General features: G+C 50.6%; 4 protein-coding genes across 7 annotated transcripts; 1 reads left to right on the forward strand and 3 right to left on the reverse strand.

Moving 5' to 3' along the window:
- Window positions 1–5527: 5527 nt before the first annotated feature.
- Window positions 5528–29304, reverse strand: HYOU1 (hypoxia up-regulated 1). The gene is made up of 26 exons (XM_038753802.1): window positions 29268–29304; window positions 27238–27333; window positions 19873–19966; window positions 19673–19751; window positions 19151–19305; window positions 18713–18789; window positions 17014–17195; window positions 16805–16920; window positions 16529–16721; window positions 16248–16382; window positions 16030–16112; window positions 15808–15940; window positions 13358–13545; window positions 13106–13244; window positions 12955–13015; window positions 12776–12855; window positions 11542–11745; window positions 11280–11449; window positions 11095–11182; window positions 10854–10976; window positions 10615–10748; window positions 10395–10479; window positions 10068–10302; window positions 9365–9439; window positions 6792–6824; window positions 5528–6700 (listed from the first exon to the last, which is right to left on the reverse strand). Exons 1-26 carry the CDS (start codon window positions 29293–29295, stop codon window positions 6630–6632), a joined length of 3057 nt encoding a protein of 1018 aa, XP_038609730.1. The 5' UTR covers window positions 29296–29304; the 3' UTR covers window positions 5528–6629.
- A 3355-nt stretch (window positions 29305–32659) lies between these two features.
- VPS11 (VPS11 core subunit of CORVET and HOPS complexes) lies at window positions 32660–118591 on the forward strand. 4 transcript variants are annotated; one of them, XM_038753391.1, is made up of 28 exons: window positions 32660–32810; window positions 37238–37386; window positions 39249–39384; window positions 41476–41639; window positions 46603–46850; window positions 52780–52981; window positions 54813–54964; window positions 59856–60042; window positions 63261–63407; window positions 63520–63738; window positions 64946–65107; window positions 68023–68162; window positions 68280–68482; window positions 75429–75600; window positions 77332–77554; window positions 104529–104582; window positions 104830–104902; window positions 109380–109429; window positions 109521–109576; window positions 112172–112249; window positions 116032–116109; window positions 116935–117010; window positions 117126–117239; window positions 117321–117359; window positions 117467–117586; window positions 117666–117719; window positions 117812–117898; window positions 118213–118591. In XM_038753391.1, exons 1-28 carry the CDS (start codon window positions 32660–32662, stop codon window positions 118384–118386), a joined length of 3708 nt encoding a protein of 1235 aa, XP_038609319.1. In that variant the 3' UTR covers window positions 118387–118591. The 4 variants fall into 4 exon arrangements, with proteins under 4 accessions (XP_038609319.1, XP_038609321.1, XP_038609320.1 ...); XM_038753392.1 differs by lacking the exons at window positions 32660–32810; window positions 37238–37386 and adding an exon at window positions 37757–37782; XM_038753393.1 differs by lacking the exons at window positions 104529–104582; window positions 104830–104902; window positions 109380–109429; ... (8 more) ...; window positions 117812–117898; window positions 118213–118591 and adding an exon at window positions 84105–84331.
- Window positions 118544–119357, reverse strand: LOC119934034 (histone H2AX). Its single transcript, XM_038753395.1, has one exon. The coding sequence runs from the start codon at window positions 119348–119350 to the stop codon at window positions 118910–118912; it is 441 nt and encodes a 146-aa protein (XP_038609323.1). The 5' UTR covers window positions 119351–119357; the 3' UTR covers window positions 118544–118909.
- A 14238-nt stretch (window positions 119358–133595) lies between these two features.
- DPAGT1 (dolichyl-phosphate N-acetylglucosaminephosphotransferase 1) lies at window positions 133596–141439 on the reverse strand. The gene is made up of 9 exons (XM_038753699.1): window positions 141174–141439; window positions 138379–138499; window positions 138054–138267; window positions 137757–137903; window positions 135139–135223; window positions 134782–134970; window positions 134607–134694; window positions 134358–134513; window positions 133596–134122 (listed from the first exon to the last, which is right to left on the reverse strand). Exons 1-9 carry the CDS (start codon window positions 141326–141328, stop codon window positions 134057–134059), a joined length of 1221 nt encoding a protein of 406 aa, XP_038609627.1. The 5' UTR covers window positions 141329–141439; the 3' UTR covers window positions 133596–134056.
- Between the last annotated feature and the right edge of the window lie 1864 nt (window positions 141440–143303).

Consider the following 143303-nt stretch of genomic DNA (forward strand, 5'->3'; position numbering starts at 1 on the left):
GTAACTGAGGCACAGAGAAGTGAAGTGACTTGCCCAAAGTCACCCAGCTGACAAGTGGCGGAGCCGGGATTAGAACCCATGACCTCTGACTCCAAAGCCCTGGCGCTATCCACTGAGCCACGCTGCACCCTGGTTGGGTGGGGGGCAGGGGTGAAGAGGGCTGCGAGCAGGAGGATTCATGCTGGGGGCAGGATCAGGGGGCGTCCACGACGTCTCCCTGCACAGGCCCCAAAGAGCAATAATGATAGTATTTGTTAATAATAATAATGGCATTTATTAAGCGCTTACTATGTGGGAAGCACTGTTCTAAGCGCTGGGGGGGATTCAAGGTGATCAGGCTGTCCCACGGGGGGCTCACAGTCTCCAACCCCATTTTTCAGATGAGGAAACTGAGGCCCAAAGAAGTACAGTGCCCTCCCCCAGGCCCCTGGGCCTCGCGCCTGCGCCTGCGCCTGCGCCTACCTGAGCTCGCTCCCCGAGCCGGAGGGGACTGCGCATGCGCCAGAGGCCGGAACGCGAGGCCCCGCCCTTCGACGTAAGCCACGCCTTCTTTGAAAAACAGCTCGCGCCCCGTGCGGACTGCGCGTGCGCAGGAGGCCCGGCCCGCGAGGCCCCGCCCTGCGACGTAAGCCCGCCTTCTTTGAAAAACTGAGCTCGCGCCCCGAGCGGACTGCGCGTGCGCAAGAGGCCCGGCCCGCGATGCCCCGCCCTGCGACGTAAGCCACGCCTTCTTTGAATAGCTGAGCTCGCGCCCCGAGCGGTCTGCGCATGCGCAAGAGGTCCGGCTCGTGAGGCCCCGTCCTGCGACGAAAGCCACGCCCTCTTCACTAGCTGAGTTCTTGCTCCGAGGAGCTGTATACATTACGTGTATATATTTGTACGTATTTATTACCCTATTTATTTATTTTATTTGTACGTAGTTCTTCTACTTATTTTGTGTTGTTAATACGTTTTGTTTTGTTGTCTGTCTACCCCTTCTAGACTGTGAGCCCACTGTTGGGTAGGGACCGTCTCTATATGTTGCCAACTTGTACTTCCCAAGCGCCTAGTACAGTGTTCTGCACACAGTAAGCGCTCAATAAATACGATTGAATGAATGAATAAATATGAATGAATGAATGAGCGGGCTGCGCGTGCGCAAGCGGTCCGGCCCGCGAGGCCCCGCCCTGCGACGTAAGCCACGCCTTCTTTGAAAGGCTGAGCTCGCGCCCCGGGCGGACTGCGCGTGCGCAAGAGGCCCGGCCCCCCCCCGAGGCCCCGCCCTGCGACGTAAGGCCACGTTTTCTTGGAATAGCTGAGCTCGCGCCCCCAGCGGACTGCGCGTGCGCAAGAGGCCCTACCCTCGAGGTCCCGCTGAGCTACGAAAGCCACGCCTCCCTTCCCTAGCTGAGTTCATTCATTCGTTCATTCAATCGTATTTATAGAGTGCTTACTGTGTGCAGAGCACTGGACTAAGCGCTTGGGAAGTACAAGTTGGCAACATATAGAGGCGGTCCCTACCCAACAACGGGCTCACAGTCTAGAAGGGGGAGGCCGACAACAAAACAAAATATTTTAACAAAATAAAATAAATAGAATTGTAAATACAACTGTAAATTCGCGCCCGAGCGGACTACGCGTGCGCAAGAGGCCCGGCCCGCGAGGCCCCGTCCTGCGACGTAAGCCACGCCTTCTTCGAAAGCTGAGCTCGCGCCCCGAGCGGACTGCGCGTGCGCAAGAGGCCCGGCCCGCGAGGCCACGCCGTACGACGTAAAGCCACGCCCTCTTTGAATAGCTGAGCTCGCGCCCCGAGCGGACTGCGCGTGCGCAAGAGGCCCGGCCCGCGAGGCCCCGCCCTGCGACGTAAAACCACGCCCTCTTCACTTGCTGAGCTCTCGGTCCGAGCACGTGAATACATTACTCATTCAATCGTGTTTATTGAGCGCTTACTGTGTGCAGAGCACTGTACTAAGCGCTTGAGCACTGCGCTACATTATATGTATATATGTTTGTACATATTTATTGCTCTATTTATTTATTTATTTATTTTGTTAATTTGTTTTGTTCCCTGTCTCCCCCTTCTAGACTGTGAGCCCGCTGTTGGGTAGGGGCTGTCTCTAGATGTTTCCAACTTGGACTTCCCAAGCGCTTAGTACAGTGCTCTGCACAGTACTGCACCAGCCTTCTCTCTGATCTCCCATCCTCGTGTCTCTCTGCACTTCAATCCATACTTCATGCTGCTGCCCGGATTATCTTTGTCCAGAAATGCTCTGGGCATATTACTCCGCTCCTCAATAATCTCCAGTGGCTACCAATCAATCTGCGCATCAGGCAGAAACTCCTCCCCCTGGGCTTCCAGGCTGTCCATCCATCACCTCGCCCCCTCCTACCTCACCTCCCTTCTCTCCTTCTCCTGCCCAGCCCACACCCTCCGCTCCTCCGCTGCTGATCTCCTCACCGGGCCTCGTTCTCGCCTGTCCCGCCATCGACCCCCGGCCCACGTCCTCCCCCGGGCCTGGAATGCCCCCAATCCCTCTGCCCATCCGCCAAGCTAGCTCTCTTCCTCCCTTCAAGGCCCTGCTGAGAGCTCACCTCCTCCAGGAGGCCTTCCCAGACTGAGCCCCTTCCTTCCTCTCCCCCTCTCCATCCCCCATCTTACCTCCTTCCCTTCCCCACAGCACCTGTATATATGTATATGTTTGTACATATTTATTACTCTATTTTATTTGTACATATCTATTCTATTTATTTTATTTTGTTAGTATGTTTGGTTTTGTTCTGTGTCTCCCCCTTTTAGACTGTGAGCCCACTGTTGGGTAGGGACTGTCTCTAGATGTTGCCAATTTGTATCCCAAGCGCTTAGTACAGTGCTCTGCACATAGTAAGCGCTCAATAAATACGATTGATGATGATGATGATGATGATGCACACAGGAAGCGCTCAATAAATACGATTGAATGAATGATTGAATGAGCGGACTGCGCGTGCGCAATTGGTCCGGCTGGCGAGGCCCCGCCCTGCGACGGAAGCCACGCCCCTTTGACTGATTCCCGCCCTCTGATTGGTGGGTCCCTCTCCTGGCCCCGCCCCCTCCGACCGCGAACTCCGAGGCCCTCGTTCATTCATTCATTCCATCGTATTTATTGGGCGCTTACTGTGTGCAAAGCCCTGGACTAAGCGCTTGGGAAGTACAAGTTGGCAACATATTCTTCGTTCTTCACCCCGACCTCGTTCCCGGTGGTGAAGTCCAGCGCCGATCAACCACTCAATCAATAATAATAATAATAATAATAATAATAATAATAATAATAATAATTGGCATCTGTTAAGCGCTTACTATGTGCAAAGCACTGTTCTAAGCGCTGGGGAGGATACAGGGTGACCAGGTTGTCCCACGTGGGGCTCACAGTCTTCATCCCCATTTTCCAGATGAGGTCACTGAGGCCCAGAGAAGTGAAGTATGTTTGGTTCTGTTCTCTGTCTCCCCCTTTTAGACTGTGAGCCCACTGTTGGGTAGGGACTGTCTCTATGTGATGCCAATTTGTACTTCCCAAGCGCTTAGTACAGTGCTCTGCACATAGTAAGCGCTCAATAAATACGATTGATTGATTGAAGTGACTTGCCCAAAGTCACACAGCTGACAATTGGCGGAGCCGGGATTCGAACCCATGACTCCAAAGCCCGGGCTCTTTCCACTGAGCCACGGGACTACTAATAATAATGACGGCATTTGTTAAGCGCTTACTATGTGCCAAGCACTGTTCTAAGCGCCGGGAGGGGAATACAAGGTGATCAGGTTGTCCCAGGGGGGGCTCGCAGTCTTCATCCCCATTTTTCAGATGAGGGAACTGAGGCCTAGGGAAGTGAAGTGACTTGCCCAAGATAATAATGATATTTATTTTATTTGTACATATTTATTCTATTTTATTTTGTTAATATGTGTTGTTTTGTTGTCTGTCTCCCCCTTCTAGACTGTGAGCCCGCTGTTGGGTCGGGACCATCTCTAGATGTGGCCCACTTGGACTTCCCAAGCGCTTAGTCCAGTGCTCTGCACACAGTAAGTGCTCAATAAATATGATTGAATGAGTGAATGAACGATAGCATTTATTAAGCGCTTACTATGTGCAAAGCACTGTTCTAAGCACTGGGAAGGTTACAAGGTGATCAGGTTGTCCCATGGGGGGCTCAGTCTTCATCCCCATTTTACAGATGAGGGAAATGAGGCCCAGAGAAGTGAAGTGACTTGCCCAAGGTAGTAATAATAATGATAGCATTTATTAAGTGCTTACTATGTGCAAAGCACTGTTCTAAGCACTGGGGAGGTTACAAGGTGATCAGGTTGTCCCACGGGGGGCTCACAGTCTTCATCCCCATTTTACAGATGGGGGAACTGAGGCCCAGAGAAGTGAAGTGAGTTGCCCAAAGTCACACAGCTGACAATTGCAGAGCCAGGATTTGAACCCATGAACTCTGACTCGAAGCCCCGGCTCTTTCCACTGAGCCACGCTGCTTCCATGCCGTCATTATTATTATGTCCAAGGTCACACATGCAGGCAAAGGATAATAATAATAATGGCATTTATTAAGCGCTTACTATGTGCAAAGCACTGTTGTAAGCGCTGGGGAGGTTACAAGGTGATCAAGTTGTCCCACGTGGGGCTCAGTCTTCATCCCCATTTTACAGATGAGGGAACTGAGGCCCAGAGAAGTGAAGTGACTTGCCCAAAGTCACACAGCTGACAATTGGTGGAGCTGGGATGAAGGCAAGATTAGAACCCAAGCCTGGGCTCTAGCCATGAGGCCCCACTGCTTCTTAGGCTCCTTACACTCCTCTTCCCACTTCTTCCCCACTCCATGAGAGAGTGAGGTCAGCTGGGGAGGAGGGGGTTGGAACCCTGTCCTCCCCCAGACTTTCCCGTCACTGTAGACGGCACCACCACCTTTCCCGTCTCACAAGCCCGCAACCTTGGCGTCAACTTGTACTTCCCAAGCGCTCAGTCCAGTGCTCTGCACACAGTAAGCGCTCAATAAATATGATTGAATGAATGAATCCTTAGGAGAAGCAGGAGAATGTGAGGAGAAGCAGCGTGGCTCAGTGGAAAGAGCCCGGGCTTTGGAGTCAGAGGTCATGGGTTCAAATCCCAGCTCCGCCAAGTGCCAGCTGTGTGACTTTGGGCCAGTCACTTCACTTCTCTGGGCCTCAGTTCCCTATCTGTAAAATGGGGATTAAGACTGTGAGCCCCATGTGGGACAACCTGATCACCTTGTAACCTCCCCAGCGCTCAGAACAGTGCTTTGCACATAGTAAGCGCTTAATAAATGTCATCATCATTATTATTATTACTATTATTATGGGTTCAAATCCCGGCCCCGCCAATCGCCAGCTGTGTGACTTTGGGCACGTCGCTTCACTTCTCTGGGCCTCAGTTAGTACAGCGCCTGGCACACAGTAAGCGTTTAAAGACCAGTGCTCCGCACATAGTAAGCGCTCAATAAATACGACTGATGATGATTAAAAAAAAAAAAAAAAGGACAGGATCGCCGGGGGTTGTAGAAAAGTGACCATTTTATTGAAACCATTTCTCAATCAATTAACAACGGAGCAAAGCACCATTCCACTCCAAACTATCCAACCAGCCTCAATGCCTAGACGAAGGCCCCGGGGATGGGGCTGGGAGAAGGGTGGTGGTAGGGGAGGAGAGGGAGCAAAGACACCCGGATCCCAGTTTCTGCCAATGTGGCAAAAAAGAAAAAAAAAAAGAAATTAAGGTAGTGGTGTTGGGGTGCGTTGGGGGGGGAACCCAGATCTAGCCAGCCAGGTTGCTCATAAATCCTGGGAGGAAGAGCCACCCACTCCTCCGTACCACCTTCCAACGTGCCCAGGGAGAGAACCGGGACCCCCCCGTCCCCCCCATGTCAGCCTTTACATTTCCCCGGTGGCTTCCTCTCCTTCCCCTCGGGGGAATCACAGTAGAAAGCACAGTCTGGTCCCCCTGGGAGTGGGAGACGGCGGCAGGAAAGAAGAGGATGGGGGCGGAGGGGGGGAAAAAGCGAGAGATGGGGAAACTCAAAAGGGTAGGATGCCCAGTGGGTGCTGCCCCTTCCTTCCTTCCTTCCCGCCTGCCCAAATCCATCCTCCGGGGCCTCACCCATGAAACTGGGTGTGTTGGGGGGGCGGGGGGCGGCGGCAGTTGAGATGAGATGTCGGCTGAGCTGGGGGTTCGGGGAGATGCAGAGAGCTGGGGGGGGTCCTGGGGGGTTGACGAGGGGATGGAGACGGGGGAAGGCGGGAGGGAGGGAAAAGGAGGGGGACCAGACCGAGAAAATCTGAGAGAGAGAGAGAGAGAAGAGGGTTGGATAAGAGCCCAACCCCACTGGAAACTCTCCCCCAATTCCCTAATGCCCTCCGGCCAGCCCCCTCCCCTCTCCTTGCCCCGTCCACCGGGAGGTCGGGCCTCCCAGCGTGGGCCAGGTGGTGTACTGGACGGTCGCCGGCTTCGGGGCGGCGGCCCCCGCCCTCTCTCGGGGACCAGGGGCCGGGGGCTCCCGCTGTCTCGGCCCCTCCGCCCACCCCCGGGGGGGGAAGAGGGCAAGCCCCGGGGGGTGAGGGGAGGGGGCAATAAATAGAGGGAGGGGGCACCACGGGGCGGTTATAGCTCGTCGTTCTTCCGTGTGTCCCGGGCGTCCTCGGGCGGGGCGGGCTGCTCCCTCTGCTCTTCATCTGGGACGGGGAAGGATGAGGAGGGATGGAGGAGGCGAAAGCTGGGATGGGCCCCATCCCGTCCCGCCGGCCCCCCGGTCCCCCTTCTTACCTGCCCCTGGCAGCTCCAGAGGCTCAGCTTCCCCTGGGAAGAGACAAGAAGAGAGTGACCAGGTGGTAGTGATAATAATAATAATTATAAGCGCTCAATAAATACGACTGATGATGATAACAATGATGGCATTTGTGAAGCGCTTACTATGTGCAAAGCACTGCTCTAAGCGCTGGGGGGGATACAGTGTGATCACGTTGTCCCACGTGGGGCTCACAGTCTTAATCCCCATTTTTACAGATGAGGTAACTGAGGCTCAGAGAAGTGACTTGCCCAAGGTCACACAGCAGACTTGTGGTGGAGTCGGGATTCGAACCCATGACCTCTGACCCCAAAGCCCGGGCTCTTTCCACTGAGCCACGCTGCTTCTAGTAGTCCAACTTGTACTTCCCAAGCGCTTAGTCCAGTGCTCTGCACACAGTAAGCGCTCAATAAATACGATTGATTGACTGATAGTAGTAATGATGGCATTTAAGCGCTTAATAACTGCCATCACTATTATTATTATTATTATTAAGCGCTTACTATGTGCAAAGCACTGTTCTAAGTGCTGGGGAGGTTACAAGGTAATCAGGTTGTCCCACAGTCTTAATCCCCATTTTACAGATGAGGGAACCGAGGCCCAGAGAAGTGAAGTGACTTGCCCAAAGTCACACAGCTGACAAGTGGCGGAGCCGGGATTGGAACCCATGACCTCTGACTCCAAAGCCCTTGCTCCTTCATTCATTCATTCGTATTTATTGAGCGCTTACTGTGTGCAGAGCACTGGACTAAGCACTTGGGAAGTCCAAGTTGGCAACACATAGAGACAGTCCCTACCCAACGGCGGGCTCACAGTCTAGAAGGGGGAGACAGAGAACAAAACCAAACATATTAACAAAATAAAATAAATAGAATATGTACAGTAATCGTATTTATTGAGCGCTTACTGGGTGCAGAGCACTGGACTAAGCGCTTGGGAAGTCCAAGTTGGCAACATCTAGAGACGGTCCCTACCCAACAGCGGGCTCACAGTCTAGAAGGGGGAGACAGGCAACAAGACAAAACATATTAACAAACTAAAATAAATAGAATAAATATGTACAAATAAAATAAATAAATAGAATAATAAATACGTACAAACATACATTCATTCATTCAATCATATTGATTGAGCGCTTCCTGTGTGCAGAGCACTGCACTAAGCGCTTGGGACGTACAAGTTGGCAACATATAGAGATAGCCCCTACCCAACAGCGGGCTCACAGTCTAGAAGGGGGAGACGGACGACAAAACAAAACATATTAACAAAATAAAATAAATAGAATAAATATGTACAAATAAAATAAATAGAATAATAAATCCGTACAAACATACATACATACATACAGGTGCTGTGGGGGGGGGGGAAGGAGGTAAGGCGGGAGGGATGGGGAGGGGGAGGAGGGGGAAAATATGTACAAATAAAATAAATAGAATAATAAATCTGTACAAACATACATACATGGACACAGGTGCTGTGGGGAGGGGAAGGAGGTAAGGCGGGGGGGATGGGGAGGGGGGAGGAGGGGAAAAATATGTACAAATAAAATAAATAGAATAATAAATCCATACAAACATATATACATATATACAGGTGCTGTGGGGAGGGGAAGGAGGTAAGGTGGGGGGGATGGGGAGGGGGAGGAGGGGGAAAATATGTACAAATAAAATAAATAGAATAATAAATCTGTACAAACATATACATACATACAGGTGTTGTGGGGAGGGGAAGGAAGTAAGGCAGGGGGGATGGGGAGGGGGAGGAGGGGGAAAATATGCACAAATAAAATAAATAGAATAATAAATCCGTACAAACACATATACATACATACAGGTGCTGTGGGGAGGGGAAGGAGGTAAGGCGGGGGAGATGGGGAGGGGGAGGAGGAGGAAAATATGTACAAATAAAATAAATAGAATAATAAATCCATACAAACATATAAACTTCTATACAGGTGTTGTGGGGAGGGGAAGAAGGTAAGGCAGGGGGGATGGGGAGGGGGAGGAGGAGGAAAATATGTACGAATAAAATAAATAGAATAATAAATCCGTACAAACATCCTTACATATATACAGGTGCTGTGGGGAGGGGAAGGAGGTAAGGCGGGGAGGATGGGGAGCGGGAGCAGGGGGAGAGGAAGGAGGGGGCTCTTTCCACTGAGCCATGCTGCTTCTCATAGTAGTGAAGCCACTACTACTTCCCTAGTAGTAGTAGGGCCAGGGGTGTCTAGACTGTGAGCCCGCTGTTGAGTAGGGACCGTCTCTCGATGTTGCCAACTTGGACGTCCCAAGCGCTTAGTCCAGTGCTCTGCACACAGTAAGCGCTCAATAAATACGATTGAATGAATGACTGAATGAATACCATCATCCCAAGCGCTCAGTCCAGTGCTCTGCACACAGTAAGCGCTCAATAAATGATTGAATGAATGAATGAATGAATACCATCATCCCAAGCGCTCAGTCCAGTGCTCTGCACACAGTAAGTGCTCAATAAATACGATAGGATGAATGAATGAATGAGAGAGTCAGGGTCCGGGACAAGTCCAACTCACCTAAGTCGGGGGTCTCCGCTTCGGTCCCTGCTACAGGCGGCTCTGGGACGGGCTTCCCGGCTTCCGGCTTCCCTGCTGGGGGCAGGCGGGGAGGAAGGGCCGTCAGGTGGGCCGTATAATAATAATAATAATAATAATGATGGTATTTGTGCTTACTATGTGCAAAGCACTGTTCTAAGCGCTGGGGAGGCTACAAGGTGATCAGGCTGTCCCACCGGGGGCTCACAGTTTTAATCCCCATTTTCCAGATAAGGGAACTGAGGCCCAGAGAAGTGAAGTGACTTGCCCAAAGTCACACAGCTGACAGTTGGCGGAGCTGGGATTTGAACCCCTGACCTCGGACTCCAAAGCCCGGGCTGTTTCCACCGAGCCACGCTGCTTCTCTGTAGCGCTGGCTGTATGTGCCAGCACCCCTGGGCACGGGACTTCTGGCCCCCCAACCCTGCGGGTGGGGTGACCTTGGGGCTGGGGGCACTTGATTTTGGGTTTTTTCTGTTTAAACACGGTATCTGTTAGGCACTTACTCCGTGCCGGGCACTAACGCGCTGACGTAGGAAGGAGCTACTCGGGTCGGACCCAATCCACGTCCCGCACGGGGCTCACGGGCTTCACCCCCGTTTTCCAGTTGAGGGAAACTGAGGCCCGGAGAAGTGAAGGGGCTGGCCCGAGGCCACACAGCAGCCAAGCCGCGATCAGGGCTCACCTGTGGGCGGGGCGGCCTCGGGGCCGGGGGCGCTGGCGTTGAGGGGCGGCTCGGCCTTGGTGGCGTTCCTGTCCTTGGCCCGGGGCCGCGGCTTGGCGAACTTGGCCTTGTTGAGCAGGTACTGCACCTCGCGGTCCAGGGCCGCCATCCGGGCCTCGATGTCCTTCGACAGCAGCACCGGTTTCTCCGTGGGCGCCAGCCGGGCCTGCTCCGCCAGCGTCGCGTTCTTCCAGGCCTGGCCCGGGAGATGGCAAGGGGGGGGGGGGGTCACGGGAGGGTGGAGACGGGCGACCCTTTTCCCTCCCCGGACCCAGCGGGGCTCCTCACCCCCGTCTCGTTGATGAGCCGCTCCAGGGTGTTCATCTCCACCTCCGTGAAGATCTGGTCCAACTCGGGGATCATCCGGGCACCCCTGGGTGGGGAGTGAGACTGTGACACCCCCCGCCGCGGGATCCCTGCCGGGCCCGTGAGGGCAGGGACCCCGTCTCCCACCCTCCCCTCGGTGGGACTCGGGAGGGTCACGGGGGGTGGGCCGGGTGCCCCTCACTTGAGGAAGATGCTGGAGTGGTTGAGGAGGCTGTCGAGGGCGGCCAGCCGCTCTGGCCACTTCCGACGCTCGTCCACTCGCAAGAACAGCCCCCGGCACAGCTTGCGCAGCTCCGCCAACTTCTCCTTCAGGTCCTGCCGGGGCACGGCGGGATGGGGGTCAGCCTGGTCTCGGGGGAGTCCCCGCTCCCTTTTGGGCTCAAGAATCCACCCCCCCCCCCCCCCCCCCGTTCCCCGCACCTTGGTGCTGGCCCCGAAGCCCTCGTCCTCCAGCCAGGCGGCCGCGGCCCGCAGCCGGGCCGAGATCTCCTCGCGCTGCTCCTCCGTGGACACCTCCTGGTACTCGGGCTGGTACAGCTTGTCCTGAGGGGAGGAGGAGGGAGCGGGGCACGGGACCCGCCGCCACCCGTGGGTTCGGGGCACGGGCCGCCCCGCCCGCGGGGGCCTCCGCCCGTGTGCGTCTCGGGGGGCCCCGGCTCACCTGGGTCTCGAAGATAAAGGCCTCCAGGCTGTTGGCGGCCTTCTCCCTCTCCTGCTTCTCCAGATCGCGGATGGTCAGGTCCTGGAGCCTGAGCCCCACGGGGCGAGGGGGAGACGGGGTCAGGGCCGGGACCAGCCCGCGTCTCCCCTCCCCGGGCTCCGTCCGTCCCGTCCCGGTCCCCTCACCGCCGCAGGGAGAGCGCCAGCTGGTCGTCAGACGGGTCCGGCAGGTCCAGCACCACCACGTCGGCCGTGATCTCCTCCACCAGCTTCTGTCTCTTCAGCGCCTTGGCTGTGGGCGGCTCCTCCTCGGGGGCCTGGGCCCCGCCCTGGCCCTCGCCCTTCTCCCGCGACTCCTGGGGAGGGGGCAGGCCGGGACGCCCTCGTCACCCACCGAGGGGACCCTGCCGGCCCCCGGCTCCTCCCCGCTCCCCCGGCCCCAACTCACCTGACCCTCCGGCTTCTTCTCTCCCGCCGCCGCCGCCGCCTCCTCCTCCTCGGCCGCCTTCTCCCCGTCAGGGGCCTTGTCGGCGGCCGGCTCCGGGGTCACGGGCTGCTTCTCCTCCTCCTTGGGGGTCTCAGCTCCCTCCTGGGGCTCCACCTGCTTTGGGGGCTCTTCCTTGCTCCCCTCTGCTGGGCCTTCCTCCTCCTCCTGGGGTGGGGGTGGGAGGGGAGCACCAATCAATCGATCGTATTTATCGAGCGCTTACTGTGTGCAGAGCACTGGACTAAGCGCTTGGGAAGTACAAATTGGCAACATATGGAGACGGTCCCTACCCAACAGTGGGCTCACAGTCTAAAAGGGGGAGACAGAGAACAAAACCAAACATACTAACAAAATAAAATAAATAGAATAGATATCATCACCATCAAATATTCATTGAGCGCTTACTGTGGGCAAAGCACTGGACTAAGCGCTTGGGAAGTCCAAGTTGGCAACATACGGAGACGGTCCCTACCCAACAGTGGGCTCACAGTCTGAAAGGGGGAGACAGAGAACAAAACCAAACATACTAACAATAAAATAAATAGAATAGATATCATCATCATCAATCATATTCATTGAGCGCTTACTGTGTGCAGAGCACTGGACTAAGTGCTTGGGAAGTCCAAGTTGGCAACATATAGACGGTCCCTACCCAACAGTGGGCTCACAGTCTAAAAAGGGGAGACAGAGAACAAAACCAAGCATACTAACACAATAAAATAAATAGAATAGATATGTACAAGTAAAATAAATAGAGTTAGCCTTCCTCTCCCACTCTTCACAGCCGTATCGAAGGCCCATCTCCTCCAAGAGGCCTTCCCTAAGCCCTCCTTTCACCTTCTCCCACCCGCTTCAGCGTCACCCTGACTCGCTCCCTTTATTCACCCCCACAGAATTTGCGCCCACATCCATCATTTACTTGTTTCCGTTACCGTCTATGTCCCCTCTAGACAGTAGGCTCGCTGTGGGCAGGGACTAGGTTACCACCTCTGTCACTGTGTGCTCTCCCAAGCGCTCGGTACCGCGCTCTGGCACGCGGTAAGCGCTCCGTACGTGCGACCGACTCTCCGGCCGGGGCCGGGGTGAGGCGGGGCGAGGGGTCCGCACAGAACCCGGGGGGAGCCGGGGCAGGACGGGACTGGGCCCAGAGGTCACTCGGCGGGCACCAGACGCCCCCGGCTCCGCTGGCGCTCACCGGGGCGGACTCAGTGGCGTTCTCCTGGGTGTCCGCGGCAGAGCCTCCGCCGAACAGACTGGAGATGGTGTTGCCCAGCTCTGTGGGAGAGGGGCGGTACGGTGTCGGGATCCAAGGCTCGCCCCCCGGCAGCAGCCCCGCCGCCCCCGACGGTCCTCCTGCTGAGCCCTCCCCATTACTGGTCAGAGTGGACTCCTCCTCGGGCTTCTCCTCCACCGTCGTCTCGAACACCGACTCCACCTGCGGGGCCCGACAGGCCGGGGGTCAGGCCGGGGCCGATGGACCCGTTGCCCCGGCCCGGCGGCGGCGCCCACCCCCGTGGCCCCTCACCCGGTCGAGGCTCAGCACGCCGCTCTCGTCCAGGTTGAAGTGAGCCTTGATGCCCTTGGACTCGTAGCCCGGATGTTTCTGGAAGGCCTCTCCCACGCCCCTGAGCTTCACCGTGGTCAGGTTCAGAGAGCCGAACACCCTGCGGGGGGGGACGGCGGAGGTTAAGGGGTGAGGAAGAGGGGCGGGCCGGCGGTCCCCCTCTCCCCCCCCGTCCCCGAGGAGCCCCAGGGGTCGTCCCCCCGCCCCACTGACCGCAGATCCTCCGGCCCCAGGAAGCCCAAGTCGCCGTAGTTGACGCTGAAGTGGAAGTCGTGGCTGTAGCGGTTGAAGGTGATAACCTTGCGCTGGGGGTAGGGGCCCATGCGGGAGAACAGGAGGCGCCTGTTGTGCTTCAGGCTCCGGCCGCCGCTCTCCTCCTCCACTTCCCGGCTGAACTCCACCTGGAGGGGGGGGGAAGAGGGAGCCGGCTCGGAATCCCATCCGTCTGAATCGTATTTATCGAGCGCTTACTGTGGGCAGAGCACTGGACCGAGCGCTTGGGAAGCACAAGTCGGCAACACACAGAGACGGTCCCTACCCAACAGTGGGCTCACAGTCCGACCACCTCTCGCCCACATCCTGCCTCTGGCCCGAAACACCCTCCTTCACGGTTACTCTGGCCTGAAACACCCTCCTTAGTGATGATAATAATAATAATAATGGCATTTATTAAGCGCTTACTATGTGCAAAGCACTGTCCTAAGCGCTGGGGAGGTTAAAAGTCATCAGGTTGTCCCATGGGGGGGCTCACAGTCTTAATCCCCATTTTCCAGATGAGGGAACTGAGGCCCAGAGGAGTGAAGTGACTCGCCCAAAGTCACACAGCTGACAAGTGGAGAGCCGGCATTTGAACCCATGACCTCTGACTCCAAAGCCCGGGCTCTTTCCACTGAGCCACGCTGCTTCTCTTCACACCTTCACACCCGAGGGTTACTCTCCCTCCCTTCAAAGCCTTACGGGAGGCCCATCTCCTCCATCCATCCATCATCCATCAATCGTATTTATTGAGCGCTTACTGTGTGCAGAGCACTGGACTAAGCGCTTGGGAAGTCCAAGTTGGCAACATATAGAGACGGTCCCTACCCAACAGTGGGCTCACAGTCTAAAAGGGGGAGACGGAGAACAAAACCAAACATACTAACAAAATAAAATAAATGGAATAGATATATACAAGTAAAATAAATAAGTAAATAGATTAATAAATATGTACAAACATATATACATATATACAGGCCTTCCCTGACTGAGCCCATGTTTCCTCTTCTCTCACCCCCCTCTTCGTCACCCTCATTTGCCCCCTTTGTTCACGAGGCCCCGTGGCCCTAGAGCACTCACGTCCCTATCTGTTATTTATAATAACCGTGGCACCGGTTAGGCGCTTATTACGCGCTGGGCACTGTGCTAAGCGCTGGGGTGAGCCCCGGCTTTGGAGTCAGAGGTGATGGGTTCAAATCCCGGCTCCACCAACTGTCAGCTGTGTGACTTTGGCCAAGTCACTTCACTTCTCCATGCCTCAGTTCCCTCCTCTGTAAAATGGGGGCTAAAACCGTGAGCCCCCCGTGGGACAACCTGATCACCGTGTCACCTTGCCGGCGCTTAAAACAGTGCTTTGCACATAGTAAGCGCTTAACAAATACCATCGATATTATTATTATTATTACACGCAAATCAGGTTGGACGCAGTCCAACGTGGGGCTCACAGTCTCGATCCCCATTTTCCAGACGAGGGAACTGAGGTCCAGGGAAGTGAAGCGACTTATAATAATAATAATGATGGCATTTACTAAGCGCTTACTATGTGCAAAGCACTGTTCTAAGCACTGGGGAGGTTACAAGGTGAACAGGTTGTCCCACGGGGGGCTCAGAGTCTTCATCCCCATTTTACAGATGAGGCAACTGAGGCCCAGAGAAGTGAAGTGACTTGCCCAAAGTCACACAGCTGACAGTTGGTGGAGCCGGGATTTGAACCCCTGACCTCTGACTCCAAAGCGGACTAGCCCGGGGTCAGACGGCAGACAAGGGGCAGAGCCGCGATTAGAACCCAGATCTGCTTATTTATACGGTCGGTCTTCCTCTCTAGACTGTAAGCTCACTGTGGGCAAGGATGCCTCTGCTGTATCATTCTATTTATTTTATTTTGTTAGTATGTTTGGTTTTGTTCTCTGTCTCCCCCTTTTAATCAATCAATCAATCGTATTTATTGAGCGCTTACTATGTGCAGAGCACTGTACTAAGCGCTTGGGAAGTACAAATTGGCATCACATAGAGACAGTCCCTACCCAACAGTGGGCTCACAGTCTAGAAGGGGGAGACAGAGAACAGAACCAAACATACCAACAAAATAAAATAAGTAGGATAGAAATGTACAAGTAAAATAAATAAATAGAGTAATAAATATGTACAACCATAGACTGTGCAACTTTTAGACTGTGAGCCCGCTGTTGGGTAGGGACTGTCTCTAGATGTTGCCAATTTGTACTTCCCAAGTGCTTAGTACAGTGCTCTGCACACAGTAAGCGCTCAATAAATACGACTGATGATGATGATGATGATGATTATATTCTACTCTCCCAATAGGTGCTCAGTGAATAGGAGCGATTCCTCAGGGGGCCGGCGGAGCCCGAGGTGGGTGGCCCCGGTCCCCGGGGAGGCGGGGGGCTCACCTGGATGGGGAAGAGGGTGGCGTCCCGCACGCCGAAGGGCTTCACCTTGAAGGCCTTACTGAGCGCCGCCGCTTGGTACACGGCCCCCATGGCCGCGGCCTCGTCTGCATTGATGTTCTTCCCCAGCTCCTCTCTGGGGACGGGGTGGGAGCGAGGGGGTCAGCGGCAGCCCCCCGGAGACCTCCCCCAGCCCTCCACTCCCCCCGTCTCCGCCGGACTCACTTGCCCACGGCTTTGAGCAGCGCCTCCTGCACCTTGGGCACCCGGGTGGCTCCCCCGACCAGAATCACCTGCTCGATCTCGTCCTGGGCGGGAGCGGGGAGGGGACGGAGGGTCAGCGAGGAGCCCCGCCAGGCCCGAATCCGGGCCGCCGGGAATTCGAGTGCGGGATCACCTACCAGCCCCGACTGCCCGGGGCCCCCACACCGCGCCGGGCTCACCAGGCTCATCTCGGCGCTGCTGAGCGCCTGCCGCACGGGCCCCGGCACGCGCTCGAACAGGTCCGCGCACAGATCCTCCAGCTCCGCCCGCGTCACCTTGGCCTTGAAGTCCACGTCGTCCATCAGCCCCTCGATCTGCCGGGGCAGGCGGGTCAGCCCCGTCGGGTCCCGACCCCGCCACCCGGAACACGTGGGTTGGGCTCCCTCGGGGCTGGGACCGGCGCCCCGACGCCAGGGTGGGGATGACCCGGCGTCCCCGCACCGGGGGTTCGCCCGGGCACCTGCGCCATGTGGTCGGCGTTGGCGCTCAGGATGGTCTTGAGCCGGTTGGCCTCGCGCAGCAGCTTGGCCATGGCCCGAGGGTTCCCGCGCACGTCCGGGGCCCCCCGTGCCCGCCGCTGCTCGTTGAACAGGCCGGCCAGGTGCTCCCGCAGGCGCAGCTCCATCTCCAGCCCCCCGAGGGTGCGGTCGAAGCTGCGGGGAGCGGGGAAGGATGGCGTGAGGGGCCAGGAAGGAGGGCCCGCCCCCCCACCCCGGCCGCTCCCCCGGGTACTCACCCCACCCCGCGGATCTGCAGCTGGGGCTGCGTCCCCGCCTCTTTGGTCTTCACCGTCTGGTAGGTGACGATGGTGCAGACGGTGCTGCCGGCCCCCATGTCGTAGAACATCACGTTCTGCCGGGGGGCGGAGGATCAGCGGGGCCGGGGACCCCCCGGGACGTCCTCCCGCCGGCCCCCCGCGGCCCCCGTCCCCGTCGGGCAGGGCACCTGGGCGGTGGCGTTGATGTCTTTGCGGCGGAAGACGCCGTAGCTGAGGGCCGTGGCGGTGTTGGCGTTGATGAGCTGCAGGACCTTGAGGTCGGCCATGCGGGCGGCCTGCAGTACGGCCCGCCGCTCCGCCTGGTTGAAGAAGGCTGGCACCGTGATCACCGCGTCCTTGATGGGCTGCTCTGCGGGTCGGGCGGACGGGGGGAAACTTGGCTCCTGCCCTCCCGGGCCCGCTCCGTCCCTGTCCCCCCAGGTCCGGAAGCCCGCGCCGGGGACGTCGCCCTCCGCCCCGCCTCCCGCCCTCTCCGAACCAGCCCGTCTTCCCTCCACCTCATTTCCTATTTATTTATTTATTTATTTTACTTGTGCATTTCTATCCTATTTATTTTATTTTGTTGGTATGTTTGGTTCTGTTCTCTGTCTCCCCCTTTTAGACTGTGAGCCCACTGTTGGGTAGGGACTGTCTCTATGTGTTGCCAATTTGTACTTCCCAAGCGCTTAGTACAGTGCTCTGCACATAGTAAGCGCTCAATAAACACGATTGATTGATTGATTGATTGATTGATTGATTTCCCAGGCCCAGCCCGTCCCGGTCCCAAAGTGCAGCTGCCCGGCGTTCGATTCTTTTTGTCCAAAATGGAATCCGTTAAGCGCTTACTATGTGCCAGGCACCGCGCTAAGCGCTGGGGTAGATACGGGGTTGTCAGGCTGGACCCAATCCCCGTCCCACATGGGGCTCACGGTCTCAATCCCCATTTTACAGGTGAGCTGACCGAGGCACAGAGAAGCGAAGCGACTCGCCCGAGGTCGTGCGGTGGACAAGGGGCGGAGCCAGGATTGGAACCCGTGTCCTCTGACTCTCGGGCCCGGGGTCTACGCAGCACTGCTCGAGGCAGGGAGGAATGAGCCGCCGTCGGAGGATTCGGAGGAACGGGGCAGGTGTGGGCACGAGGTTTTAGAAATGGGATCCGGGCAGCAGAGGCAAGGATGGACTGCAGAGGAGGGAGACTGAGGCAGCGGCTGAGCCGGGATATGACCGGGGCCTGGCCCACTGTGGTGGTCTTTTGGACGAAGACGAAGGGGGATGTGGGAGAAGCGGTGACCGGACTGGATGGCAGGAGGTTGAAAGATGCTGGAATCAAGGATTATGATTCGTGCTGGAATCAAGGATAATGCCAAGGATAATGCCACGATTAGACTGTGAGCCCGCTGCTGGGTACGGACTGTCTCTATATGTTGCCAACTTGTACTTCCCAAGCGCTTAGTACAGTGCTCTGCACATAGTAAGCACTCAATAAATATGATTGATTGATTGATTACAGCTTCAGGCATGGGGAGAGTATTGGTGGCGGTGGTGTCAACTGGGCAGGGAAAGTTAGGTGGGAGGGGAGGATTTGGGAAGGAAGTCAACTACACCTGTCTGCTTGTTTTGGGGTCCGCCTCCCCCTTCTAGACTGTGAGCCCGTCGTTGGGAAGGGACCGCCTCTGGATGTTGTCGATTTGTACTTCCCAAGCGCTTAGTCCAGGCGCTCCGCACGCGGTAAGCGCTCAGTAAATACGACTGATTGAATGAAGGAATGAACGCACTACACCACGGCCCCCTCGGTCTTCAAAACCCTCCCGAAACCACCGCTTCCTTCAGGACGCCAACGAATGCCCCCGACCCCGACTCGGCCCAACGAGCAGCCAAGGCCCTCACCGGCGAACTCCTCAGCTAGGGAGCGGGAATAGTTGAGGACCATCCCCAGGACCTCCTCGGGAGAAAACTGCATCTGCCTGGAAAGGAGCCAAGGGGTAAAAGGGTCAGAGCGCGGAGCCGTCTGGGGACCCGGCGGGGACGAGGATGGGGAAAGAGGACACGGGCCCCGCTCTCCGGGGGCCGGACGGGGCTGCTCCGCTCCACCGGACCAACAGGCGAGACACCCCAGTTCGACTACGCATCCCAAACGGTGACTTCTAGACCGTAAGCCCGCTGTTGGGAAGGGACCATCTCCCTATGATGCCAACTTGGACTTCCCAAGCGCTTAGTTCAGCGCTCTGCACACGGTAAGCGCTCAATAATGAATGAACGAATGGAGGGACACGAAGACGGAGCCGGGCCCGCTGGCCCGGCCCGGAGAGGGAGGCCGGCACTCACGGGGTGAGGCGGAAGAGCACCGTCTGCCTCTGCGGGTCGGTGGCCAGCTCGTGCTCGGGGAAACGCTTGCGGTAGAGAGCCACGTGCGGGTTGTCCGCCCTTTTTCCCAGCAGATCCTGGAAGTAGCGCAGGGCCACCTTCGGGTTCTTGATTGCCTGGGGCGGGGAGGGAGAGGAGGGGTCATCGTTCCCCAGCGCCCCGTCTCAGAGCGGGGAGGGGGACCAGCACCTGTATATATGTATATATGTTTGTACATATTTTTTTACTCTATTTATTTATTTGTACATATCTATTTATTTTATTTTGTTAGTATGTTTGGTCTCTGTCTCCCCCTTTTAGACTGTGAGCCCACTGTTGGGTCGGGACTGTCTCTATATGTTGCCAATTTGTACTTCCCAAGCGCTTAGTACGGCACTCTGCACATAGTAAGCGCTCAATAAATACGATTGATGATGACGATGATGATGATGATGACGACCATGGCCGACCCCCCCCCCCTCGAACTGGCGAGGACGGCCTTACCACGCTGGCTGCGCTGTCTCCGAAGAACCGTTCGTTTTCCTTCAGGGCTACGGTGACGGGGGTTTTCCTCCGGGATTCCCTGGAGAAGCGGGAGGAGAGGGGCGTTCAAATCCTGGCCCGAGAGGCCGGGCGCCGAAGCCCCCCGTGGGGCTCGGAAGCCGCCCCGGCCCCGGCCCCCCGCCCCGGCCGCCCGCCCTCACTTGTTCAGGACGATCTCCATGGGCACTCCGGGTTTGACGATCGCCACCTTCATGGATTCGCTGCCGAGGTCCACCGACATCACCGCCAGCGCGTCTGGAAGGGGGCAGAGGGGTCGGTCCTGAAGACCCACATAGGCTGGGGACCGACGGGGGAAAGGCCGGGAGAGGAGGAGGAAGGGGTGGCGGGAGGGCGGAGGGCAGCCTGGCTCAATGGAAAGGGAGCTTAGTACAGTGCTCTGCACCCAGGAAGCGCTCAATAAATACGACTGATTGACTGAAAGGGCCCGGGCTTTGGAGTCAGAGGTCACGGGTTCACATAATAATAATAATAATGGTATTTGTTAAGCGCTTACTATGTGCAAAGCACTGTTCTAAGCGCTGGGGAGGTTACAAGGTGATGAGGTTGTCCCACGGGGGGCTCACAGTCTTACTCCCCGTTTTTACAGATGAGGTCACTGAGGCCGAGAGAAGTGAAGTGACTCACCGTCATCATCATCAATCGTATTTACTGAGCGCTTGCTGTGTGCAGAGCACTGTACTAAGCGCTTGGGAAGTACAAATTGGCAACATATAGAGACAGTCCCTACCCAACAGTGGGCTCACAGACTCACCCAAAGTCACCCAGCAGACAGTTGGCGGAGCCGGGATTTGAACCCACGACCTCTGACTCCAAAGCCCGGGCTCTTTCCACTGAGCCACGCTTCACAGCCCGGCTCCGCCAGTTGCCAGCTGTGTGACTTTGGGCAAGTCGCTTCTCTGGCCCTCAGTTCCCTCACCTGGAAAACGGGGGTGAAGACTGTGAGCCCCCGTGGGACAACCTCATCACCTTGTCACCTCCACGGCGCTTAGAACAGTGCTTTGCACAGAGTAAGCGCTTAATAAGTGCCATTATTATTATGATGATGATGATGATGATGCACACCCAGTCTGGGGGAGGGAGCGGGGGGGGGAGGAGACATGGTTGAAGACAGCAATCAATCGATCAATCAATTGTATTTATTGAGCGCTTCCTGTGTGCAGAGCACTGTACTAAGCGCTTGGGAAGTACAAGTTGGCAACAGCCTCGGGAAGCTGATGGGATCCAGGCGGGAGGGGAGGAAAAAGGATCCTCTTCTTCCGAGAGGTTGCCAGTCTGCAGACACACACTCTCACACCTGCCCCTGAGAACTACCACTGAAAGCACCATAACTCCTCGTGGGCAGGGAACGTGTCTACCAACTCTGATATATTGTCAGAGGTCTATATCATCATCATCATCATCAATCGTATTTATTGAGCACATACTGTGTGCAGAGCACTGTCCTAAGCGCTTGGGAAGTACAAGTTGGCAACATATGTTTGGTTTTGTTCTCTGTCTCCCCCTTTGAGACTGTGAGTCCACTGTTGGGTAGGGACTGTCTCTCTATGTTGCCAATTTGTACTTCCCAAGCGCTTAGTACAGTGCTCTGCACACAGTAAGCGCTCAATAAATACGATTGATGATGATGATGATATAGAGACAGTCCCTACCCAACAGTGGACTCACAGTCTAAAAGGGGGAGACAGAGAACAAAACAAAACGTACTAACAAAATAAAATAAATAGGATATGTACAAGTAATATAAATAGAGTAATAAATCTGTACAAACCTATATACATATATCCAGGTGCTGTGGGGAAGGGAAGGAGGCAAGATGGGGGGGATGGAGAGGGGGACTACGGGGAGAGGAAGGAAGGGGCTGAGTGTGGGAAGGCCTCCTGGAGGAGGTGAGCTCTCAGCAGGGCCTTGAAGGGAGGAAGAGAGCTAGCTGGGCGGATGGGCAGAGGGAATGGGGGCATTCCAGGCCCGGGGGATGACGTGGGCCGGGGGTCGATGGCGGGACGGGCGAGAACGAGGTACGGTGAGGAGATTAGCGGCGGAGGAGCGGAGGGTGCGGGGTGGGCTGTTCTATATATAGAACAGTGCTTTGCACATAGTAAGCGCTTAATAAATGCCATTATTATTATTATTATCATTATTGCACACATAAGCGCTCAGTAAGTGCTAGCGGTTGACTGAGCCGCATTGGGGATGGAGATTCACAGAGAAGCAGCGTGGCTTAGTGGACAGAACACAGGGTTGGGAGTCGGAGGCCGTGGGGTCTAATCCCGGCTCCGCCACTTGTCTGCTCTGTGACCTGGGGCAAGCCACTTCACGTCTCCGGGCCTCAGTGACCTCATCTGGAAAATGGGGATTAAGAATGTGAGCCCCACGAGGCCTTCCCAGACTGAGCCCCCTCCTTCCTCTCCCCCTCGTCCCCCTCTCCATCCCCATCTTACCTCCTTCCCTTCCCCACAGCACCTGTATATATGTATATATGTTTGTACATATTTATTACTCTATTTATTTATTTATTTTACTTGTACCTATCTATTCTATTTATTTTATTTTGTTAGTATGTTTGGTTTTGTTCTCTGTCTCCCCCTTTTGGACTGTGAGCCCACTGTTGTGTAGGGACCGTCTCTATATATTGCCAACTTGTACTTCCCAAGTGCTCAGTACAGTGCTCTGCACACAGTAAGTGCTCAATAAATACGATTGATTGATTGATTGATTGATTGACAACCCGATCACCTTGGATCGACCCCACATACTTCTCTCCTTCTCCATCCCAGGCCGCACCCTCCGCTCCTCTGGAGTTAACCCTCTCACCGGGCCTCGTTCTCGCCTGTCCCGCCGTCGACCCCCGGCCCCCATCCTACCCCTGGAACGCCCTTCCCTCCTCAAATCCGCCAAAAAATCACCCTTCCCCTCTTCAAAGCCCTTCTGAAACCTCACCTCCTCCAGGTGGCCTTCCCAAACTACGCCCCCTTATCCTCAGTTTCCCCTTCCCATCACCCCGACTTGCTCCCTTTGCTCTACCCCCGCCCCACAGCCCTTGTGTATATTTAATAATAATGACAGTATTAAGCGCTTACTATGCGCAAAGCACTGTTCTAAGCGCGGGGGAGGTTACAAGGCAATCAGGTTGTCCCACGGGGGGGCTCACGGTTTTAACCCCCATTTTACAGATGAGGTAACTGAGGCACGGAGAAGTTAGACTTGCCCAAAGTCACACAGCTGACAGGTGGCGGAGCCGGGATTTGAACCCATGACCTCTGACTCCAAAGCCCGGGCTCTTGCCACTGAGCCACGCTGCTTCTGTATATTTCATCAATCGTATTTATTGAGCCCTTACTATGTGCAGAGCACTGGACTAAGCGCTTGGGAAGTACAAATTGGCAACATATAGAGACAGTCCCTTCCCAACAGTGGGCTCACAGTCTAAATATATATGTAATATATATGTATGTGTACGTATCTATAATTCTATTTACTTATATTAATGTCCGTTTAGTTGTTTTGCTGTGTATATGTACCTATAATTCTACTTATTTATACCGACGCTACTGATGCCCGTTTGCTTTTATTGATGTCTGCCTCCCCCTTTCTACACTGTGGGCGGGGATTGTCTCTCTCTCTTGCTGAATTGTAGTTTCCAAGCGCTTAGTACAGCGCTCTGCACACAGTAAGCGCTCAAATATGAATGAATGAATACCCCAGCATTTACATCAGTGCTTGGCACATAGTAAGCGCTTAACAGGTACTGTTATGATTATTATTCATCCAGTTGTGTCTACTGAGTACTGGGTGAAGAGAAGCAGCGTGGCTCAGTGGAAAGAGCCCGGGCTTTGGAGTCGGAGGTCATGGGTTCGAATCCCGGCTCCACCACCTGTCTGCTGTGTGACCTTGGGCAAGTCACTTAACTTCTCTGAGCCTCAGTTACCTCATCTGGAAAATGGGGATGAAGACTGTGAGCCCCACGTGGGACAACCTGATCACCCTGTATCCCCCCCCAGCACTTAGAACAGTGCTCTGCACATAGTAAGCGCTTAACAAATGCCATCATTATTATTATTATTAAGAGCACTGAACTAAACGCTTGGGAGAATACAAGCAGCATGGCCTAGTGGAAAGAGCACAGGCTTGGAGTCGGAGGTTGTGGGTTCTAATCCCGGCTCCGCCCCTTGTCAACTGTGTGACCTTGGGCAAGTCACTTCACTCCTCTGGGCCTCAGTTACCTCATCTGTAAAATGGGGGTGAAGACTGGGACAACCTGATGAAGAAGCGTGGCTCAGTGGAAAGAGCCCGGGCTTGGGAGTCAGAGGTCATGGGTTCTAATCCCTGCCCCCTCACATGTCAGCAGGGCGACTTTGGGAAAGTCACTTCACTTCTCTGGGCCTCCGTTCTCTCATCTGGAAAATGGGGATGAAGACTGTGAGCCCCCCCGTGGGACAACCTGCTCACCCTGTAACCTCCCCAGCGCTTAGAACAGTGCTTGGCACATAGTAAGCGCTTAATAAATGCCATCATGACCATTATTGTTCTAATCCCGCCTCCGCCACTCGTCAGCTGTGTGACTTTGGGCCAGTCACTTCCCTGGGCCTCAGTGATCTGTTTGCAACTTGTACTTCCCAAGCGCTTAGTCCAGTGCTCTGCACACAGTAAGCGCTCAATAAATACGATTGAATGAACGAATGAGCTCATTTGGAAAATGGGGATGAAGACTGTGAGCCCCACGTGGGGCTCCTGATGACCTGATGACCTCACATCCCCCCCAAGCGCTTAGAACAGTGCTTGGCACATACTAAGTGCTTAATAAACGCCATCATGACTATTCTTATTCTAATCCTGTCTCCGCCAATGTCAGCTGTGTGACTCTGGGCCAGTCACTTCCCTGGGCCTCAGTGATCTCATCTGGAAAATGGGGATGAAGACTGTGAGCCCCACGTGGGACAACCTGATGACCTTGCAACCCCCCCCAAGCGCTTAGAACAGTGTTTGGCACGTACTAAGTGCTTAATAAATGCCATCATGACTACTATTATTCTAATCCCGCCTCTGCCACTCGTCAGCTGTGTGACTTTGGGCAAGTCAATTCACTTCCCTGGGCCTCAGTGATCTCATCTGGAAAATGGGGATGAAGACTGTGAGTCCCACGTGGGACAACCTGATGACCTCACATCCCCCCCCAAGCGCTTAGAACAGTGCTTGGCACATACTAAGCGCTTAATAAATGCCATCATGACTATCATTATTCTAATCCCGCCTCCGCCACTCGTCAGCTGTGTGACTTTGGACAAGTCAATTCACTTCTCTGGGCCTCAGTGATCTCATCTGGAAAATGGGGGTGAAGGCTGGGAGTCCCACGTGAGACAACCTAATAGTAATAATAATGTTGGCATTTATTAAGTGCTTACTATGTGCAAAGCACTGTTCTAAGGGCTGGGGAGGTTACAAGGTGATCAGGCTGTCCCACGGTGGGGGGGCTCACAGCCTTCATCCCCATTTTCAAGATGAGGGAACTGAGGCCCAGAGAAGTGAAGTGACTTTCCCAAAGTCACACAGCTGACAATTGGCGGAGCCGGGATTTGAACTTCCTCCCTTCAAAGCCCTACTGAGAGCTCACCTCCTCCAGGAGGCCTTCCCAGACTGAGCCCCATCCTTCTCTACTCCCCCCATCCCCCCGCCTTACCTCCTTCCCCTCCCCACAGCACCTGTATATATGTATATGTATTTGTATGTATTTATTACTTTATTTTACTTGTACATATTTATTCTATTTATTTTATTTTGTTAATATGCTTTGTTTTGTTGTCTGTCTAGACTGTGAGCCCGCTGTTAGGTAGGAACCGTCTCTAGATGTTGCCAACTTGTACTTCCCAAGCGCTTAGTCCAGTGCCCTACACACAGTAAGCGCTCAATAAATGATTGAATGAATGAATGAATCCATGATGACCTCGCAGCCCCGCCCCCCAGCACTTAGAACAGTGCTTGGCATACAGTGAGCGCTCAACAAATACCGTTTTCCTTATTATTATTATTATTCACAGAGAAGTTAATTTTTATTAGAGAAGCAGCGTGGCTCAGTGGAAAGAGCATGGGCTTTAGAGTCAGAGGTCATGGGTTCGAATCCCGGCTCCACCACATGTCAGCTGTGTGACCTTGGGCAAGTCACTTAACTTCTCGGAGCCTCAGTTCCCTCATCTGCAAAATGGGGATGAAGACTGTGAGCCCCCTGTGGGACAACCCGATCTCCTTGTATCCTCCCCGGCGCTTAGAACAGGGCTTTGCACACAGTAAGCGCTTAACAAATGCCATTATTATGGGTTCAAATCCCAGCTCCGCCAATTGTCAGCTGGGTGACTTTGGGCAAGTCGCTTCACTTCTCTGGGCCTCAGTTCCCTCATCTGGAAAATGGGGATGAAGACTGGGAGCCCCCTGTGGGACAACCTGATCTCCTTGTATCCTCCCCGGTGCTTAGAACAGTGCTTTGCGCATAGTAAGCGCTTAACAAATGCCATTATTATGGGTTCAAATCCCGGCTCCGCCACTTGTCAGCTGGGTGACTTTGGGCAAGTCGCTTCACTTCTCTGGGCCTCAGTTCCCTCATCTGGAAAATGGGGATTAAAGCCCGTGAGCCCCCCGTGGGACAACCTCATCACGTTGTATCCCCGCCCCAGCGCTTAGAACAGTGCTTTGCACATAGTAAATGCTTAATAAATCATCATCATCAATCGTATTTATTGAGCGCTTACTATGTGCAGAGCACTGTACTAAGCGCTTGGGAAGTACAAATTGGCAACACATAGAGACAGTCCCTACCCAACAGTGGGCTCACACTCTAAAAGGGGGGGAGACAGAGAACAAAACCAAACATACTGACAAAATAAAATAAATAGAATAGGTATGTACAAGTAAAATAAATAGAGTAATAAATATTTACAAACACATATGCATATATACAGGTGCTGTGGGGAAGGGAAGGAGGTAAGACGGTGAGGGGATGGAGAGGGGGACGAGGGGGAGAGGAAGGAAGGGGCTCAGTCTGGGAAGGCCTCCTGGAGGAGGTGAGCTCTCAGCAGGGCCATTATTATTATTATTAAAGCCTGTGAGCGCCCCGTGGGACAACCTGATCACCTTGTAATCTCCCCAGCGCTTAGAACAGTGCTTTGCGCACAGTAAGCCATTGTTAATATTATTGCTATAATATGCAATTATTGCTACAATATGCCTGTATATATGTTTGGACATATTTACTACTCTATTTATTTACTTTACTTGTACCTATCTATTCTATTTATTTGATTTTGTCAGTATGTTTGGTTTTGTTCTCCGTCTCCCCCTTCTAGACTGTGAGCCCGCTGTTGGGGAGGGACCGTCTCTAGATGTTGCCAACTTGGACTTCCCAAGCGCTTAGTCCAGTGCTCTGCACATAGTAAGCGCTCCATAAATATGATTGATTGATTGCTATTGGTATTATTATTGTTATTATTATTATTGCTATTATTAATGATGATGATTACCCGTCGGCGCCCAGAGGTTGGCCAGCAGCAGCAGCAGCAGCCCAGCGAGGGCCCAGCAGGGTCGCTTCGACGTCCAGTGGTCCCCGGCCATGATTCCTGAGGGAAAAGGAGAAGAGAGGAGACCCCCCCCCCCACAAAACGACGCTCCGTTACCATGGCAACGCCTGGCCTCGCCCCCCCCCAGCGCTTAGCACAGCGCTGGTGCCCCTCCCGCCCCCAGACCCGCTCCGCGCGCGCCCCGCTCACCGGCCGTTAGCGGGGCGCCCAGGGTCCGCGCGCCGGCTCGTGCCCGCGCGGCTCGTGCTCGCGGCGGGGGCCCGGACGCGGCGCGCGCTCATTGGCGCCCTGCGCGGCCGGGCATGCGCCCTGGGAGCGGGACCGGACACGCCCCCTCGCCGCCCCGCCGCCGCCGCTCATTGGGCCGCGTCCCTGCGCTGCCCCGCCCCGCCAGGAACAGGCCACGCCCCCTGGATTCTCGGCGCGCATGCTCATTGGGCCCCGTCCCTGCGCTGCCCCGCCCCGCCAGGAAAAGGCCACGCCCCCTGGACTCGCGGCGCGCGTGCTCATTGGGCTACGTCCATGAGCTGCCCCGCCCCGCCAGGAACAGGCCACGCCCCCTGGACTCGCGGCGCGCATGCTCATTGGGCCCCGTCCCTGCGCTGCCCCGCCCCGCCAGGAACAGGCCACGCCCCCTGGACCCGCGGCGCGCATGCTCATTGGGCCACGTCCCTGCGCTGCCCCGCCCCGCCAGGAACAGGCCACGCCCCCTGGATTCTCGGCGCGCATGCTCATTGGGCCACGTCCCTGCGCTGCCCCGCCCCGCCAGGAACAGGCCACGCCCCCTGGATTCTCGGCGCGCATGCTCATTGGGCCTCGTCCCTGCGCTGCCCCGCCCCGCCAGGACCAGGTCACGCCCCCTGGGCTCGCGGCGCGCATGCTCATTGGGCCGCGTCCCTGCGCTGCCCTGCCCCGCCCGGAACAGGCCACGCCCCCCCAGACTCGCGGCGCGCATGCTCATTGGGCCACGTCCCTGGGCTGCCCCGCCCCGCCAGGAGCCCGCCACGCCCCCTGGACTCGCGAAGCGCATGGTCATTGGGCCGCATCCCTGCGCTGCTCAGCCGCGCCAGGAACAGGCCACGGCCCCTGGACTCGCGGCGCGCATGCTCATTGGGCCCCGTCCCGCTGCTGCCCCGTCCCTCAGGGCCCGGACCGGGACACGCCCCCTTATCGCAGCGGCGCGCATGCTCATTGGGCCACGTCCCAGTGCTGCCCCGCCCCTCAGGAACAGGGCAGAGGAAGAGGCGGGGCCCTGATCAGGCCACGCCCCTCGCCGCAACGGCGCGCCCTCTCATTGGGCCACGTCCCAGCGCTGCCCCGCCCCTCAGGGTCAGGGCGGAGGAAGGGGAGGGGCCCGGGCCAGGCCACGCCCCTCGCCGCCGCGGTGCGCATGCTCATTGGTCCACGTCCCAGCGTTGCCCCGCCCCTCCGGGACACAGGGCGCTCAGGAGGGTCCCTGTCCAGGCCACGCCCCCTCGTCGCCACGGTGCGCACGCTCATTGGGCCACGTCACTGCGCTGCCCCGCCCCGCACCGCGAGGGACAGGGTGGAGGAAGGGGCGGGACCCTGATCAGGCCACGCCCCTTCACAGCCGCGGCGCGCATGCTCATTGGCCACATCCCAGCGCTGCCCCGCCCCTCAGGGACAGGGCAGAGGAGGCGGGGCCCTGATCAGGCCACTAACCTCGCCGCAGCGGCGCGCCCTCCCATTGGGCCACGTCCTGCGCTGCCCCGCCCCTCCGGGACAGGGGGCGCTCGGGGAGGGGCCCGGACCAGGCCACGCCCCCTCTGCGCCGTGGCGTACCCTCTCATTGGGCCACGTCCCAGCGCTGCCCTGCCCCTTAGGGTCAGGGCGGAGGAAGGGGAGAGGTCCGGACGAGGCCACGCCCCTCGCCGCAGCGGCGCGCACGCTCATTGGGCCACGTCCCAGCGCTGCCCCGCCCCTCCGGGACAGGGGGAGCTCGGGGAGAGTACCTGTCCAGGCCGCGACGCGCATGCTCATTGGCCACGTCCCAGCGCTGCCCCGCCCCTCAGGGACAGGGCGGAGGAAGGGGAGAGGCCCGGACGAGGCCACGCCCTCTCACCGCCACTGTGCGCACGCTCATTGGGCCACGTCCCAAAGCTGCCCCGCCCCTAGGGGGGGACAGGGCCGAAGAAGGCCACGCCCCTCGACGCCGCGGCGCGCAGGCTCATTGGGCCCCGTCCCAGCGGGTCAGGGCGGAGGTAGGGGAGGGTCCCGGACCAGGCCACGCCCCTTACCGCCGCGGCGCGCATGCTCATTGGGCCACGTCCCTGCGCTGCCCCGCCCCTCCAGGACGGGGGGCGCTCGCGGGGAAGGGGAGGGGCCCGGGCCAGGTTACGCCCCACGCCGCCGGGGCGCGCATGCTCATTGGGCAACGTCCCTGCGCTACCCCGCCCCTCCAGACAGAGGGCTCTCGGGGAGAAGAAGGGGCGTGGTCAGAACCAGGCCACGCCCCCTCGGGGGTGCGTTGCGCACGCTCATTGGGCCACGTTCCTGCGCTGTGCCGCCCCACGCCGCTAGGGGGCGCGCTGGGGGAGGACGGGGAGGGGGCAGGGACTCTTTTTAACCATGGCATTCATTCACTTATTCATTCATCAATCAATCGTATTTATTGAGCGCTTACTGTGTGCAGAGCACTGGACTAAGCGCTTGGGAAGTACAAGTTGGCAACATCTACAGACAGTCCCTACCCAACAGCGGGGTCACATTCGAGAAGGGGGAGACAAAGAACAAAACCAAACATATTAACAAAATTAAATAGAATAGATATGTACAAGTAAAATAAATAAATTTATTTTAATAAATAAATAAATACATTTATTCATTCGGTCGTATTTATTGAGCGCTTACCGTGTGCAGAGCACTGTACTAAGCGCTGGGAAAGGACAATTCAGCAACAGAGCGATAATCCCTGCCCACAACGGGCTCACAATCTAAAAGCCAAACTATTCAACAGGCATCAGTAGCATTGATCATCATCATCATCATCAATCGTATTTATTGAGCGCTTACTGTGTGCAGAGCACTGTACTAAGCGCTTGGGAAGTACAAATTGGCAACATATAGAGACAGTCCCTACCCAACAGTGGGCTCACAGTCTAAAAGGGGGAGACAGAGAACAGAACCAAACATACTAACAAAATAAAATAACTAGAATAGATATGTACAAATAAAATAAATAAATAAATAAATAAATAGAGTAAAAAATATGTCCAAACATATATACATATATACAGGTGCTGTGGGGAAGGGAAGGAGGTAAGATGGGGGGGGATGGAGAGGGGGACGAGGGGGAGAGGAAGGAAGGGGCTCAGTGTGGGAAGGCCTCCTGGAGGAGGTGAGCTCTCAGTAGGGCCTTGAAGGGAGGAAGAGAGCGAGCTTGGCGGATGGGCAGAGGGATTGGGGGCATTCCGGGCCCGGGGGATGGCGTGGGCCGGGGGTCGACGGCGGGACAGGCGAGAACGAGGTACAGTGAGGAGATTAGCGGTGGAGGAGCGGAGGGTGCGGGCTGGGCTGGAGAAGGAGAGAAGGGAGGTGAGGTAGGAGGGGGCGAGGGGATGGACAGCCTTGAAGCCCAGGGTGAGGAGTTTCTGCCTGATGCACAGATTGATTGGTAGCCACGGCACTTAATAATAATAACCAGTAATAACAACAATAATATAATTCTTAATATTAGTATTAAATGTTATTATTATAACCGCATCCCGTTTAGGCCACGGAACCTCTCTCCACCCACACTACATCCGCGGAGTCGCTATGAATTGGAAATGACTCGATGGCACTTAATAATGATAAGTACTAACAATATTAGTATTAAATGTTATTATTTAATATTTAGTATTTCGTATTTAATAAATACGATTGATTGATTGGTTGATTATTATAACCGCATCCCGTTTAGGCCGCGGAACCTCTCTCCATCCACACTACATCCACAGGGTCGCTATGAATCGGAAACGACTCGACGGCACTTAATAATTATAAGTACTAACAATATTAGCATTAAATGTTATTGTTTAATATTTAGTATTTAGTATTTAATAAATTCGATTGATTGATTGGTTGATTATTATAACCGCATCCCGTTTAGGCCGCGGAACCTCTCTCCATCCACAGTACATCCACAGAGTCGCTATGAATCGGAAATGACTCGACGGCACTTAATAATAATAAGTAATAATATTAGCATTAAATATTATTATTTAAAATTTAGTACTTAATAAATATGATTGATGGATGGATCGATTATTATTACCGCATCCCGCTTAGGCCGCGGAAACTCTCTCCATCCACACTACATCCACGGAGTCGCTATGAATTGGAAAAGACTTGACGGCACTTAATAATAATGACAAGTAATAACAACAATAATATAATTCTTAATATTAGTATTAAATGTTATTATTATAACCGCATCCCGTTTAGGCCGCGGAACCTCTCTCCCTCCACACTGCATCCACGGAGTCGCTATGAATCAGAAACGACTCGACGGCTCTTAATAATAATTAATAACAACAATAATATAATTTTTAATATTATTATTATTATATTATTATTATTATAACCACACCCCGTTTAGGCCGCGGAACCTCTCTCCATCCACACTACATCCACGAAGTCGCTATGAATCGGGAAACGACTCGACGGCACTTAATAATAATAAGCAATAACAATATCATGCTTAATATTAGCATTAAATATTATTATTTAATATTTAGTATTTAGCATTTAATAAATACGATTGATTGACTGACTGATTGATTGATTATTATCACCGCATCCCGTTTAGGCCGCGGAACCTCTCCCCATCCACAGTGCGTCCACGGAGTCGCCATGAATCGGGGAACGACTCGACGGCACTTAATAATAATAAGCAATAACAATATCATGCTTAATATTAGCATTAAATATTATTATTTAGCATTTAGCATTTAATAAGTACGATTGATTGACTGACTGATTGATTGATTATTATCACCGCATCCTGTTTAGGCCGCGGAACCTCTCTCCATCCATACTACATCCACGGAGTCGCTATGAATCGGAAACGACTCGACTGATCTTAATGATAAATAACAACAACAATAATATAATTTTTACTATTAGCATTCGAATATTATTATTATTATAACCGCATCCCGTTTAGGCCGCGGAACCTCCGGCCGCCGGAACGGAAGGTGCGAGGTCTAGGGCTCCGGGGGAAGGGGAAAAGGGGGAACGCCGTCCGGTCACGTGGGGAGGAAGTGGGCGGGGAAATCGGGCCACGTGACGGGGCGCCATCGCGCACGTGACCGCCTTCCCCCGTCACGTGACTGGTCGTTGAGGAAGACGGCGCTCGGCCAAGATGGCGGCCTACCTGCAATGGCGGCGGTTCGCCTTCTTCGACAAGGAGCTGCTGAAGGAGCCGCCCGGGCCCGATGGCGCCTCCAAGCCCTTCGCCCTCCCCCCGGGCATCACAGTCTGCGACTCGGGCCGGGGGAGCCTGGTCTTCGGGGATATCCTTCTGTATAGATGTTTGTACAGAGTTATTCCCCTATTTATTTATTTTTCTTGTCCATATCTATTCTATTTATTTTATTTTGTTAGTATGTTTGGTTTTGTTCTCCGTCTCCCCCTTCTAGACTGTGAGCCCACTGTTGGGGAGGGACCGTCTCTAGATGTTGCCAATTTGTACTTCCCAAGCTTTTAGTACAGTGCTCTGCACATAGTAAGCGCTCAATAAATACGATTGATGATTTATTTATTTTCCTTGTACCTATCTACTCTATTTATTTTATTTTGTTAGTATGTTTGGTTTTGTTCTCTGTCTCCCCCTTCTAGACTGTGAGCCCACTGTCGGGTAGGGACCGTCTCTATATGTTGCCAACTTGTACTTCCCAAGCGCTTAGCACAGTGCTCTGCACACAGTAAGCGCTCAATAAATACGATTGATGATTTATTTATTTTACTTGTACCTATCTATTCTGTTTATTTTATTTTGTTAGTATGTTTGGTTTTGTTCTCTGTCTCCCTCTTCTAGACTGTGAGCCCGCTGTTGGGTAGGGACTGTCTCTATGTGTTGCCAATTTGTACTTCCTAAGCGCTTAGTACAGTGCTCTGCACATAGTAAGCCCCCAATAAATATGATTGATGATTTATTTATTTTACTTGTACATATCTATTCTATTTATTTTATTTTGTTAATATGTTTGGTTTTGTTCTCTGTCTCCCCCTTCTAGACTGTGAGCCCGCTGTTGGGTAGGGACTGTCTCTCTATGTTGCCAACTTGGACTTCCCAAGCGCTTAGTACAGTGCTCTGCACACAGTAAGCGCTCAATAAATACGGTTGATGATGATTTATTTATTTTACTTGTACATATCTATTCCTTTTATTTTATTTTGTTAATGTGTTTGGTTTTGTTCTCTGTCTCCCCCTTCTAGACTGTGAGCCCGCTGTTGTGGAGGGACCGTCTCTAGATGTTGCCAACTTGGACTTCCCAAGCGCTTAGTAATAATAATAATAATAATAATAATGGCATTTATTAAGCGCTTACTATGTGCAAAGCACTGTTCTAAGCGCTGGAGAGGTTACAAGATGATCAGGTTGTCCCACGGGGGGCTCACAGTCTTCATCCCCATTTTACAGATGAGGGAACTGAGGCCCAGAGAAGTGAAGTGACTTGCCCAAAGTCACACAGCTAATTGGCAGAGCCGGGATTTGAACCCATGACCTCTGACTCCAAAGCCCGGGCTCTTTCCCACTGAGCCACGGTGCTGCTCACGCTGCTTAGTCCAGTGCTCTGCACACAGTAAGCGCTCAATAAATGCGATTGATTGATTGATAATAATCATCATCATAGCACTTCCTAATAATGGGCAATCAATAAATACGATTGATTGATTGATTGATAATCATCATTATAGCACTTCCTAATAATGGTCAATCAATCAATCGTATTTATTGAGTGCTTACTGTGTGCGGAGCACTGTACTAGGTGCTTGGGAAGTCCAAGTTGGCAACATATAGAGACAGTCCCTACCCAACAGTGGGCTCACGGTCTAGAAGACTTGGATAATAATAATGGTCTTGGATGGTCTTGGATAATAATAATAAGGATAATGGTGGCATTTGGTTTTTTATGGCGTTTATTAAGCGCTTACAGCGTGGCTCAGTGGCTTTGGAGTCAGGGGGTTATATGTTTGTTGTATGTATATATGTTTGTATGTATTTATTACTCTCTCCCCCTCGTCCCCCTCGCCATCCCCCCATCTTACCTCCTTCCCTTCCCCACAACACCTGTATATATCTTTATATGTTTGTACATATTTATTACTCTATTTATTTATTTATTTTACTTGTACATATCTATTCTGTTTATTTTATTTTGTTAATATGTTTGGTCTTATTCTCTGTCTCCCCCTTCTAGACTGTGAGCCCTCTGTTGGGTAGGGACCGTCTCTAGATGTTGCCAACTTGCACTTCCCAAGCGCTTAGTACAGTGCTCTGCACACAGTAAGCGCTCAATAAATACGATTGACTGATTGATAATAATCGTCATCATAGCATTTCCTAATAATGGTCAATCAATCAATCAATACGATTGATTGAATGATTGATAATAATCATCATCATAGCACTTCCTAATAATGGTCAAACAATCAATCAATAAATACGATTGATTGATTGATAATCATCATCATCATAGCACTTCCTAATAATGGTCAATCAATCAATAAATACGATTGATAATAATCATCATCATAGCACTTCCTAATGGTTAATCAGTCAATCAATCAATACGATTGGTAATAATCATCATAGCACTTCCTAATAATGGTCAATCAATCGATCGTATTTATTGAGCGCTTACTGTGTGCAGAGCACTGTACTAAGCGCTTGGGAAGTCGACAACATAGAGAGACAGTCCCTACCCAACGGTGGGCTCGCAGTCTAGAAGACTTGAATAATAATAATGGTCTTGGATAATAATAATGATAATGGTGGCATTTGGTTTTTTATGGCGTTTATTAAGCGCTTACAGCGTGGCTCAGTGGCTTTGGAGTCGGGGTTATATGTTGTATGTATATATGTTTGTACGTATTTATTACTCTCTCCCCCTCGTCCCCCTCTCCATCCCCCCCATCTTACCTCCATCCCTTCCCCACAGCACCTGTATATATGTATATATCTTTGTACAGATTTATTACTCTATTCATCTATTTATTTTACTTGTACATATCTATTCCATTTATTTTATTTTGTTAATGTGTTTGGTTTTGTTCTCCGTCTCCCCCTTCTAGACTGCGAGCTCACTGTTGGGTAGGGACTGTCTCTAGATGTTGCCAACTTGTATTTCCTAAGCGCTTAGTACAGTGCTCTGCAATCAATCAATCAATCAATCGATCGTATTTATTGAGCTCTTACTGTGTGCAGAGCACTGGACTAAGCGCTTGGGAAGTCGACAACATATAGAGACGGTCCCTACCCAACAGTGGGCTCACAGTCTAAAAGACTTGGATAATAATAATGGTCTTGGATGGTCTTGGTCTTGGATAATAATAATAATGATAATGATGGCATTTGGTTTTTTATGGCATTTATTAAGTGCTTACAGTGTGGCTCAGTGGCTTTGGAGTCGGGGTTATATGTTTGTTATATGTATATATGTTTGTACGTATTTATTACTCTATTTGACTTGTACATATCTATTCTATTTATTTTATTTTGTTAATATGTTTGGTCTTGTTGTCTGTCTCCCCCTTCTAGACTGTGAGCCCGCTGTTGGGTGGGTACCATCTCTATATGTTGGCAACTTGTACTTCCCAAACACTTAGTCCAGTGCTCTGCACACAGTAAGCGCTCAATAAATACAATTGAATGAATGAAGAAAGCGTGGAGCACAGAGGGATGGGGTCTTCTCCTTCCTCTGGGTCCCTGGATTCTCACTCTCCTGGCGCTTAGTATATCCATTCAATCATATTTATTGAGCGCTTACTGTGTGCAGAGCACTGGACTAAGCGCTTGGGAAGTCCAAGTTGGCAACATATAGAGACGGTCCCTACCCAACAGTGAGCTCACAGTCTAGAAGACTTGGATAATAATAATGGTCTTGGATGGTCTTGGTCTTGGATAATAATAATGATAATGGTGGCATTTGGTTTTTTATGGCATTTATTAAGCACTTACAGCGTGGCTTAGTGTCTTTGGAGTCAGGGGGTTATATGTCTGTTATATGTATATATGTTTGTACGTATTTATTACTCTATTTATTTGACTTGCACATATCTATTCTGTTTATTTTATTTGGTTTATATGTTTTGTTTCGTTGTCTGTCTCCCCCTTCTAGACTGTGAGCCCGCTGTATATGTTTGTACATCTTTATTACCCTATTTATTTTACTTGCACATATCTATTCAAGCAGCATGGCTCAGTGGAAAGAGCCCGGGCTTTGGAGTCAGAGGTCATGGGTTCGAATTCCGACTCCGCCACATGTCAGCTGTGTGATCTTGGGCAAGCCACTTCACTTCTCTGGGCCTCAGTTCCCTCACCTGTAAAATGGGGATTAAGACTGTGAGCCCCACGTGGGACAACCCGATCACCCTATATCCTCCCCAGCGCTTAGAACAGTGCTTTGCACATAGTAAGCGCTTAACAAATGCCAATCATTATTACTATTATTATTACTTATTTTATTTTGTTACTATGTTTGGTTTTGTTGTCTGTCTCCCCCAGGTTGGCAACATACTTGGTCCGGGGAAAATGATATTAGTGTTGAAAGTCGGGCTTCCTGCGTGAGCCTCAGTTTCCCTGCCTGTAAAATGGGAAAATTGCCTCTTCCCATCGCCTCTTCCCCGCAAGGAGGATACGGCAGATGGGGGGCGGTGACGGGGACGGGAGCGAGTTCTCCAGCACAGTCTCCGTCTTCTCCTTAACCCCTGGCACATATGGAAGGGCAGATCTGGTTTCTGCCCCGCTCCCTGCAGCTCAGCTGCTTCCAGGCCTACAAGCTGCGGGTGACCCACCTCTACCAGCTGAAGCAGCATAACATCCTGGCCTCCGTTGGGGAGGACGAGGAGGGCATCAACCCCCTGGTGCGCCCCGGGAGAGGGGAGGCCGGAGGAGTGGGGAGGGCGAGGAGGGCATCGACCCCCTGGTGCGCCCCGGGAGAGGGAAGGCTGGAGGATTGGGGAGGACAAGGAGGGCATCAATCCCCTGGTGCGCCCCGAGAGAGGGAAGGCCGGAGGATTGGGGAGGATGAGGAGGGCATCGACCCTCTGGTGTGCCCCGGGAGAGGGGAGGATGAGGAGGGCATCAACCCCTGGTGCGCCCCGAGAGAGGGAAGGCCGGAGGATTGGGGAGGACGAGGAGGGCATCAATCCCCTGGTGCGCCCCGGGAGAGGGGAGGACGAGGAGGGCATCAACCCCTGGTGCACCCCGATAGGGAAGGCCGGAGGATTGGGGTGGACGAGGAGGGCATCAACCCCCTGGTGTGCCCCGGGAGTGGGGAGGATGAGGAGGGCATCAATCCCCTGGTGCGCCCCGGGAGAGGGAAGGCCGGAGGATTGGGGAGGACGAGGAGGGCATCAATCCCCTGGTGCGCCCCGGGAGTGGGAAGGCTGGAGGATTGGGGAGGATGAGGAGGGCATCAATTCCCTGGTGCGCCCCGGGAGTGGGGAGGACGAGGATTGGGGAGGATGAGGAGGGCATCAATCCCCTGGTGTGCCCCGGGAGAGGGAAGGCCGGAGGATTGGGGAGGATGAGGAGGGCATCAGTCCCCTGGTGCACCCTGGGAGAGGGGAGGACGAGGAGGGCATCAATCCCCTGGTGCGCCCCGGGAGAGGGGAGGACGAGGAGGGCATCAACCCCTGGTGCGCCCCGAGAGAGGGAAGGCCGGAGGATTGGGGAGGACGAGGAGGGCATCAACCCCCTGGTGCGCCCCCGGAGAGGGAAGGCCGGAGGATTGGGGAGGGTGAGGAGGGCATCAATCCCCTGGTGCGCCCCGGGAGAGGGAAGGCCGGAGGATTGGGGAGGACGAGGAGGGCATCAATCCCCTGGTGCGCCCCAGGAGTGGGGAGGACGAGGAGGGCATCAATCCCCTGATGCGCCCCGGGAGAGGGAAGGCCGGAGGACTGGGGAGGATGAGGAGGGCATCAACCCCCTGGTGCGCCCCAGGAGAGGGAAGGCTGGAGGATTGGGGAGGAGGAGGAGGGCATCAATCCCCTGGTGTGCCCCGGGAGAGGGAAGGCTGGAGGACTGGGGAGGATGAGAGGGGATCAACCTCCTGGTGCGCCCCGGGAGAGGGAAGGCCGGAGGATTGGGGAGGACGAGGAGGGCATCAACCCCCTGGTGCGCCCCAGGAGAGGGAAGGCCGGAGGAGCCGAGGCCTGTCGACTGCAAGCTCCTTGTGGGCGGGGATTGCGTCCACCAACTCTGTTGTATCGTGCTTTCCCAAGCGCTCGGTTCAGTGCTCTGTATTCATTCCTTCAGTCGTATTTATTGAGTGCTTACAGTGGGCAGAGCGCTCCACCGAGCCCTTGGGCACGTACGATATAACCATAAATAGACACGTTTCTGGCCCACAGCGAGCGGGCGCGGTAAGCCATCAGTAAGTGGCTTCAGTCGAGAAGCCAGCCTGTGGCGGAGAAGCGGCGTGGCTCAGGAGTCAGGGGTCGTGGGTTCTAATCCCACTCCGCCACTTATCAGCTGGGCAACTTTGGGCAAGCCACTTAGCTTCTCTGGGCCCCCGTCGCCTCATTTGGAAAACAGGGATTGAAGACAGTGAGCCCCACGGGGGACAACCTGGTTACCTTATGTCTATCCCAGCGCGTACGGCGGTGCTCGGCGCGTAGTAAGCGCCTGACATGCCAGCGTCGTCGTTAGGCGGTGGGGAAGGTGGGCCTGGGGGGGACGCCTGTTGGGGCGTAACCAGCTCGAGGGACCCCCCCCCTTGCAGGTGAAAGTCTGGAACCTGGAGAAACGTGATGGCGGGAACCCCCTGTGCACCCGGATCCTTCCCGCCATCCCGGGGAACAAGCCCACTGTGGTGTCCTGCCTCACCGTCCACGAGAACCTCAACTTCATGGCCATCGGTGAGCTGGAGGCCCCGGGGTGGGTGGGTGATGGGGGAGAGACCCCTCTCATCGGCACCTCCTTCCTCCCCATCTTTCTTCCCTCCCACCGCCCTGCGGCCTAAGGACGTTCTTTTTCCGAATGACGCCTATCGACCCCCCGTAGGAGAAGCAGGTTGGCTTTGTGGAAAGTCAGGGGACCTGAGTTCTAATCTCAGCTCTGCCACTCACCCCTCCTGGGGCCACTTAACTTCACCGGGCCTCCGTTTCCTCACCCGTGAGATGGGGAATAAATCCGTCTTCCCCCTCCCTCGACCGTCTGCCTCGTGGGACGGGGTTTGTCTCCAATCTGTGATCGATCAGTGTTATTAATCGACCACTTAGTGGGGGGGAGAGCGCCGTAATAATAATAATGATGGCATCTGTTAAGCGCTTACTATGTGCAAAGCACTGTTCTAAGCGCCGGGGAGGCCACCAGGTGATCAGGTTGTCCCACGGGGGGCTCACAGTCAATCCCCATTTTCCAGATGAGGTCACTGAGGCCCAGAGGAGTGAAGTGACTTGCCCAAAGTCACCCAGCTGGCAATTGGCGGAGCCAGGATTTGAACCCATGACCACTGGGTTCAGAGAAGCAGCGTGGCTCAATGGAAAGAGCCCGGGCTTTGGAGTCAGAGGTCATGGGTTCAATCCCAGCTCCGCCAATTGTCAGCTGGGTGACTTTGGGCAAGTCACTTCACTTCTCTGGGCCTCAGTTTCCCCAGAATGTCACCCCGGCCCCTCCTGGCGGCCGATCCCCATCCGGCCGGCCCGCGGGGCCCCCAACCCTTCCTCCAGATTCGGGGAGCGGGAAGGCGACCGAGTCTTCCCCCCGCAAAGAGGAATCCACCCTGTTGCTGGGGAAGTGGAGCGCCGTTACTGTGTGTAGTAATAACCGTTAATGTCTGGCATCACCACAGCACATGTGTAGATATCTCTAATTTCTTTATTTATAGTCCCGTCTGTCTCCCTCTCCAGACTGGGAGCTGGTTGTGGGCAGGAATGTGTCTGTGAGCCAGAGAAGCAGCGTGGCTCAGTAGAAAGAGCCCGGGCTTGGGAGTCATTCATTCATTCATTCAATCATATTTATTGAGCGCTTACTGTGTGCAGAGCACTGTACTAATCGCTTGGGAAGTACAAGTTGGCAACACATAGAGACGGTCCCTACCCAACAGCGGGCTCACAGTCTAGAAGGGGGAGACAGAGAACAAAACAAAACCTATTAACAAGATAAAATAAATAGGATAAATATGTACAAGTAAAATAAATAAATAGAGTAATAAATACGTGCAAACATATATACATAGGCCTCCTCCAGGAGGCCTTCCCAGACTGAGCCCCCTCCTTCCTCTCCCCCTCCCCCCGCCTTACCTCCTTCCCTTCTCCACAGCACCTGTATATACGTATATATGCTTGTACAGATTTATTACTCTATTTATTTTGCTTGTACATATCTATTCTAATTATTTCACTTTGTTAATATGTTTGGTTTTGTTCTCTGTCTCCCCCTTCTAGACTGTGAGCCCGCTGTTGGGTAGGCACCGTCTCTAGATGTTGCCAACTTGGACTTCGCAAGCGCTTAGTGCAGTGCTCTGCACACAGTAAGCGCTTAATAATTGATTGATTGATTGCTACATATATACAGGTGCTGTGGGGAAGGGAAGGAGGTCAGGCGAGGGGGATGGAGACGGGGAGGAGGGGGAGAGGAAGGCCTCCTGGAGGAGGTGAGCTCTCAGTAGGGCCTTGAAGGGAGGAAGAGAGCTAGCTTGGCAGATGGGCAGAGGGATTGGGGGCATTCCAGGCCCGGGGGATGATGTGGGCCGGGGGTCGACGGCGGGACAGGCGAGAGCGAGGTACGGGGAGGAGATTAGCGGCGGAGGAGCGGAGGGTGCGGGCTGGGCTGGAGAAGGAGAGAAGGGAGGTGAGGTAGGAGGGGGCGAGGGGATGGACAGCCTTGAAGCCCAGGGTGAGGAGTTTCTGCCTGATGCGTAGGTTGATTGGTAGCCACTGGAGATATTTGAGGAGGGGAGTGACATGCCCAGAACACGCCCATGCCAATCCTCCCCCCCCCCGCAGGCTTCACGGACGGCAGCGTGACGCTCACCAAAGGGGACATCACCCGGGACCGGCACAGCAAGACCCAGGCCCTGCATGCGGGCAGCTACCCGGTCACCGGGCTGGCCTTCCGCCAGGCGGGCAAGGCCACGCACCTGTTCGTCGTCACCACGGAGAACGTCCAGGTAACGCCCGCTGGGGCACCGACGGGATCCCTTCGTCCCGTCGTATTTGGCGGGCGCCTGCCGTGTGCGGTGCCCCGGACCGAGCTCTCGGGAGAGGACGTTGAAACGGCAAACAGACCCGTTCCCTGCCCTCAGCCGGCTTCTCGTCGGCGTCGTCGCTGCGGTGTTGGACCGCCTTCTAGCAATCAGTCAGTGGCGTTTAGTGAGCGCTCACTACGTGCAGAGCGCTCTAATCAATCAATCAATCGTATTTATTGAGCGCTTACTGTGTGCAGAGCACTGGGAGCGCTTGGGAAGTACAAGTTGGCAACATATAATAATAATAATGTTGGTATTAAGCGCTTACTGTGTGCAAAGCACTGTTCTAAGCGCTGGGGGGAACACAAGGAGATGAGGTTGTCCCACTGGGGGCTCACAGTCTTAATCCCCGTTTTACAGATGAGGGAACTGAGGCCCAGAGAAGTGAAGTGACTTGCCCAAGGTCACACAGCAGACATGTGGGGGAGGCGGGATTCGAACCCATGACCTCTGGCTCCCAAGCCCGCGCTCTTTCCGCTGAGCCACGCTGCTTCTCTATCTAGTCAGTCGTAGTTATTAAGCACTTACTGTGTCTAGAGCATTCATTCATTCAGCGTGGCTCAGTGGAAAGAGTCTTCTAATAATAATAATAATAATAATGGCATTTGTTAAGCGCTTACTATGTGCGAAGCACTGTTCTAAGCACTGGGGGGATACAAGGTGATCAGGCTGTCCCGCATGGGGCTCACAGTCATCATCCCCATTTTACAGATGAGGTAACTGAGGCTCCGAGAAGTTAAGTGACTTGCCCAAAGTCACACAGCAGATGTGTGACAGAGCCGGAATTCGAACCCATGACCTCTGACTCCAAAGCCCGGGCTCTTTCCACTGAGCCACGCTGCTTCTTGGGCTTCTAGACTGTGAGCCCGCTGTTGGGTAGGGACCGTCTCTAGATGTTGCCAACTTGGACTTCCCAAGCGCTTAGTACAGTGCTGTGCACGCAGTAAGTGCTCAATAAATACGACTGAGTGATTGATTTGGCCTCAGAGGTCGTGGGTTCAAATCCCAGCTCCGCCACTTGTCAGCTGTGTGACTTTGGGCAAGTCACTCAACTTCTCTGGGCCTCAGTTCCCTCATTTGGAAAATGGGGATGAAGACTGGGAACCCCCCGTGGGACAACCTGATCACCTTGTAACCTCCCCAATGCTTAGAACAGTGCGTTGCACATAGCAAGCGCTTAATAAATGCCATCATTATTATTATTATTGATCGAGCGCTTACTCTATGCAGAGCACTGTTCTGAGCATTTGGAAAGTACAGTTCAGCCTCAATCAATCAATCAATCGTATTTATTGAGCGCTTACTGTGTGCAGAGCCTGAGGCAGTCCCTGCCCACAGCGGGCTCACAGTCTAGAAGGGGGGGAGACAGGCGACAAAAGAAGCAAACAGGCACTAATATAAATATAAATAGAGTTATGGATATGTCCATATATTCACAAGCGCTGTGGGGAGGGAGGGTAGACCAAAGGGAGCGAGTCGGAGTCCCCCCGTCTTACCTCCTTCCCTTCCCCACAGCACCTGTATATATGTTTGTACAGATTTATTACTCTATTTATTTATTTATTTTACTTGTACATATCTATTCTATTTATTTTATTTTGTTAATATGTTTGGTTTTGTTCTCCGTCTCCCCCTTCTAGACTGTGAGCCCACTGTTGGGTAGGGACCATCTCTATATGTCGCCAACTTGGACTTCCCAAGCGCTTAGTCCAGTGCTCTGCACACAGTAAGCGCTCAATAAATACGATTGATTGATTGAGAGAAGGAAAGTTGAGGTCGGAGGGGGCGAGGGGATGGGGAACTTTGAAGCCAGTAGTGAGGAGTTTTTGCTTGTGTGCAGAGCACAGCACTCAATAAATACGATTGAATGAATGAATGAATTTGTACACACTGTTACTACAGATAGAATTATAATTATAAACCTGTACATTAAATACACTGTGTGCAGAGCACAGCACTCAATAAATACAATTGAGTGAATGAATGAATGAATTTATACACATCGTTACTACAAATATATAGAATTACACTTATAAACTGTGTGCAGAGCACTGTACTGAGCGCTTGGGTACATTATATACACTGTGTGCCGAGCACCGCACTCAATAAATATGATTGAATGAATGAATGAATTTGTACACACCGTTACTACGGATAGAATTATAATTATAAACCTGTACATTAAATACACTGTGTGCAGAGCACAGCACTCAATAAATACGATTGAATGAATGAATGAATGAATTTGTACACATCGTTACTACAAATATATAGAATTACACTTATAAACTGTGTGCAGAGCACTGTACTGAGCGCTTGGGTACATTATATACACTGTGTGCCGAACACAGCACTCAATAAATACGATTGAATGAATGAATGAATTTGTACACACCGTTACTACAAATGAATAGAATTATAATTATAAACCTGTACATTATATACACTGTGCAGAGCACAGCACTCAGTAAATACGATTGAATGAATTAATGAATGAATTTGTACACACCGTTAATACAAATAAATAGAATTATAATTATAAACCTGTACATTATATATACTGTGTGCAGAGCACTGTACGATAGACACAGTCCGCGCCCCACTTGAGCCTCCCGGGATTCGTCCCCATTTTACAGGTGAGATAACCAAGGCCCCCAGAAGTGAAGTGACTCAGCCAAGGTCTCCCAGCAGCCAAGCGTGTTGGGTAGGGACCGTCTCTGCCTGTTGCCAACTTGGACTTGCAGTGCTCTGCACCCAGTTAGCGCTCAATAAATACGATTGAATGAATGAATTTATACACATCATTACTACAAATAAATAGAATTGCAATTATAAACTGTGTGCAGAGCACCGTACTCTGCGATGCGGTTAGATACAGTCCCCGCCCCACTTGAGCCTCCCGGGATTCGTCCCCATTTTACAGGTGAGGTAACCAAGGCCCCCAGAAGTGAAGTGACTCAGCCAAGGTCTCCCAGCGGACAAGCGTGTTGGGTAGGGACCGTCTCTGCCTGTTGCCAACTTGGACTTGCAGTGCTCTGCACCCAGTAAGTGCTCAATAAATACGATTGGATGAATGAATGAATTTGTACACACCATTAACTACAAATAAATAGAATTATAATTATAAACTGTGCAGAGCACTGTGCTGAGTGCTTGGGTACATTATATACACTGTGTGCAGAGCACAGCACTCAATAAATATGATCGAATGAATGAATTTATACACATCGTTACTACAAATAGACTTATAATTATAAACTGTGTGCAGAGCACCGTACTCTACGATAGTTAGACACAGTCCCTGCCCCACTTGAGCCTCCCAGGTTACATCCCCGTTTTACAGGTGAGATAACTAAGGCCCCCAGAAGTGAAGTGACTCAGCCAAGGTCTCCCAGCAGCCAAGCGTGTTGGGTAGGGACCGTCTCTGCCTGTTGCCAACTTGGACTTGCAGTGCTCTGCACCCAGTAGGCGCTCAGTAAATACGATTGAATGAATGAATGAATGAATGAATGAATGAATTTGTACACACCGTTACTACAAATAAATAGAGTTATAATTATAAACCTGTCCATTATATACACTGTGTGCAGAGCACGGCACTCAATAAATACGATTGAATGAATGAATTTATACACATCGTTACTACAAATAGACTTATAATTATAAACTGTGTGCAGAGCACCGTACTCTGCGATAGTTAGACACAGTCCCCGCCCCACTTGAGCCTCCCGGGATTAGTCCCCATTTTACAGGTGAGATAACCAAGGCCCCCAGAAGTGAAGTGACTCAGCCAAGGTCTCCCAGCGGACAAGCGTGTTGGGTAGGGACCGTCTCTGCATGTTGCCAACTTGGACTTGCAGTGCTCTGCACCCAGTAGGTGCTCAGTAAATACGATTGAATGAATGAATGAATTTGGACACACCTTTACTAGAAATAAATAGAATTATAATTATAAACTGAGTGCAGAGCACCGTACTCTACGATTGAATGAATGAATGAATTTGTACACACCGTTACTACAAATAAATAGAATTATAATTATAAACTGAGTGCAGAGCACCGTACTCTACGACAGACACGGTCCACTTGAGCCTCCCGGGATTCGTCCCCAGTTTACAGGCGAGGTAACCAAGGCCCCCAGAAGTGAAGTGACTCAGCCAAGGTCTCCCAGCAGCCAAGCGTGTTGGGTAGGGACCGTCTCTGCCCGTTGCCAACTTGGACTTGAAGTGCTCTGCACCCAGTAGGCGCTCAATAAATACGATTGAATGAATGAATTTATACACACTGTTACTACAAATAAATAGAATTATAATTATAAACTGAGTGCAGAGCACCATACTCTACGACAGGCACAGTCCACTTGAGCCTCCCGGGATTCGTCCCCAGTTTACAGGCGAGATAACCAAGGCCCCCAGAAGTGAAGTGACTCAGCCAAGGTCTCCCAGCAGCCAAGTGTGTTGGGTATGGACCGTCCCTGCCCGTTGCCAACTTGGACTTGCAGTGCTCTGCTCCCAGTAGGCGCTCAATAAATACGATTGAATGAATGAATTTATACACACCGTTACTACAAATAAATAGAATTATAATTATAAACCGAGTGCAGAGCACCGTACTCTGCGATAGTTAGACACGGTCCCCGCCCCACTTGAGCCTCCCGGGATTAGTCCCCATTTTACAGGTGAGATAACCAAGGCCCCCAGAAGTGAAGTGACTCAGCCAAGGTCTCCCAGCAGCCAAGCGTGTTGGGTAGGGACCGTCTCTGCATGTTGCCAACTTGGACTTGCAGTGCTCCGCACCCGGCAGGCGCTCAGTAAATACGACCGGATGAGCGAAGGCGCGGGTCCTCCCCGGCGCGCGGGGCTGACGGGGTCCCCGGTCCCCGCAGTCGTACCCGCTGTCCGGCAAGGAGTACCCGCGGCTGGAGCTGGACCCCCACGGCTGCGGCCTGCGCTGCTCGGCCCTCAGCGACCCGGCCCAGGACCTGCAGTTCATCGTGGCCGGCGACGAGTGCGTCTACCTCTACCAGCCCGACGAGCGCGGCCCCTGCTTCGCCTTCGACGGACACAAGCTCATCGCCCGCTGGTTCCGCGGCTGCCTGGTCGTCGTCTCCCGCGACCGCAAGGCCTCGCCCAAGTGAGGGGCCCCGGGGGGCGGGCGGGGGGGACCCCCCTCGCGCCAACCCGGCTCCTGGGTGACGGCTTAGTACGGTGCTCTGCACATAGTAAGCGCTCAGTAAATACGACTGATGATGGTGACGGCGGCCGGGCACCGCCCTGAGAGCTGGGGGAGATCCGACTTCACCAGGTTTGGACGCCGTCCCCGTCCCGCGCTCTTAATCCCCGCTGGGCAGGTGAGGAAACCGAGGCCCCGAAGCGGGCGCGTGGCCGAGCCGGGACCGCTTAATAATCAATCAGTCAATCGTATTTATTGAGCGCTTACTGGGTGCCCACGCTCTTAATCCCCGCTGGGCAGGTGAGGAAACCGAGGCCCGGAAAAGCGAGGCCCCGAAGCGGGCGCGTGGCCGAGCCGGAACCGCTTAATAATCAATCAGTCAATCATATTTATTGAGCGCTTACTGGGTGCCCGCGCTCTTAATCCCCGCTGGGCAGGTGAGGAAACCGAGGCCCCGAAGCAGGCGCGTGGCCGAGCCGGGACCGCTTAATAATCAGTCAATCGTATTTATTGAGCGCTTACTGGGTGCCCACGCTCTTAATCCCCGCTGGGCAGGTGAGGAAACCGAGGCCCGGAAAAGCGAGGCCCCGAAGCGGGCGCGTGGCCGAGCCGGGACCGCTTAATAATCAGTCAGTCAGTCGTATTTATTGAGCGCTTACTGGGTGCCCACGCTCTTAATCCCCGCTGGGCGGGTGAGGAAACCGAGGCCCGGGAAAGCGAGGCCCCGAAGCGGGCTCGTGGCCGAGTCGGGACCGCTTAATAATCAATCAGTCAATCGTATTTATTGAGCGCTTACTGGGTGCCCACGCTCTTAATCCCCGCTGGGCAGGTGAGGAAACCGAGGCCCGGAAAAGCGAGGCCCCAAAGCGGGCGCGTGGCCGAGCCGGGACCGCTTAATAGTCAATCAGTCAATCATATTTATTGAGCGCTTACTGGGTGCCCACGCTCTTAATCCCCGCTGGGCAGGTGAGGAAACCGAGGCCCCAAAGCCGGCGTGTGGCCAAGCCGGGACCGCTTAATAATCAATCAGTCAATCGTATTTGTTGAGCGCTTACTGGGTGCCCACGCTCTTAATCCCCACTGGGCAGGTGAGGAAACCGAGGCCCGGAAAAGCGAGGCCCCGAAGCGGGCGCGTGGCCGAGCCGGGACCGCTTAATAATCAATCAGTCAGTCGTATTTATTGAGCGCTTACTGGGTGCCCACGCTCTTAATCCCCGCTGGGCAGGTGAGGAAGCCAAGGCCCGGAAAAGCGAGGCCCCGAAGCGGGCGCATGGCCGAGCTGGGACCGCTTAATAATCAATCAGTCAATCGTATTTATTGAGCGCTTACTGGGTGCAGAGCACTGGACTAAGCGCCTGGGAACATATAGAGACAGTCCCTACCCAACGGTGGGCTCACAGTCTAAAAGGGGGAGACGGAGAACAAAACCAAACATACTAACAAAATAAAATAAATAGAATAGATATGTACAAGTAAAATAAATAAATAAATAGAGTAATACATGCCATTCTTATTACTGTGAGCCCACCTTCTAGACTGTGAGCCCACCTTAATAATAATAATGGCATCTATTAAGCGCTTAACCGAGGCCCGGAAAAGCGAAGCGGCTCGGCCGAGGCCCCGAAGCCGGCGCATGGCCAAGCCGGGACTGCTTAATACATGCCATTCTTATTCTTATTACTGTGAGCCCACCTTCATAATAATAACGGCATTTACTAAGCGCTTACTATGTGCAAAGCACTGTTCTAAGCACCTTCTGGACTGTGAGTCCACTGTTGGGTAGCGACCGTCTCTATATCAATCAATCAATTGTATTTGTTGAGCACTTACTGTGTGCAGAGCACTGGACTAAGCGCTTGGGAAGTCCAAGTTGGCAACATATAGAGACGGTCCCTATCAATCAATCAATCAATCATATTTATTGAGCACTTACTGTGTGCAGAGCACTGGACTAAGCGCTAGGGAAGTACAAGTTGGCAACATATAGAGACGGTCCCTATCAATCAATCGTATTTATTGAGCGCTTACCGTGTGCAGAGCACTGGACTAAGTGCTTGGGAAGTACAAGTTGGCAACATATAGAGACGGTCCCTATCAATCAATCAATCAATCATATTTATTGAGCGCTTACTGTGTGCAGAGCACTGGACTAAGTGCTTGGGAAGTACAAGTTGGCAACATATAGAGATGGTCCCTATCAATCAATCAATCAATCATATTGAGCGCTTACTGTGTGCAGAGCACTGGACTAAGCGCTTGGAAAGTACAAGTTGGCAACATATAGAGACGGTCCCTACCCAATGGTGGGCTCACAGTCTACAAGGGGGAGACACCGTACCTCCTTCCCCTCCCCACAGCACCTGTATATATATATATGTGTTTGTATGTATTTATTACTCTATTTTATTTGTACATATTTATTCTATTTATTTTGTTAATATGTTTTGTTTTGTCGTCTGTCTCCCCTTTCTAGACTGTGAGCCCGCTGTTGGGTAGAGGCCGTCTCTAGATGTTGCCAACATGTACTCCCCAAGCGCTTAGTACAGTGCTCTGCACGCAGTAAGCGCTCCATAAATGATTGATTGAATGAAAGAGCCCGGGCTTTGGAGTCAGAGGTCATGGGTTCAAATCCCGGCTCCGCCAGCTGTCAGCTGTGTGACTTTGGGCAAGTCCCTTCACTCCTCTGGGCCTCAGTTTCCCCATCTGTAAAATGGGGATTAAAACTGTGACCCCCCCCCCCCGTGGGACAACCTGATTACCTTGTAACCTCCCCAGCGCTTAGAACAGTGCTTTGCACACAGTAAGCGCTCAATAAATACGATTGAATGAATGAATAAAATAAATAGAATAAATATGTACAAATAAAATAGAGTAATAAATCCGAACAAACATATATACATACATACAGGTGCTGTGGGGAGGGGAAGGAGGTAAGGCCAGGGGAATGGAGGGGGGAGGTTGGGAGGGTGGGCACCAGCATGTTTATGATGATGATGATGATGATGACATTTGTTAAGCGCTTACTATGTGCAAAGCACTGTTCTAAGTACTGGGGGAGATACAAAGTGATCAGGTTGTCCCGTGTGGGGCTCACAGTCATCATCCCATTTTCCAGATGAGGCCACTGAGGCTCCGAGAAGTTAAGTGACTTGCCCAAGGCCACACAGCAGACAATGGGTTCAAATCCCTGCCCCGCCATCTGTCAGCTGTGTGCCTTTGGGCAAGTCACTTCACTCCTCTGGGCCTCAGTTCCCCCATCTGTAAAATGGGGATTAAAACTGTGAGCCCCCCCGTGGGACAACCTGATCACCTTGTAACCTCCCCAGCGCTTAGAACAGTGCCTTTTACAGAAGAGGTCACTGAGGCTCTGAGAAGTTAAGTGACTTGCCCAAGGTCACACAGCAGGCAGTGGGTTCAAATCCCTGCTCCGCCATCTGTCAGCTGTGTGCCTTTGGGCAAGCCACTCCTCTGGGCCTCAGTTACCTCATCTGTAAGATGGGGATGGAGACTGTGAGCCCCCCCCCCGTGGGACAACCTGATCACCTTGTAACCTCCGCAGCGCTTAGAACAGTGCATTTTCCAGATGAGGTGACTGAGGCTCCGAGAAGGTAGGTGACTTGCCCAAGGTCACACAGCAGGCAATGGGTTCAAATCCCTGCTCCGCCATCTGTCAGCTGTGTGCCTTTGGGCAAGTCACTCCTCCTCTAGACCTCAGTTACCTCATCTGTAAGATGGGGATGGAGACTGTGAGCCCCCCGTGGGGCAACCTGATCACCTTGTAACCTCCGCAGCGCTTAGAACAGTGCATTTTCCAGATGAGGTGACTGAGGCTCCGAGAAGGTAGGTGACTTGCCCAAGGCCACACAGCAGACAATGGGTTCAAATCCCTACTCCGCCATCTGTCAGCTGTGTGCCTTTGGGCAAGTCACTTCACTCCTCTGGGCCTCAGTTCCCCCATCTGTAAAATGGGGATTGAAACTGTGAGCCCCCCCTCCCCGTGGGACAACCTGATTACCTTGTAACCTCCCCAGCGCTTAGAACAGTGCCTTTTACAGAAGAGGTCACTGAGGCTCTGAGAAGTTAAGTGACTTGCCCAAGGTCACACAGCAGGCAGTGGGTTCAAATCCCTGCTCCGCCATCTGTCAGCTGTGTGCCTTTGGGCAAGTCACTCCTCTAGACCTCAGTTCCCTCATCTGTAAGATGGGGATGGAGACTGTGAGCCCCCCGTGGGGCAACCTGATCACCTTGTAACCTCCCCAGCGCTTAGAACAGCGCATTTTCCAGATGAGGTCACTGAGGCTCCGAGAAGTTAAGTGACTTGCCCAAGGTCACACAGCAGGCAGTGGGTTCAAATCCCTGCTCCGCCATCTGTCAGCTGTGTGCCTTTGGGCAAGCCACTCCTCTGGGCCTCAGTTCCCTCATCTGTAAGATGGGGATGGAGACTGTGAGCCCCCCGTGGGACAACCTGATCACCTTGTAACCTCCGCAGCGCTTAGAACAGCGCATTTTCCAGATGAGGTCACTGAGGCTCCGAGAAGTTAAGTGACTTGCCCAAGGCCACACAGCAGACAATGGGTTCAAATCCCTACTCCGCCATCTGTCAGCTGTGTGCCTTTGGGCAAGTCACTTCACTCCTCTGGGCCTCAGTTCCCCCATCTGTAAAATGGGGATTGAAACTGAGCCCCCCCTCCCCGTGGGACAACCTGATTACCTTGTAACCTCCCCAGCGCTTAGAACAAGTGCTTTTTACAGAAGAGGTCACTGAGGCTCTGAGAAGTTAAGTGACTTGCCCAAGGTCACCCAGCAGGCAATGGGTTCAAATCCCTGCTCCGCCATCTGTCAGCTGTGTGCCTTTGGGCAAGTCACTCCTCTGGGCCTCAGTTCCCTCATCTGTAAGATGGGGATGGAGACTGTGAGCCCCCCGTGGGACAACCTGATCACCTTGTAACCTCCGCAGCGCTTAGAATAGCGCATTTTCCAGATGAGGTGACTGAGGCTCCGAGAAGTTAGGTGACTTGCCCAAGGTCACCCAGCAGGCAATGGGTTCAAATCCCTGCTCCGCCATCTGTCAGCTGTGTGCCTTTGGGCAAGTCACTCCTCTGGGCCTCGGTTACCTCATCTGTAAGATGGGGATGGAGACTGTGAGCCCCCCGTGGGGCAACCTGATCACCTTGTAACCTCCGCAGCGCTTAGAACAGTGCATTTTCCAGATGAGGTGACTGAGGCTCCGAGAAGGTAGGTGACTTGCCCAAGGCCACACAGCAGACAATGGGTTCAAATCCCTACTCCGCCATCTGTCAGCTGTGTGCCTTTGGGCAAGTCACTTCACTCCTCTGGGCCTCAGTTCCCCCATCTGTAAAATGGGGATTGAAACTGAGCCCCCCCTCCCCGTGGGACAACCTGATTACCTTGTAACCTCCCCAGCGCTTAGAACAAGTGCTTTTTACAGAAGAGGTCACTGAGGCTCTGAGAAGTTAAGTGACTTGCCCAAGGTCACCCAGCAGGCAATGGGTTCAAATCCCTGCTCCGCCATCTGTCAGCTGTGTGCCTTTGGGCAAGCCACTCCTCTGGGCCTCAGTTCCCTCATCTGTAAGATGGGGATGGAGACTGTGAGCCCCCCGTGGGACAACCTGATCACCTTGTAACCTCCCCAGCGCTTCGAACAGTGCTTGGCACATAGTAAGCGCTTAACAAATAGCATTATTAGTATTATTATGTGGCAGAGCCGGGACGTTTATGTCGGTCTGAAGCCCCCAGGGCTGGTGGAGAGCGACGGCCAGAGAGGGGACTCGGCCCCCCAGCGCGCGGGGGAACGGGGCGGGTGGGCTGGGGGAGACGGAGGGGCGTCCCGGACACCCTCTCCGCCCCCCCATCCCCTCCTCCGGCCCAGGTCGGAGTTCGGCGGCAGCGAGGCGCAGAGCTCGGAGAAGCAGCTCCTCACCGTCTACGACCTGTGCAACAAGTTCATCGCCTACAGCGCCGTCTTCGACGACGTGGTGGACGTCCTGGCCGAGTGGGGCTCGCTCCACGTGCTGACGCGGGACGGGCGGGTCCACGTGCTGCAGGAGAAGGACACGCAGACCAAGCTGGAGGCAAGGCCGGGGACCCCCCCCCGGGGGGGACCGGACCGGACCCGACCGGACGGGACCGGAACGGACGGGACGGGCCGGTGGGTGATGGGGAGGGCCGGGGGGCTGGGGCTGACCCACACGTGGTAACAGCAGTATCGGTGCTGTTTGTCACGCGCCTTTCTCCTCGTGCCACACGACGCGAGATATCCAGGTTGCTATTTAGTGATTTATTATTCCATTTACTTATTTATTATTACTCTATTTATTATTCCATTTATTCATTTATTATTACTCTATTTATTAATCTATTTATTTACTTATTATTACTCTATTTATTATTCTATTTATTTATTTATCATTACTCTATTATTCTATTCATTTATTTATTATTATTCTATTACTCTATTTATTATTCCATTTATTCATTTATTATTACTCTATTTATTAATCTATTTATTTATTTATTATTGCTCTATTTATTATTCTATTTATTTATTTATCATTACTCTATTATTCTATTCATTTATTTATTATTATTCTATTACTCTTTATTACCCTATTCTATTCATTTGTTTATTATTACTCTATTTATTGTTCTATTCATTTATTTATTATCACTCTATTCTATTATTACTCTATTACTCTATTATTCCATTTATTTATTATTACTCTATTCATTACTCTATTACTCTATTTATTCTATGTATTTATTATTATTCTATCACTCTATTATTCTATCTATTATTACTCTATTATTCTATTTTTTATCTATTATTACTCTATTTATTACTCTGTGTATTTGTCATGCACCTTTCTCCTCATGCCAAATGACAGAAGATATTCAGGTCGCTATTTATTTATTTATTACTCTATTAATAACTCTATTTATTATTCCATTTATGTATTTATTATTACTCTATTTATTACTTTATTTATTTATTACCCTATTCATTATTCTATTCATTTATTTACTATTACTCTAATTATTGCTCTATTACTCTATCATTCTATTTATTCATTATTACTCTATTACTCTACTTATTTATTTTACTCTATTACTCTATTTATTATTCTATTTATTCGTTATTACTCTATTACTTTATTTATTACTCTAGTATTCTGTTTATTTGTTATTCTCCATCACTCTATTCATTTTACTCTATTACCCTATTGTTCAGTTTATTTATTATTACTCTATTCATTATTCTATTTATTTATTTGTTATTACTCCATTCATTACTCTATTTTATTTGTACATCTTTCTTCTATTTTATTTTGTTAATATGTTTGGTTTTGTTCTCTGTCTCCCCCTTCTAGACTGTGAGCCCGCTGTTGGGTAGGGACCGTCTCCGTATGCTGCCAACTCGGACTTCCCAAGCGCTTAGTCATCATCATCATCAATCGTATTTATTGAGCGCTTACTATGTGCAGAGCGCTGGACTAAGCGCTTGGGAAGTACAAATTGGCAACATAGAGAGACAGTCCCTACCCAACAGTGGGCTCACAGTCTAAGGTTTATTGTTCTGTTGTCTCTCCAAAGTGCTTAGTCCAGTGCTCCACACACAGCAAGCACTCAATAAATACGACCGATTGATTGATTGATTGACTTCCCAAGCGCTTAGTCCGGCGCTCCGCACACAGCAAGCGCTCAGTAAACACGACTGAATGAATATCAGCAAAATAAAATAAATAGAATATGTACGCGTAAGCTCAGTTGGTAGCCGCTGGAGGTTTCGAGACCGTGAGCCCGCCGTTGGGTAGGGACCGTCTCCATACGGGGCCAACCTGGGCTTCCCAAGCGCTTAGTCGGAGGCCGGAGGGAGGCCCAGAGCTGCGGGCGTTTCCCTCGCAGATGCTGTTCAAGAAGAATCTGTTCGAGATGGCCATCCACCTGGCCAAGAGCCAGCACCTGGATAGCGACGGGCTGGCCCAGATCTTCATGCAGTACGGGGACCACCTCTACGCCAAGGGCAACCACGACGGGGCCATCCAGCAGTACATCCGGTCAGTGGCGGGACCCCGGGGACGTGGGGGGACGTTGGGGAGACGGGGGCTCCTCCCCCGCTGGGCGCCCCGTGGGCCCGGAGGGACCGGCGGACCACCTGGGAGGCGGCGGGGCTCAATCAGTCAATCAATCAATCAATCAATCAATCAATCAATAGTATCTATTGAGCGCTTACGGTGTGCAGAGCATCATTATTATTATGTGTTTGTACTTATGTATTACTCCATTCATTCATTCATTCATTCGTATTGAGCGCTTACTGTGTGCAGAGCATCATTATTATTATAATATATGCTTGTAAGTAGGTATTACTCATTCATTCATTCATTTATTCCATCGTATTTATTGAGCGCTTACTGTGTGCAGAGCATCATTATCATTATAATATATGTTTGTACGTAGGTGTTATTCATTCATTCATTTATTCCATCGTATTTATTGAGCGCTTACTGTGTGCAGAGCATCATTATTATCATAGTAGATGTTTGTACGTACGTTTTACTCCATTCATTCATTCGTATTGAGCGCTTACTGTGTGCAGAGCATCATTAGTATTATAATATATATGTAGGTATTACTCCATTCATTCATTCATTTATTCAATCGTATTTATTGAGTGCTTACTGTGATACGTATGTATTACTCCATTCATTCAATCGTATTTATTGAGCGCTTACTGTGTGCAGAGCATCCTTATTATTATAATATATATTTGTATGTAGGTATTGCTCCATTCATTCATTCATTTATTCAGTCGTATTCATTGAGCGCTTACTGTGTGCAGAGCACCATTATTATTATAATATATGTTTGTACGTAGGTATTACTCCATTCATTCATTCATTTATTCAGTCGTATTTATTGAGTGCTTACTGTGGTACGTGTGTATTACTCCATTCATTCATTCGTATTGAGCGCTTACTGTGTGCAGAGCATCATCATTATTATAATATATGTTCATACGTAGGTATTACTCCATTCATTCATTCATTTATTCAGTCGTATTTATTGAGTGCTTCCTGTGGTATGTATGTTTTACTCCATTCATTCATTCGTATTGAGCGCTTACTGTGTGCAGAGCATCATCATTATTATAATATATGTTCATACGTAGGTATTACTCCATTCATTCATTCATTTATTCAGTCGTATTTATTGAGTGCTTCCTGTGGTATGTATGTTTTACTCCATTCATTCATTCGTATTGAGCACTTACTGTGTGCAGAGCATCATTATTATTATATGTTTGTATGTAGCTATTACTCCATTCATTCATTCATTTATTCAGTCGTATTTATTGAGCACTTACTGTGTGCAGAGCATCATTGTTATAATAGATGTCTGTACGTATGTATTACTCTATTTATTCATTCATTCATTCGTATTTATTGAGCGCTTACTGTGTGCAGAGCATCATTATTATTATAATATATGTTTGTATGTAGGTATTACTCTATTCATTCATTCATTTATTCAATCATATTCATTGAGCACTTACTGTGTGCAGAGCATCATTATTATCATAATATATGTTTGTACATAGGTATTACTCCATTCATTCATTCATTTATTCAATTGTATTTATTGAGCACTTACTGTGGTACCTATGTATTACTCCATTCATTCATTCGTATTTATTGAGCGCTTACTGTGTGCAGAGCATCATTATTATTATAATAGATGTTTGTACGTAGGTATTACTCCATTCATTCATTCATTCATTCCATCATATTTATTGAGCGCTTACCGTGTGCAGGGCATCATTATTATTATAATATATGTTTTATGTATGTATTACTCTAGTCATTCATTCATTCATATTTATTGAGCACTTACTGTGTGCAGAGCACCATTATTATTATAATAGATGTTTCTACGTATGTATTGCTGCATTCATTCTATTATAATAGATGTTTGTACATATGTATTGCTCTATTCATTCATTCATTCGTATTTATTGAGCGCTTACTGTGTGCAGAGCATCATTATTATTATAATATATGTTTGTACGGATGTATTACTCCATTCATTCATTCATTCGTATTTATTGAGCGCTTACTGTGTGCAGAGCATCATTATTATTGTATGTTTGTACGTATGTATTACTCCATTCGTTCATTCATTCAGTCAGTCATATTTATTGAACGCTTACTGTGTGCAGAGCGTCATTATTATAATATATGTTTGCACGTATGTATTACTCCATTCATTCAATGGTATTTATTGAGCGCTTACTGTGTGCAGATCACCGGACTAAGCGCTTGGGAAGTCCAAGTTGGCAACATCTGGAGACGGTCCCTACCCAACAGCGGGCTCACAGTCTATTTATTTATTTTATTTGTACATATTTATTCTATTTATTTTATTTTGTTAATATGTTTTGTTGTCTGTCTCCCCCTTCTAGACTGTGAGCCCGCTGTTGGGTAGGGACCGTCTCTAAATGTTGCCAACTTGGACTTCCCAAGCGCTTAGTACAGTGCTCTACACACAGTAAGCGCTCAATAAATACGGTTGAATGAATGAATGAATGACCCTGCGGTGACCGGCCGTGCCCTCCCACCCACCCTGAGGGGGCCGGGCTGGTCAGTCAGTCGTATTTATTGAGCGCTTATGGGCTGCAGAACCCTGGACTAAGCGTTCAAATGTCGACTCCGCCAATTGTCAGCTGTGTGACCTTGGGCAAGTCACTTCTCTGAGCCTCAGTTACCTCATCTGGAAAACGGGAATTAAGACGGTGAGCCCCGCGTGGGACAACCGGATCACCTTGTATCCCCCCCAGCGCTTAGAGCGGTGCTTTGCACATAGTAAGCGCTTAACAAATGCCACCATTATTGTCATTATTTGGAGTCGGAGGTCATGGGTTCAAATGTCAACTCCGCCAATTGTCAGCTGTGTGACCTTGGGCAAGTCACTTCTCTGAGCCTCAGTGACCTCATCTGGAAAATGGGGATTAAGACGATCACCTTGTCTCCCCCCCCCAGCGCTGTAGAGCGGTGCTTTGCACATAGTAAGCGCTTAACAAATGCCACCATTATTATTATTTGGAGTCGGAGGTCATGAGTTTAAATGTCGACTCCACCAATTGTCAGCTGTGTGACCTTGGGTAAGTCACTTCTCTGAGCCTCAGTGAGCTCATCTGGAAAATGGGGATTAAGACAGTGAGCCCCGCGTGGGACAACCGGATCACTTTGTATTCCCCCCCAGCGCTTTAGAGCGGTGCTTTGCACATAATAAGCGCTTAACAAATGCCACCATTATTATCATTATTTGGAGTCGGAGGTCATGGGTTCAAATCTCGACCCTGCCAATTGTCAGCTGTGTGACCTTGGGCAAGTCACTTCTCTGAGCCTCAGTGACCTCATCTGGAAAATGGGGATTAAGACGGTGAGCCCCACGTGGGCAACCGCATCACCTTGTATCCCCCCCAGCGCTTTGCACATAGCGCGTAACAGATGCCACCATTATTATTGTTATTTGGAGTCAGAGGTCATGAGTTCAAATCTCGCCCCCGCCAATTGTCAGCTGTGTGACCTTGGGCAAGTCACTTCTCTGAGCCTCAGTGACCTCATCTGGAAAACGGGGATTAAGACGGTGAGCCCCGCGTGGGACAACCTGATCACCTTGTATCCCCCCCAGCGCTTTAGAGCGGTGCTTTGCACATAGTAAGCGCTTAACAAATGCCACCATTATTATTATTATTATTATTTGGAGTCGGAGGTCATGGGTTCAAATCTCGACCCTGCCAATTGTCAGCTGTGTGACCTTGGGCAAGTCACTTCTCTGAGCCTCAGTGACCTCATCTGGAAAATGGGGATTAAGACGATCACCTTGTCTCCCCCCCAGCACTTTAGAGCGGTGCTTTGCACATAGTAAGCGCTTAACAAATGCCACCATTATTATCATTATTTGGAGTCGGAGGTCATGGGTTCAAATCTCCACCCTGCCAATTGTCAGCTGTGTGACCTTGGGCAAGTCACTTCTCTGAGCCTCAGTGACCTCATCTGGAAAATGGGGATTAAGACGGTGAGCCCCGCGTGGGACAACCTGATCATCTTGTATCCTCCCCAGCGCTTTAGAGCGGTGCTTTGCACATAGTAAGCGCTTCACAAATGCCACCATTATTGTCATTATTTGGAGTCGGAGGTCATGGGTTCAAATGTCGACTCCGCCAATTGTCAGCTGTGTGACCTTGGGCAAGTCACTTCTCTGAGCCTCAGTGACCTCATCTGGAAAATGGGGATTAAGACGATCACCTTATCTCCCCCCCAGCGCTTTAGAGTGGTGCTTTGCACATAGTAAGCGCTTAACAAATGCCACCATTATTATCATTATTTGGAGTCGGAGGTCATGGGTTCAAATCTCGACCTCGCCAATTGTCAGCTGTGTGACCTTGGGCAAGTCACTTCTCTGAGCCTCAGTGACCTCATATGGAAAACGGGGATTAAGATGGTGAGCCCCGCGTGGGACAACTGGATCACCTTGTATTCTCCCCCAGCGCTTAGAGCGGTGCTTTGCACATAGTAAGCGCTTAACAAATGCCACCATTATTATCATTATTTGGAGTCGGAGGTCATGGGTTCAAATGTCGACTCCGCCAATTGTCAGCTGTGTGACCTTGGGCAAGTCACTTCTCTGAGCCTCAGTGACCTCATCTGGAAAATGGGGATGAAGACGGTGAGCCCCGTGTGGGATAACCTGATCACCTTGTATCCCCCCCAGTGTTTTAGAGCGGTGCTTTGCACATAGTAAGCGCTTCACAAATGCCGTTATTATTATTATTATTATTATTAGAGGAGCGAAGAGTGCAGGCTGGGTTCTCGTAGGAGTGGCGAGGTGATGGAGGGGTTTTCCCGTTTGATGCGGAGGGGCCCCGTCTTCCCTCCCGTCCAGCACGATCGGGAAACTGGAGCCGTCCTACGTGATCCGGAAGTTTCTGGACGCCCAGCGCATCCACAACCTGACAGCCTACCTGCAGACGCTGCACCGGCAGTCCCTGGCCAACGCCGACCACACCACCCTGCTGCTCAACTGCTACACCAAGCTCAAGGACAGCGCCAAGCTGGAGGAGTTCATCAAGGTACCCCCCCCCCTCGCACCCAGGACCGGGGCGGGCTGCACTCTGGACCAGGCCTGGGAGCCCCGCTCGCCCCTTTGAGCCTTCAGAGAGTCCGTGGTGTTGATTGAGCGCTTACCGGGCGCGGGGCGCCGTACTGAGCGCTCGGAAGAGGGCCAGAGTCGACGCGATCCCTGCCGTTGGGGGGCTCACGGTCCACTGGGCGAGGCAGATGCCGAAATTCATTCGTTCAGTTGTATTTATTGAGCGCTTACCGCGTGCGGGGCGCTGTACTGAGCACTTGGAAGAGGGCCAGAGTCGACGCGATCCCTGCCGTTGGGCAGCTCATGGTCCACTGAGCGAGGCAGACGCCGAAATTAATTCATTCAGTCGTATTTATTGAGCGCTTAATGTGTGCAGGGCGCTGTACTGAGCGCTTGGAAGAGGGCCAGAGTAGAGGCGATCACTGCCGTTGGGGAGGTCACGGTCCACTGAGCGAGGCAGACGCCGAAATTCATTCATTCAGTCGTATTTATTGAGCACTTACTGCGTGCGGGGCGCTGTACTGAGCGCTCGGAAGAGGGCCAGAGTAGAGGCGATCCCTGCCGTTGAGGAGGTCACGGTCCACTGAGCGAGGCAGACGCCGAAATTCATTCATTCAGTCGTATTTATTGAGCGCTTAATGTGTGCAGGGCGCTGTACTGAGCGCTCGGAAGAGGGCCAGAGTCGACGCAATCCCTGCCGTTGGGGAGCTTACAGTTCACTGAGCGAGGCAGATGCCGAAATTCATTCATTGTCGTATTTATTGAGCGCTTACCATGTGCGAGCACTGTACTGAGCGCTTGGAAGAGGGCCAGAGTTGACGCGATCCCTGCCGTTGGGGGGCTCACGGTCCACTGAGCCAGGCAGATGCCGAAATTCATTCATTCAATTGTATTTATTGAGCGCTTACCGTGTGCGGGGTGCTGTGCTGAGCACTTGGAAGAGGGCCAGAGTCGACGCGATCCCTGCCGTTGGGCAGCTCACGGTCCACTGAGCGAGGCAGATGCCAAAATTCATTCATTCAGTCGTATTTATTGAGCACTTACCGTGTGCGGGGCACTGTACTGAGCGCTCGGAAGAGGGCCAGAGTAGAGGCGATCACTGCCGTTGGGGAGCTCACGGTCCACTGAGCGAGGCAGACGCCGAAATTCATTCATTCATTCAGTCGTATTTATTGAGCGCTTAATGTGTGCAGGGCGCTGTACTGAGCGCTTGGAAGAGGGCCAGAGTAGACGCAATCCCTGCCGTTGGGGAGCTTACAGTTCACTGAGCGAGGCAGACACCGAAATTCATTCATTCAGTCGTATTTATTGAGCGCTTACTGTGTGCGGGGCGCTGTGCTGAGCGCTTGAAAGAGGGCCAGAGTTGACGCGATCCCTGCCATTGGGGAGCTCACAGTCCACTGAGCCAGGCAGATGCTGAAATTCATTCATTCAGTTGTATTTATTGAGTGCTTACCATGTGCGGGGTGCTGTGCTGAGCGCTCGGAAGAGGGCCAGAGTCGACGCGATCCCTGCCGTTGGGGAGCTCACGGTCCACTGAGCAAGGCAGACGCCGAAATTCATTCATTCAGTCGTATTTATTGAGCACTTAATGTGTGTGGGGTGCTGTACTGAGCGCTCGGAAGAGGGCCAGAGTCGACGCGATTCCTGCTGTTGGGGAGCTCACGGACTACTGAGCGAGGCAGACACCGAAATTCATTCATTCAGTCGTATTTATTGAGCGCTTACCGCGTGCGGGGCGCTGTACTGAGCGCTTGGAAGAGGGCCAGAGTAGACGCAATCCCTGCCGTTGGGGAGCTTACAGTTCACTGAGCGAGGCAGATGCCGAAATTGATTCATTGTCGTATTTATTGAGTGCTTACCGCATGCAGGGCGCTGTACTGAGCGCTTGGAAGAGGGCCATAGTAGACGCGATCCCTGCCGTTGGGGAGCTCACGGTCCACTGAGCAAGGCAGATGCCGAAATTCATTCATTCAGTTGTATTTATTGAGCGCTTAGTGTGTGCGGGGCGCTGTACTGAGCTCCTGAAAGAGGGCCAAAGTAGACGCGATCCCTGCCATTGGGGAGCTCACGGTACACTGAGCGAGGCAAATGCCAAAATTCATTCATTCAGTCATATTTACTGAGCGCTTACTGTGTGCAGAGCACTGTACTAAGCGTTTGGTGCTCTACAGGTGTGCTCTCCAGTAAGGGGGAGAGAAGTGATCGAGGCCAGGGGTGAGGCAACTTGTATATGTTGCCAACTTGTAATAATAATGATGGCATTTGTTAAGCGCTTACTATGGGCAGAGCCCTGTTCTAAGCTCTGGGGAGGATACAAGGTGATCAGGTTGTCCCACGTGGGGCTCACAGTCTTCATCCCCATTTGACAAATGAGGTAACTGAGGCACAGAGACGTGAAGTGACTTGCCCAAGGTCACGCAGCCGACAGGTGGCGGAGGCGGGATTTGAACCCATGACCTCTGACTCCCAAGCCCGGGCTCTTTCCACTGAGCCACGCTGCTTCTACCGCTTAGTACAGTGCTCTGCACACAGTAAGCGCTCAATAAGTACGATTGAATGAATGAATGAATGAGTGAGGCGAAGTAAGGGGGAGAGAACTGATGGAGGCCAGACTGTGAGCCCACTGTTGGGGAGGGATCGTCTCTATATGTTGCCAACTTGGACTTCCCAAGCGCTTAGTACAGTGCTCTGCACACAGTAAGCGCCCAATAAATACAATTGATTGATTGGGAGAGTACAATATAACAACAAAGATTGTTGTCTGTAAAATGGGGATTAAGTCTGTGAGCCCCCCGTGGGACAACCTGATCACCTTGTAACCTCCCCAGCTGCTTAGAGCGCTTAATAAATGCCATTATTATTATTATTATTATTATTATTATTATTATTAAATAGACACATTCCTGCCCACGAGCTCACAGTCTTGAGGGGGAGACAGACATTAATATAGATAAATTAGGAATATTACCGGCCTTCGCCCGGACCCCCTTTTCCCCGTGCCCCCTCCCCACCCGGCTATCACGGGGTTATGGGGCTGTAGACCGAGTCTGCTTCGGGGATCAGGGACCCCAGGCCCCTCCTTCCCTCAGCCTCAGTTTCCCCGGAGCGGAGGGTGGGGGGAGGGCCTGGGGTTGAAACCCGCGCCGTGGGGCGGGGCCCGCTCCCCTCCGACTCCCGCCTCTGCCCGCGGCTCAGACGAAGAGCGAGAGTGAGGTGCACTTCGACGTGGAGACGGCCATCAAGGTGCTGCGGCAGGCGGGCTACCACTCCCACGCCCTGTATCTGGCGGAGAACCACGCCCACCACGAGTGGTACCTCAAGATCCAGCTGGAGGACATCAAGGTGAGGAGGGGACAGGCGCCGGGGGCCCCGTCGCTGCCAATCGGTCGCATTTATTGAGCGCCTACCGTGTGCGGGGCACTGTACTAAGCGCGGAGCTCTCGCCATCCTGCAGAACTACCAGGGAGCGCTGAGCTACATCGGCCAGCTGCCCTTCGAGCAGGCGGAGAGCAACATGAAGCGCTACGGCAAGATCCTCATGCACCACGTGCCCGAGCAGACCACCCAGCTGCTCAAGGGGCTCTGCACCGACTACCGGCCCAGCCGCCCCGCCGCCGCCGCCACCACCGCCGCCACGGCCGGCCCCGCCGATGCCGAAATCCCCGGCTGCAGGGTGAGGATTCGGCGGGCACCCTCCCCTCCCCGATGCCATCCTGAACGGACCCAGAGTCCGACCCGCCGGGGGACTCCGGGAAAGTGGCTTCGTTTCTCTGGGCCTCAATCAATCAATCAATCGTATTTATTGAGCGCTTACTGTGTGCAGAGCACTGTACTAAGTTTCCTCATCTATCACACGGGGATTCGCTCTCCGATCTCTCTTCCTCCGTGTGCCCCACTTGATTATCCTGTCTCTGCCCCGGTGCTCGGCACACAGCCTCAGTTTCTTCATCTGTCAGATGGAGATTGAGTATCTGATCACTCTCCCCTTAGTCTGTGTGGGACCAAGGACTGCGTCCCACTTGATTATCCTGTCTCTGCCCCAGTGCTTGGCACACAGCCTCAGTTTCTTCATCTGTCAGATGGAGATTAACTATCTGATCACCCTCCCCTTAGACTGTGTGGGACCAGGGACTGCATCCCACTTGATTATCCTGTCTCTGCCCCAGTGCTCGGCACACAGCCTCAGTTTCTTCATCTGTCAGATGGAGATTAACTATCTGATCACCCTCCCCTTAGACCGTGTGGGACCAGGGACTGCGTCCCACTTGATTATCCTGTCTCTGCCCCAGTGCTTGGCACACAGCCTCAGTTTCTTCATCTGTCAGATGGAGATTAACTATCTGATCACTTTCCCCTTAGACTGTGTTTGACCAGGAACTGCGTCCCACTTGATTCTCCTGTCTCTGCCCCGGTGCTTGGCACACAGCCTCAGTTTCTTCATCTGTCAGATGGAGATTAACTATCTGATCACTTTCCCCTTAGACTGTGTTTGACCAGGAACTGCGTCCCACTTGATTCTCCTGTCTCTGCCCCGGTGCTTGGCACACAGCCTCAGTTTCTTCATCTGTCAGATGGAGATTGACTATCTGGTCACTCTCCCCTTAGTCTGTGTGGGACCAGGGACTGCGTCCCACTTGATTCTCCTGTCTCTGCCCCGGTGCTTGGCACACAGCCTCAGTTTCTTCATCTGTCAGATGGAGATTAACTATCTGATCACTCTCCCCTTAGACTGTGTCCCTGGTCCCACTTGAGGATCCTGTCTTGGCACGTTGTCGGCGCTTAATAAATACCCCGGTTATAGTGGTCGGGGGGGCGGCGGGTTGGTCCTGGTAGGTGAGACAGCCGAGCCCACGCGGTTCCCCGGCCCGCCCCGGTCACAGGCCAACTCGGAGGAGTTCATCCCCATCTTCGCCAACAACCCGCGGGAGCTGAAGGCCTTCCTGGAGCACATGGGCGAGGTGCAGCCGGACTCCCCCCAGGGCATTTATGAAACGCTGCTGGAGCTGCGCCTGCAGAACTGGGCCCACGAGAAGGACGAGAAGGTCGGGCGCGGGGAGCGCGGGCGGTCGACGGGGGGCTGGAGGGAGACGGGCACGGGGAGGGTGGAGGCCAGCGCGTTCCCCCTGCCCCGCCGCCATCCCATCCCTGCTCCTCCGGTTGTCACCCGTGTGACTTTGGGCAAGTCGCTTAACTTCTGTGTGCCTCCTCATCAATCGTATTTATTGAGCGCTTACTGGGTGCAGAGCACTGTATTAACCTCATCTGTAAAATGGGGGTTAATAATGATGATGATGATAGTATTTCTTAAGCGCTTACTGTGTGCAAAGCACTGTTCCAAGCGCTGGGGAGATTACAAGGTGATCAGGTTGCCCCCCGGGGGGCTCACGGTTTTTAACCCCCATTTTTTTTACAGGTGAGGGAGCCGAGGCCCCGAGAACTGAAGTGACTTGCCCGAAGTCACCCAGCTGACAATTGGCGGAGGTGGGATTTGAACCCATGACCTCCGACTCCAAAGCCCGGGCTCTTTCCACTGAGCCCCGCTGGTTAAGACTGTGCGCCCGCCCCCCCACCCCCCCATCCCGGCTCCGCCGGTTGTCAGCCGTGTGACTTTGGGCAAGTCGCTTAACTTCTCTGTGCCTCATCATCAATCGTATTTATTAAGCGCTTACTGGGTGCAGAGCACTGTACTAACCTCATCTGTAAAATGGGGGTTAATAATAATGATGATGATCGTATTTCTTAAGCGCTTACTGTGTGCAAATCACTGTTCTAAGCGCTGGGGAGATTACAAGGTGATCAGGTTGCCCCCCGGGGGGGCTCACGGTTTTTAACCCCCATTTTTTTACAGGTGAGGGAGCTGAGGCCCCGAGAACTGAAGTGACTTGCCCAGAGTCACCCAGCTGACAATTGGCGGAGCCGGGATTTGAACCCATGACCTCCGACTCCAAAGCCCGGGCTCTTTCCACTGAGCCCCGCTGGTTAAGACTGTGCGCCCGCCCCCCCACCCCCCCATCCCGGCTCCGCCGGTTGTCAGCCGTGTGACTTTGGGCAAGTCGCTTAACTTCTCTGTGCCTCATCGTCAATCGTATTTATTGAGCGCTTACTGGGTGCAGAGCACTGTACTAACCTCATCTGTAAAATGCGTGTTAATAATAATAATGATGATGATGATAGTATTTCTTAAGCGCTTACTATGTGCAAAGCAGTGTTCTAAGCGCTGGGGAGATTACAAGGTGATCAGGTTGCCCCCCGGGGGGGCTCACGGTTTTTAACCCCCATTTTTTTACAGGTGAGGGAGCTGAGGCCCCGAGAACTGAAGTGACTTGCCCAGAGTCACCCAGCTGACAATTGGCGGAGCCGGGATTTGAACCCATGACCTCCGACTCCAAAGCCCGGGCTCTTTCCACTGAGCCCCGCTGGTTAAGACTGTGCGCCCGCCCCCCCACCCCCCATCCCGGCTCCGCCGGTTGTCAGCCGTGTGACTTTGGGCAAGTCGCTTAACTTCTCTGTGCCTCATCGTCAATCGTATTTATTGAGTGCTTACTGTGTGCAGAGCACTGTACTAACCTCATCTGTAAAATGCGGGTTAATAATAATGATGATGATAGTATTTCTTAAGCGCTTACTATGTGCAAAGCACTGTTCTAAGCGCTGGGGAGATTACAAGGTGATCAGGTTGCCCCCCGGGGGGCTCACGGTTTTTAACCCCCATTTTTTTACAGGTGAGGGAGCTGAGGCCCCGAGAACTGAAGTGACTTGCCCAGAGTCACCCAGCTGACAATTGGCGGAGCCGGGATTTGAACCCATGACCTCCGACTCCAAAGCCCGGGCTCTTTCCACTGAGTCCCGCTGGTTAAGACTGTGTGCCCCCCCCCCCCCCGGGGGACAACCTGATCACCTTGTCACCTCCCCGGAGCTTAGAACAGTGCTTTAATAATGATGGCATTTATTAAGCGCTTGCTATGTGCAAAGCACTGTTCTAAGCGCTGGGACATAGTAAGCGCTTAAGAAATGCCATCATTATTATTATTCTCTGGGCCTCAGTGACCTCATCTGTAAAATGGAGATAAAGACTGGGAGCCCCCCAGTGGACAACCTGATCACCTTGTCACCTCCCCGGCACTTAGAACAGTGCTTTGCATATAGTAAGCGCTTAATAAATGCCATTATTATCATTATTATTATTCTCTGGGCCTCAGTTACCTCATCTGTAAAATGGGGATGAAGACTGTGAGCCCCCCGGAGAACAACGTGATCACCTTGTCACCTCCCCGGCGCTTATAACAGTGCTTTGCATATAGTAAGCACTTAATAAATGCCATCATTATTATTATTATTATTATTCTCTGGGCCTCAGTGACCTCATCTGTAAAATGGGGATGAAGACTGGGAGCCCCCCGGGGGACAACCTGATCACCTTGTCACCTCCCCGGCGCTTAGAACAGTGCTTTGCATATAGTAAGCACTTAATAAATGCCATCATTATTATTATTATTATTATTATTATTCTCTGGGCCTCAGCAACCTCATCTGTAAAATGGGGGTGAAGACTGGGAGCCCCCCAGTGGACAACCTGATCACCTTGTCACCTCCCCGGCGCTTAGAACGGTGCTTTGCATATAGTAAGCGCTTAATAAATGCCATCATTATTATTATTCTCTGGGCCTCAGTGACCCCATCTGTAAAATGGAGATGAAGACCGGGAGCCCCCCTGGGGGACAACCTGATCGCCTTGTCACCTCCCCGGCGCTTAGAACAGTGCTTTGCATATAGTAAGCGCTTAATAAATGCCATCGTTATTATTATTCTCTGGGCCTCAGTTCCCCCATCTGTAAAATGGGGATGAAGACGGGGCAACCTGATCGCCTTGTCACCTCCCCGGCGCTTAGAACGGCGCTCTGCACGTAGTGAGCGCTTAGTAAATGCCGTCATTACTGTCATCATCGTCATCCCCCAGGTCAAGGAGAAGCTGCACGCGGAGGCCATCTCCCTCCTGAAGAGCGGCCGCTTCGCCGCCGTGTTCGACAAGGCCCTGGTGCTCTGCCAGATGCACGACTTCCAGGACGGCGTCCTCTACCTCTACGAGCAGGGCAAGCTGTGAGCCGGCCGGCGGGGGCCGGGGGGCACTGGCGGGGGCTGGGGGGGACCCCCCGTCCGCGCCCCCCGTCCGCGCCGACCCCCCGCTCCCTCCCTCCCTCCCTCCCTGCGGCCCAGGTTCCAGCAGATCCTGCACTACCACATGCAGCACGAGCGGTACGCGCAGGTGATGGCCGTGTGCGAGCGGCACGGGGAGCAGGAGGGCTGCCTGTGGGAGCAGGCCCTCAGCTACTTCGCCCGCAAGGAGGAGGACTGCAAGGACTACATCGCCGCCGTGCTCAAGCACATCGACGCCAAGAACCTCATGCCCCCGCTCTTGGGTACGCCCCGTCCCGCCGGCGGGGAGGGAGCGGGCCGGGACCGGCGGCCTCGGGCCCGGAGCAGCCTCAGCTCCCCCCGTACCACCCACCTGAAAGGGCTTCCTCTGCCTCTCCATCTCCCATCCCCACCACCATAATAATAATAATAATAATGGCATGTATTAAGCGCTTACTATGTGCAAAGCACCGTTCTAAGCGCTGGGGGGATACAAGGTGATCAGGTTGTCCCATGTGGGGCTCACAGTCTTCACCCCTATTTTACAGATGAGGGAACTGAGGCCCAGAGAAGTGAAGTGACTTGCCCAAAGTCACCCAGCTGACAAGTGGTGGAGCCGGGATTTGAACCCGTGACCTCTGACTCCAAAGCCCAGGCTCTTTTCCACCAAGCCACACTGCTTCTCTAATATAATAATCATTGCAGTATTCGTTAAGCACTAACTATGTGCCACTCACTGTACTGAGAGCTGGGATAGATAGAAGCTAATAGGGTCGGACATAGTCCCCGTCCCGTATGGGGCTCCTGCTCTTAATCCCCATTTTCCAGATGAGGGAACCGAGGCCCAGAGAAGTTAAGGGGCGGGCTCAGGCCTGGAGCGTCCTCAGCTCCCCTGTGCTGCCCACCTAAAAGGGTTTCCTCTGCCTCTCCATCTCCCGTCCCCACCACCATAATAATAATAATAATGATGGCATTTATTAAGCGCTTACTATATGCACTGTTCTAAGCGCAGGGGGGATACAAGGTGATCAGGTTGTCCCATGTGGGGCTCACAGTCTTCACCCCTATTTTACAGACGAGGGAACTGAGGCCCAGAGAAGTGAAGTGACTTGCCCAAAGTCACCCAGCTGACAGGTGGCGAAGCTGGGATTTGAACCCGTGACCTCTGACTCCAAAGCCCGGGCTCTTTTCCACCGAGCCACACTGCTTCTCTAATATAATAATCATTGTGGTATTCGTTAAGCGCTTATTATGTGCCACTCACTGTACTGAGAGCTGGGATAGATAGAAGCTAATAGGGTCGGACATAGTCCCCGTCCCATGTGGGGGTCACGCTCTTAATCCCCATTTTCCAGATGAGGGGACCGAGGCCCAGAGAAGTTAAGGGGCGGGCTCAGGCCCGGAGCGTCCTCAGCTCCCCCATGCTGCCCACCTCAAAGGGCTTCCTCTGCCTCTCCATCTCCCGTCCCCACCACCATAATAATAATAATAATGATGGCATGTATTAAGCGCTTACTATGTGCAAAGCACTGTTCTAAGCACTGGGGGGATGCAAGGTGATCAGGTTGTCCCATGTGGGGCTCACAGTCTTCACCCCTATTTTACAGACGAGGGAACTGAGGCCCAGAGAAGTGAAGTGGCTTGCCCAAAGTCACCCAGCTGACAAGTGGCAGAGCTGGGATTTGAACCCGTGACCTCTGACTCCAAAGCCCAGGCTCTTTTCCACCGAGCCACGCTGCTTCTCTAATATAATAATCATTGTGGTATTTGTTAAGCGCTTACTATGTGCCCCTCACTGTACTGAGAGCTGGGGTAGATAGAAGCTAATCAGGTCGGACACAGTCCTTGTCCCACGTGGGGCTCCTGCTCTTAATCTTCATTTTCCAGATGAGGAGACCGAAGCCAGAGAAGTTAAGGGGCGGGCTCAATCAATCAATCACTAACATTTATTGAGCGCTTACTATGTGCAGAGCACTGTACAGGCCCGGAGCATCCTCAGCTCCCCCATGCTGCCCACCTCAAAGGGCTTCTTCTGCTTCTCCATCTCCCGTCCCCACCGCAATAATAATAATAATAATAATAATAATAGTAATAATGATAATAATAATGGCATTTATTAAGCACTTACTGTTCTAAGCGCTGGGGGGATACAAGGTTATGAGGTTGTCCCACGTGGGGCTCACAGTCTTCACCCCTATTTTACAGACGAGGGAACTGAGGCCCAGAGAAGTGAAGTGACTTGTCCAAAGTCACCCAGCTAAGTGGCGGAGCTGGGATTTGAACCCGTGACCTCTGACTCCAAAGCCCGGGCTCTTTTCCACTGAGCCATGCTGCTTCTCTAATATAATAATCATTGTGGTATTTGTTAAGCGCTTACTATGTGCCAGGCACTGTACTGAGAGCTGGGGTAGATAGAAGCTAATCGGGTCGGACACAGTCCTCGTCCCATGTGTGGGGGTCACGTGCTTAATCCCCATTTTCCAGATGAGGGGACCGAGGCCCAGAGAAGTTAAGGGGCGGGCTCAATCAATCAATCAATAACATTTATTGAGCGCTTACTATGTGCAGAGCACTGTACAGGCCCGGAGCATCCTCAGCTCCCCCATGCTGCCCACCTCAAAGGGCTTCTTCTGCTTCTTCATCTTCCGTCCCCACCGCCATAAGAATAATAATAATAATAATAATAATAATAATAATAATAATGATGGCATTTATTAAGCGCTTACTGTTCTAAGCGCTGGGGGGATACAAGGTGATCAGGTTGTCCCACATGGGGCTCGCAGTCTTCACCCCTATTTTACAGACGAGGGAACTGAGGCCCAGAGAAGTGAAGTGACTTGTCCAAAGTCACCCAGCTAAGTGGCGGAGCTGGGATTTGAACCCGTGACCTTTGACTCCAAAGGCCGGGCTCTTTTCCACCAAGCCACGCTGTTTCTCTAATATAATAATCATTGCGGTATTCGTTAGGCGCTTACTATGTGCCAGGCACTGTACTGAGAGCTGGGGTAGATAGAAGCTAATCAGGTCGGACACAGTCCTTGTCCCACGTGGGGCTCCTGCTCTTAATCCCCATTTTCCAGATGAGGGGACCGAGGCCCAGAGAAGTTAAGGGGCGGGCTCAATCAATCAATCAGTAACATTTATTGAGCGCTTACTATGTGCAGAGCACTGTACAGGCCCGGAGCATCCTCAGCTCCCCCATGCTGCCCACCTCAAAGGGCTTCCTCTGCCTCTCCATCTCCCGTCCCCACCGCCATAATAATAATAATAATGATAATAATAATTAATAATAATGGCATTTATTAAGCACTTACTGTTCTAAGTGCTGGGGGGATACAAGGTGATCAGGTTGTCCCACGGGGGGTCACAGTCTTCACCCCTATTTTACAGATGAGGGAACTGAGGCCCAGAGAAGTGAAGTGACTTGCCCAAAGTCACACAGCTGACAGGTGGTGGGGCCGGGATTTGAACCCGTGACCTCTGACTCCAAAGCCCAGGCTCTTTTCCACTGAGCCACGCTGCTTCTCTAATATAATAATCATTGTGGTATTCGTTAAGCGCTTACTATGTGGCAGGCACTGTACTGAGAGCTGGGGTAGATAGAAGCTAATCGGGTCGGACATAGTCCTTGTCCCACGTGTGGTGGTCACACTCTTAATCCCCATTTTCCAGATGAGGAGACCGAGGCCCAGAGAAGTTAAGGGGCGGGCTCAATCAATCAATCAATAACATTTATTGAGCGCTTACTATGTGCAGAGCACTGTACTAAGCGCTTGGGAAGTACAGGCCCGGAGCATCCTCAGCTCCCCCATGCTGCCCACCTCAAAGGGCTTCTTCTGCTTCTCCATCTCCCGTCCCCACCGCAATAATAATGATAATAATAATAATAATAATAATAATAATAATGATGGTATTTATTAAGCACTTACTGTTCTAAGTGCTGGGGGGATACAAGGTGATGAGGTTGTCCCACCTGGGGCTCATAGTCTTCATCCCCATTTGACAGATGAGGGAACTGAGGCACAGGAAAGTGAAGTGACTTGTCCAAAGTCACCCAGCTAAGTGGCGGAGCCGGGATTTGAACCCGTGACCTCTGACTCCAAAGGCCGGGCTCTTTTCCACCAAGCCACGCTGCTTCTCTAATATAATAATCATTGTGGTATTCGTTAAGCGCTTACTATGTGCCAGGCACTGTACTGAGAGCCGGGGTAGATAGAAGCTAATCGGGTCGGACACAGTCCCCGTCCCACATGGGGCTCACACTCTTAATGAGAAGCAGCGTGGCTCAGTGGAAACAGCCTGGGCTTTGGAGTCAGAGGTCATGGGTTCAAATCCCGGCTCCGCCAATCATCAGCTGTGGGACTTTGGGCAAGTCACTTGACTTCTCTGGGCCTCAGTTACCTCATCTGGAAAATGGGGATGAAGACTGTGAACCCCCTGTGGGGCAACCTGATCACCTTGTAATCTCCCCAGTGCTTAGAACAGTGCTTTGCACACATAGTAAGCGCTTAATAAATGCTATCATCATTATTATTATTATTATTATTATTATTATTATTATTATTAATCCCCATTTTCCAGATGAGGGAACCGAGGCCCAGAGAAGTTAAGGGGCGGGCCCAAGGTCACGCAGCAGACGTGACGGAGCCAGGATTAGAACCCAGTTCCTGATTCCCAGGCCCGTGCCCTTTCCACTAGGCCCTTCTGCTTCTCTGTTTACTTCCTAAGTACTTGGGAGACTCCCAGACAGCAGAATTCATTCATTCAGTCATGCTTATTGAGTGCTTACTGTGTGCAGAGCACTGTGCTAAGCGCTTGGGCAGTACAAGTCGGCAACATATAGAGACGGTCCCTACCCAATAATAGAGAAGCAGCGTGGCTCAGTGGAAAGAGCCCGGGCTTTGGAGTCAGAGGTCATGGGTTCAAATCCCGGCTCCACCACTTGTCAGCTGTGTGACTTTGGGCAAGTCACTTCAATCAATCAGTCAATCAATCGTATTTATTGAGCGCTTACTGTGTGCAGAGCACTGTACTAAGCGCTTGGGAAGTCCAAGTCGGCAACATATAGAGACAGTCCCTACCCAACAGTGGGCTCACAGTCTCTGGCCCTCAGTGACCTCATCTGTAAATCAATCAATTGATCATATTTATTGAGCTCCTACTGTGTGCAGAGCACTGTACTAAGCGCTTGGGAAGTCCAAGTTGTCAACATATAGAGACGGTCCCTACCCAACAGTGGGCTCACAGTCTCTGGCCCTCAGTGACCTCATCTGGAAATCAATCAATCGATCGTATTTATTGAGCGCTTACTGTGCGCAGAGCACTGTACTAAGCGCTTGGGAAGTCCAAGTTGGCAGCATATAGAGACGGTCCCTACCCAACAGTGGACTCACAGTCTCTGGCCCTCAGTGACCTCATCTGTAAATCAATCAATCGATCGTATTTATTGAGCTCCTACTGTGTGCAGAGCACTGTACTAAGCGCTTGGGAAGTCCAAGTTGGCAACATATAGAGACGGTCCCTACCCAACAGTGGGCTCACAGTCTCTGGGCCTCAGTGACCTCATCTGTAAATCAATCAATCAATCAATCGTATTTATTGAGCGCTTACTGTGTGCAGAGCACTGTACTAAGCGCTTGGGAAGTCCAAGTTGGCAACATATAGAGACAGTCCCTACCCAACAGTGGGCTCACAGTCTCTGGCCCTCAGTGACCTCATCTGTAAATCAATCAATCGATCGTATTTATTGAGCTCCTACTGTGCGCAGAGCACTGTACTAAGCGCTTGGGAAGTCCAAGTTGGCAACATATAGAGACAGTCCCTACCCAACAGTGGGCTCACAGTCTCTGGCCCTCAGTGACCTCATCTGTAAATCAATCAATCAATCAATCGTATTTATTGAGCGCTTACTGTGTGCAGAGCACTGGACTAAGCGCTTGGGAAGTCCAAGTTGGCAACATATAGAGACAGTCCCTACCCAACAGTGGGCTCACAGTCTCTGGGCCTCAGTGACCTCATCTGTAAATCAATCAATCAATCAATCGTATTTATTGAGCGCTTACTGTATGCAGAGCACTGTACTAAGCGCTTGGGAAGTCCAAGTTGGCAACATATATAGACAGTCCCTACCCAACAGTGGGCTCACAGTCTCTGGCCCTCAGTGACCTCATCTGTAAATCAATCAATCAATCGTATTTATTGACCGCTTACTGTGTGCAGAGCACTGTACTAAGCGCTTTGGAAGTCCAAGTTGGCAACATATAGAGACAGTCCCTACCCAACAGTGGGCTCACAGTCTCTGGCCCTCAGTGACCTCATCTGTAAATCAATCAATCAATCAATCGTATTTATTGAGCGCTTACTGTATGCAGAGCACTGTACTAAGCGCTTGGGAAGTCCAAGTTGGCAACATATATAGACAGTCCCTACCCAACAGTGGGCTCACAGTCTCTGGCCCTCAGTGACCTCATCTGTAAATCAATCAATCAATCGTATTTATTGACCGCTTACTGTGTGCAGAGCACTGTACTAAGCGCTTTGGAAGTCCAAGTTGGCAACATATAGAGACAGTCCCTACCCAACAGTGGGCTCACAGTCTCTGGCCCTCAGTGACCTCATCTGTAAATCAATCAATCAATCAATCGTATTTATTGAGCGCTTACTGTGCGCAGAGCACTGTACTAAGCGCTTGGGAAGTCCAAGTTGGCAGCATATAGAGACGGTCCCTACCCAACAGTGGGCTCACAGTCTCTGGCCCTCAGTGACCTCATCTGTAAATCAATCAATCAATCAATCGTATTTGTTGAGCGCTTACTGTGCGCAGAGCACTGTACTAAGCGCTTGGGAAGTCCAAGTCGGCAGCATATAGAGACAGTCCCTACCCAACAGTGGGCTCACAGTCTCTGGCCCTCAGTGACCTCATCTGGAAAACGGGGATTAAGACGGTGAGCCCCCCGTGGGACAACCTGACCCACCTGGTAACCTCCCCAGCGCTTCGAGCACATAGTAAGTGCTTCATAAATGCCATTATCGTTATGATTTCCCGCCCACAGCCTTGAGACCCCAGAGGAAGGGGTCGGTGCATAATAATAATAATAATGGCGGCATTTATTAAGCGCTTACTATGCGCAAAGCACTGTTCGGAGCGCTCTGGGGGGGTTACAACGTAGCATCGCTGGATGGGGAGGGGGACCGACCGGGGGTGGCGTGTCTTACACTCCCTCCCCACAGTGGTGCAGACGCTGGCCCACAACTCGACGGCCACGCTGTCCGTCGTCAAGGACTACTTGGTGCAGAAGCTGCAGAAGCAGAGCCGGCAGATCCAGCGCGACGAGCTGCACGTCCGCAAGTACCAGGAGGAGACGGCGCGGCTCCGCCAGGAGATCCACGACCTCAAAACCAGGTGCCCCGACCGGGGGGCTGGGGGAGACGCCCACAGAAACCTCAGGCCCCGAGCGATCCCCCCCCCCCGGTCAACCCCCACGGCTCCCAATAATAATAACGACGGCTCGGAGTTCCCAACTGCTTAGTCCAGCGGTCCGCACATGGGAAGCGCTCGATAAATGCGATTGAATGAATGAATGAATCAATCAGTCGTATTGAGCGCTTACTGTGTGCGGAGCACTGGACTAAGCGCTTGGGAAGTCCAAGTTGGCGACATCTAGAAACGGTCCCTACCCAACAGCGGGCTCACAGTCTGGAAGTGGGGGGCAGAGGACAAAACCAAACATATTAACACAATAAAATAAATAGAATAAATATGTACAAATAGAGTAATAAATACTTCCCAAGTGCTTAGTCCAGTGCTCCGCACACAGTAAGCGCTCAATAAATACGATGGAATGAATGAGTCAATTGTATTGAGCGCTTACTGTGTGCGGAGCACTGGACTAAGCGCTTGGGAAGTCCAAGTTGGCGACATAGAGAAACGGTGCCTGCCCAACAGTGAGCTCACAGTCTGGAAGGGGGAGACAGAGGACAAAACCAAACATATTAACAAAATAAAATAAATAGAATAAATATGTACAAATAGAATAGAGTAATAAATACTTCCCAAGTGCTTAGTCCAGTGCTGTGCACACAGTAAGTGCTCAATAAATACGATTGAATGAATGAATCAGTCGTATTTATTGAGCGCTTACTGTGTGCGGAGCACTGGACTAAGCGCTTGGGAAGTCCAAGTTGGCAACATAGAGAGACAGTCCCTACCCAACTGTGGGCTCACAGGCTACAAGTTGGGGGGCAGAGAACAAAACCAAGCATATTAACAAAATAAAATAAATAGAATAAATATGTACAAATAAAATAGAGTAATAAGTACTTCCCAAGTGCTTAGTCCAGTGCTCTGCACACAGTAAGCGCTCAATAAATACGATTGAATGAATGAATGAATCAATCGTATTTATTGAGCGCTTACTGCGTGCAGAGCACTAGACTAAGCGCTTGGGAAGTCCAAGTTGGCAACATGTAGAGACAGTCCCCACCCAACAGCGGGCTCACAGTCTGGAAGGGGGGGACAGAGGACAAAACCAAACATATTAACAAAATAAAATAAATAGAATAAATATGTACAAATAGAGTAATAAATACTTCCCAAGTGCTTAGTCCAGTGCTCTGCACACAGTAAGTGCTCAATAAATACGATTGAGTGAATGAATCAATCAGTCGTATTTATTGAGCACTTACTGTGCAGAGCACTGGACTAAGCGCTTGGGAAGTACAAGTTGGCAACATATAGAAACGGTCCCTACCCAACAGTGGGCTCACAGCATGGAAGGGGGAGACAGAGAACAAAACCAAACATATTAATAAAATAAATAGAATAAATATGTACAAATAAAATAGAGTAATAAATACTTCCCAAGTGCTTAGTCCAGTGCTCTGCACACAGTAAGCGCTCAATAAATACGATCGAATGAATGAATCAATCAATCGTATTGAGCGCTTACTGTGTGCAGAGCATTGTACTAAGCGCTTGGGAAGTCCAAGTTGGCAACATACAGAGACGGTCCCTACCCAACGGCGGGCTCACGGTCTAGAAGGGGGTCCGTTAGGTGCCGCCGCCCCGGCGCTCGGTACGGTGCCGCGGTAAGCGCTTCGCGGCCGCGGGAGTCAAAATCGCGGTCCCCCCCAGCCCCAAGATCTTTCAGAAGACCAAGTGCAGCATGTGTAACAGCGCCCTGGAGCTGCCCTCCGTCCACTTCCTCTGCGGCCACTCCTTCCACCAGCACTGCTTCGAGAGCTACGCGGAGAGCGACGCCGACTGCCCGACTTGCCTGCCGGACAACCGCAAGGTCATGGACATGATCCGCGCCCAGGAGCAGAAGCGGGATCTCCACGACCAATTCCAGCATCAGGTGGGAAATGCCGGGCCGGGCCCCGGCCGGGCCCTAACCCCCCCCCGGGGGGTCTAGTGGTTGTTCGGTCGGACTCGCCCGAGCGCTCAGTACAGCGCTCTGCGCGGGGTAAGCACTCAGCTAATAATAATGACGACGATGGGATTCGTTAAGCGCTTACTATGTGCAAAGCACTGGGTTTTTTTAGGTATTTGTTAAGCGCTGGGGGGGATACTCAGTGTCAGTACAGTGCTCTGCGCGGGGTAAGCACTCAGCTAATAATAATGATGACGACGGTATTTGTTAAGCGCTTACTATGTGCAAAGCACTGGTTTTGGGGGGGGTTTTTCAGGTATTTGTTAAGCGCTGGGGGGGATACTCGGTGTCAGTACAGTGCTCTGCGCGGAGTGAGCACTCAGTTAATAATAATGATGACGATGGTATTTGTTAAGCGCTTACTATGTGCAAAGCACTGGTTTTTTGGGCACTGGGGGGAATACTCAGTGTCAGTACAGTGCTCTGAGCGGGGTAAGCACTCAGCTAATAATAATGATGACGATGGTATTTGTTAAGCACTTACTATGTGCAAAGCACTGGTTTTTTGGGCGCTGGGGGGATACTCGGTGTCAGTACAGTGCTCTGCGCGGGGTAAGCACTCAGCTAATAATAATGACGATGGTGGTATTCGTTAAGCGCTTACTATGTGCAAAGCACTGGTTTTGGGGTTTTTTTTTAGGTATTTGTTAAGCCCTGGGGGGGGGGGATACTCGGTGTCAGTACAGTGCTCTGTGCGGGGTAAGCACTCAGCTAATAATAATGATGACGATGGGATTTGTTAAGCGCTTACTATGTGCAAAGCACTGGTTTTATGGGGTTTTTTTTAGGTATTTGTTAAGCGCTGGGGGGAATACTCGGTGTCAGTACAGTGCTCTGCGTGGGGTAAGCACTCAGCTAATAATAATGATGACGATGGTATTCGTTAAGCGCTTACTATGTGCAAAGCACTGGTTTTGGGGTTTTTTTTAGGTATTTGTTAAGCGCTGGGGGGGATACTCGGTGTCAGTACAGTGCTCTGCGCGGGGTAAGCACTCAGCTAATAATAATGATGACGATGGTATTTGTTAAGCGCTTACTATGTGCAAAGCACTGGTTTTTTGGGGGTTTTTTTTAGGTATTTGTAAAGTGCTGGGGGGGATACTCGGTGTCAGTACAGTGCTCTGCGCGGGGTAAGCACTCAGCTAATAATAATGATGACGATGGGATTCGTTAAGCGCTTACTATGTGCAAAGCACTGGTTTTTGGGGCGCTGGGGGGGATACTCGGTGTCAGGACAGTGCTCTGCGCGGGGTAAGCACTCAGCTAGTAATAATGATGACGATGGTATTCGTTAAGCGCTTACTATGTGCAAAGCACTGGTTTTTTGGGGGTTTTTTAGGTATTTGTTAAGCGCTGGAGGGGGGATACTCGGTGTCAGTACAGTGCTCTGCGCGGGGTAAGCACTCAGCTAATAATAGTGATGACGATGGTATTTGTTAAGCGCTTACTATGTGCAAAGCACTGGTTTTTGGGGCGCTGGGGGGGATACTCGGTGTCAGGACAGTGCTCTGCGCGGGGTAAGCACTCAGCTAGTAATAATGATGACGATGGGATTCGTTAAGCGCTTACTATGTGCAAAGCACTGGTTTTTGGGGGTTTTTTTTAGGTATTTGTTAAGCGCTGGAGGGGGGATACTCGGTGTCAGTACAGCGCTCTGCACGGGGTAAGCACTCAGCTAATACTAATGATGACGATGGTATTCGTTAAGCGCTTACTATGTGCAAAGCACTGGTTTTTTGGGGTTTTTTTAGGTATTTGTTAAGCGCTGGAGGGGGGATACTCGGTGTCAGTACAGTGCTCTGCGCGGGGTAAGCACTCAGCTAATAATAATGATGACGATGGTATTCGTTAAGCGCTTACTATGTGCAAAGCACTGGTTTTTTGGGCGCTGGGGGGATACTCGGTGTCAGTACAGTGCTCTGCGTGGGGTAAGCACTCAGCTAATAATAATGATGACGATGGTATTCGTTAAGCGCTTACTATGTGCAAAGCACTGGTTTTTGGGGCGCTGGGGGGGATACTCGGTGTCAGTACAGTGCTTTGCGCGGCGTAAGCACTCAGCTAATAATAATGATGACGATGGTATTCGTTAAGCGCTTACTATGTGCAAAGCACTGGTTTTTGGGGGGTTTTTTAGGTATTTGTTAAGCGCTGGAGGGGGGATACTCGGTGTCAGTACAGCGCTCTGCACGGGGTAAGCACTCAGCTAATACTAATGATGACGATGGTATTTGTTAAGTGCTTACTATGTGCAAAGCACTGGTTTTTGGGGCGCTGGGGGGGATACTCGGTGTCAGTACAGTGCTCTGCGCGGGGTAAGCACTCAGCTAGTAATAATGATGACGATGGGATTCGTTAAGCGCTTACTATGTGCAAAGCACTGGGTTTTTTTTAGGTATTTGTTAAGCGCTGGGGGGGATACTCGGTGTCAGTACAGTGCTCTGCACGGGGTAAGCACTCAGCTAATAATAATGATGACGATGGTATTTGTTAAGCGCTTACTATGTGCAAAGCACTGGTTTTTTGGGGGTTTTTTTAGGTGTTAAGCGAGGGGGGGGATACTCGGTGTCAGTACAGTGCTGTGTGCGGGGTAAGCACTCAGCTAAAAATAATGATGACGATGGGATTCGTTAAGCGCTTACTATGTGCAAAGCACTGGTTTTTGGGGGTTTTTTTAGGTATTTGTTAAGCGCTGGGGGGGATACTCGGTGTCAGTACGATGCTCTGCGCGGGGTAAGCACTCAGCTAATAATAATGATGACGATGGTATTCGTAAAGCGCTTACTATGTGCAAAGCACTGGTTTTTGGGGGTTTTTTTAGGTATTTGTTAAGCGCTGGGGGGGATACAAGGTGATGAGGTTGTCCCACGTGGGGCTTCCGGTCTTAATCCCCATTTTACAGCAGAGGAGGAAACTGAGGCTCAGAGAAGTGAAGGGACTCGCCCAAGGTCACACAGCAGACGTGTGGCGGAGCCGGGATTCGAACCCATGACCTCTGACTCCAAAGCCCGGGTTCTTTCCACTGAGCCATGCTGACTTGCACTTGTTCTAAGCATTGGGGCGAGGGGGGATACAAGGTGATCAGGTTGTCCCACGGCGGGGGCTCCCACTCTTCATCCCCATTTTACAGATGAGGGAACTGAGGCTCAGAGCAGTGAAGTGACTCGCCCCAAAGTCCCACAGCTGACAAGCGGCAGAGTCGGGATTGGAAACCACGCTGCTTCTCTAAAGTAAATCATCATCATCATCAATCGTATTTATTGAGCGCTTACTGTGTGCAGAGCACTGTACTAAGCGCTTGGGAAGTACAAGTTGGCAACATCTAGAGAGAGTCCCTACCCAACGGCAGGCTCACAGTCTAGAAGGCGGAGACGGAGAACAAAAGCAAACATACTAACAAAATAAAATAAATGGAATAGATATGTACAAGTAAAATAGAGTAATAAATATGTACAAACATATATACATATATCAAAACAAGTAAACAGGCATCAGTGGCATTGTTTTAAATCAATCAATCGTATTTATTGAGCGCTTACTGTGTGCAGAGCACTGGACTAAGCGCTTGGGAAGTACAAGTTGGCAACATCGAGACGGTCCCTACCCAACAGCGGGCTCACAGTCGAGAAGGGGGAGACGGAGAACAAAAGCAAACATACTAACAAAATAATATAAATAGAATAGATATGTACAAGTAAAATAGAGTAATAAATATGTACAAACATATATACATATATCAAAACAAGTAAACAGGCATCAGTGGCATTGTTTTAAATCAATCAATCGTATTTATTGAGTGCTTACTGTGTGCAGAGCACTGGACTAAGCGCTTGGGAAGTACAAATTGGCAACATATAGAGACAGTCCCTACCCAACAGTGGGCTCACAGTCTAAAAGGGGGAGAATTATATTAAATTATATTATATTAAATTTAATTCTATTAAATAAATAGAATTATAGGTACTTCCCAAGCGCTTAGTCCAGTGCTCTGCACACAGTAAGTGCTCAATAAATGCGACAATGAATGAATGAATGAGTGAGTGAATAAATGAATGAGTGAATGAATTCAATCGTATTGATTGAGCGCTTTCTGTGTGCAGAGCACTGTATTAAGCGCTTGGGGAGTTCAAGTTGGCAACATCTAGAGATGGTCCCCACCCAGCAGTGGGCTCACAGTCTTTCCCCTGAGCCACGCCGCTTCTCTAAAGTAAATACGGCCGAAGGTCCTGGGTCAGGAATAATCATCGTCAGCATGATGAGCGGGGTATTTAAGCGCTTACTATGTGTCAGGCGTCGGGGTAGATACAGATTTATCGGGTTGGACACAGTCCCTGTCCCACGGGGCGGGGGCTCACGGTTTAATCAATCAATCGTATTTATTGAGCGCTTACTATGTGCAGAGCACTGTACTAAGCGCTCAATAGTAGGAGGGAGGACGGGAATCGAACCCCCATTTTACAGGGGAGGAAACTGAGGCCCAGAAATGACTTGCCCAGGGTTACACGGGAGGCAGACTCCTCAGGAGGATGGTCTCATTAATAATAATAATAATTATCACAATGATGGCATTGATTAAGCGCTTACTATGTGCCAAGCACCGTTCTAAGCGCTGGGGAGTTTACAAGGTGATCGTCCCACGGGGGGCTCACAGTCTTCATCCCCATTTTACAGATGAGGGAACCGAGGACTAGAGAAGTGGAGCGACTTGCCCAAAGTCACACAGCCGACAGTTGGTGGGGCTGGGATTTGAACCCCTGATCTCTGACTCCGAATCAATCAATCAATCAATCAACCTATCGTATTGAGCGCTTACTGTGTGCAGAGCACTGTACTAAGCGCTTGGGAAGTACAAGCTCTGAAGCTCGTGCTCTTTCCACTGAGCCACGCTGCCTCTCACTGTGGGCAGGGAACACGTCTGCCGACTGGGTTGTATCATCCTGTCCCAAGCGCTTAGTGCAGTGCTCTGCCCCTGGTAAGCGCTCACTAAATACCATTGATGGCTTAATAATTTAGACTGTGAGCCCACTGTTGGGTAGGGACCGTCTCTATATGTTGCCAATTTGTACTTCCCAAGCGCTTAGTACAGTGCTCTGCACATAGTAAGCGCTCAATAAATACGATTGATGATGATTTATTAAGCACTTACTATGTGCAAAGCACTGTTCTAAGCGCTGGAAAGGTTACAAGGTGATCAGGTTGTCCCACATGGGGCTCACAGTCTTAAACCCCATTTTACGGATGAGGGAACTGAGGCCCAGAGAAGTGAAGTGACTTGCCCAAAGTCACACAGCTGACAAGTGGCGGAGCCGGGATTTGAACCCATGACCTCTGACTCCAAAGCCCGGGCTCTTTCCACTGCGCCACGCTGCTTCCCCGATCGCTTGACCGACGGCCCTCCTTCCCATCCGTCCCCTACGCGGAGGACCAGTGTAGAGAAGCAGCGTGGCTCAGTGGATAGAGCCCGGGCTTTGGAGTCAGAGGTCATGGGTTCAAATCCCGACTCCGCCAATCGCCAGCCGTGTGACTTTGGGCAAGTCACTTCACTTCTCTGGGCCTCAGTCACCTCATCTTTAAAATGGGGATGAAGACTGGGAGCCCCCTGTGGGACAACCTGATCACCTTGTAATCTCCCCAGCGCTTAGAACAGTGCTTTGCACATAGTAAGCGCTTAACAAAGGCCGTCATTAGCATGAAAGAGCCCAGGGCTGGCCGGCAGTTGGAGGACCTGAGTCAATCAATCAATCAATCAATCGTATTTATTGAGCGCTTACTGTGTGCAGCGCACTGTACTAAGCGCTTGGGAAGTCCAAGTTGGCAACATATAGAGACAGTCCCTACCCAACAGTGGGCTCACAGTCTAAAAACTTCCCAACTTCCCAACAAGCGCTTAGTCCAGTGCTCTGCACACAGTAAGGGCTCAGTGAATACGATCCAATGAATCATCCTCATCAATCGTATTTATTGAGCGCTTACTGTGTGCAGAGCACTGGACTAAGCGCTTGGGAAGTCCAAGTTGGCAACATCTAGAGACGGTCCCTATCAATCAATCAATCAATCAATCGTATTTATTGAACGCCTACTGTGTGCAGAGCACTGGACTAAGCACTTGGGAAGTACCATATAGAGACGGTCCCTCCCCAACAGTGCTTTCAGCTGCGTGACTCTGGGCAAGTCACTTCACTTCTCCGGGCCTCAGTTCCCTCATCTGTCAAATGGGGATGAAGACTGTGAGCCCCCCGTGGAGCAAGCTGATCACCTTGTAACTTCCCCAGCGCTTAGAACAGGGCTTGGCACGTAGTAAGCGCTCCATAAATGCCATCCAAAAAACCCGAAAGCGCTGTGAGTGACCGTGGGCAAGTCACTTCACCCCTGAGTTTCCCTTTCTGTAAAATGGGGGGGTTGACCCCCCGTCCTCCCCTCCCGCCTTGGAGCGCGTCCGAATCCGCGGTGGTGTCCGTCCCTCTCTCCCCTCCAGCTCCAGTGCTCCAACGACAGCTTCTCGGTCATCGCCGACTATTTCGGCCGCGGCGTCTTCAACAAGCTCACCCTGCTGACCGACCCCCCGGGGGGCCGGGGGGGAGGCAGCCTGGAGGCCGGCCTCCAGCGGGATCTGCTCCTGCAGGGCAAGCGGGGCAACTGAGGGCCCGACGGAGGCCGGCGGGCTTGTGCGCGTGGAGAAACCGAGGCAGGGGACCCTTCCCCCCCCCCCCCCCCCCGTTCCAGTCCTGGATTTCCTCCCCGTTCCTCCGTCCTGCCGGCGCCGGGGTCGCAGATCGACGGACGGGACGGGGTTGGCCGTGGAGACCCCCCGTCCGCCCCCCGAGACGTCGTCCCTTCTAGGCCGCGGTGACTCTTTCCGGCGGCACTTTTCCGAGGATGGAGAGGCCCCCCAATGCCCGGGGTACGGCCGGAAAGACGTCCTCCCCTTGGGCGTCCAGGCTGCCTGAAGGAGGATCCGGGAAGGATGATTTATTTTTTTTTCCCCCCTCTGTGGGATGGGGCCCAGAGTCCGGAGGAAAAGGGGGCGAGGCGGAGAAGCGGCGGAGGAAGGGAAAATTGAAAATAAAAGGTTCTTCATCCAAACAGCTCTGCCCTTTCGCGTCTGTCGGAAACCGGGAGTCCAGGCCGTCCGACAGCGGTCGGCTCTCCCAGGGGAAGGCCCAGGCCTGATTGCCCCGGGTGCCGTCCCCAAACCGCCCCCCGTACCCTCATCGTCAATCATCAGTCGTGTTTATTGAGCGCTTACTGTGTGCAGAGCACTGTACTAAGCGCTTGGGAAGTACAAGTTGGCAACATATAGAGACGGTCCCTACACGACAGCGGGCTCACAGTCTAAAAGACTTGGGTCCTGGGCAGTGGGAAGGACAAGACTTTCTGTCTCCTCCCAGAAATTGCCCGTCCACTTAATAATGATGGGATTTATTAAGCGCTTCGTACGTGCAAAGCACCGTTCTAAACGCCGGGGAGGTTACAAGGTGATCAGGTTGTCCCGCGGGGAGCTCACCGTCTCCATCCCCATTTTACAGATGAGGGAGCTGAGGCCTGGAGAAGTGGCTTGCCCAAATTCACACAGCTGGGATTCGAACCCGTGACCTCTGACTCCGAAGCCCGGGCTCTTTAATAATAATAATGATGGCATTTGTTAAGCGCTTATTATGTGCAAAGCGCTGGGGAGGTTACAAGGTGATCAGGTTGTCCCACGGGGGGCTCACCGTCTTAATCCCCATTTTACAGATGAGGGAGCTGAGGCCCAGAGAAGTGAAGTGGCTTGCCCAAAGTCACACAGCTGACAAGTGGCGGAGCTGGGATTTGAACCCATGACCTCTGATTCCAAAGCCTGGACTCCTTAATAATAATAATGACGGCATTTATTAAGCGCTTACTATGTGCAAAGCGCTGTTCTAAGTGCTGGGGAGGTTACAAGGTGATCAGGTTGTTCCACGGGGGGGGGCTCACCGTCTTAATCCCCATTTTACAGACGAGGGAACTGAGGCCCGGAGAAGTGAAGTGGCTGGCCCAAAGTCACACAGCTGACAAGTGGCGGAGCTGGGATTTGAATTCGTGACCTCTGACTCCAAAGCCCGGGCTCTTTAATAATAATAATGATGGCATTTATTAAGCGCTTACTATGTGCAAAGTGCTGGGGAGGTTACAAGGTGATCAGGTTGTCCCACGGGGGGCTCACAGTCTTAATCCCCATTTTACAGATGAGGGAACCGAGGCACAGAGAAGTGAAGTGGCTTGCCCAAAGTCACACAGCTGACAAGTGGCGGAGCTGGGATTTGAACTGACCTCTGACTCCAAAGCCCGGGCTCTTTAATAATAATAACAACAATGGCATTTATTAAGCGCTTACTATGTGCAAAGCGCTGTTCTAAGCGCTGGGGAGGTTACAAGGTGATCAGGTTGTCCCACGGTGGCGGGGGGGGGTCACCGTCTTAATCCCCATTTTACAGATGAGGGAACTGAGGCCTGGAGAAGTGAAGTGGCTTGCCCAAAGTCACACAGCTGACAAGTGGTGGAGCTGGGATTTGAACTCGTGACCTCTGACTCCAAAGCCTGGGCTCTTTAATAATAATAATGATGGCATTTATTAAGCACTTACTATGTGCAAAGCGCTGGGGAGGTTACAAGGTGATCAGGTTGTCCCACGGGGGGCTCACAGTCTTAATCCCCATTTTACAGATGAGGGAACCGAGGCACAGAGAAGTGAAGTGGCTTGCCCAAAGTCACACAGCTGACAAGTGGCGGAGCTGGGATTTGAACTGACCTCCGACTCCAAAGCCCGGGCTCTTTAATAATAATAACAACGATGGCATTTATTAAGCGCTTACTATGTGCAAAGCGCTGTTCTAAGCGCTGGGGAGGTTACAAGGTGATCAGGTTGGTGGGGGGGGGGCGGTCACCGTCTTAATCCCCATTTTATAGATGAGGGAACTGAGGCCCGGAGAAGTGAAGTGGCTTGCCCAAAGTCACACAGCTGACAAGTGGCGGAGCTGGGATTTGAACTCGTGACCTCTGACTCCAAAGCCCGGGCTCTTTAATAATAATAATGATGGCATTTATTAAGCACTTACTAGGTGCAAAGCGCTGGGGAGGTTACAAGGTGATCAGGTTGTCCCATGGGGGGCTCACCGTCTTAATCCCCATTTTACAGATGAGGTACCTGAGGCCCAGAGAAGTGAAGTGGCTTGCCCAAAGTCACACAGCTAAGTGGCAGAGTTGGGATTTGAATCCGTGACCTCTGACTCCTAAGCCCAGGCTCTTTAATAATAATAATAATGACGGCATTTATTAAGCGCTTCCTATGTGCAAAGCGCTGTTCTGAGTGCTGGGGAGGTTACAAGGTGATCGGGTTGCTCACACTCTTCATCCCCATTTTACAGATGAGGTAACTGAGGCCCAGAGAAGTTAAGTGGCTTGCCCAAAGTCACACAGCTGACAAGTGGCGGGGCTGGGATTTGAACCCATGACCTCTGACTCCAAAGCCCGGGCTCCTTCCACTGAGCCACGCTGCAGTCTTTATCCCCATTTTACAGACGAGGTAACTGAGGCACATACAAGGGAGGCTTCTACATATCTCCTGCCTTCAGGACATCTCCATCTGGATGTCCTCCGCCCGCCACCTAAAGCTCAACATGTCGAAGACTGAGCTCCTTGTCTTCCCTCCCAAACCCTGCCCTCTCCCTGACTTTCCCATCTCTGTTGACGGCACTACCATCCTTCCCGTCTCACAAGCCCGCAACCTTGGTGTCCTCCTCGACTCCGCTCTCTCATTCACCCCTCACATCCAAGCCGTCACCAAAACCTGCCGGTCTCAGCTCCGCAACATTGCCAAGATCCGCCCTTTCCTCTCCATCCAAACCGCTACCCTGCTCATTCAAGCTCTCATCCTATCCCGTCTGGACTACTGCACCAGCCTTCTCTCTGATCTCCCATCCTCCTGTCTCTCCCCACTTCAATCCATACTTCACGCCGCTGCCCGGATCGTCTTTGTCCAGAAACGCTCTGGGCATATCACTCCCCTCCTCAAAAATCTCCAGTGGCTACCAATCAATCTGCACATCAGGCAGAAACTCCTCACCCTGGGCTTCCAGGCTGTCCATCCATCCCCTCGCCCCCTCCTACCTCACCTCCCTTCTCTCCTTCTCCAGCCCAGCCCGCACCCTCCACTCCTCCGCCGCTAATCTCCTCCCCGTACCTCGTTCTCGCCTGTCCCGCCATCGACCCCCGGGCCTGGAATGCCCCCAATCCCTCTGCCCATCCGCCAAGCTCGCTCTCTTCCTCCCTTCAAGGCCCTGCTGAGAGCTCACCTCCTCCAGGAGGCCTTCCCACACTGAGCCCCTTCCTTCCTCTCCCCCTCGTCCCCCTCTCCATCTCCCCCATCTTACCTCCTTCCCTTCCCCACAGCACCTGTATATATGTATATATGTTTGTACAGATTTATTACTCTATTTATTTTACTTGTACCTATCTATTCTATTTATTTTATTTTGTTAGTATGTTTGGTTTTGTTGTCCGTCTCCCCCTTTTAGACTGTGAGCCCACTGTTGGGTAGGGACCGTCTCTATATGTTGCCAATTTGTACTTCCCAAGCGCTTAGTACAGTGCTCTGCACACAGTAAGCACTCAATAAATACGGTTGATGATGATGATGATCTCCATGTTTTGTTTTGTTGTCCGTCTCCCCTTTCTAGACTGTGAGCCCATTGGTGGGTAGCGATCAGCTCTATATGTTGCCGATTTGTACTTCCCAAGCACTTAGTCCAGTGCTCTGCACACAGTAAGCGCTTGATAAATAAGATTGAATGAATGAATGTTGGTGCAGATTTATTACTCTATTTTACTTGTACATATTTACTATTCTATTTATTTTCTTAATGACGTGCATCTAGCTTTACTTCTATTTATTCTGATGACACCTGTCCACATGTTTTGTTTTGTCGTCCGTCTCCCCCTTCTAGACTGTGAGCCCGCTGTTGGGTAGGGACCGTCTCTATATGTTGCCGATTTGTACTTCCCAAGCGCTTAGTACAGTGCTCTGCAAACGGCACTCGGTAAATAAGATTGAATGAATGAATGAATATTTGTACAGATTTATTACTCTATTTTACTTGTACATATTTGCTATTCTGTTTTGTTAATGATGTGCATCTAGCTTTACTTCTATTTATTCTGATGACATCTGTCCACATGTTTTGTTTTGTTGTCTGTCTCCCCCTTCTAGACTGTGAGCCCGCTGTTCTGTAGGGACCGTCTCTATCTGTTGCCAATTTGTACTTCCCAAGCGCTTAGTCCAGTGCTCAGCACACAGTAAGCACTCAATAAATATGGTTGAATGAATGAATGAATGAACAACCTGATCACCTTTTATCCACCCCAGCATTTAGAAAAGTGCTAAGCACATATTAAGCACTTAACAAATGCCATTATTATTGTGAGTGAATGAATGAGTGAAGGAATGAATGAGTGACTGAATGAATTAGTGAGTGAATGAATGAATTAATATGAGTGAATAAATGAGTGAAGAATGAATTAATATGAGTGAATAAATGAGTTAATATGAGTGAATTCATTCATTCAATCGTATTGAGCGCTTACTGTGTGCAGAGTAAGTGAATGAATTGAGTGAGTGAATGAGTATGAGTAAATTCATTCATGCACTCATTCAATTGTATTTATTAAGAATAATGATGATGGCATTTATTAAGCACTTACTATGTGCAAAGCACTGTTCTAAGCACTGGGGAAGTCCAAGTCGGCAACATATAGAGACGGTCTCTACCCAACAACAGGCACACAATCTAGAGTGTGTTCACTCTTCACATATTCACATATTCATATTCACTCTGAGTGAATGAATGAGTGAATGAATGAATATGAGTGAATCAATCAATCAATCAATCAATCGTATTTATTGAGCGCTTACTGTGTGCAGAGCACTGTACTAAGCGCTTGGGAAGTACAAGTCGGCAGCACATAGAGACGGTCCCTACCCAACATTAGTGAGTGAATGAATGAATGAATGAGCGAATTCATTCATTCATTCAATCGTATTTATTGAGCACTTACTATGTGCAGAGCACTGTACTAAGTGCTTGGGAACTACCCATAATTCTATTTATTTAGAACAATGCCACTGATGCCTGTTTACTTGTTTTGATGTCTTGTCTCCCCACTTCTAGACGGTGAGCCGGTTGTGGGCAGGGATTGTCCCACTTTGTTGCTGTGGGGCCGTGGGCAAGTCACTGCACTTCCCCAGGCCTCAGTTTCCTTACATGTCAAATGGGGAACATCCATTCAGTCATGTTTATTAAGTGCTTACTGCGTACAGGGCACTGTACTAAGCGCTTGGGAAGTCCAAGTTGGCAACGTATAGAGATGGTCCCTACCCAACAGCGGGCTCACAGTCTAGAAGGGGGAGATAGATGACAAAACAAAACATATTAACAAAATAGAATAAATAGAATAAATATGTACAAGTAAGATAAATAGAGTAATAAATATGTACAAACATATATACATATATACAGGTGCTGTGGGGAGGGGAAGGAGGTAAGGCGGGGGGATAGGGAGGGGGAAGAGGGGGAGAGGAAATGAGTGAATTAGTGAATGAATGAATGAATTAGTGAATGAGTGAATTCATTCATTCATTCAATCATATTTATTGAGCGCTTACTGTGTGCAGAGCACTGTACTAAGCGCTTGGGAAGTCCAAGTTGGCAACATCTAGAGACGGTCCCTACCCAACAGCTGGCTCACGATCTAGAAGGGGGAGACTGACAACAAAACAAAACATATTAACAAAATAAAATAAGTAGAATAAGTATGCACAAGTAAAATAAATACATAAATAGAGGAATAAATACGTACAAACATATATACATAGATATGTGAGTGAGTGAATACATGAATGAGTGAATGAATGAATGAGTAAATGAATGAAAGAGTAATTGAATGAATAATGTGAGTGAATAAATGAATGAGTGAATGAATGAGTGAATGAATTTCATTCAATCGTATTTATTGAGCGCTTACTGTGTGCGAAGCACTGTACTACGCGCTTGAAAGTCCAAGTTGGCAACATATAGAGACAGTCCCTACACAATAGTGGGCTCACAGTCATTCATTCAATCGTATTTATTGAGCGCTTACTGTGTGCAGAGCACTGGACTAAGCGCTTGGGAAGTCCAGGTTGGCAACATCTAGAGATGGACCCTACCCAACAGTGGGCTCACAGTCTAGAAGGGGGAGACAGACAACAAAACAAAGCATATTAACAAAATAAAATAACTAAGTGTGTACAAGTAAAATAAATACATAAATAATAATAATGATGATGGCATTTATTAAGTGCTTACTATGTGCAAAGCACTGTTCTAAGCGCTGGGGGGATACAAGGTGATCAGATTGTCCCGCAGGGGGCTCACAGTCTTAATCCCCATTTTATAGATGAGGGAACTGAGGCACAGAGAAGTTAAGTGATTTGCCCAAAGTCACAGCTGACAAGTGGCGGAGCAGGATTTGAACCCATGACCTCTGACTCCAAAGTCTGTGCTCTTTCCATTGAGTCACGCTGCTTCCCTAAATAGATAGAGTAATAAATACGTACAAACATACGTACATATATACTGTCCAAGTTGGTAACATCTAGAGACGGCCCCTACCCAACAGCGGGCTCACAGTCTAGAAGGGGGAGACAGACCACAAAACAAAACACATTAACAAAATAAAATAAGTAGAATAAATATGTACAAGTAAAATAAATACATAAATAGAGTAATAAATACGTACAAACATATATACAGTCCAAGTTGGCAACATCTAGAGACGGCCCCTACCCAACAGCGGGCTCACAGTCTGGAAGGGGGAGACCGACCACAAAACAAAACATATTAACAAAATAAAAGAAGTAGAATAAGTATGTACAAGTAAAATAAATACATAAATAGAGTAATAAATACGTACAAACATATATACATATATACAGTCCAAGTTGGCAACATAGACGGCACCCACCCAACAGCAGGCTCACAGTCTAGAAGGGGGAGACAGACCACAAAACAAAACATATTAACAAAATAAAATAAGTAGAATAAATATGTACAAGTAAAATAAATACATAAATAGAGTAATAAATACGTACAAACATATATACAGTCCAAGTTGGCAACATCTAGAGACGGCCCCTACCCAACAGCGGGCTCACAGTCTGGAAGGGGGAGACCGACCACAAAACAAAACATATTAACAAAATAAAATAAGTAGAATAAGTATGTACAAGTAAAATAAATACATAAATAGAGTAATAAATACGTACAAGCATATATACATATATACAGTCCAAGTTGGCAACATAGACGGCACCCACCCAACAGCAGGCTCACAGTCTAGAAGGGGGAGACAGACCACAAAACAAAACATACTAACAAAATAAAATAAGTGGAATAAATATGTACAAGTAAAATGAATACATAGAGTAATAAATACTTACAAACATATACATAGATATGTGAAGGAGTGAATAAATGAATGAGTGAATGAATGAATGGGTAAGTGAATGAATGAATTAATGTGAGTGAATAAATGAATGAATGAAATTCATTCACTCATTCATTCAATTGTATTTATTGAGCGCTTACTGTGTGCAGAGCACTGGACTAAGCGCTTTGGAAGTCCAAGTTGGCAACATATAGAGACGGTCCCTACCCAACAGCGGGCTCACAGTCTAAACGGGGGAGAATTATATTATATTAAATTTAATTCTATTAAATAAATAGAATTATAGGTACTTCCCAAGCGCTTAGTCCAGTGCTCTGCACACAGTAAGCGCTCAATAAATGCGATCGAATGAATGAATGAATGTGACTGAACGAATGAACTCGTACTTCCCAAGCGCTTAGTCCAGAGCTCTGCACACAGTAAGCGCTCAATAAATACGATTGATTGATTGAGATCTAGAAACGGTCCCTATCCAACAACGGGCTCAATTACTCTATTTGTTTATTTATTTATTTTACTTGTCCATATCTATTCTATTTATTTCATTTTGTTAGTATGTTTGCTTTTGTTCTCCGTCTCCCCCTTCTAGACTGTGAGCCCGCCGTTGGGTAGGGACCGTCTCTAGATGTTGCCAACTTGGACTTCCCAAGCGCTTAGTCCAGCGCTCTGCACACAGTAAGCGCTCAATAAATATGATTGATTGACATCTAGAAACGGTCCCTATCCAACAACGGGCTCAATTACCCTATTTGTTTATTTATTTATTTTACTTGTCCATATCTATTCTATTCATTTTATTTTGTTAATATGTTTTGTTTTGTTGTCTGTCTCCCCCTTCTAGACTGTGAGCCCGCTGTTGGGTAGGGACCGTCTCTCTATGTTGCCAACTTGTACTTCCCAAGCGCTTAGTCCAGTGCTCTGCACATAGTAAGCGCTCAATAAATATGATTGATAATGATGATATGTTGCCAACTTGCACTTCCCAGGGGCTTAGTCCAGTGCTCTGCACACAGTAAGCGCTCAATAAATACGATTGATTGATTGATTGATTGACACCTAGAAACGCTCCCTATCCAACAACGGGCTCAATTACTCTATTTATTTATTTATTTTACTTGTCCATATCTATCCGAATTATTTTACTTTGTTAGTATGTTTGGTTTTGTTCCCTGTCTCCCCCTTTTAGACTGTGAGCCCACTGTTGGGTAGGGACCGTCTCTATACGTTGCCAACTTGCACTTCCCAGGCGCTTAGTCCAGTGCTCTGCACACAGTAAGCGCTCAATAAATACGATTGATGATGATGATGATATGTTGCCAACTTGCACTTCCCAGGCGCTCAGTCCAGTGCTCTGCACACAGTAAGCGCTCAATAAATACGATTGATTGATTGACACCTAGAAACGGTCCCTATCCAACAACGGGCTCAATTACTCTATTTATTTATTTATTTTATTTGTACATCTCTATTCTATTTATTTTATTTTGTTAGTATGTTCGGTTTTGTTCTCTGCCTCCCCCCTTTAGACTGTGAGCCCACTGTTGGGTAGGGACTGTCTCTAGATGTTGCCAATTTGTACTTCCCAAGCGCTTAGTACAGCGCTCTGCACACAGTGAGCGCTCAATAAATACGATTGAATGAATGAATGAATGAATGAATGAATGAAGGCAGGCACGCACGCGCGAAGCCTGACAGGAGACACGATTTGGGCCCCGCCCCTCGCACGGGGGCCCCGCCCCTCGCACGGGGGCCCCGCCCCTTTAAGGGCAGGCCGCCGGAAGTGACGTCAGGGCCGCCTTCCGGCCCAAACGGCCCGGGCGGTCGGAGCGGCTGAGGGAGGCGCCTGCGGCCCGCCTGCGGCCGCCATTGCCCGCCCAGCCGCCGGCCCGGCGGCAGGGGAGGCGAGGCGGGGGGCCTCGGGGCTCGTCGCCCATCGCCCTCCTCCGTCCTCCCTCAGGACGCCGCCATGCCCGGCGACGCCGCGCCGGTGAGTCCCGCCCCTCCCCTGCCGGCCAGCTGCGTCCTGATTGGCCGCCCGGCGCCCGGGCCCGCGGCTCATTGGGCGGGCCGGCTGCCAGTCAAACCGGGGCCCGGGCCGCCTCTTAAAGGGCCAGCGACCACTCCACCCACAGCAGGCTGAGCACTTACTATAATAATAATGATGATGGCATTTATTAAGCGCTTACTAGGTGCCAAGCACTGTTCTAAGCGCTGGGGAGGTGACAGGGGGATCAGGTTGTCCCACAGCGGGGCTCCCAGTCTTCATCCCCATTTTCCAGATGAGGCAACTGAGGCCCAGAGAAGTGAAGTGACTTGCCCAAAGGCACACAGCTAAGGGGCAGAGGCGGGATTTGAACCCATGACCTCCGACGCCCATGCTCTTTTCCACTGAGCCACGCTGCTTTTCAATCAGTCAATCAATCAATCGTATTTATTGAGCGCTTACCGTGTGCAGAGCACTGGACTGAGCGCTTGGGAAGTCCAAGTTGGCAACATATGGAGACGGTCCCTACCCAACAGTGGGCTCACAGTCTAGGAGGGGGAGACAGAGAACAAAACAAAACGTAGTAACAAAATAAAATAAGTAGAATAAATATGGACAAGTAAAATAAATAGAGTCATTCATTCATTCAGTCGTATTTATTGAGCGCTTACCGTGTGCAGAGCACTGGACTGAGCGCTTGGGAAGCCCAAGTTGCAACATAGAGAGACGGTCCCTACCCAACGGCGGGCTCACAGTCTATAAGGGGGAGAAAGAGAACAAAACCAAACATAGTAACAAAATAAAATAAATAGAATAAGTATGTACAAGTAAAATAAATACATAGAGTAATAATTACGTGCAAACATATATACAGGTGCTGTGGGGAAGGGAAGGAGGTATGGCGGGGGGGATGGTGAGAGGCAGGAGGGGGCTCAGTCTGGGAAGGCCTCCTGGAGGAGGTGAGCTCTCAGTAGGGCCTGTTCCAAGCATTGGGGGGGGGGGGGATACAAGGTGATCAGATTGTCCCCCGTGGGGCTCACAGTCTTAATCCCCGTTTTACAGATGAGGGAACTGAAGCACAGAGAAATCAATCAATCAATCAACCGTATTTATTGAGCGCTTACTGTGTGCAGAGCACTGGACTGAGCGCCTGGGAAGGACAAATTGGCAACATCTAGAGACGGTCCCTACCCAACAGTGGGCTCACAGTCTAAAAGGGGGAGGCAGAGAACAATTTCAATTCAATTCAATTGTATTTATTGAGCGCTTACTGTGTACAGAGCACTGGATTAAGCGCTTGGGAAGTCCAAGTTGGCAGCATCTAGAGACGGTCCCTACCCAACGGCGGGCTCACAGTCTAGAAGAGGGAGACAGACAACAAAACAAAACATATTAACAAAATAAAATAAATAGAATAGATATGGTAAGTAAAGTGACTTGCCCAAAGTCACCCAGCTGACAAATGGCAGAGTGGGATTAGAACCCACCACCTGTGACTCCCAAACCCAGGATCTTTCCACTGAGGCAGGTTGTCCCACTTGGGGCTCACAGTCTTCATCGCAGAAGACTAGAAGCAGCGGGGCTCCGTGGAAGGAGCCCGGGCTTGGGAGCCAGAGGTCGTGGGTTCTAATCCCGGCTCCACCACTTGTCAGCTGGGTGACTTTGGGCAAGTCACTTCACTTCTCTGGGCCTCAGTTACCCCATCTGTAAAATGGGGATGAAGACTGTGAGCCCCACGAGGGACAACCTGATCACCTTGCATCCCCTCCAGCACTTAGAACAGTGCTTTGCACATAGTAAGCGCTTAACAAATGTCATCATCATCACCATTTCACAGATGAGGTCACTGAGGCCCAGTGAAGTGACTTGCCCAACGTCACGACTCTCAAGCCTGGGCTCGGTCCGCTATGCTATGCTCCCCCCTCTACCAATCGATGATATTTATTGAGCGCTTCTTTGTGCAGAGCGCTGTACTAAGCGCTTGGGAGAGGACCGAGCTAGCTAGCTCTCTTCCTCTCTTCAAGGCCCTACTGAGAGCTCACCTCCTCCAGGAGGCCTTCCCACACTCAGCCCCTTCCTTCCTCTCCCCCTCTCCATCCCATCTTACCTCCTTCGCTTCCCCACAGCACCTGTATATATGTATATATGTTTGTACATATTTATTACTCTATTTATTGATTTATTTTACTTGTACATATCTATTCTATTTATTTTATTTTGTTAATATGCTTGGTTCTGTCCTCTGTCTCCCCCTTTTAGACTGCGAGCCCACTGTTGGGTAGGGACTGTCTCTATATGTTGCCAACTTGGACTTCCCAAGCGCTTAGTACAGTGCTCTGCACACAGTAAGCGCTCAATAAATACGATTGATTGATTGACCGTACAACGGAATTAGCAGACACGTGCCCTGCCCATAATGAGTTTACATAAACTCCTGTGGGCAAGGAATCCGTCTGCCAACTCTATTGTAATGTAATAATAGTGATGATGGTATTTGTTAAGCGCTTACTACGTGCCAAGCTCTGTTCTAAGCGCTGGGGTAGATATGTTGCCAACTTGTACTTCCCAAGCGCTTAGTCCAGTGCTCTGCACACAGTAAGCGCTCAATAAATACGATTGATTGATTGATTGATATAAGCGCTCAATAAATACGATTGAATGGATGAATGAATACAAGATCATCAGGTGGTCCCACGTGGGGCTCACAGTCTTAATCCCCGTTTTCCAGATGAGATAACCGAGGCACAGAGAAGTTAAGTGACTTGCCCAAAGTCACACAGGTGCCAAGTGGCAGAGGGGGGATTAGAACCCACGACCCCTCACTCCCAATCCTTCGTATAATGGCATTTATTATAATGGCATTTATTAAGCGCTTTCTGTGTTCTAAGCGCTGGGGGGGGGTTATAAAGTGATCAAGTTGTCCCACGTGAGGCTCACAGTCTTCATCCCCATTTTCCAGATGAGGTAACCGAGGCACAGAGAAGTTAAGTGACTTGCCCAAAGTCACACAGCTGACAAGTGGCAGAGGGAGGATTAGAACCCACGACCCCTCACTCCCAAGCCCGCTCTCTTTCCACTAGGCCACGCTGCTTCGTATAATGGCATTTATTATGATGGCATTTATTAAGCGCTTACTGTGTTCTAAGCGCTGGAGGGGGTTATAAAGTGATCACGTTGTCCCACGTGAGGCTCACAGTCTTCATCCCCATTTTCCAGATGAGGTAACTGAGGCTCAGAGAAGTTAAGTGACTTGCCCAAAGTCACACAGCTGCCAAGTGGCAGAGGGGGGATTAGAACCCACAACCTGTCACTCCCAAGCCCGCTCTCTTTCCACTAAGCCACGCTGCTTCGTATAACGGCATTTATTATAATGGCATTTATTAAGCGCTTACTGTGTTCTAAGCGCTGGGGGGGGGGGGTTATAAAGTGATCAAGTTGTCCCACGTGAGGCTCACAGTCTTCATCCCCATTTTCCAGGTGAGGTAACCGAGGCACAGAGAAGTTAAGTGACTTGCCCAAAGTCACACAGCTGCCAAGTGGCAGAGGCGGGATTAGAACCCACGACCCCTCACTCCCAAGCCCGCTCTCTTTCCACTAGGCCACGCTGCTTCGTATAATGGCATTTATTATAATGGCATTTATTAAGGGCTTACTGTGTTTTAAGCGCCGGGGCTGGGTGGGGGGGGGGCGGTTATAAAGTGATCAAGTTGTCCCACGTGAGGCTCACAGTCTTCATCCCCATTTTCCAGATGAGGTAACCGAGGCACAGAGAAGTTAAGTGACTTGCCCAAAGTCACACAGCTGCCAAGTGGCAGAGGCGGGATTAGAACCCACGACCCCTCACTCCCAAGCCCGCTGTCTTTCCACTAAGCCACGCTGCTTCGTATAATGGCATTTATTATAATGGCATTTATTAAGCGCTTACTGTGTTCTAAGCGCTGGGGGGGAGGTTATAAAGTGATCAAGTTGTCCCACGTGAGGCTCACAGTCTTCATCCCCATTTTCCAGATGAGGTAACCGAGGCACAGAGAAGTTAAGTGACTTGCCCAAAGTCACACAGCTGCCAAGTGGCAGAGGGGGGATTAGAACCCACGACCCCTCACTCCCAAGCCCGCTGTCTTTCCACTAAGCCACGCTGCTTCGTATAATGGCATTTATTATAATGGCATTTATTAAGCGCTTACTGTGTTCTAAGCGCTGGGGGGCGGTTATAAAGTGATCAAGTTGTCCCACGTGAGGCTCACAGTCTTCATCCCCGTTTTCCAGATGAGGTAACTGAGGCACAGAGAAGTTAAGTGACTTGCCCAAAGTCACACAGCTGCCAAGTGGCAGAGGCGGGATTAGAACCCACGACCCCTCACTCCCAAGCCCGCTCTCTTTCCACTAAGCCACGCTGCTTCGTACAATGGCATTTATTATAATGGCATTTATTAAGCGCTTACTGTGTTCTAAGCGCTGGGGGGGTTATAAAGTGATCAAGTTGTCCCACGTGAGGCTCACAGTCTTAATCCCCATTTTCCAGATGAGGTAACCGAGGCACAGAGAAGTTAAGTGACTTGCCCAAAGTCACACAGCTGCCAAGTGGCAGAGGCGGGATTAGAACCCACGACCCCTCACTCCCAAGCCCGCTCTCTTTCCACTAAGCCACGCTGTTTCGTATAATGGCATTTATTATGATGGCATTTATTAAGCGCTTACTGTGTTCTAAGCGCTGGGGGGGGTTATAAAGTGATCAAGTTGTCCCGCGTGAGGCTCACAGTCCTCATCCCCGTTTTCCAGATGAGGTAACCGAGGCACAGAGAAGTTAAGTGACTTGCCCAAAGTCACACAGCTGCCAAGTGGCAGAGGCGGGATTAGAACCCACGACCCCTCACTCCCAAGCCCACTCTCTTTGCACTAAGCCACACTGCTTCATATAATGGCATTTATTATAATGGCATTTATTAAGCGCTTACTGTGTTCTAAGCGCTGGGGGGGTTATAAAGTGATCAAGTTGTCCCACGTGAGGCTCACAGTCTTAATCCCCATTTTCCAGATGAGGTAACTGAGGCACAGAGAAGTTAAGTGACTTGCCCAAAGTCACACAGCTGCCAAGTGGCAGAGGCGGGATTAGAACCCACGACCCCTCACTCCCAAGCCCGCTCTCTTTCCACTAAGCCACGCTGTGTCGTATAATGGCATTTATTAAGCGCTTACTGTGTTCTAAGTGCTGGGGGGGTTATAAAGTGATCAAGTTGTCCCACGTGAGGCTCACAGTCTTCATCCCCATTTTCCAGGTGAGGTAACCGAGGCACAGAGAAGTTAAGTGACTCGCCCAAGCTCACACAGCAGACATGTTGTGGAGCGGGATTTGAACCCATGACCTCTGACTCCAAAGCCCGGGCTCTACCCCCTGAGTCCCCCAGGTGCTCAGTACAGCGCTCTGCGCACAGAAGGGGATCGATAAATACGATTGTGATGATGGGCCGGGGGTTGGGGCTGCGCTAGATGCCCGGTGTCTACCCCCAGTCCCCATCGTCGCCCATTTCTCGAGTTTCTCCCTCCACCCTCTTCCGCCCCCTTCGAACCCCGGGCTGGGTTTCGCCCCGTTACTCGGAGGGAGAAGCAAGTCCAGAGAGGACAAGCGCTTAGTCCAGTGCCCTGCACACAGTAAGCGCTCAATAAATACGATTGATTGGTTGATTGATTGATTGCACACAGCAGCGAGCCAACGCCGTCAGCCCCCCACCCGTCCCGGACCCCCGCTCCTGTTATCGGGGTGATGGGAGGCCCAGGGGTCAGCTGGGGTTGGGGACCCGCAGCTGGACTCTGAGATAAGCGTTTATGCCCGGCCCGCGGGGAGCAGGACAGAGCGCCTCCTCCTTAGTCATTCATTCATTCATTCATTCATTCATTCAGTCGTATTTATTGAGCGCTTACTGTGTGCAGAGCACTGGACTAAGCGCTTGGGAAGCCCAAGTGGGCCCCATCCAGAGACGGTCCCGACCCAACAGCGGGCTCACAGTCTAGAAGGGGGACAGACAACAATTTCGATTCAGTTCAGTCGTATTTATTGAGCGCTTACTGTGCGCAGAGCACTGGACTAAGCGCTTGGGAAGTCCAAGTTGGCAACATAGGGAGACGGACAGAGCACCTCCTCCTTAGTCATTCATTCATTCATTTATTCATTCATTCAGTCGTATTTATTGAGCGCTTACTGTGTGCAGAGCGCTGGACTAAGCGCTTGGGAAGTCCAAGTGGGCCACATCTAGAGACGGTCCCGACCCAACAGCGGGCTCACGGTCTAGAAGGGGGAGACAGACAACAATTTCGATTCAGTTCAACCGTATTTATTGAGCGCTTACTGTGTGCAGAGCACTGGACTAAGCGCTTGGGAAGTCCAAGTGGGCCCCATCCAGAGACGGTCCCGACCCAACAGCGGGCTCACGGTCTAGAAGGGGGAGACAGACAACAATTTCGATTCAGTTCAATCGTATTTATTGAGCGCTTACTGTGTGCAGAGCACTGGACTAAGCGCTTGGGAGGTCCAAGTGGGCCACATCTAGAGACGGTCCCGACCCAACAGCGGGCTCACAGTCTGGGAGAGGGAGATGGAAAACAATTTCAGTTCAGTTCAGTCGTATTTATTGAGCACTTACTGTGTGCAGAGCACTGGACTAAGCGCTTGGGAGGTCCAAGTCGGCAACATCTAGAGACAGTCCCGACCCAACAGCGGGCTCACAGGCTAGAGGGGGGAGACAGACAACAAAACAAAACATATTAACCAAATAAATAGAATAATAATAATAATAATAATGGCATTTATTAAGCACTTACTATGTGCAAAGCACTGTTCTAAGCACTGGGGAGGTTACAGAGTGATCAGGTTGTCCCACGGGGGGCTCACAGTCTTAATCCCCATTTTACAGATGAGGGAACTGAGACACAGAGAAGTTCAGTGACTTGCCCAAGGTTGCACAGCATTTCATTCATTCAGTCAATCGTATTTATTGAGCGCTTACTGTGTGCAGAGCACTGGACTAAGCGCTTGGGAAGTCCAAGTGGGCCACATCCAGAGACGGTCCCGACCCAACAGCGGGCTCACAGTCTAGAAGGGGGAGACAGACAACAATTTCGATTCAGTTCAGTCGTATTTATTGAGCGCTTACTGTGCGCAGAGCACTGGACTAAGCGCTTGGGAAGTCCAAGTCGGCAACACATAGAGACGGTCCCTACCCAACAGCGGGCTCACAGTCTAGAAGCAGCGTGGCTCAGCGGAAAGAGCCTGGGCTTTGAAGTCAAAGGTCATGGGTTCAAATTCCGGCTAAATAAATGAATGAATGAATGAATGAATAAATAAATAAATAAATAACATTCCCTGCCCTCAACAAGCTTACAGTCTAGAGAGGGAGACAGACATTAATAGAAATAAATAAATGACAGATATGCCCGGAAATGCTGTGGGGCTGGGACGGGGGGGATGAATAAAGGAAGCAAGTCAGGGTGACGCGTCTCTATATGTTGCCAATTTGTACTTCCCAAGCGCTTAGTACAGTGCTCTGCACATAGTAAGCGCTCAATAAATACAATTGATGATGATGATGATAGGAGAAGAGGAAGGGAGGGTTTAGTCAGGTTAGCGCCGGGGTAGAAGCAGCGTGGCTCAGTGGAAGAGCCCGGGCTTGGGAGTCAAAGGACGTGGGTTCTAATCCCGCCTCCGCCACTTATCAGCTGGGTGACCTGGGGCAAGCCACTTAACTTCTCTGTGCCTCAGTTCCCTCATCTGTAAAATGGGGATGAAGCCTGTGAGCCCCACGTGGGACAATGTGATAACCTCGTGTCTACCCCAGCGCTTAGAACAGTGCCGGGCACAGAGTAAGCGCTCAATAAACGCCGTCATTATTATTTACCATCATTAGATACGAGATAATCGGGTTGGGTCCCTGTCCCACACGGGGCTCACGGTTTTAATCCCCATTTCACGGATAAGGAAATGGAAGCCCAGAGAAGTTAGAGAAGCAGCGTGGCTCAGTGGGAAGAGCCCGGGCTTTGGAGTCAGAGGGCATGGGTTCGAATCCTGCCACTGCCGCTTGTCAGCCGGGTGACTTTGGGCAAGCCGCTTCACTTCCCTGGGCCTCGGTTCCCTCATCTGGAAAATGGGGATGAAGATTGCGAGCGCCCCGTGGGACAACCTGATCACCTTTTATCTCCCTCAGCGCTTAGAACAATGCTTGGCACATAGTAAGCGCTTAACAAATACCGGAATTATTATTATTATTACTCTCTGGGCCTCAGTTCCCTCACCTGGAAAATGGGGATTAAGTCTGTGAGCCCCACGTGGGACAACTTGATTACCTTGTATCCACCCCAGCACTTGGAACGGTGCTTTGCACATAGTAAGCGCTTAAGAAATGCCATCAGTATTATTATTATTATTAAATGACTCGGCCAAGGTCACACACCGCAGGCAAGCGGCGGAGCCGGGAGCAGAACCCAGGCCTGTGCTTTTCCACTAGTCCTCGCTGCTTCCCCGGGGTGATCGGCTCCGGATTAATAATAATAATGATAATAATAATAATGATGGCATTTGTTAAGCGCTTCCTATGTGCAAAGCACTGTTCTAAGCGCTGGGCGGGATACAAGGTGATCAGGTTGTCCCACGTGGGGCTCACAGTCTTCATCCCCGTTTTACAGATGAGGTCACTGAGGCTCAGAGAAGTGAAGTGACCTGCCCAAAGTCACACAGCTGACAATTGCCCTCCCTCTGCCCCTCCGCCAAGCTCGCTCTCTTCCTCCCTTCAAGGCCCTGCTGAGAGCTCACCTCCTCCAGGAGGCCTTCCCAGACTGAGCCCCTTCCCTCCTCTCCCCCTCGTCCCCCTCTCCATCCCCCCATCTTACCTCCTTCCCTTCCCCACAGCACCTGTATATATGTATATATGGTTGTACATGTTTATTACTCTGTTTATTTATTTATTTTACTTGTACATTTCTATCCTATTTATTTTATTTTGTTGGTATGTTTGGTTCTGTTCTCTGTCTCCCCCTTTGAGACTGTGAGCCCACTGTTGGGTAGGGACTGTCTCTATGTGTTGCCAAGCGCTTAGTCCAGTGCTCTGCACATAGTAAGCGCTCAATAAATACGATTGATTGATTGATTGATTGAATTGGCGGGGCCGGGATTCGAACCCATGACCTCTGACCCCAAAGCCCGGGCTCTTCCCACTGAGGCACGCTGCTGACGAAGCACCAGGCCGCTTCCCTTTCCCGCCACCCCAGATCCAAAGGCCGGGGTGCCCCTTCCCTCCCCGCCGCACCCACCGGAGATTCCCAGGGCACCTTTCTGGGCGAGCGGGAGTGGGGGGCCCGCAGAGCCTCGAACTCAACTCCGAGCTGCCCGTGACTCAGCACAAGTCCGCCGGGGTGGGGGCCGGTCGCCCTCGAAGCCCCCCAACCCTCCCCGGCCTTATCTCCGCGGCCACCTGGCCGCCTGGGCCTGGACCACCCGGACCACTCCCTTTCCCGGCCCAGCCCAGTATCCGGCATCGAGCGGGAGCAGCGGCTTCACTGGCTCCGCGCTCCGGCCCCCGACCGGTCCGGTGCCCCCCATCCCCGTCCTCCGGAGGGTCTTCGCGCCCCAGACGGGGCCCCGAGGGAGGTAAAGGTGGGCTTCCTGGGAGAACGACGGGCTTCCGTTCGTGGCTCAGTGGGAAGAGCACGGGATTTGGAGTCCGAGGTCATGGGTTCGAATCCCGGCTCTGCCAGTTGTCAGCTGGGTGACTCTGGGCAAGTCACTTAACTTCTCTGAGCCTCAGTGACCTCATCTGTAAAATGGGGATGAAGGGGCGGGAGGAAGGATGGATGGGTGTACAAACATGGTATATATGTTTGTACATATTTATTACTCTACTTGTACATATAATAATAATAATGGCATTTATTAAGCGCTTACTATGTGCAAAGCACTGTTCTAAGCACTGGGGAGGTTACAAGGTGATAAGGTTGTCCCACGGGGGGCTCACAGTCTTAATCCCCATTTTACAGATGAAGTAGCTGAGGCCCAGAGAAGTGAAGTGACTTGCCCAAAGTCACACAGCTGACAATTAGCGGAGCCGGGATTTGAACTCATGACCTCTGACTCCAAAGCCCGTGCTCTTTCCACTGAGCCACGCTGCTTCTCTAACATATCTATTATAGAATGATAGAATAGAATAGAACATATATCTATTCTATTGATTTTATTTTGTTAGTGTGTTTGGTTTTGTTCTCCGTCTCCCCCTTTTAGACTGTGAGCCCGCCGTTGGGTAGGGACCGTCTCCATATGTTGCCAATTTGGACTTCCCAAGCGCTTAGTCCAGCGCTCCGCACACGGTAAGCGCTCAATAAATACGATTGATGATGATGATGATGATGGGTGACCCGGCCCTTATCCCGCAGAAAGGAAACGGCCAGAAGATGAGGGTGATCCGGGTGGGCACGCGGAAGAGCCAGGTAAGCGGGGACTGCGGGGTGGAAGCTGGGGGTCCTCGTGGGAAGAAGAAGGTGGGAAGGGCGGATCGGGAAGAAAAATCTGTCGGAAAGGGGAGCCCAGCTAGGCCGACCGGGGCTGTTGGGTGGACGGGGGACCCCAAGTCCCCCTCTGCAACCCCCCAGGGTGAAGGGAGGGAAGGGGGGGACCCCCCCCAGGGTGACGGGATGGGAGGGGGACCCCCCCGCAGCTGACTCAACCTCCCCCCAGCTGGCACGGATCCAGACGGACAGCGTGGTAGCGATGCTGAAAGCCTGCTATCCGGGTCTGCAGTTTGAAATCAGTAAGTGGCCGGGATGCCGGGGGGGGGGTTGGGACCCCATCATCATCAATTGTATTTATCGAGCGCTTACTATGTGCAGAGCACTGTACTAAGTGCTTGGGAAGTACAAATTGGCAACACGTAGAGACAGTCCCTACCCAACAGTGGGCTCACAGTCTAAAAGACCCCAGCGTGGCTGACCCCCCCCGAATAATGATGGTAATGATGGGATCTGTGAAGCGCTTACTGTGTGCCAAGCACTGGGGTAGAGACGAGCTGATCAGGTTGGACACAGTCCACGTCCCGCGGGGGGCTCACGGCATTAATCCCCATTTTACGGATAAGGGAAGTGATAATAATAATAATGATGATGGTATTTGTTAAGCGCTTGCTCTGTTACCTCTGTTACAAGGTGATCAGGGAACTGATGATAATAATAATAATAATGATGGTATTAAGCGCTTACTCTGTTACCTCTGTTACAAGGTGATCAGGGAACTGACAATAATAATAATAATGATGGTATTTGTTAAGCGCTTGCTCTGTTACCTCTGTTACAAGGTGATCAGGGAACTGATAATAACAATAATAATAATAATAATAATAATAATGATAATAATAATGATAGTATTTGTTAAAGCCCACTGTTGGGTAGGGACTGTCTCTATATGTTGCCTACTTGTACTTCCCAAGCGCTTAGTACAGTGCTCTGCACACAGTAAGCGCTTAATAAATACGATTGATTGATTGATTGATTTGTTAAGCGCTTACTCTGTTACCTCTGTTACAAGGTGATCAGGGAACTAATAATAATAATAATAATAATGGTATTTGTTAAGCGCTTGCTCTGTTACGTCTGTTACAAGGTGATCAGGGAACTAATAATAATAATAATAATAATGGTATTTGTTAAGCGCTTGCTCTGTTACCTCTGTTACAAGGTGATCAGGGAACTGACAATAATAATAATAATGATGGTATTTGTTAAGCGCTTGCTCTGTTACCTCTGTTACAAGGTGATCAGGGAACTGATAATAATAATAATAATAATAATAATAATGATAGTATTTGTTAAAGCCCACTGTTGGGTAGGGACTGTCTCTATATGTTGCCTACTTGTACTTCCCAAGCGCTTAGTACAGTGCTCTGCACACAGTAAGCGCTCAATAAATACGATTGATTGATTGATTGATTTGTTAAGCGCTTACTCTGTTACCTCTGTTACAAGGTGATCAGGGAACTAATAATAATAATAATAATAATGGTATTTGTTAAGCGCTTGCTCTGTTACGTCTGTTACAAGGTGATCAGGGAACTAATAATAATAATAATAATAATGGTATTTGTTAAGCGCTTGCTCTGTTACCTCTGTTACAAGGTGATCAGGGAACTGACAATAATAATAATAATGATGGTATTTGTTAAGCGCTTGCTCTGTTACCTCTGTTACAAGGTGATCAGGGAACTGACAATAATAATAATAATGATGGTATTTGTTAAGCGCTTGCTCTGTTACCTCTGTTACAAGGTGATCAGGGAACTGACAATAATAATAATAATAATAATAATAATGATAGTATTTGTTAAAGCCCACTGTTGGGTAGGGACTGTCTCTATATGTTGCCTACTTGTACTTCCCAAGCGCTTAGTACAGTGCTCTGCACACAGTAAGCGCTCAATAAATACAATTGATTGATTGATTGATTTGTTAAGCGCTTACTCTGTTACCTCTGTTACAAGGTGATCAGGGAACTAATAATAATAATAATGGTATTTGTTAAGCGCTTGCTCTGTTACGTCTGTTACAAGGTGATCAGGGAACTAATAATAATAATAATAATAATGGTATTTGTTAAGCGCTTGCTCTGTTACCTCTGTTTCAAGGTGATCAGGGAACTGACAATAATAATAATAATGATGGTATTTGTTAAGCGCTTGCTCTGTTACCTCTGTTACAAGGTGATCAGGGAACTGATAATAATAATAATAATAATGATGGTATTTGTTAAGCGCTTGCTCTGTTACCTCTGTTACAAGGTGATCAGGGAACTGACAATAATAATAATAATGATGGTATTTGTTAAGCGCTTGCTCTGTTACCTCTGTTACAAGGTGATCAGGGAACTAATAATATAATAATAATAATGGTGTTTGTTAAGCGCTTGCTCTGTTACCTCTGTTACAAGGTGATCAGGGAACTGACAATAATAATAATAATGATGGTATTTGTTAAGCGCTTGCTCTGTTACCTCTGTTACAAGGTGATCAGGGAACTGACAATAATAATAATAATGATGGTATTTGTTAAGCGCTTGCTCTGTTACCTCTGTTACAAGGTGATCAGGGAACTGACAATAATAATAATAATGATGGTATTTGTTAAGCGCTTGCTCTGTTACCTCTGTTACAAGGTGATCAGGGAACTGACAATAATAATAATAATGATGGTATTTGTTAAGCGCTTGCTCTGTTACCTCTGTTACAAGGTGATCAGGGAACTGACAATAATAATAATAATGATGGTATTTGTTAAGCGCTTGCTCTGTTACCTCTGTTACAAGGTGATCAGGGAACTGACAATAATAATAATAATGATGGTATTTGTTAAGCGCTTGCTCTGTTACCTCTGTTACAAGGTAATCAGGGAACTGACAATAATAATAATAATAATGATGGTATTTGTTAAGCGCTTGCTCTGTTACCTCTGTTACAAGGTGATCAGGGAACTGATAATAATAATAATAATGATGGTATTTGTTAAGCGCTTGCCCTGTTACCTCTGTTACAAGGTGATCAGGGAACTGATAATAATAATAATAATAATGATGATGGTATTTGTTAAGCGCTTAGTCTGTTACCTCTGTTGCAAGGTGATCAGGGAACTGATAATAATAATAATAATGATGGTATTTGTTAAGCGCTTACTCTATTACCTCTGTTACAAGGTGATCAGGGAACTGATAATAATAATAATAATAATAATGATGGTATTTGTTAAAGCCCACTGTTGGGTAGGGACTGTCTCTATATGTTGCCAACTTGTACTTCCCAAGCGCTTAGTACAATCAATCAATCAATCATATTTATTGAGCGCTTACTGTGTGCAGAGCACTGTACTAAGCGCTTGGGAAGTACAAGTTGGCAACATAAGTACAGTGCTCTGCACACAGTAAGCGCTCAATAAATACAATTGATTGATTGATTTGTTAAGCGCTTACTCTGTTACCCCTGTTACAAGGTGATCAGGTTGTCCCACGTGGGGCTCACAGTTCTAATCCCCATTTGACAGATGAGGGAACTGAGGCCCAGAGAAGTGAAATGACTTGCCCAAAGTCACACAGCTGACAGTTGGCGCAGCCGGGATTAGAACCCATGACCTCTGACTCCAAAGCCCGGGCTCTTGCCACTGAGCCACGCTGTGAGGCCCAGAGAAGTGAAGTGACTTGCCCAAAGTCATGCAGCCAACAAGTTGGGGAGCAGGGATTAGAATCCAGGTCCTTCTAACTCCCAGGCTTGGGCTGTAATAATAATAATAATAATAATAATAATAATAATAATAATAATAATAATAATAATGGCATTTGTTAAGCGCTTACTAGGTGCAAAGCACTGTTCTAAGCACTGGAGGGGGATACAGCGTGATCAGGTTGTCCCACGTGGGGCTCACGGTCAATCCCCATTTTACAGATGAGGTAACTGAGGCTCAGAGAAGCAAAGTGCCTTGCCCAAGGTCACACAGCAGACGTGTACTTCCCAAGTGCTTCGTCCAGTGCTCTGCAGACAGTAAGAGCTCAATAAATACGATTGAATGAATGAATAATAATAATAATAATGATGGCATTTATTAAGCGCTTACTCTGTGCAAAGCAGTGTTCTAAGCACTGGGGAGTTTACAAGGTGATCAGGTTGTCCCACGGGGGGCTCACAGTCTTCATCCCCATTTTCCCGATGAGGGAACTGAGGCCCAGAGAAGTGAAGTGACTTGCCCAAAGTCACCCAGCTGACATCATCATCATCAATCGTATTTATTGAGCGCTTACTATGTGCAGAGCACTGTACTAAGCGCTTGCGAAGTACAAATTGGCAACATATAGAGACAGTCCCTGCCCAACAGTGGGCTCACAGTCTAAAAGGGGGAGACAGGGAACAAAACCAAACATACTAACAAAATCAAATAAATAGAATAGATACGTACAAATAAAATAAATAAATAAATAGAGTAATAAATGTGTACAAACATATATACAGGTGCTGTGGGGGAAGGGAAGGAGGTAAGATGGGGGGGGATGGAGAGGGGGACGAGGGGGAGAGGAAGGAAGGGGCTCAGTCTGGGAAGGCCTCCTGGAGGAGGAGACAATTGGCAGAGCCGGGATTTGAACCCATGACCTCGGACTCCAAAGCCCGGGCTCTTTCCCCTGAGCCACGTACCCACTAGGGCCAAGGCCCGGGGCCGGAGGGCAGTGCCAACTGTCCACTTTTCTTTTTTCCGTGCCTCTAGTTGCCATGTCCACCACGGGGGACAAGATCCTGGACACCGCTCTCTCCAAGGTAACCGTTCCCTCCCTTCCTTCCCAAACCCCACCGTGCCCTTCCCGCCTTCGGGAATCTCATCCTTTTTCCTCCTTTTTCCCCCGGGCAGATTGGGGAGAAGAGCCTCTTCACCAAGGAGCTGGAGCAGGCGCTAGAGAGGAATGAGTAAGTAGGATGATGATGATGATGATGGCATTTATTAAGCATTTATTAAGCGCTTACTATGTGCAAAGTAGGAGAGAAACCTCCGCCGTCTGCCCCTCGGGCCCGGGCTGTAGCCGCTCCGCCGTGAAGCCCCTGTCCCATGTGGAGCCCACCACGTTAAATCCCCATTTAACAGATAAAAATAATAATAATAATAACAATAATAATAATAATGATAGCATTTATTGAGCGCTTACGACGTGCAAAGCACTGTTCTAAGCCCTGGGGAGGTTACAAGGTGATCAGCTTGGTCCACAGGGGGCTCACGGGATTCATTCATTCAATCATATATTATTATAATTATAATATAATATTATATTATATTATATATTATTATATATATTATATATATATATATATACTATTCTATTTATTTTATTTGGTTAATTTGTTTTGTTGGCTGTCCTCCCCTTCTAGACTGTGAGCCTCCTGTTGGGTAGGGACGGGCTCTAGATGTCGCCAACTTGGACTTCCCAAGCGCTTAGTACAGTGCTCTGCACACAGTAAGCACTCAGTAAACACGACTGATTGATTGATTGACTTCCCAAGCGCTTAGTCCAGTGCTCTGCACACAGTAAGCGCTCAATAAATACGATTGATTGATTGACTTCCCAAGCGCTTAGTCCAGTGCTCTGTACACAGTAAGCGCTCAATAAACACGATTGATTGATTGACTTCCCAAGCGCTTAGTCCAGTGCTCTGCACACAGTAAGCGCTTAATAAACACGTGATTGATTGATTGATTGACTTCCCAAGTGCTTAGTCCAGTGCTGTGCACACAGTAAGCGCTCAATAAACACGATTGATTGATTGATTGACTTCCCAAGCGCTCAGTCCAGTGCTCTGCACACAGTAAGCACTCAATAAATACGATTGATTGATTGATTGACTTCCCAAGTGCTTAGTCCAATGCTCTGCACACAGTAAGCACTCAATAAACACGATTGATTGATTGATTTCCCAAGCACCTAGTCCAGTGCTCTGCACACAGTAAGCACTCAATAAACACGATTGATTGATTGATTGAGTTCCCAAGGGCTCAGTCCAGTGCTCTGCACACAGTAAGTGCTCAATAAATACGATTGATTGATTGACTTCCCAAGTGCTTAGTCCAATGCTCTGCATACAGTAAGCGCTCAATAAATACGATTGATTGATTGATTGATTGACTTCCCAAGTGCTTAGTCCAATGCTCTGCACACAGTAAGCACTCAGTAAACACGATTGATTGATTGATTGACTTCCCAAGCGCTTAGTCCAGTGATCTGCACACAGTAAGCGCTCAGTAAACACGATTGATTGATTGACTTCCCAAGTGCTTAGTCCAATGCTCTGCACACAGTAAGCGCTCAATAAATACGACTGATTGATTGATTGATTTCCCAAGCGCTTACTGTGTGCAGAGCACTGGACTAAGCGCTTGGGATGTCCAAGTCGGCAACACATAGAGACAGTCCCTACCCAACAGCGGGCTCACAGTCTAGAAGGGGGAGACAGAGACCAAAACCAAACATACTAACAAAATAAAATAAATAGAATATATATGTACAAGTAAGATAAATAGAGTAATAAATATGTACAAACATATATACAGGTTTGAATGAAGGAACGAATGAACCCTCATTTTACAGATCAATCAGTCAGTCGTATTTATTGAGCGCTTACTGTGTGCAGAGCACTGGACTTTATTTTTTTTTGTTAGTATGTTTGGTTTTGTTCTCTGTCTCCCCCTTTTAGACTGTGAGCCCACTGCTGGGTAGGGACCGTCTCTAGATGTTGCCAACTTGGACTTCCCAAGCGCTTAGTACAGTGCTCTGCACATAGTAAGCGCTCAATAAATACGATCGATGATGATGATGATGATGACCAAGAGCTTGGGAAGTTCAAGTTGGCAACATAGAGAGACTGTCCCTACCCAACAGTGGGCTCACAGTCTAGAAGGTGGGCTCATCTGTACCTCATACAGATGAGGCAACTGAGGCACGGAGCGAAGTGAGGTTGGAGTGAGATGGTTTTGGTATCTGGGCGGGGAAAGGAGCCCCCCCAAGCCCGCCATCTCACTCCGCCAGGATCCTTCAGGGGAGCCCCCTACCCTCTCCGGCCTACAAAGCCTCACTGAAGCCGCGTGGCTCAGCGGAAAGAGCCCGGGCTTTGGAGTCAGAGGTCATGGGTTCGAATCCCGGCTCTACCAACGGTCAGCTGTGTGACTTTGGGCGAGTCACTTCACTTCTCCGGGCCTCCGTTCCCTCATCTGTAAAATGGGGATGAAAACCGTGAGCCCCCCCCGTGGGGCAACCTGATCACCTTGTTACCTCCCCAGCGCTTAGAACAGTGCTTTGCACATAGTAAGCGCTTAACAAGTGCCATCATTATTATTAGTGTTATTATAAATACGATTGAATGAATAAATGAATGACTTCAGTCGTACTTGCACAGCAATGAATGATTGTAAGCTCGTGATGGTTGTGATGTTCCCTCCCAAGCGCTCAGTACAGTGTTCCGCACATAGTAAGTGCTCAATAAACCCGACTGAATGAATGCGCCCTTCATCCCCAGGGTCGACCTGGTCGTCCACTCCCTGAAGGACCTGCCGACCGTCTTGCCCCCCGGCTTCACCATCGGCGCCGTCTGCAAGTAAGTGCCCGGCGGGGGGAAGGGGAGCCTCATCATCATCATCATCATCATCAATCGTATTTATTGAGCGCTCACTATGTGCAGAGCACTGTACTAAGCGCTTGGGAAGTCCAAGTTGGCAACATCTAGAGACAGTCCCTACCCAACAGTGGGCTCACAGTCTAAAAGACTGTCTAAAAGCACAGTCGTACTCGCCGAGCGCCCACCGTGTGTAAGACACTGTACTAAGCAGATGAGGAGCAGCGCCCGTGCTTGCGAGTCAGAGGTCGTGGGTTCGAATCCCTGTTCCGCCACTTGGCTGCTGTGTGACCTTGGGCAAGTCACTTCACTTCTCTGGGCCTCAGTTCCCTCACCTGGAAAATGGGGGTGAAGGCTGGGAGTCCCCCGTGGGGCAACCTGATCACCTTGTAATACTAATAATAATAATGGTGGTATTTGTTGAGCGCTTGCTATGTGCAAAGCACTGTTCTGAGCGCTGGGGAGGGGCTACAAGGTGATCAGGTTGTCCCACTTGGGGCTCACAGTCTTCATCCCCGTTTTACAGATGAGGGAACTGAGGCACAGAGAAGTTAAGTGGCTTGCCCAGGGTCACACAGCTGACAAGTGGCGGAGTCGGGATTCAAACCCATGACCTCGGACTCCCAAGCCCGTGCTCTTTCCACTGAGCCGCGCTGCTTGTATCCTCCCCAGCGCTTAGAACAGTGCTTTGCACAGAGTAAGCGCTTAACAAATGCCATCATGATTATTATTATTATTATTATCCCACGCTTAGAACTGTGCTTGGCGCATAGTGCTTAACAAATGCCATATAATTGTAGTACCATTTTCATTCATTCAGTCATTTATTGAGCACTTATTGTGTGCAGAGCACTGTACTGAGCGATTATAATAATAATAAAATGATGGCATTTTAAGCGCTTACTGTGTGCCAAGCACTATTCTAAGAGCTGCGGGGGGAGGGGGGGATACAAGGTAATCAGGTTGTCCCACATGGGGCTCACAGTCTTCATCCCCATTTTACAGATGAGGGAACTGAGGCACAGAGAAGTGAAGTGACTTGCCCAAGGTCACATAGCTTGGGCAATAATAATAATAATAGTAATAATGGCATTTGTTAAGCACTTACTATGTGCAAAGCACTGTTCTAAGCGCTGGGGGGGATACAAGGTGATCAGGTTGTCCCATGTGGGGCTCACAGTCTTAATCACTTAACTTCTCTGAGCCTCAGTTACCTCATCTGTAAAATGGGGATTAATCAATCAATCAGTCGTATTTATTCAGTGCTCTGCTCACAGTAAGCGCTCAATAAATACGATTGATTGATTGATTGATTAACCCCCATTTTACAGATGAGGTCACTGAGGCTCAGAGAAGTTAAGTGACTTGCCCCAGGTCGCACAGCAGACATGTGGCGGAGCCGGGGATTCGAGCCACGACCTCTGACTCCAAAGCTCGTGCTCTTTCCACTGAGCCACGCTGCTTCCCCAAGAATAATGACGGCATTTATTAAGCGCTTACTATGTGCCAAGCACTGTTCTAAGTGCTGGGGGGATACAAGGTGATCAGGTTGTCCCACGGGGGGCTCCCAGTCAACCCCCATTTTCCAGATCATCATCATCAACCGTATTTATTGAGCGCTTCCTACGTGCAGAGCACTGTACTAAGCGCTTGGGAAGTCCAAGTCGGCAACATAGAGAGACAGTCCCTACCCAACAGTGGGCTCACAGTCTAAAAGATGAGGTAACTGAGGCCCGGAGAAGTGAAGTGACCTGCCCACGGTCACCCAGCTGACAATCGGCGGAGCCGGGATTCGAACCCACGACCTCTGACTCCAAAGCCCGGGCTCTTTCCACCGAGCCACGCCGCTTCTCTTTTAATTCTGTGCTCCGTGAATACTATGGAGTCTTATTATCCTTATGAAAAGCACAGCTCCAAGAGGCCCTCCCCGACTTCAATTCGCTTGTATTTATTGAACGCCCCACAACCGTGTGTGAACCCACAACCTCCGACCCCCAAGCCCCGGGCTCTTTCTACTGAGCCGCACCGCTTCTCTACTGCCCACCACGAGCCCCGACTAGACGGGGCGAATCAAGGGCCCAAATCCAAGTGCAGAGATGACCGGAGGGAGCGGGGGAAGAGAAAATGAGGGCATCGTCATCAATCGCGTTTATTGAGCGCTTACTATGTGCAGAGCACTGTACTAAGCGCTTGGGAAGTACAAATTGGCAACATATATTTGAAGGCCCGGAGGCCTCCCTGACTGAGCCCCCCTCTCCTCTTCTCCCACTCCCTTCTTCATCGCCCGGACTCGTCCCCGTCATTCATCCTCCCTCCCACCCCCACGGCACACGTGTGTATCTGTCATTTATTTCTGTATATTAATGTCCATCTCCTCTGTGGGCAGGAAATGTGTCTATTTTTTGTTAGATTGTAATAATAACAATAATAATGTTGGCATTTGTTAAGCGTTTACTATGTGCAAAGCACTGTTCTAAGCGCTGGGGGGGGGATACAAAGTAATCAGGTTGTCCCACGTGGGGTTCACAGTCTTAATCCCCATTTTGCAGATTCATTCATTCATTCATTCAGTCGCATTTATTGAGCGCTTACCGTGTGCGGAGCACCGTACTAAGCGCTTGGGAAGTACAAGTCGGCAACATATAGGGACAGTCCCTACCCAACAACGGGCTCACGGGCTAGAAGGGGGAGACAGACAACAGAACGCTTACGAGAGCGCTCAGTAAATAGGACGATTTGACGGATTTATGAAAGCGTTCAGTCAATAGGTTGATGTTAGGGATTTACGAGACCGCTCAGTAAATGGGCTGATTTTAAAAAGTTACGAAAGTGCTCGGTCATTAACGGTTTTCAGGATTTACGAGCGCTCAGTAAACAGGAGGATTTGACAGATTTCCGAAAGCGGTCAGTAAAGAGGAGGATCTCACGGATTTAGGCGCGCTCAGTAAATAGCTGACTTTTTGCAGATGAGGTCACTGAGGCTCAGAGAAGTTAAGTGACTTCATCGATCGTATTTATTGAGCGCTTACTATGTGCAGAGCACTGTACTAAGCGACTTGCCCAAGGTCACACAGCAGACATGCGGCGGAGCCGGGATTCGAACCCATGACCGCTGATTCCAAAGCCCGGGCTCTTTCCGCTGAGCCACCCTGCCTCTTACTCTCCCAAGCGCTTAGTATAGTGCTTTGCCCACAGTTAGCGCTCAATAAATACAAGTGGATCGAAGTTGGGGAACCTCTCGGAGATGTGCTTTTAATAAGCATAAGACGACAATAGTATTCACTGAGCGCAGAATATTAATGATGGCATTTATTAAGCGCTTACTATGTGCACCGTCCTAAGCGCTGGCCCGTACGGGGATCGAACCCGCGACCCTGGCACCGTGCGCTAACCAACTGAGCTAACCGGCCAGTACAGTAGTGAATTTAATTGCGTGGGAGGGAATAATCAATCAATCATATTTATTGAGCGCTTACTATGTGCAGAGCACTGTACTAAGCGCTTGGGAAGTACAAATTGGCAACACATAGACAGTCCCTACCCAACAGTGGGCTCACAGTCTATAAATAGACTCAGTCCCTGCCCTCAAGGAGCTTACAGTTCCTCTCCGGAGCTAGGGCCGCACTCCTTGTCCCCCTCAGAGGGTCCGAGGGGGTCCACCCAAGGGGAGTCTGGACCTTGGGTGCGAGGGGTGAGAATTGGGGTGTCGCCAAGGGGAAGGGAAGCCGGGGAATCCCAAGCCAGGATGCTTCCCATCCCGGCAGGCGCGAGAGCCCCTACGACGCCGTCGTCTTCCACCCCAAACACGCCGGAAAGACGCTGGCCACGCTGCCGGAAAAAAGGTGAGTCCCGGGTGGGTGAGAGGGTCATCGGAAGGCGGGGAATGTTGTAATTTATTTATGTATATTAATATCCATCTCCTCCTGGAGACTGTGAGTGCACTGTGGGCAGGAAATGTCTGTTCTTTATTTTACTTGTACATTTCTATCCTACTTATTTTATTTTGTTGGTATGTTTGGTTCTGTTCTCTGTCTCCCCCTTTTAGACTGTGAGCCCACTGTTGGGTAGGGACCGTCTCTATGTGATGCCAATTTGTACTTCCCAAGCGCTTAGTACAGTGCTCTGCACATAGTAAGCGCTCAATAAATACGATTGATTGATTGATTAGTATAGTGCTTTGCTCAATACAAGTGGATCAAAGTTGGGGAAGGCCTCTTGGAGGATAAGAAGACTCAGTAGCATTCACCGAGCACAGAATATTGAAGCGGGGAAGCCCGCGGGAGGGTTTGGTGCCCAGTGCCTGGCGCATAGTAAGCACTTAATCATCATCAATCGTATTTATTGAGCGCTTACTATGTGCAGAGCACTGTGCTAAGCTCTTGGGAAGTCCAAATTGGCAACATCTAGAGACAGTCCCTACCCAACAGTGGGCTCACAGTCTAAAAGGGGGGAGACAGAACAAAACCAAATGTACTAACAAAATAAAATAAATAGGATAGATATGTACGAGTAAAATAGAGTAATAAATATGTACAACCATATATACAGGTGCTGTGGGGAAGGGAAGGAGGTGAGATGGGGGGATGGAAAGGGGGACAAGGGGGAGAGGAAGGAAGGGGCTCAGACTTAATGCCATTATTCTGATGATTATTCACCTTCCCCCCCAGTGTGGTGGGGACCAGCTCCCTGCGCAGGGCGGCCCAGCTGCAGAGAAAGTTTCCACACCTGGAATTCAAGAGCATCGTATCCTTGGCGGAGAGCGGGCGAGGGGCCGCGTGGCGGCCGGCCCAGGGGGCAGAGAGGTGGGCGAGGGGAAGCGATGGCGAGGGTCTTGGGCCTTAACCACCCCCCTGCCCAGCGGGGGAACCTCAACACCCGCTTGCGGAAGCTGGACGAGCTGCAGGAGTTCAGTGCCATCATCCTGGCAGCCGCGGGGCTGCAGCGGATGGGCTGGCAGAGCCGCCTGGGCCAGGTGAGGGTCACCCCCGGCGCCCGGGGGGGACGGGGAAGCGGGGGAGACGCCTCTCTGACCACCCGCCTTTCTCTTGGCCAGCTCCTGCTCCCTGAGGACTGCATGTACGCCGTGGGCCAGGTAAGGCGGCCCCCCTCGCCCGCTCTCCCAGGGGGGCCGATCCTGGGGGGAGACGCGGCCGCTGAGGCTCTGGGTGTGTGTGTGTGTGTGTGTCCCCCCTCTGCCAGGGGGCCCTGGGCGTGGAGGTCCGGGCCAAGGACCAGCAGGTGCTGGAGCTGGTCAGCATCCTGCACGACCCCGAAACGGTGCTGCGCTGCATTGCAGAGAGGGCCTTCCTGCGCCACCTGGTAGGCACGGGGGCGGGGGGCATGCGGAGTTGGGGGGGGTGGCACACACAGGCGGCCTCGGTGACCCCCATCTTTCCAGGAAGGGGGGTGCAGCGTGCCGGTGGCAGTGCACACGGCTGTGCAGGATGGACAGGTGAGGGGCTCAGGGCACGAGTGGGAGGATGGGGAGGGGCTGCTTCAGGCCCCCCCCATCTGAGCCCAGCCCTTGCCACCCCTCCCTTGCAGCTGTACCTGACAGGAGGGGTGTGGAGCCTGGACGGCTCCGACAGCCTGAGGGAAACCATGCAGGCGAGCGTCCGCTGTGCTGCTCAGGTAGGGCTGCTTACCCTGGGGAGGTGAGGGGATGAGACTGCTTCCCCCCCACCACCTCACACCTTCTTCCCCCACCACGTATCTCCCCCCACCACCTCACACCTTCTTCCCCCACCACTTATCTCCCCCCACCACCTCACACCTCCTTCCCCCACCACTTATCTCCCCCCACCACCTCACACCTCCTTCCCCCACCACTTATCTCCCCCCACCACCTCACACCTTCTTCCCCCACCACCTCACACCTTCTTCCCCCACCACTTAACATCATCTCCCCCCACCCCCTCACACCTCCTTCCCGCCCCCCCCCCCAGCTCGAAGACGGCCCAGATGACGACATCCAGCGGGTGGGCATCACCGCCCGCAACGTGCCCCGGCCCGCCCAGGTAGCGGCCGAGAACCTGGGCATCGGGCTGGCCACGCTGCTGCTGGGCAAAGGGGCCAGAGCCATCCTGGACGTGGCCCGGCAGCTCAACGATGCCCGCTGACCCACCCCGGGGGAAGCCTCGGTGGGCCGGGGCCTGCCCTCGGTGCCTTAACCCGTGTAACCCCCCCCCCCCTCCATTGTCAATAAACCGGCTAACCCGAGATGCGGCTGCCAGTGAGGATGCCGTCCGCCCCTCCCCAATCACACAAAGCCGCTCGTTGCAAAAAGAAAAAAAAAAAAAGACATTTAATAAACAAAAGTCCGTTTCACGACCACCTCGTCCTCAGTCCCCCAAAAGGGTGGAGATGGGGACACACTCTCCCCATCCCTTAACTAGAAAGCGGGCCCCCCAAAACTGAGATGGGCAACCCCGCCTTGGTTGCCAAGAGGAAGCGAGTCGTCCGGAGGAGGGGGGCAGGTCGGACCCCCCAAAAAGGGGGCGAGAAAGGGCTCCGTGGGTCCGGTTGCCAACGGCAACAGCAGCCAAGGCCGGTCCTCGCCCCCGCCTGGCATCGACGGGGACGGGGACGGGGGGGGGTCTTTGGCCCAAGTGGCGACCCCCTTTTCGGGGGGAGGGGCGGGCCTCAGTATTCCTGCGAGGCCTGGGTGGCCTTCTTGGAGGCGGCGGCGTTGGCGGGGGCCTTGGGGCTGGCGGCGGCCCCGCTCTTCTTGGGCAGCAGCACGGCCTGGATGTTGGGCAGGACGCCGCCCTGCGCGATGGTGACGCCGCCCAGCAGCTTGTTGAGCTCCTCGTCGTTGCGGATGGCCAGCTGCAGGTGCCGCGGGATGATGCGGGTCTTCTTGTTGTCGCGGGCCGCGTTGCCCGCCAGCTCCAGGATCTCGGCCGTCAGGTACTCCAGCACGGCCGCCAGGTAGACGGGGGCCCCGGCCCCGACCCGCTCGGCGTAGTGGCCCTTGCGCAGCAGCCGGTGGACGCGGCCCACGGGGAACTGCAGCCCGGCCCGGGACGAGCGGGACTTGGCCTTGGCGCGGGCCTTCCCGCCCGTCTTCCCGCGCCCCGACATGATGGCGCCGGCCAGCCGACGACGACGCGGCGCTCAGACGCACTGCCCCGCTCCCGCCCGCGCGGGCCCCTTTATACCCCGCCGCCCTCCCCTCCCGCCCCCTCCCGCGAGCCCCCATTGGCCCCCTCGCCCGCCCTCGCGTCCCTATTGGCCGCCGCTCGGCGCCCGCGCCCCGCCCCCCGATCCGATTGGTCGGATTCGAAACCGGGGGCGGGGCTTCGGGTTTCCCGCGCTCCTCGGCGCCGACCAATCGGCAGGAGGGGCGCGAGATTCGAACGGCGGCGCCCTGGCGCGCGGACGCCGGCGGGGGAGAAGATGGCGGCGCTCGGGCCTTCGCCTCATGAGGGAAAACACCAACTCTCTTTTTCTCCCCCCCCCCCCCCCATGGTACATGTTAAGCGCCTACTACAGTCTAGGCACTGTACTATTACTAATAGTAATAATGATGGCATTATTTATTAAGCGTTTATTACAGTCTAGGCACTGCACTACTACTAATAATGATGGCATTTATTAAGCGCTTACTACATTCTAGGCACTACTACTACTACTAATAATAATGATGGCATTTATTAAGCACTTATTACATTCTAGGCACTGTACTGCTACTAACAATAATAATGATGGCATTTATTAAGCGCTTACTACATTCTAGGCACTGTACTACTACTATTAATGATGGCATTTCTTAAGCGCTTACTACATTCTCGGCACTACTACTACTAATAATAATAATGATGGCATTTCTTAAGCACTTACTGCATTCTAGGCACTGTACTACTACTAATAATAATAATGATGGCATTTATTAAGCGCTTACTACATTCTAGGCACTGTACTACTACTAATAATAATGATAATGGCATTTATTAAGCGCTTACTACATTCTAGGCACTGTATTACTACTAATAATAATAATGATGGCACTTCAAGCACTTACTACATTCTAGGCACTGTACTACTACTACTAATAATAATGATGATGGTATTTCTTAAGCACTTACTACATTCTAGGCACTGTACTACTACTAATAATAATGATGGTATTTATTAAGCGCTTACTACACTCTAGGCTCTCTAGTACTATTAATAATACTGATGGCATTTATTAAGCACTTACTACATTCTAGGCACTGCACTACTAATAATAATGATGGCATTTATTAGGCGCTTACTACATTCTAGGAACTACTACTACTAATAATGATAATGATGGCATTCATTAAGCGCATACTACATTCTAGGCACTGTACTACTACTACTAATAATAATGATGGCATTTATTAAATACTTACTACATTCTAGGCACTGTACTACTACTACTAATAATAATGATGGCATTTATTAAGCGCTTACTATGTGCAAAGCACTTTTCTAAACATTGGGAGGATACAAGGTGATCAGGTTGTCCCACGTGGGGCTCACAGTCTTCATCCCCATTTTACAGATGAGGGAACTGAGGCACAGAGAAGTGAAGTGACTTGCCCAAAGCCACACAGCTGACAATTGGTGGAGTTGGGATTTGAACCTGAACCCATGACCTCTGACTCCAAAGCCTGGGCTCTTTCCACTGAGCCACGCTGCTTCTTAGTAGTAGTAGTAGTACTACTACTAATAATAATAATAATGATGATGGTATTTGTTAAGCGTTTACTATGTGCAAAGCACTGTTTAAAGAGCTGGGGGGGGATACAAGATGCTTAGGTTGTCCCATGTGGGGCCTCCTACTTCTAATAATAATGATGGCATCTGTTAAGTGCTTACTATGTTCTAGGCGCTGTACTGCTACTATCATCATCATCAATCGTATTTATTGAGCGCTTATTGTGTGCAGAGCACTGTACTAAACGCTTGGGAAGTACAAGTTGGCAACATATAGGGACAGTCCCTACCCAGCAGTGGGCTCACAGTCTAAAAGGGGGAGACAGAGAACAAAACCAAACATACTAACGAAATAAAATAAATAGAATAGATATGTACAAGTAAAATAAATAAAAAAATAAACAGAGTAATACTACTTCTAATAATAATGATGGCATTTGTTAAGCGCTCACTACATTCTAGGAGCTGTATTACTACTACTCCTAATAATAATGATGGTATTTGTTAAGCACTTACTACATTCTCAGTGATGTACTACTACTACGAATAATAATGATGGGATTTGTTAAGCGCTTACTATGTGCAAAGCGCTGTTCTAAGCCCTGCGGGGGGATACAAGATGCTTAGGTTGTCCCACGTGGGGCTCCTACTTCTAGTAATAATGATGACATTTATTAAGCGCTTACTACATTCTAGGTGCCGTACTACTACTTCTAATAATAATGATGGCATTTGTTAAGTGCTTATTATGCTCTAGGCGCTGTACTACTACTACTTCTAATAATAATGATAGTATTTGTTAAGCGCTTACTACGTTCTAGGTGCTGTACTACTACTACTTCTAATAATAATGATGGGATTTGTTAAGCGCTTACTACGTTCTAGGTGCTTACTACTACTAATAATAGTGATAGTATTTGTTAAGCGCTTACTACGTTCTAGTGCTGTACTACTACTACTTCTAATAATAATGAGGGGATTTGTTAAGCGCTTACAATGTGCAAAGCACTGTTCTAAGCCCTGGAGGGGGATACAAGATGTTTAGGTTGTCCCACGTGGGGCTCCTACTTCTAGTAATAATGATGACATTTATTAAGCGCTTACTACATTCTAGGTGCCGTACTACTACTTCTAATAATAATGATGGCATTTGTTAAGTGCTTATTATGCTCTAGGCGCTGTACTACTACTACTTCTAATAATAATGATAGTATTTGTTAAGCGCTTACTACGTTCTAGGTGCTGTACTACTACTACTTCTAATAATAATGATGGGATTTGTTAAGCGCTTACTACATTCTAGGTGCTTACTACTAATAATAATAGTGATAGTATTTGTTAAGCGCTTACTACATTCTAGTGCTGTACTACTACTACTTCTAATAATAATGAGGGGATTTGTTAAGCGCTTACTATGTGCAAAGCGCTGTTCTAAGCCCTGGGGGGGATACAAGATGTTTAGGTTGTCCCATGTGGGGCTCCTACTTCTAGTAATAATGATGACATTTATTAAGCGCTCACTACATTCTAGGTGCTGTACTACTACTTCTAATAATAATGATGGTATTTGTTAAGTGCTTATTATGCTCTAGGCGCTGTACTACTACTACTTCTAATAATAATGATGATAGTGTTTGTTAAGCGCTTACTACATTCTAGGAGCTGTATTACTACTACTAATAATAATGATGGTATTTGTTAAGCACTTACTACATTCTCGGTGCTGTACTACTACTACGAATAATAATGATGGGATTTGTTAAGCGCTTACTATGTGCAAAGCGCTGTTCTAAGCCCTGGGGGGGATACAAGATGTTTAGGTTGTCCCATGTGGGGCTCCTACTTCTAGTAATAATGATGACATTTATTAAGCGCTCACTACATTCTAGGTGCTGTACTACTACTTCTAATAATAATGATGGTATTTGTTAAGTGCTTATTATGCTCTAGGCGCTGTACTACTACTACTTCTAATAATAATGATAGTATTTGTTAAGCGCTTACTACTTTCTAGGTGCTGTACTACTACTACTTCTAATAATAATGATGGTATTTGTTAAGCGCTTACTACATTCTAGGTGCTTACTACTAATAATAATAGTGATAGTATTTGTTAAGCACTTACTACATTCTAGTGCTGTACTACTACTACTTCTAATAATAATGAGGGGATTTGTTAAGCGCTTACAATGTGCGAAGCACTGTTCTAAGCCCTGGGGGGGGGGGGGGGATACAAGATGTTTAGGTTGTCCCACGTGGGGTTCCTACTTCTAGTAATAATGATGACATTTATTAAGCGCTTACTACATTCTAGGTGCTGTACTACTACTTCTTATAATAATGATGGTATTTGTTAAGTGCTTATTATGCTCTAGGCGCTGTACTACTACTACTTCTAATAATAATGATAGTATTTGTTAAGCGCTTACTACGTTCTCGGTGCTGTACTACTACTACTTATAATAATGATGGGAATTGTTAAGCGCTTACTACGTTCTAGGTGCTTACTACTAATAATAATAGTGATAGTATTTGTTAAGTGCTTACTATGTTCTAGTGCTGTACTACTACTACTTATAATAATAATAAGGGGATTTGTTAAGCGCTTACTATGTGCAAAGCACTGTTCTAAGCCCTGGGGGGGATACAAGATGTTTAGGTTGTCCCACATGGGGCTCCTACTTCTAGTAATAATGATGGGATTTGTTAAGCGCTTACTACATTCTAGGTGCTGTACTACTACTTCTTATAATAATGATGGTATTTGTTAAGTGCTTATTATGCTCTAGACGCTGTACTACTACTAATTCTAATAATAATGATAGTATTTGTTAAGCGCTTACTACGTTCTAGGTGCTGTACTACTACTACTTCTAATAATAATGATGGGAATTGTTAAGCGCTTACTACATCCTAGGTGCTTACCACTAATAATAATGATGGGATTTGTTAAGCGCTTATTACGTTCTGGGTGCTGTACTACTACCACTTCTAATAATAATGATGGGCTTTGTTAAGCGCTTACTATGTTCTAGGTGCTTACTACTACTAATAATAATGATGGGATTGGTTAAGCGCTTATTACGTTCTAGGTGCTGTACTACTACTTCTAATAATAATGATGGGATTTGTTAAGCGCTTACTACATTCTAGGTGCTGTACTACTACTTCTTATAATAATGATGGTATTTGTTAAGTGCTTATTATGCTCTAGACGCTGTACTACTACTAATTCTAATAATAATGATAGTATTTGTTAAGCGCTTACTACGTTCTAGGTGCTGTACTACTACTACTTCTAATAATAATGATGGGAATTGTTAAGCGCTTACTACATCCTAGGTGCTTACTACTAATAATAATGATGGGATTTGTTAAGCGCTTATTACGTTCTGGGTGCTGTACTACTACCACTTCTAATAATAATGATGGGCTTTGTTAAGCGCTTACTATGTTCTAGGTGCTTACTACTACTAATAATAATGATGGGATTGGTTAAGCGCTTATTACGTTCTAGGTGCTGTACTACTACTTCTAATAATAATGATGGGATTTGTTAAGCGCTTACTACATTCTAGGTGCTGTACTACTACTTCTTATAATAATGATGGTATTTGTTAAGTGCTTATTATGCTCTAGACGCTGTACTACTACTAATTCTAATAATAATGATAGTATTTGTTAAGCGCTTACTACGTTCTAGGTGCTGTACTACTACTACTTCTAATAATAATGATGGGAATTGTTAAGCGCTTACTACATCCTAGGTGCTTACCACTAATAATAATGATGGGATTTGTTAAGCGCTTATTACGTTCTGGGTGCTGTACTACTACCACTTCTAATAATAATGATGGGCTTTGTTAAGCGCTTACTATGTTCTAGGTGCTTACTACTACTAATAATAATGATGGGATTGGTTAAGCGCTTATTACATTATAGGTGCTATACTACTACTTCTAATAATAATGATGGGATTTGTTAAGCGCTTACTACATTCTAGGTGCTGTACTACTACTTCTTATAATAATGATGGTATTTGTTAAGTGCTTATTATGCTCTAGACGTTGTACTACTACTAATTCTAATAATAATGATAGTATTTGTTAAGCGCTTACTACGTTCTAGGTGCTGTACTACTACTACTTCTAATAATAATGATGGGAATTGTTAAGCGCTTACTACATCCTAGGTGCTTACCACTAATAATAATGATGGGATTTGTTAAGCGCTTATTACGTTCTGGGTGCTGTACTACTACCACTTCTAATAATAATGATGGGCTTTGTTAAGCGCTTACTATGTTCTAGGTGCTTACTACTAATAATAATAATGATGGGATTGGTTAAGTGCTTATTACATTATAGGTGCTATACTACTACTTCTAATAATAATGACGATGGGATTTGTTAAGCACTTACTACATTCTAGGTGCTGTACTACTACTTATAATAATGATGGGATTTGTTAAGTGCTTATTATGCTCTAGGTGCTGTATTACTACTACTTCTAATAATAATGATAGTATTTGTTAAGCGCTTACTACGTTCTAGGTGCTGTACTACTACTTCTAATAATAATGATGGGATTTGTTAAGCGCTTACTACATCCTAGGTGCTTACTACTAATAATAATGATGGGATTTGTTAAGCGCTTATTACGTCTGGGTGCTGTACTACTACCACTTCTAATAATAATGATGGGATTTGTTAAGCGCTTAATATGTTCTAGGTGCTTACTACTAACAATAATAATAATGATGGGATTGGTTGAGCGCTTATTACGTTCTGGGTGCTGTACTACTACCACTTCTAATAATAATGATGGGCTTTGTTAAGCGCTTACTACGTTCTAGGTGCTTACTACTACTAATAATGATGGGACTGGTTAAGCGCTTATTACGTTCTAGGTGCTGTACTACTACTTATAATAATGATGGGATTTGTTAAGCGCTTACTACGTTCTACGCGCTGTACTACTACTACTCCTAATAATAATGATAATAATGATGGTATTAAGCGCTTACTACGTTCTAGGCGCTGTACTACTACTACTTCTAATAATAATGATGGTATTATTTATTAAGCACTCACTACGTTCTAGGCACAGTACTACTACTACTCCTAATAATAATGATGGTATTTGTTAAGCACTTACTAGGTGCCAAGCACTGTCCGAAATTCCGGGGTAATAATAATAAGGATGTTATTTATTAAGCGCTATGTGCAAAGCACTGTTCTAAGCGCTGCGGGGGGGATACAAGGTGATTAGGTTGTCCCACGCGGGTCTTACAGTCTTAATCCCCATTTTACAGATGAGGTAACTGAGGCACAGAGGACGATGATGGGGGTATTTGTTAAGCGCTTACTATGCGCGAAGCACTGTTTTAAGCGCTGGAGGGGGATACAGGGTGATCAGGTTGTCCCATGTGGGGCTCACGGTCTTAATCCCCGTTTTACAGATGGGGTAACTGAGGCCCAGAGAAGTGAAGTGACTTGCCCAAAGTCACCCAGCTGACAAGTGGCGGAGTCGGGATTCGAACCCATGACCTCTAGCCACGCTGCTTCTCAGTTACGAGGTAGATTCAAAGTAAGTAGGTTGTCCCACGGGAGGCTCCCGGTCTCAATCCCCATTTTACAGATGAGGTAACTGAGGCCCAGAGGAGTGAAGTGGCTTGCCCAAGGTCCCACAGCGGACAAATGGAGGAGGGATTAGAACCCACATCCCCTGACTCCCAAGCCCGTGCCCTTTCCACTAAACCGGGCTAACCTGTATATATCTGTAATTGATTTATATTAATGTCTGTCTCCCTGTAATAATAGTCATGATAGTGTTTGTTATGCGCTCACTATGTGCCAGACACTGTACTAAGCGCCGGAGTGGATATTGGCCAGTCGGGTTGGACACGGTCCCTCGTCCCACGTGGGGCTCGTAGTTTCGATCCCCATTTTACAAATGAGGTAACTGAGGCACAGAGAAGTTAAGTGACTTGCCTCAGGCCGCACAGCCGACAAGTGGCAGAGTTAGGATTAGAACCCGTGACCTTCCGACTCCGAGGCCCGGGCTCTAGCCACTACACCGTGCTGCTTCTCTAGACTGTGAGTTCATCGTGGGCAGGAAGGTGTCTGTTTATTGCTATAGGGTACTCTCCCAAGCGCTTAGTACAGTGCTTTGCACACAGAAAGCGCTCAATAAATATAATTGATGGTGACGAGGACGACGATACGAAGCAGTGGAGGAGAAACAAGCTGATCAGGTTGGACACATAGCCAGGCCCCACATGGAGCTCACGGTCTCAGTCCCCATTTTACAGACGAGGTAACTGAGGCACAGAGAAGGGAAGTAACTTGTCTAAGGTCACACAGCAGACAAGTGGCAGAGCAGGGATTAGAACCCAGGTCCTTCCAACACTGTTTCTTCACATGGGTGCCCAAAGCAATGACCTTCTATCTGGCAAAACTTTAATTTAATTTAGTGTCTGTCTTCTCTGGCTACACTGTAAGGTCCCTAAAGACAGGGATCTACGAATTCTGTTGTAATAATAATAATAATAATAATAATAATAATAATAGCATTTATTAAGCACTTACTATATGCAAAGCACTGTTCTAAGCTCTGGGGAGGTTACAGGGTGATCAGGTTATCCCACGGGGGGCTCACTGTCTTCATCCCCATTTTACAGACGAGGTGACTGAGGCACAGAGAAGTGAAGTAACTTGTCTAAGGTCACACAGCAGACAAGTGGCAGAGCAGGGATTAGAACCCAGGTCCTTCCAACACTGTTTCTTTACTGTTTCTTTACATGGGTGCCCGAAGCAATGACCTTCTATCTGGCGAAACTTTAATTTAATCTAGTGTCTGTCTTCTCTGGCTAGACTATAAGGTCCCTAAAGACAGGGATCTACGAATTCTGTTGTAATAATGATGATAATAATAATAATAATAATAATAATAATAATAATGGAATTTATTACGCGCTTACTATGTGCAAAGCACTGTTCTAAGCGCTGGGGAGGTTACAAGGTGATCAGGTTGTCCCATGGGGGGCTCACTGTCTTAATCCCCATTTTACGGACAAGGTAACTGAGGCACAGAGAAGGGAAGTAACTTGTCTAAGGTCACACAGCAGGCAAGTGGCAGAGCAGGGATTACAACCCAGGTCCTTCCAACACTGTTTCTTTACTGTTTCTTTACATGGGTGCCCGAAGCAATGACCTTCTATCTGGCAAAACTTTAATTTAATTTAGTGTCTGTCTTCTCTGGCTACACTGTAAGGTCCCTAAAGACAGGGATCTACGAATTCTGTAATAATAATAATAATAATAATAATAATAATAATGATGGCATTTATTAAGCGCTTACTATGTGCAAAGCACTGTTCTAAGCGCTGGGGAGGTTACAAGGTGATCAGGTTATCCCATGGGGGGCTCACTGTCAATCCCCATTTTACAGACGAGGTAACTGAGGCACAGAGAAGGGAAGTAACTTGTCTAAGGTCACACAGCAGACAAGTGGCAGAGCAGGGATTAGAACCCAGGTCCTTCCAACACTGTTTCTTTACATGGGTGCCCAAAGCAATGACCTTCTATCTGGCGAAACTTTAATTTAGTGTCTGTCTTCTCTGGCTAGACTATAGGGTCCCTAAAGACAGGGATCTACTAAGTCTGTTGTAATAATAATAATAATAATAATAATGATGGTGGCATTTATTAAGCGCTTACTATGTGCAAAGCACTGTTCTAAGCGCTGGGGAGGTTACAAGGTGATCAGGTTATCCCACGGGGGGCTCACAGTCTTAATCCCCATTTTACAGACGAGGGAACTGAGGCCCAGAGGAGTGAAGTGACTTGCCCAAAGTCACCCAGCTGACAAGTGGTGGAGCGGGGATTTGAACCCATGACCTCTGACTCCAAAGCCCGGGCTCTTTCCACCGAGCCACACTGTTGTACTCTTCCAAGTGCTTCATCCTTAGAGAAGCAGCGTGGCTCAGTGGAAAGAGCCCGGGCTTTGGAGTCAGCGGTCATGGGTTCAAATCCCGACTCTGCCAATGGTCAGCTGTGTGGCTTTGGGCAAGTCACTTAACTTCTCTGTGCCTGTTACCTCATCTGTCAAATGGGGATTAGGACTGTGAGCCCCGACCGTGGGACAACCTGATCACCTTGTAACCTCCCCAGTGCTTAGAACAGTGCTTTGCACATAGTAAGGGCTTAATAAATGTCGTCATTATTATTCCAGTGCCCCACTCACAGTAGGTGCTCAACAAATACGACTGATGGGCCAGTTCATTCATTCATTCATTCATTCAATCGTATTTATTGAGCGCTAACGGTGTGCGGAGCACTGTACTAAGCGCTTGGGAAGTACAAGTTGGTAACATCTAGAGACGGTCCCTACCCAACAGCGGGCTCACAGTCTAGAAGGGGGAGACAGAGAACAAAACAAAACGTATTAACAAAATAAAATAAATAGAATAAATATGTAATCAATTAATCAATCAATCGTATTTATTGAACGCTTACTGTGAGCAGAGCACTGGACTAGGCACTTGGGAAGTCCAAGTCGGCAACAGATAGAGACAGTCCCTACCCAACAGCGGGCTCACAGTCTAGAAGGGGGAGACAGAGAACAAAACAAAACGTTTTAATAAGATAAAATAATAGAATAAATATGTAATCAATCAATCAATCGTATTTATTGAGCGCTTACTGTGGGCAGAGCACTGGACTAAGCGCTTGGGAAGTCCAAGTTGGCAACAGATAAAGACGGTCCCTACCCAACAGCGGGCTCACAGTCTAGAAGGAGACAGAGAACAAAACAAAACATTAACAAAATAAAATACATAGAATAAACATGTAATCAATCAATCAATCGTATTTATTGAGCGCTTACTGTGTACAGAGCACTGTACTAAGCGCTTGGGAAGTACAAGTTGGCAACATATGGAGACGGTCCCTACCCAACAGCGGGCTCGCAGTCTAGAAGGGGGAGATGGAGAATAAAACAAAACGTATTAACAAAATAAAATAAATAGAATAGATATGTACAAATAAAATAGAGTAATAAATCTGTACAAACATATATCCATATATACAGGTGCCGTGGGGAGGGGAAGGAGGTAAGGCTGGGGGGAGGGGGAGGGGAAGGAGGGGGAGAGAGTGAAAGCGCTCAATAAATACGATTGATGATGATATACAGGTGCTGTGGGGAGGGGAAGGCGGTAAGGCGGGGAGGATGGGGAGGGGGAGAGGAAGGAAGGGGCTGAGTGTGGGAAGGCCTCCTGGAGGAGGTGAGCTCTCAGTAGGGCCTTGAAGGGAGGAAGATGTGTGGAGGGAGGGCATTCCGGGCCGGGGGAGGACGTGGGCCGGGGGTCGACGGCGGGACAGGCGAGAACGAGGCACGGTGAGGAGGTGAGCGGCGGAGGAGCGGAGGGTGCGGGCTGGGCTGGAGAAGGAGAGAAGGGAGGTGAGGTAGGAGGGGGCGAGGTGATGGATGGACAGCCTTGAAGCCCAGGGTGAGGAGTTTCTGCCTGATGCGCAGATTGATTGGTAGCCACTGGAGATTTCTGAGGAGGGGAGTAACATGCCCAGAGCGTTTCTGGACAAAGACAATCCGGGCAGCAGCATGAAGTATGGATTGAAGTGGAGAGAGACACGAGGATGGGAGATCAGAGAGAAGGCTGATGCAGTAATCCAGACGGGATAGGATGAGAGCTCGATTGAGCAGGGTAGCAGTTTGGATGGAGAGGAAAGGACGGATCTTGGCGATGTTGCTGAGGTGAGACCGGCAGGTTTTGGTGACGGATCGGATGTGAGGGGTAAACGAGAGAGCGGAATCGAGGATGACACCGAGGTTGCGGGCTTGTGAGACGGGAGGGATGGAAGTGCCGTCAACGGTGATGGGAAAGTCAGGGAGAGGGCAGGGTTTGGGAGGGAAGACAAGGAGTTCAGTCTTGGACATGTTGAGTTTTAGGTGGCGGGCAGGCATCCAGATGGAAATGTCCCGAAGGCAGGAGGAGATGCGAGCCTGGAGGGAGGGGGAGAGAGCAGGGGCAGAGATGTAGATTTGGGTGTCATCAGCGTAGATGTGATAGTTGAAGCCGTGGGAGCGAATGAGGTCACCGAGGGAGTGAGTGTAGAGAACAGAAGGGGACCAAGAACTGACCCTTGAGGAAGGGATAGGAGGGGGAGGAGGAGCCCGCAAGGGAGACTGAGAATGAACGGCCGGAGAGATAAGAGAACCAGGGGAGGACAGAGTCTGTGAAGCCAAGGTCGGATAGCGTGTTGAGGAGAAGGGGGTGGTCCCCAGTGTCGAAGGCAGCTGAGAGATCGAGGAGGACTAGGATAGAGTAGGAGCCGTTGGATTTGGCAAGCAGGAGGTCATCGGTGACCTTTGAGAGGGCAGTCTCCGTGGAATGTCGGGGACGGAAGCCAGATGGGAGGGCGTCGAGGAGAGAGTTGGCGTTGAGGAATTCGAGGCGGCGTGTGTAGACAACTCGTTCAAGGAGTTTGGAAAGGAATGGTAGGTAGGAGGGAGATAGGGTGATAACTAGAAGGTGAGGTGGGGTCAAGAGCGCTTAGTACAGTGCTCTGCACACAGTAAGCGCTCAATAAATACAATTGAATAAATGAGAGGATTAGAACCCAGGTCTCCTCACTTCCAGTCCTGCGGCAACCACAAAAAGCAGCACGGCCTAGTGAACAAGAGCATTGCCCTGGGAGTGAGAAGGACCTGGATTCCAATCTTGGCTCTGCTACTTAATAATAATAATGTTATTTGTTAAGCGCTTACTATGTGCCAAGCACTTGGATAGATACGGTGTTACCGAGTTGTCCTACTCGGGACTCACAGTCTTGATCCCCGTTTTCCAGATGAGGTAACTGAGGCACAGAGAAGTTAAGTGACTTGCTCAAAGTCACCCAGCTGACAAGTGGCGGAATAGGGATTAGAACCCACAACCTTTGACTCCCACGACCGGGCTCTTGCCACCGTTTTCTTTTGTTGTCTGTCTCCCCCTTCTAGACCGTGAGCCCGCTGTTGGGTAGGGACCGTCTCTATATGTTGCCAACTTGGACTTCCCAAGCGCTTAGTACAGTGCTCTGCACACAGTAAGCGCTCAATATGATTGAATGAGTGAATGAAGTCACTGTGTGACCTTGGGGAAGTCATTTCACTTCTCTGTCCCATTAGTTTATTTTATTTTGTTAATATGTTTGGTTTTGTTCTGTCTCCCCCTTCTAGACTGTGAGCCCACTGTTGGGTAGGGGCTGTCTCTAATATGTTGCCAACTTGGACTTCCCAAGCGCTTAGTACAGTGCTCTGCACACAGTAAGCGCTCAATAAATACAATTGATTGATTAGTTACCTAATCTGTAAAATGGAAATTAAGACTCTGAGCCCCACATAAGACAGGGACCGTGTCCAATCTGTTTAACTTTTATCTATCCCCATGCTTAGTATAGTGCCTGGCCCATAGTGACTCTTTATCAAATATCATTAAAAAAGCCATACATACACAACCTAATCTTTAGTCTGTGTCTATGTAAATCATGGTTACAGGTTTCTGGTGCCTGTTTATTACACGTGGTATGCATTTAGCCGTGTCAACATCTGTATCGGTCCTGTCCCGCTCTTGTCAGCTCCTTGAGGGCAAGAAACGTGTCTTTTCCTGGCCTCCCCAGTCAGGCTATGGGGGGCTTTTGGGCTCAGGGGCCAAGACTTCATGGGACCGTCAGGGAGCCCGAGGGTCAGAGGGCTGGAGGGGGTCATCATCATCATTCGTATTTATTGAGCGCTTACTCTATCATCATCATCATCATCAATCGTATTTATTGAGCGCTTACTGTGTGCAGAGCACTGTACTAAGTGCTTGGGAAGTACAAGTTGGCAACATCTAGAGACAGTCCCTACCCAACAGTGGGCTCACAGTCTAAAAGGGGGGAGACAGAGAACAAAACCAAACATATTAACAAAATAAAATAAATAGCTGGGGCTGGATGCCTCTACCCCGTACTGAGGGACTTTGCGGACAGTGACCTGGGCCTCTGTGTCCTCCTTCGACTCACCATCTGCCTCTCCCCTCTAGGCCTTTGATCCCGTATTTTCTCATCTCCTCAAAACACTTGCATCCCCCTCTTCCTCCGTCCCTCCCCGCCATCTCCAACCGCTCCTGCCTCCTCCTCTTTGGCCTTCAAACATGCTCACATCTCCCGTATACTGTAGTAACCTTCAGCCCCCTCCTGCTATCACATCGTCTCCCTGCTCCCTTTTCAGCCCAGAGTCCTCCCTCCCTCTAGACTGTGAGCCACTGTTGGGTAGGGACTGTCTCTACATGTTGCCAACTTGTACTTCCCAAGCGCTTAGTACAGTGCTCTGCACACAGTAAGCGCTCAATAAATATGATTGATTGCTCTGCCCTGTTTCTCTCCCCAGTGCCTAGTTCAGGGCTCGGTCCACGGCTGGCCGAGGAATGATTTTTCCACTTGGATTTGCGGTCTCAGTAAAAGCATCCCAAGGGAGCTCTGGGAGCTGATAAGGCCAGGGGAGCCAAGGATGGGCCCCTACCTCCCCAAAGCCAAAGCTGCCTCAGCCTCATCACGCCCCACCAACACCCTAAAGGCCCCAGCCAAGAGCAGCTGCCCCTACGTTGTTTATAAAAGCTTGTTTATTGTCCCAGATCTTCCAGCGGCCCGGCCCGCTCCTCAAAAATCCCATCTCTTCCTTCTCAGGAACGGGACCCCAACTCCGGCCCCCCCACTACCGAGAGGCCCGGCCCTCGGCTGCCGCTTCCCTCCGCGGAAGAGGCCACGGGGCAGAGAGAGCTCGTGAATTAGGGGAGGCGCAAAGGCCGAGGCCAATCAATAAATAATCACCGGAGGGTACAGGAAGGAGGGGAAGAAGCGTCGCAGGTTTGGCGGGGGGGGGGACCGACGTTGAGGCGGCACCGTGTGAGCGGTCAGACGACGCTTCCCCAACCCTTCGTGCGAGGGTAGAGGCTGACGGGGACGGAGCCCCCCGGGGAAAGGCGGGGGGCGGGCCGGCCACCCCGGGGGGCGAGTCTTTATCCGGAGCCGGCCCGGCTGCTGGCGGGATGGAGCTTCGGGGGGCTCAGATGTCGTAGAAGAGCCGGGCGAGCTGGTAGCGGACGGAGAAGGTGACGGCGCTGCCCGCAACCTGCGTCCGGAGAAAGCGAGAAGGTCGGCGAGCTCGGGCGCTGGACGGCCTGCGTCTCTGGAGGGGGTCGAGCTCTGCCCCCCCTCGCTCCCACGTCCTCCTTTCCCCTCCAGACCGTAAGCTCGCTGAGGGCAGGGAACGGCGTAACTCTCCCGAGGGCTTAATACGGTGCTCGGCCCCCCGTAAGCGCCGAGTCAATACGACCGACCGACTGAATCCCCTCTCCGGCCCTCACCTGGAGCAGCAGCAGCAGCAGGGTGAGCGTTCTCTCGTGGGTGGGCCCGACCAGTTTGAGAAGCAGGTTGAGGAGGGTCATGTTGTTACACTCGGTATAGGCACCGTCCTCGTCCTCGCCCTGGCGCACGGCCACCAGCCGCAGGGCCTCGGCGAGCTGGGCGCGGGGCAGGCAGGTCGGTGCCCGCGGCCTCGCCCGGCCGCCTACCGCGTTCTCCGCGGCCCCTTCCCCCCCGGCCGCCCCCTTTACCTTCAAGATGAAGGAGCCCAGGGGAGAGAGTCTGGCCGTCTTGAACTTGGAATAGCTCATCTCCAGCTTCCCCGTCTTGACGTTGAGCCTGCGGCGGGGAGAGCGGGGAGGAGCTGGGGGGAGCAGATTCCTCCTCCGGGCCCCCGTCTCCTCTCCCTTCCCGCCAGTGGCTTACCTGGGCACACGGTGGCGGGGGCAAGGGATGATGTGGAGCAGCTGGGGCAGAGAGTAGACGAAGTTTAGCACCTGGGGCAGGAAGAAGAGCAGCATGGTCTTGCTGAAATGGCCCAGGATGCCGACCACGGCAAAGGTCATGCCGGCGAAGTAGCAGAACGTGTCGCCCACAAACACTCGCGACGGGTACCTGCGAGGGGCGGAGAGCGGGGATGAACCCCGGGCGGCGGGAGGGCAACGGAGGCGCTGCCCTATCTTCCCCTCCGTCCTCTCCACGCCCACCGCTCCCGGCGCTCCCCGCCTCCGTCGCCCGGGTGCAGGGGGAAAGTCTCCCCACGTCCGGCCTTTTCCCCCTCACCAGTTGTGGTAGAGCAGCCCCAGGGTGGTGAAGAAGAAGGGGATCATGAAGTAGAGGGAGAAGATGTGGTCATCCCGGTAATCACCTGCGGGAAGAGGAGGGGAGGTCAGAGGGGAGGAGGCTTCCAGGGGGCCGGGTTCAGACCGGGACAAGGAGCGGCTGGCCTTCCTCCTCGGGACTTCCGCGGCCGGGATCTGACCGTGCTCAGTGGTCTCTGCCCTCGGGTCCCCGTGTCTGCCCACCATGTGGACTGACCCCCCTCTAGGCTGTAAGCTCATTGCGGGCAGGGTATGTGTCTGTTATGTTGTTACGCTATAATAATAATGACGGCGTTTGTTAAGCGCTTACTATGTGCAGAGCCCTGTTCTAAGCGCTGGGGAGGTTGCAAGGTGATCAGGTTGTCCCACGGGGGGCTAACAGTCTTCATCCTCCTTTTACAGATGAGGGAACTGAGGCTCAGAGAGGTTAAGTGGCTTGCCCGAGGTCACACGGCAGACACGCGGCAGAGCCGGGATTCGAACCCAGGACCTCTGACTCCAAAGCCCGGGCTCTTTCCACCGGGCCACGCTGCTGTACCTTCCCAAGTGCTTAATACAGCACTCAGTAAGCACTCAAAACACAGGACAGACGGACTCCAACTCCCAGCAGTGTCCACACAGGGGACGGATTACTGGGCGTGTGCAAGATTACCACAGGGTCTGTCCGATGGGCTTCCCAATAATAATAATAATAAGAATAATGGCATTTGTTAAGCGCTTACTATGTGCAAAGCACTGTTCTAAGCGCTGGGGACGTTACAAGGTGATCAGGTTGTCCCATGGGGGGCTCACGGTCTTAATCCCCATTTTCCAGATGAGGTAACTGAGGCCCAGAGAAGGAAGTGACTTGCACAAAGTCACACAGCTGACAATTGGTGGAGCCGGGATTTGAACCCATGACCTTTGACTCCAAAGCCCGGGCTCTTTTCCACTGAGCCACGCTGCTTCTCCGATAATGTGGACCAGCAGCCCCCCACAAAAGAGACTGAGCACGGGTGCATTTACCCCGGGGCCTGTTCAGGGTAAATCAAAGCGAGATTCCCGCCAGGAGTCAGGGCTGGTCCGGCCGCCCCGGGAATGAGCGCGGGGCCGGGAACGGCCCCTCGGCTCACTTGGCTTAGTTCCGATCCCTCCTCACAACGAGGCAGCCCACAGGGAAAAACCTCCCCAAGCCCAACTGTCCCATCCCCGTCATTCATTCATTCACTCAGTCGTATTTATTGAGCGCTTACTGTGTGCAGAGCACTGTACTAAGCGCTTGGGAAGTCCAAGTTGGCAACATAGAGAGCCGGTCCCTACCCAACAGCAGGCTCACAGTCTAGAACGGGGAGGCGGACAACAAAACAAAACATATTAACAAAATAAAATAAATAGAATAAATGTGTACAATTACAACAAATAGAGTAATAAATCCGTACAAACATATATACATACATACAGGTGATGTGGGGAGGGGGAGGAGGTAAGACGGGGGGGATGGGGAGGGAGAGGAGGGGGAACATATAGAGACAACAAAACATTAACAGAATAGAATAAATATGTATAAGTAAAATAAATAGAGTAATAAATCTGTACAAACATATATACATATATACAGGTGCTGTGGGGAGGGGAAGGAGGTAAGGCGGGGGGGATAGGGAGGGAGAGGAGGGGGAACATATAGAGACAACAAAACATTAACAGAATAAAATAAATAGAATAAATATGTACAAGTAAAATAAATAGAGTAATAAATCCGTACAAACATATATACATATATACAGGTGCTGTGGGGAGGGGAAGGAGGTAAGACGGGGGTGGATGGGGAGGGGGAACATACAGAGACAACAAAACATTAACAGAATAAAATAAATAGAATAAATATGTATAAGTAAAATAAATAGAGTAATAAATCCATACAAACATATATACATATATACAGGTGCTGTGGGGAGGGGAAGGAGGTAAGGCGGGGGGATGGGGAGGGAGGGGGAACATATAGAGACAACAAAACAAAACATATTAACAGAATAGAATAAATATGTACAAGTAAAATAAATAGGGTAATAAATCCGTACAAACATATATACAGGTGCTGTGGGGAGGGGAAGGAGGTAAGGCAGGGGGATGGGGAGGAGGGGGAACATATTCATTCATTCAATCGTATTTATTGAGCGCTTACTGTGTGCAGAGCACTGGACTAAGCGCTTGGGAAGTCCAAGTTGGCAACATCTAGAGACAGTCCCTACCCAACAGCGGGCTCACAGTCTAGAAGGGGCGGACAGACGACCAAACAAATTAACAAAACAAAATAAACAGAATAGCAAATAGGTGATATACGATTACGAATCCCCCTTCTAGCCTGTGAGCCCACTGTTGGGTAGGGACCGTCTCTAGATGTTGCCAACTTGGACTTCCCAAGCGCTTGGCACACAGTGCCATTATTATTATTGTTATCGTTCTCTGGGCCTTAGTGACCTCACCTGTAAATATGGGGATGAAGACTGTGAGCCCCACGTGGGACAATAAACTGATTGATTGATTGATTGATTGAGTGAATCCCACACTGTGTGAATCAGCTCCCTCCCTCCCACTTCTCACCTCCGAGCTCCACAAGGTTGAAGAGGATGATGGAGGCCGAGATGACCAGGGCCTGGCCCGCCTCCAGCCCGTTGATGCCCGCCAGGATGTTGATGGCGTTGGTGCAGAACACAGCCAACAGGCCCATGTAGACATAGTACAGGATCCCTAAGGAGGGGCGCGGGGAAAGGGGACGGCTTGGAGAGAGCTCCTGGGAATTATTAAGATGGGAAAGTTGGGCCCGGCGGGGCGGGAGCAGGAGAGGATGGACCGCGGAAGGGGGCAAGGAAGGGGGCGGCTGGCGGGGGGGACCCTCACCCAAGTCAAGGTGGAGGCCGAGCAGGGGGCGGAAGGGCTTGGGCACCACGATGGTGGTGTTGCCAAAGTTGGTGAAGTAAACCATGAGCAGGGGCAGGGAGGCGGCCGTGGGCAGGAGCAGCTTATGGCGCCAGCGCAGGTTCAGCACGTCATCTGCGAAGCCCAGGAAGATCATGCAGCAGATGGCAAGGAGGGCACCGATCAGGGCCACAAACTGCGAGACAGGGCCGGAGAGACGGGGACCCGGCTGGTCTTCTCCCTCCCCGGACCCCCGCCCCACCTCCGCCCCCGCCACCGGCCAGCCCGGCCCCCCCGGCCCCCTCACCTCGTGGTGGGGAAACGCTTTGCACTGCTCCTCCACGAAGCAGCTCAGGAAGGGGACGGGGATGAAGCAGAAGAGGATGATGAGGAAGACGGCACCGCTGATGACCCCCTGAGATTCCGGGCTGGGAACCGGGATGGCCAGGGCCGCCCGTCAGGTTTGGACGCCGGGGTCCCCAAGGCCTGCGGACTCTGACCCCCCCACCACCACTCTCCTGCGGTCCTGCCCCCTTCCCACCCCCCAAATCCTACCCCCGCGGTCCCCTTCTGGTTCTCTCATAATAATAATAATGATGGCATTTATTAAGTCATAATAATAACTGTGGTATTTGTTAAGCGTTTATTGGATCCCAGCCACCGTACTTAGTGCCGGGGTGGATAACTGTACACCGGGTTGGATACAGTCCCTGTTCCCACAGTCTCAATCCCCATTTTATAGGGGAGGTAGCTGAGGCACAGAGAAGTCACTTGCCCAGGGTCACACAGCGGACGAATGGTGGAGCGGAATTAGAACCCATGCCCTTCTGACTCTCAAGCCCGGCTCTATCAATCAATCAATCGTATTTATTGAGCGCTTACTGTGTGCAGAGCACTGGACTAAGTGCTTGGGAATCAATCAATCAATCAATCGTATTTATTGAGCGCTTACTGTGTGCAGAGCACTGGACTAAGTGCTTGGGAATCAATCAATCAATCGTATTTATTGAGCGCTTACTATGTGCAGAGCACTGTACTAAGCGCTTGGGAAGTACAAGGTGGCAACATACAGAGACAGTCCCTACCCAACAACGGGCTCACAGTCTAAAAGGGGGAGACGGAGAACAAAACCAAACATAATAACAAAATAAAATAAATAGAATAGACATGTGCAAGTAAAATAAATAAATAGAGTAATAAATATGTACAAACATATATACAGGCCTATCCACTAGGCCATGCTGCTTCTCCCGGACAGCAAGCTGTTTGTGGGCCGGAACGTGTCTGCCTACTCTGTTATTCTTTCATTTAATCGTATTTATTGAGCGCTTACTGTGTGCACGGCACTGTACTGAGCGCTTGGGAAGTACAAGTCGGCAACCTATAGAGACGGTCCCTACTCAACGGTGGGCTCACAGTCTGCACTGTGCTGTTTGTACTCCTTTCTAGACTGTAAACTCGTCATGGGCAGGGGCTGTCACTCTTTATTGTTGTATTGTACCTTCCCAGGCGTTTGGTACAGTGCCCTGTACACAGGAAGCGCTTTATAAATACGATTGCATGAAGCATTTAGTACAGCGCTCTGCAAACGGTAATTGTTCAACAAAAGCTATTGATTGGGTGGAGAAGCAGCACGGCTTAGTGGAAAGCGCGTGGGCTTGGGGGTCGGAGGTTGTGGGTTCTAATCCCCGCTCCGCCACCCCATCACCTGTGTGACTTTGGGCAAGTCACTTAATCAATCAATCAATCAATCGTATTTATTGAGCGCTTACTATGTGCAGAGCACTGTACTAAGCGCTTGGGAAGCACAAATTGGCAACATATAGAGACAGTCCCTACCCAACAGTGGGCTCACAGTCTAAAAGTTAACTACTCTGGGCCTCAGTTCCTTCATCTGTAAAATGGGGATGTAGACTGTGAGCCCCACGTGGGACAATCTGATCACCTTGTGTCTCCCCCAGCGCTTAGAACAGTGCTTGGCACACAGTAAGCGCTTAACAAATACCATTATTATTACTATCGTTCTTTGGGCCTCAGTGACCTCATCTGTAAATATGGGGATGAAGACTGCGAGCCCCACGTGGGACAACCTGATCACCTTGTAACCTCCCCAGCGCTTAGAACAGTGCTTTGCACACAGTAAGCGCTTAATAAATGCCATCATTATTATTATTAGTCCAGTGCTCTGCACACAGTAAGCGCTCAATCAATACGATTGATTGATTAGAGAAGCAGCGTAGCTCAGTGGAAAGAGCCCGGGCTTTGGGGTCAGAGGTCGTGGGCTTGAATCCCGGCTCTGCCAATTGTCAGCTGTGTGACTTTGGGCAAGTCAATCAATCAATCGTATTGATTGAGCGCTTACTGTGTGCAGAGCACTGGACTAAGCACTGGACTAAGCGCTTGGGAAGTACAAGTTGGCAACATATAGAGAAGCAGCGTGGCTCATTGGAAAGAGCCCGGGCTTTGGAGTCAGAGGTCATGGGCTCAAATCCCGGCTCCGCCAATTGTCAGCTGGGTGACTTTGGGCAAGTCACTTCACTTCTCTGGGCCTCAGTTCCCTCATCTGGAAAATGGGGATGAAGACTGTGAGCCCCAAGTGGGACAACCTGATCACCTTGTAACCTCCCCAGTGCTTAGAACAGTGCTTGGCACAGAGTAAGCGCTTAACAAATGCCATCATTATTATATAGAGACGGCCCCTACCCAACAGTGGGCTTAACTTCTCTGGGCCTCAGTTCCCTCATCTGGAAAACGGGGATGAAGACTGTGAGCCCCAAGTGGGACAACCTGATCACCTTGTAACCTCCCCAGTGCTTAGAACAGTGCTTGGCACAGGGTAAGCGCTTAACAAATGCCGTCATTATTATATAGAGACGGCCCCTACCCAACAGTGGGCTTAACCTCTCTGGGCCTCAGTTCCCTCATCTGTAAAACGGGGATGAAGACTGTGAGCCCCACGTGGGCCAACTTGATCACCTTGTAACCTCCCCAGCGCTTAGAACAGTGCTTGGCACAGAGTAAGCGCTTAATAAATGTCATTATTATTATTATTGATTGATTGATTGATTGTTGTTATTGTGCAGGGTCCCCGGGCTCGCTCACATCTGGTGCTTGGCGGTCTTGTTGAGGTCCAGCCCGCAGAGGCGAGCGGTGATGAAGTGTCCCCGGAAGGCCGGGATGAGGGTCAGCGTGGCCCCCAGGCCCAGCAGCGACACGCCCAGGTTGACCAGCAGCGGGAGGGCCGGGAAGCCCCACATCTCCGCCCCAAACCTCCTCTTCCCGCTCGCCTGGCCGGGAAGAAAGGAAGGAAAGAAAAGGGAAAGAAAGGAAAACCTCACCGCCGCCGCCTTTGACGAGGGCAAAGGAAAGCTCTAGGGGGCGTCATCCCGCCGGAAGCGGCTCGGATGCCCGACTCAAAGATGGCCGCCTCCTACGGCCGCTTTACGTCGAGGACCAATCCTCTCCGCGGGCAGGTGGGCGGGGCTTAGCTAAAGGGCCAATCCTGTCGTTTCTCTGGCCAGGTGGGCGGGGACTAGGTAAAGGACCAATCCTGTCTGCCCCTGGACGGGAAGGCGGGGCCTGGGTGAAGGACCAATCCTGTCTTGCCGCGGCCAGGTGGGCGGGGCCTAGCTAAAGGACCCGTCCTAATCTTGCCCTGGCCAGGTGGGCGGAGCCTAGCTAAAGGACCAATCCTATCTTCCCGTGGCCAGGAGGGCGGGGCTTATCCAAAGCCTGGAATGCCCTCCCTCTGCCCATCCGCCAAGCTAGCTCTCTTCCTCCCTTCAAGGCCCTACTGGGAGCTCACCTATTCCAGGAGGCCTTCCCACACTGAGCCCCTTCCTTCCTCTCCCCCTCGTCCCCCTCTCCACCCCTCATCTTACCTCCTTCCCTTCCCCACAGCACCTGTATATACGTATATATGTTTTTACATATTTGTTACTCTTTATTTTACTTGTACATATCTATTCTATTTATTTTATTTTGTTAGTATGTTTGGTTTTGTTCTCTGTCTCCCCCTTTTAGACTGTGAGCCCACTGTTGGGTAGGTACTGTCTCCATATGTTGCCAACATGTACTTTCCAAGCGCTTAGTACAGTGCTCTGCACACAGTAAGCGCTCAATAAATACGATTGATGATGATGATGATGATAAAGGACCAATCCTGTCTTCCTCTGCCCAGGTGGGCGGAGCCTAGCTAAAGGACCAATCCTGTCTTCCCCTGGCCAGGAAGGCGGGGCCTAGGCAAAGGGCCAATCCTGTCTTGCCGCGGCCAGGTGGGCGGGGCCTAGTTAAAGGACCAATCCTGTCTTGCCGTGGCTAGGTAGGTGGGGCCTAGCTAAAGGACCAATCCTATCTTGACCTGAGCAGGTGGGCGGGGCCTAGCTAGAGGACCAATCCCACCTTCCCCTGGCCAGGTGGGCGGGCCATAGTTAAAGAGCCAATCCTATCTTCCCCTGGCCAGGTGGGCGGGGCATAGTTAAAGAGCCAATCCTATCTTCCCGTGGCTAGGAGGGCGGGGCCTAGCTAAAGGACCAATCCTATCTTGCCCTGGCCAGGTGGGCGGGGCCTAGCTAGAGGACCAATCCTATCATCCCGTGGCCAGGAGGGCGGGGCCTGGCTAAAGGACCAATCCTAGCTTCCCCTGACCAGGTGGGCGGGGCCTAGCTAAAGGACCAATCCTATCTTGCCGCGGACAGGTGGGCGGGGCCTAGCTGGCCAATCCTAGCTTCCTCTGGACAGGTGGGCGGGGCCTAGTTAAAGAACCAATCCTATCTTCCCGTGGCCACCTGACTGTGACCCCTATGCGGGGTGGGGATGGGGTCCAACCTTATTATCTTATATCGACCCCAGCGCTTAGTATAATAATGTTGGTACTTGTTAAGCGTTTACTATGTGCCAAGCACTGTTCTAAGCGCTGGTGGGGGGGGGGGGGGGAATACAAGGTAATCAAGGTTGTCCCACGTGGGGCTCACAATCTTAATCCCCATTTTACAGATGAGGGAACTGAGACCCAGAGAGGTTAAGTGACTTGCCCAAAGTCACACAGCTGAGAAGCGGCAGAGCCGGGATTAGAACCCACGACCTTTCCAGACTGGAGGCCTTCCCAGACTGAGCCCCTTCCTTCCTCTCCCCCTCATCCCCCTCTCCATCCTCCTCATCTTACCTCCTTCCCTTCCCCACAGCACCTGTATATAATGTATATATGTTTGTACATATTTATTACTCTATTTT

Source organism: Tachyglossus aculeatus, chromosome 11, assembly GCF_015852505.1.
Source record: "Tachyglossus aculeatus isolate mTacAcu1 chromosome 11, mTacAcu1.pri, whole genome shotgun sequence".
Lineage (NCBI taxonomy): Eukaryota > Metazoa > Chordata > Mammalia > Monotremata > Tachyglossidae > Tachyglossus > Tachyglossus aculeatus.

Bases quoted from the DNA above. Each gene is read 5' to 3' on its own strand.
- DPAGT1 (XM_038753699.1), bottom strand. From the start codon at position 141,328: ATGTGGGGCTTCCCGGCCCTCCCGCTGCTGGTCAACCTGGGCGTGTCG. The intron at 134,971-135,138 runs GTGAGGGGGAAA...CGCCCCTCGCAG, and splicing joins GGGCTGCTCTACCACAACTG to GTACCCGTCGCGAGTGTTTG. The intron at 134,514-134,606 runs GTAAAGGGGGCG...CCCCGCGCCCAG, and splicing joins TGGGCTCCTTCATCTTGAAG to CTCGCCGAGGCCCTGCGGCT.
- LOC119934034 (XM_038753395.1), bottom strand. From the start codon at position 119,350: ATGTCGGGGCGCGGGAAGACGGGCGGGAAGGCCCGCGCCAAGGCCAAG.
- HYOU1 (XM_038753802.1), bottom strand. From the start codon at position 29,295: ATGAGCATGCGCGTCGCGGCCTGGACAG. The intron at 16,113-16,247 runs GTGAGCCCGGCG...GCTCCCGCCCAG, and splicing joins GCAGCGCCGAGATGAGCCTG to GACGAGATCGAGCAGGTGAT. The intron at 13,245-13,357 runs GTCAGTGGGGCG...CCCCCCCCGCAG, and splicing joins CTGGGGCCGGAGGATCTGCG to GGTGTTCGGCTCTCTGAACC.
- VPS11 (XM_038753391.1), top strand. From the start codon at position 32,660: ATGGCGGCCTACCTGCAATGGCGGCGGTTCGCCTTCTTCGACAAGGAG. The intron at 37,387-39,248 runs GTGCGCCCCGGG...CCCCCCTTGCAG, and splicing joins AGGAGGGCATCAACCCCCTG to GTGAAAGTCTGGAACCTGGA. The intron at 117,011-117,125 runs GTATCCTTGGCG...CCCCCTGCCCAG, and splicing joins ACCTGGAATTCAAGAGCATC to CGGGGGAACCTCAACACCCG.